This window comes from Ranitomeya variabilis, chromosome 2, assembly GCF_051348905.1.
Source record: "Ranitomeya variabilis isolate aRanVar5 chromosome 2, aRanVar5.hap1, whole genome shotgun sequence".
Classification (NCBI taxonomy): domain Eukaryota; kingdom Metazoa; phylum Chordata; class Amphibia; order Anura; family Dendrobatidae; genus Ranitomeya; species Ranitomeya variabilis.
The window spans coordinates 117,625,851-117,770,029 of NC_135233.1; the positions used below are offsets into that span (position 1 = coordinate 117,625,851).

At 44.0% G+C, this 144,179-nt stretch overlaps 2 protein-coding genes across 11 annotated transcripts; one reads left to right on the forward strand and one right to left on the reverse strand.

Moving 5' to 3' along the window:
* Positions 1-491: 491 nt before the first annotated feature.
* Positions 492-109,837, forward strand: NPHP1 (nephrocystin 1). 10 transcript variants are annotated; one of them, XM_077282878.1, is made up of 23 exons: positions 554-600; positions 2,331-2,443; positions 2,722-2,810; positions 20,347-20,420; positions 22,597-22,657; positions 24,006-24,130; positions 43,753-43,924; positions 45,506-45,607; positions 45,916-46,010; positions 46,638-46,689; positions 52,504-52,588; positions 55,220-55,314; positions 66,099-66,227; positions 66,591-66,665; positions 68,497-68,607; positions 75,537-75,619; positions 78,410-78,486; positions 78,701-78,800; positions 80,285-80,397; positions 84,600-84,673; positions 101,442-101,495; positions 104,750-104,794; positions 107,845-109,837. In XM_077282878.1, the coding sequence occupies exons 2-23, from the start codon at positions 2,356-2,358 to the stop codon at positions 108,121-108,123; spliced, it is 2,178 nt and encodes a 725-aa protein (XP_077138993.1). In that variant the 5' UTR covers positions 554-600; positions 2,331-2,355; the 3' UTR covers positions 108,124-109,837. The 10 variants fall into 10 exon arrangements, with proteins under 10 accessions (XP_077138999.1, XP_077139002.1, XP_077139001.1 ...); XM_077282888.1 differs by having other exon boundaries at positions 101,442-101,524; positions 107,845-107,925; XM_077282880.1 differs by having other exon boundaries at positions 562-600; positions 2,326-2,443.
* Positions 18,078-19,030, reverse strand: LOC143804621 (calcium release-activated calcium channel protein 1-like). Its single transcript, XM_077282889.1, is given in 1 exon segment — positions 18,078-19,030. A coding segment is annotated over 1 exon segment (669 nt). The 5' UTR covers positions 18,894-19,030; the 3' UTR covers positions 18,078-18,224.
* Positions 109,838-144,179: the final 34,342 nt, after the last annotated feature.

The following is a 144,179-nucleotide window of genomic DNA, read 5'->3' on the forward strand; positions in this document are numbered from 1 at the left end:
GGCCAAAGGAAGATGGCCGCCCCCACCGATCACCAATGAAATAGTGCACATCGCGCTGTTTTCACTCCCCTGTGCAGTGGATTCGGGACCTTGGGCATGCGCAAACTACTACGCCACCAACGGAAAACTAAGCAAGATCTGGGGGAAGACACCATGCCCTTTTGACCAGACCAGCCTGATTGACAGGCGAAAACGGCTACTTTGGTAAGGTATTTCGGCAGCATAGGTGGGGAATCGGGGTCCACAAAATACACTGTTGTAATGCACAGCTCAGGCCCTTTTTAACAGTATTTTTATCTCATACTGAAAAAACGGGGTGACAGGTGCCCTTTAAATCTTTGGCCCCAGCAGTGAAGCAGCGGATCAGGAACAGTCTCAAGGCGCCAGACACGATATTACAGGCATTCAGTTTACAGCACGTATCTCTATCGCCACCAAGTGGTAGAGAACGGAACTGCAGTCAGATAGTTCTCTGCAGTAATGGCCGAGATTGTTTCTATGGTAACACAGAAGCTACAGCCGCGGCGCACTGTGATGACGTATGCAGCGCCTCTCCGGGCACCAACGGCTGGCAGAAGCTGGGAACCTGCAGGACACCGGGTATTCCTAACGCGCCTCATAGTTGTAGTGTGCTCAGAGCCATTAGTCTGCTGAGGGGCTGTAGTAACTAAGGAACTACAAGTCTCAGCATGACTACATGTGAGCGGTGAATGGATTGTGTCTAGTCTTGCACTTATTATTGCTGTTTCTCTTCTCATGTGCCTTGTATACCAAATACGCGAGCCATGGTGCACTATTAGGCTGTGGGCACAGGAGCTGGGCGGCAGGGTGACAGGATACATTATAAGCAGAGGTCACACTGCGATGATTGAGGATGGTCGCTCCAGAATCCTCCACAATGACGTCATGCCCACTTAGAATATTCTAAGGCTGTGTTCAGACGGCGTCTCAGTTATTGCGCTTGTCCTTAAAAGAAATGGTGGATAAAACGCTAACAAAATGCTCCAAAGATGACTTGAGCATAAGGATTTCACTGTAATAACTACTTGGTGGACACCAGTGATCAGTGTGAGTGCTCGGGTACGCACCGAGTATTGGGGGTGCTCCAGTTACATGTTCGCGTCCCTGCGCCCATAAAACATGCAGTGATTGCCCGTGTATGTCAGGCGGTCCCCTCAATCCCCTACTATTTGTTTTGACAATATAAAGGTGCTTTCACTACCTGCATGAGGTATTCTTTGCTAAAGGTTCTGCGGCCAGATGCTTGTAAGTAGTGATGAGCGACTATACTCGTTATCCGAGATTTCCCGAGCACGCTCGGGTGAGCTCCGAGTATTTCGGCGTGCTCAGAGATTTAGTTTATGTCGAAGCAGCTGCATGATTTGTGCCTGCTTGACAGCTTGAATACATGTGAGGATTCCCTAACAACCCCCCCCCCACATGTATTCAAGCTGTCTAGCAGCCACAAATCATGCAGCTGCTTCGATATAAACTAAATCTCCGAGCATGCCGAAATACTCGGGAAATCTCAAGTAACGAGTATACTCGCTCATCACTAGTTGTAAGTCATTAAAGGGTATTTCCATCTCCAGGTTCCTATCCCAATACATAGTAGGTGTAATAATAATAATATTAGCAAATACTTACAATTAGAAATGTAGCATGGTTTTTCTGATTAGCTATGTCTCTTTCCTCATGTGCAGGCATTGCAGGACCTTAGGTATCCATGGTTACGGACACTGATATAGTGACAGGTAGCTTACTAGTGGTTGTTACCATCGATACCGAAGATCCTGCAATGCCTGCACATGAGGAAAGAGACATAGCTAATCAGAAAACTATACTACATTTCTAATTGGAGATATTTGCTACAATTATTATTGCACCTACTACATATTGAGATCGGATATTGGAGATGGGAATACCGCTGTTAAGGTAATATAAAACCCTGCCATGACGTTTCCCCCCACACTTTTGGAGCGTTTGTGGGTGCCTGTCATTTCTTCCATGCACTGTATTCTCCCGCTGTGGTGTCTACTTAATGCATGTTCCCAAAGGCTTCTGTGTGAGATAAAAAATGCATGAAGAAATATGTATAAAAAAACTCCAGAAAACACTTGCAAAAATGCATGAATATAATGGTGTTTCTTATGTCAGAAAAAAAATAATAAAAAGCTATGAGATATTACTTTATTACTAGTAGGTTATATGATTGGTGCTAGTTTTCCATTTTTTCTGTAAAATGTTAGGTGTGCATAACCCCTTTGTGTTAACCAAAATGGAGATCTGCAGCGGAGATGATTGACTGCTATTGTGTTGTATCAGTACAGATCCAGGACTCCAGAGACCCTCCTCATGTCAGTAGGACCACCAGTTATCAAGATACCCAACCTGTGGAGAGCTGATGATTCCATTAAGGCCACATTCACACGGTCAGTATTTGGTGAGTTTTTTACCTCAGTATTTGTAAGCCAAAACCAGGAGTGGGTGATAAATGCAGAAGTGGTGACATGTTTCTAATATACTTTTCCTCTGATTGTTCCACTCCTGGTTTTGGCTTACAAATACTGAGGTAAAATACTGACCAAATACTGAATATGTGAACATGGCCTAACGAATGGAAGACCATGGCGCTTCGGCAGCACCCTTTACTATTTTGCCGGTTTCTTTTTTATGTGAGCTCCATCCAGCTGTCTACATATTTTTTTTCTTTTTTTCTAGGTAAATTGCTGAACAAGACAATGTCCGTAAAAAAGACAAGAGGACCTTTGCAAAATGTTATAACAGTGACCAATGATTTGAAGCGTCAGGTATTTATTTATTTTACTCACTTATATAGCGCCATCATATTCCGCAACGCTTTACAGACATCATCATCATCATCACCCTCCCCATTAGGGCTCACAATCTAAATTCCCTCTTAGTATGGCTTTAGAGGTAAACGTTTTTTTTTTTATCTTTGTTAACGTGAAGAGCATAAGTTAAGAACAGTTAAGAAAGTTGGAGATTAAATGATCTCTAAAAGGCCTAAAGTTAAAGATGACACATTTTCTTTGTATTTTATGCAACAAAAAATATTTTCATCTTTTACGTTTTAAAAATTACAAAAAGGAAAATGGGCTGATGCAAAAGTTTGGGCATTCTACATGCATGACACCTCTTTATGAAACTATCACAGCTTGCAAATGCTTTTTGTAGCCAGACAAGAGTCTTTAAAGGGACTCTGTCACCCCCACCAGCCGTTAGAAACTAAAAGAGCCACCTTGTGCAACAGTAATGCTGCATTCTGACAAGGTGGCTCTTTCAGTTATTGGTGCAGTCAAAGCAGAAATAAAGCGTTTTATAATTTCGCAAAAATACCTGTCTTTAGTCGTGGAGGCAGGTCTTAACCCCCCTGCTGCACACGCCACACTGCCGTCACTCAAGGCTTCTTCGGCGCCGGGCACCGCCCCCTCCACGCTGTTTTCAAATCAAATCCGGCGCCTGCGCTGTTTTGTTCTGCCTGGGGCAGGCGCAGTGAGGGCTGCCCGTCTGACCTCAGATGCAGTCTGCATAATGCATAACACACTGCGGGGCTGGGATTCACAAGCTGGGTGGCCGCACAGGCGCAGTCTGCGAGACTGCATCTGAGGTCATACGGGCAGCGCTCACTGCGCCTGCCCCAGGCAGAACAAAACAGCGCAGGTGCCGGATTTGATTTGAAAACAGCGTGGAGGGGGGCGGCGCTTGGCGCCGAAGAAGCCTTGAGTGACGGCAGTGTGGCGTGTGCAGCAGGGGGGTTAAGACCTGCCTCCAGGGCTAAAGACAGGTATTTTTGCGAAATTATAAAACGCTTTATTTCTGCTTTGACTGCACCAATAACTAAAAGAGCCACCTTGTCAGAATGCAGCATTACTGCTGCACAAGGTGGCTCTTTTAGTTTCTAACGGCTGGAGGGGGTGACAGAGTCCCTTTAAATTCTTGTCTGAGGGATTTTCATCCTTTCTTCCTAGGAAAATTCTTACAACTCTGTGAGATTCCAGGGTCGTCTTGTACGTACTGCTATTTTGAGGTGTAGCTACAGATTTTCAATGATGTTCTCATCACAGGACTGTGAGGGCCATTGTAAAACCTTCAGCTTGTGCCTTTTGAGGAAGTGCTTAGGATCATTATCCATTTGTAGAAGCCATCCTGTTTTCATCTTCAGCTTTGTTTTACAGATGGTGTTATGTTGCCTTCAAGAATTTGTTGAAATTTTCATTGAACCTATTCTTCCATTGAATTAACAGTAATTTTGACCAGGGGTGCCCAAACCTTTACATACCACTGTATGCTTTTAATGACTTCTCATTACTGAATACTCCCCACAGCAGATGATGAGATGATCTCGCTATCCATACCAATGCAGGTTATCATTCATTAGTCACTATGGAATACAGCCATGTGAGGAGCCTTCTGCTATGTAATCCTCAGCATTTAGAGGAATCCCTTCCCCATTCTTTTATATTGCAGGTTGGTAATTATACCTTTCTCATGTGCCTTTCACACTGACTGGGCTGCTATTAGCATTAGTTTAATTATGATGATTTTTTACATTGGGTAAATGCTTCTTCTATCTCCAGTCTTCTGCTCTTCTGGATAAACCTTTGAAGCTATTTTAGAATAAAGAATTATCTGCTCTCTTAGACACAAGGTAGCTGGAGAATTCACGTCAATTTTCATGTGAGTCCGAGCTCCTGGCACAACTGTTGGACAACGTCTTGGAATTTAGATTGTTCATGTATCTCCAGCTTTGGTGGTAAAGAAAGCAACTTACACAAAAACAGTATATTGAAAAAATCCATTTCTCCATTACTGAGAAATCAGCTTTTGAAATTATATGCATATGAGGCTGAATAGCTTTTTGAATGTAGAAGGACTTACAAAGCCTCTGTCACTCCCTGTCACACACAGACACAGGTAAATCCGGTGGAAGATGCAGCATATTAATTTGATGGGATGGGAAAGGGAGAGGAAGGCCCTAAAGGTAGGGAGCGAGGGATGGGACACCTGCTGACACCACCCTGTGCCTGTCCCTAAGCTCCCCTAACACCCTATGCATGTCCTTCCCACCGCCTCTATCACGTGCCTAGTCCCTGATTGTCACCTCAATGTACCCTGCCTAGTGCACTGGCCGGCTAGGACGCCAGCCTCACCACTGCAGATGGTAACACACAAGGGAAGAGATAAACACAGGACAGACAAAAAAGGAAGAAATACTCAGCTCCGTCTCAGCAAAACAATGTGCTGGAAAACTTGGTATCTGATTTAAGGGCATACAAATTAACCCCTTCAAGCTTTTTTCGGTTTTGCGTTTTCGTTTTTCACTCCTCTTCTTCCCAGAGCCATAACTTTTTTGTTTTTCTGTCAATATGGCCATATGAGGGCGTATTTTTTGCACGACGAGTTGTACTTTTGATTGACACCATTGGTTTTACCATGTCGTGTACTCGAAAACGGGAAAAAAATTCCAAGTGCGGTGAAATTGCAAAAAAAGTGCAATTCCACATTTGTTTATTGTTTTTTTTTTTTTTGCTAGGTTTGCTATATGCTAAAACTGATTTGCTATTATCATTCTCCAGGTTATTACGAGTTCATAGACACCAAACATGTCTAGGTTATTTTTTTATCTAAGTGGTGAAAACAAATTTCAAACTTTGATAAAAAAAAAAAAATTGTTACATTTTCCGAGACCCGTAGCGTCTCCATTATCCGTGGCCTCGGGTTGGGTGAGGGCTTCGTTTTTTCACTCAGAGCTGACATTTTTAATGATACCACTTTTGTGCAGATAATGTACGTTCTTTTGATCGCCCGTTATTGCATTTTAATGCAATGTCGCGGAGACCAAAAAAACGTAATTCTGGCTTTTCTATTTTTTTTCTCGCTACGCCATTTAGCGATCAGCTTAATCCTTTTTTTATTGATAGATTGGGCGATCCTGAACACGGCGATACCAAATATGTGTATGTTTGATTTTTTTTTTATTTATCTTGAATTGGCGAAAGGGGGGGGTGATTTGAACTTTAATTTTTTTTTTATATATTTTTTAAATTTTTTTTCTTTAACTTTTGGCATGCTTCAATAGTCTCCATGGGAGGCTAGAAGCTGCCATAGCTCGATTGGCTTTGCTACATAGAGGTGATGCTCAGATTGCTCCTATGTAGCAGAATTACTGCATTGCAATGAGCACCGACCACTAGGTGGCGCTCATAGCAGTCCTGCATCAACAACCATAGAGGTCTCAAGGAGACCTCTGTTTGTTATGCCGACGAACTGATGACCCCCGTTCATGTGACTGGGGTCAGCGGTGCGCGTATTTCTGGCCCGATGGCAGGAAGCGCACGTTAAATGTCAGAGTTTGACAGCGGCATTTAACTAGTTAATAGGTGCGGGTGGATCGCGATTCCACCCGCGCCTATTGCGGGCACATGTTAGCTGTTCAGGCTTTAATGAGGGCTCACCGCTGGAGCCCACATCAAAGCGGGGGTACTGCCATTAGACGTACTATCCCGTCCGATGTCAGTAAGGGGTTAAAAGTTTGAAAATTTGCAATATTTTCTAATTTTTCACCAGACTTCTGATTTTTCCACAAATAAACGCAAGTCATATCGAAGAAATGTTACCACTCTCATGAAGCAATATGTCACAAAAAAACATTCTCAGAATCAGTGGGATCTGTTGAAGCGTTCTTTCATAAAGTGACACTGGTCAGAATTGTAAAATTTGGCCTGGTCATGAAGATGGAGGATAAAGCAGGTGAAAGAACTACATGCGAATATATATAGTTTGGCAAATGAAATCCTGCTGACAGATTCCCTTTAATGTACGTCCTAGGGTGAATCTACACTTAAGGGGTCCCGCGAATTCCGAAATGAAAGGGTTATTCCCATCTGGAACATTATATGTCATAAATGTCCAAAACATGTAGGTCCCACCCCTATAGCTTGTATCTGTCATAACTTGCATGCACTGATCTTACTATTCTGTTAAATAGGAGGTCCAAAAATGTTACAGTTAAAGTGCTGGGCGATAGTCAGATATTCAGATCTCCTATTCATATGGAGAAAGAGAGGAGATCATGATGGCGCCTCCTTATTAACAGATGTGTACAATGGGGCGCCATTCTCAGGATAGTTACGGATCCCAGCATTCAGTGGCAGGAAATACGGGGTTATGTAATCTAAAAATATAGTTAGGTTTTTATTTTATTTTATTAAGTTTTCAAGATTATAACAAATAAAACCCTAAAAGAACCCCACCTGCTCCCATCTCTGCATCCCATCCAACCTCTTGAGCAGATGTGTTCACAATGCGTGATCGTATCATATGCCAAAAGTCTCTGCTAAAAGGGGTTTTCCAGTTTCAGAAAATCCCTATTCCCAAGCGGAGAATGTGTTAATAAAAACAAACTTTATTTATTGTAGCATTTTAAGGAAGAGCCCTCAACCGTTACTGTGGGGAAGATTAGCAGACAGTACTCTAGACCAGGCCTGCACAACTCACTGCCCGCTGAAGGATGTTGTGTGGCCTGCGGAGCTACTCTGGAGACTTCTTCATATAGTCAAACGTATTTGCATCAAAAAGACGCTAATGCATTTGAATACTTTGTTGCGCCGGGACTTTGGCAGAGCAGAGTGGCTGTCAGCCCAGGCCCTAACGTGCATTGGTGTGATGGCGTTAGCACCCTACCGACCTCATCACACTGCTGGACATTGGGGCCGCAGAACTGGTAAGCGCTCCAGGAAGAGCCCAAGATGAAATGTGCTTTCATTTTATATGAGGGTGCCGTAGGTGGGAAGGTGAGGGTTGGGGTTACTGCAAGGATACATTACGGGGCAATGGAGCACATTATGGGGTAATTGGAGTATTGTAAAAGGAGGCATAGCAGAGCGAGGGGCAGGAGGGACATTATGCAGAGAAGTATTGTGGGTGAGACATGGAAAGGGGCAGTTTGATGTGATATTATGGAGATTGGCATTGTGGGTGTTATATGGAAAGAGGTACTTTGGGGGATATTATGCAGAGAGGCTGTGTGTGAGGGGCTATTATGGAAAGGGGCAGTGGGGGGAGATATTTTGTGCAAGAAGCACGGTGAGGGGCAATTATTTATTCAGGGGCACAGCATGGGAGATATTTTAGTCTATGGGGCAGTATAATGATACTTTTATTTTTAAGGGCATTATGTCGGAAAGTGCTGCTGAAGACTGAAAAGAGGGAAATCTGCAGAGAAGAGCTTTGGGCATGGAATCTTATCATGCCGTCTGGACAAAATAGAGAAGAAAAAAGGAGAACGACTCCAATCAAAGAAGATGTCGTTCATTTGTGATATGGACTTTGTCTCATCAGTACTGTGGCTTCGATGTGGTCTGCAGTCTGATGATGACTGATAACAACTCCCAGTATCTTCTTACCATTGTTAAGGACACATTGGTATTTATAGGTTCATGCAATACAATTGTATATGGGGCGGTCCTGACATTGCAATTAATCGCTGTACTAAGCTTGGTGCTGTATACATGTACTGATGGTGGTTCTGGCTCTACATTCATGTACTGACAATAGTTTCCAGGACTGCATTCATGACCTGACCGTAGTTTCTGGAACTGCATTCATGTACTGATGATGTTTCTGGCACTGCATTCAAGTACTGATGGTAGCTCTGGCTGCATTCATGTACGGACGATGCTTCTTGCGCTGCATTCATGTACTGATGATGGTCCTAGCGCTGCAATCATGTATGGACGGTGGTTCTGGCACTGCATTCATGTGCTAACGGTCCTTCTGGCACTGTATTTGTTTACTGACGATTGATCTGGTGCTGCATTCATGTACGAAAGGTGGTTCTGCACTGCAAAAATGTACGGACAGTGGTTCTGGCGCTGCATTTGTGTACTGAGAGTGGTTTTCGCTCTACATACTGTGATGCAGTGACCCCTGTAACAGGTAGGGGGCGCTGCATGGTCTCCCCGGTATGTGCACGGAGTTGTATTGAGGCCGTGAGAATAGACCTGCAGTGATGTCAGGATCACGTGACCAGCCATGTGATCCATTACTGTGGGTGTGGTTACAGGTACATAACGTGACCAGGGTGTGGGTCACATGGTCTCTGGGTTCCTGTGTGGTTCCAGTGAGTGGACCTGAGTGGTGAGGTTACAGGGGGTTCCTGAGCGCTGTGTGTGGGCTGTGTATGCCCCTGTGCTGGAAGACCTGGTAGGAGGCTTCCTGAAGAGCACATGCTGGCGTGAGAGGTCCTGGGAGGTGTACCAGGACCCCTGAGCAACACACAGTGGAACTTGGGGAAGCTACAGTCCTTCGGTGGCTCTGGACTGACTGATGTGTGCCGGCCAGGCAAGTTGGTGAACCCCGTAAGGCAGTTTCCCCAGGAGAGAGGACTGACAAGGAGTCAGCAGACGGAGCAGGAGCTCCCATAAGGTACCTCCACAAGCTGTTGGTGCTTGTAACCTGGACTGTGTGGTAACCCACGGCAACTGGTCAGTGAGGACCAGCATGTTTAGTGTCCCTGAGTCAAACCTGTAGTTAAAGTGTTTGAAGATGCAAGTTAATATCACCAGTTGGTGCCTGTGATGTTCTATGAACTGTGCATAACCCGGTTTATGAGGCTTAATAAACCGTATGGACTGCTTTGTTTTTAAAAACCCGTGCCCGTGTGCTTGAAATATCGCAGCCAAGCGAGTGTCCCCCAATACACTCAGTAAGAAAAGTCTTACATTGTCTTACATTTGGTGCTCGAAGCGGGCAACGATCCAGCAGGCACATGTGGAGTTAATTGCTGTGGCTCGGCGGGGCCACGAAGAGTGTGTCTGGCTGTAACTCGGCGGGGTTACGAAGCTGACAAGCGTCTGGCTGTAACTCGGCGGGGTTACAAAGCTGACAAGCGTCTGGCTGTAACTCGGCGGGGTTACGAAGGGGACAAGCGGCGTCCTGTGGATTGGCAGGTCCACGAAGCCGGCGGTAGAGCCTGGTGGAGCGTAGCTGCAGTGGCAGCAAGAGGTTCCCCAGCAGTGGCAGCAGCAGTGGCTTGTGGTTTGCAGCCGGAGGTGCCGGTTGTGTGTGACTGCAGCGGGAGCTGTGGCGGTACCAGCAGGAGCTGGTGAAGTGACATATAGAAGAAGAAAAACAAAAATTTTTTTTTTTCCTCTTTTTGTGCAGACTCTTAAAGGGCCAGTACAAGCCCAGAGACAAAGGGGTGTACTGTGCGAACTGGGGCCTGAGTGCCGTGGGAAGTCCACGGGGTGTATCCCAGGGTGGGGAGTATCCCTAATAGTGAGCGGTGGCCCAAACGGGGATGGTTGCCCAAAAGGGGGCGGAGACCCAGAAAGGGGCGGTAACCCGAACAGGGGTAATGGCCCAAAAAGGGGTGGAATCCCGAAGGGGGGCTGAATCCCGAACCGGGGTGGTATCAAAAAGCAGAGCACTTGCCCAGAAAGGGGGCGGAGCCAAAAAAGGGGCGGCAATCAGTGAGGTGTCACGACTGTGTCCTTTTTGGCTGGATGGAAAGTGTGTGCGGGGATTGATAGACCCGGGGAGAGAAGCGTCTGTGCTGAGAACCCTTCCAGGAAATTCTGTGTCACCTAGCGACACTGAATATCTCCAGGTAGCCACTATCTACATTGTCGCAGCGGAGGTTTCCACATACCATGAGGTGGCTGTAGACCCGATCTTGCCGTATCCTATGGTAATAGGACAAGATTTGGTAGCACTGTGGGAAAAGGCTGAAGTGTTTGTGGACATAATGTGGATGTCAGTTAGTAATATTGAGAAGGCGCCCCCTAGAGTTGACAGTCCTAAGGTAGGCCTGAACAAGGGAAAAGGTGCGACTGTCCAACTAACTGACCTGACGTCACCTGAAGTGTGCCACAATACGACTGGTAGTGGTCTGCTGGATAAAACACGTGGAGCTGACACCCAGACAGAGAGTGACTCATGGCGTCATCAGACTGTGGGGTGTGACACAGATTCTGGGGGTGACTGTGACAAGTCGTGGCCAGTAACAAGCGCAAGTGCGGTGGTGACAGGTGGAGGACGGGGTCCAGGACCTGTGCTGACGGGTGGAGGACGGGGTCCAGGACCTGTGCTGACGGGTGGAGGACGGGGTCCAGGACCTGTGGTAACGGTGGAGGACGGGGTCCAGGACCTGTGGTAACGGGTGGAGGACGGGGTCCAGGACCTGTGGTAACGGGTGGAGGACGGGGTCCAGGACCTGTGGTAACGGGTGGAGGACGGGGTCCAGGACCTGTGGTAACGGGTGGAGGACGGGGTCCAGGACCTGTGGTAACGGGTGGAGGACGGGGTCCAGGACCTGTGGTAACGGGTGGAGGACGGAGTCCAGGACCTGTGGTAACGGGTGGAGGACGGGGTGCAGGACCTGTGGTAACGGGTGGAGGACGGGGTCCAGGACCTGTGCTGACGGGTGGAGGACGGGGTCCAGGACCTGTGGTAACGGGTGGAGGACGGGGTCCAGGACCTGTGGTAACGGTTGGAGGACGGGGTCCAGGACCTGTGGTAATGGGTGGAGGACGGGGTCCAGGACCTGTGGTAACGGGTGGAGGACGGGGTCCAGGGCCTGTGGTAACGGGTGGAGGACGGGGTCCAGGGCCTGTGGTAACGGGGGGAGGACGGGGTCCAGGACCTGTGGTGATGGATGGTGGTGACTCCCATTCAGACGGTGATGCCAGTGGAAAAGAGTGTAATAAGGTTGACTCAGGCAATTCTTCCTCCCGGAGACGTAAAAGAGCCAAAGGGGCTGAACCGGTTGTTCCGTGTGAGGAATTGACGGAAGATGCTGAGGACCTGGGGTGTATGAAGTACTCTGAAGTCCCAGGGAAAAGGGACGAACCTGGTGATGTCACCGCTGAGACCCAAGAGAGGGCCGACCCTGACAGTGCAGAGTCGGAGGGTGCAGAAGTGGAGGAGGCCACCAAGGAGGTGGTGCCTGAAGTAAATACCTCCTCATGTGATGGATGTCTCACCAATCCAGAGGATGAAAGGAGCGAGATAGAGTTGATTAAAGAGACGGTGAACGACCATGTCGAACGAGAAAGGGTCCTGAGACAAGCGACTGAGCGCAGAGTGGATGAGCTGGAGAAGGAAGTCTCTGAGCTCAGAAGTCACCTGTTCAGATGGCAAAGTGTGTATCAGACCCTAAAGGAAGACATGGAAGTGCTCAGAGGAGCACTAAAAGGCCCTCTACAAGAGAAAGAGGTGGTGGTCGCAGACTTCTCGTGTCAGTACCAGAGTGGTAACGAGGTGAAGCTGCTAATGCCCATCTTGACCCGGGGTCTGGAAGAGGGTAAAGCTGAAGAGGAGTTGGCGCTAAAAGCAGGACAAGATGGTCACCCGGTTGCGACAGGTGTCTTGATGGAAAGGTCCATGGCAAGGCAGGAGCCATCTGTTCTTGAAGGAAGTGAGACTCCGCTCTTCAAGTGCGTGATAGATGTACCCGTAGAGGCGCAAGATGCATGTACCCGTGAGGGTGTGCATGAGGCCTTTAAAAAGGCAGTAGAAGCGTGTAGTTTGCACTGGGCACTGGAGACGAAACAGTTGGTGATACTGTCTTCTAAGGAAGTCATAGTGAAGAGGGACATGCACCTACAGTGCCTCCGCACGAAGCAGAGGATCCTGTTGAGGAATGGTGAGGTCACTCGATGTTTGGAGCAAGCCAGGAAAGCTCAAAGTCGTCTGGGCTTGGTAGAGGACACAGTCCAAGTGCCCAGAGCTCTGGTAGCGAAGCTCATTGGCCGATTTGGGAAAGTGATGCAGGAGATGGTGGATGTGTCCGGTGTGAAGAGACTGAGGATTCCGGCTGAAGACGAGGCCCAGGTGGGTGAAGATGGGATGGTGTCATTCCTGGTCGTCGGGTCCAAGGAGAGTCTAGGAAATATCCGGATGCTCCTGAGGTATCGCATGGCATACCTGAGAGAAGTAGAGCAGCTAAGACTGTACAGACGGCAGGTCAACAAACAGCTGCAGAACATGAGGTGGCGGCCGCCTTCTTCCCAAGGAAAAGGGAACAGAAGGGACCCTCCAAATGATGAAATAGCAGGTTGCCGGAGACTTTCAGCAAGGCAAGAACGTCGAGAATCTGCAAGTAGTAGTTCTACTCCCAGTATGAGACTGAGAGACCTGGACAGTAGTTCCTGTCGTATACTAAGTGGGTCCGACTCAGACCAGACAGTCGGTTTGACCGTCAGTAGGACTCATGACCGCGCCAACCGTGGGTGCCGGCCGTGGAGAGGAAAGTCGGGTGACGGGGCGTACAGAAAAAATGTGGTGACCAGGGGTCTGTTGACACGAGTAGATGGTGGCTTGAGAGCTAAAACTCAAAATATACACATTGACCGCTGGGGGCGGGAAGACCTTACCAAAGGTATGATTGTATGTGATGCCCAAAACCGACTGAGACGGTTCCCTCGACTGATACGGCAAGGTAACGTGCGTGACATGTCTCGTGACCCCACGTGTATGACAGGTGTTCAACCCCACAAGTTTGAACAGAGGGGGGGATATGTGATGCAGTGACCCCTGTAACAGGTAGGGGGCGCTGCATGGTCTCCCCGGTATGTGCACGGAGTTGTATTGAGGCCGTGAGAATAGACCTGCAGTGATGTCAGGATCACGTGACCAGCCATGTGATCCATTACTGTGGGTGTGGTTACAGGTACATAACGTGACCAGGGTGTGGGTCACATGGTCTCTGGGTTCCTGTGTGGTTCCAGTGAGTGGTGAGGTTACAGGGGGTTCCTGAGTGCTGTGTGTGGGCTGTGTATGCCCCTGTGCTGGAAGACCTGGTAGGAGGCTTCCTGGAGAGCACATGCTGGCGTGAGAGGTCCTGGGAGGTGTACCAGGACCCCTGAGCAACACACAGTGGAACTTGGGGAAGCTACAGTCCTTCGGTGGCTCTGGACTGACTGATGTGTGCCGGCCAGGCAAGTTGGTGAACCCCGTAAGGCAGTTTCCCCAGGAGAGAGGACTGACAAGGAGTCAGCAGACGGAGCAGGAGCTCCCATAAGGTACCTCCACAAGCTGTTGGTGCTTGTAACCTGGACTGTGTGGTAACCCACGGCAACTGGTCAGTGAGGACCAGCATGTTTAGTGTCCCTGAGTCAAACCTGTAGTTAAAGTGTTTGAAGATGCAAGTTAATATCACAAGTTGGTGCCTGTGATGTTCTATGAACTGTGCATAACCCGGTTTATGAGGCTTAATAAACCGTATGGACTGCTTTGTTTTAAAAACCCGTGCCCGTGTGCTTGAAATATCGCAGCCAAGCGAGTGTCCCCCAATACACTCAGTAAGAAAAGTCTTACATTGTCTTACAATACATGTACTGACTGTGGTTCTGGCACCACACTCATGTGCTGGCAGTGGTTCTGATTTTTTACACATACAGCAATCCATAATGTTCTTAATAGCTATGTAAAAACTTAAAAATCCTCAAAAGTTAGAGATTTGAGATTATGAGGAGAATTTCGTCAGTTTCTGCTCCCAAAACTCAGTTTAAGGCTGGTTTCAGACTACGGGAGTGCTGCGGATGGCAGCGTACTTCCTCCCTTCTTCCTCCTTGAAAACACGCCTACGCCTCCTTGCCTCCTGCGGTGCCTTGCGTACCTATCTTTAACATTGGGTACGCAGGGACTTAGGCTACTTTCACACTAGCGTCGGGCTCGGCCCGTCGCAGTGTGTCAGGCCGAGGTTACCGACGCTAGCGTTCTCTGCGCCGCACAACGGGGGCAGCGGATGCATTTTTCCAGCGCATCCGCTGCCCCATTGTGAGGTGCAAGGAGGTGGGAGCGGAGTTCCGGCCGCGCATGCGCGGTCGGAAAAAGCGGACCGTCGGCAGCAAAAAACGTTACATGTAGCGTTTTTTGCAGCCGACAGTCCGCCACAACACGGCGCAACCGTCGCACGACGGTTGCGACGTGTGTCAATGCGTCGCAAATGTGTCGTTAATGTTAGTCTATGGGAAAAAAACGCATCCTGCATGCACTTTTGCAGGATGCGTTTTTTTGCCAAAACGACGCATTGCGACGTATTGAAAAAAACGCTAGTGTGAAAGTAGCCTTACACTGTATGTGGATGCCTCCGCATGCGCCGTTTTGGTGCTGCACAGAACGCAACATGTTGCATTATGTTGCGATCAGCGAAGTGCCAAAATGGCACATGCGGAGGCATCCGCATACAGTGTATGTCCCTGCGTACCCAATGTTAAAGATAGGTACGCAGGGCATCGCAGGATGCAAGGAGGCGTAGGCGGAGCGTATGCGTGGTTTCAGGGAGGAAGAAGGGAGGAAGTACGCTGCCATCCGCAGCCCTCCCGTACGCAAGTCTGAAACGAGCCTTAGTTAGAGTTTTTTTTTTTTAACAGAAACTTTTCAAATCCTCATAAAATACTGAAAATTTTGTTCTGTTGATGAATTAATGTACTGATGGCGGTTCTGGTGATATATTCATGTAAATACCCCTTAAAATTTTTTGTTGCCCTTGGTATTGGTTCAGTATAGCAATGTGGTTCTTGGACCAAAAAATGTTGTGCACCACTGATCTAGACCAAATCAGACCAGTGATTGGCTGCAGGAACCAGGTGACTGTATTCACTATGTGTGCACTATTTAAGCATCAGGGGCTTTCTGAGACGCTGTCCTGCATACATTGAGCAATCTGAAAGAATTAAACTGCAGGGGAATTATGGTATTACTACGCCAATCAGGCCCACAGCCCAGTCACTGCAGTACGCCAGTAGACACCCCAAACACTATTTAGAAAATAATAATTTCAGATCCATCATTGGCATCTTTTATGGCATGTCAATTAACCATTCCATAAAAGTGCAATCGGTGGGTTACTTTCATCAGTTGTAAGTGAAAAAGAATTGATGGAGGTCCCAGTGGTCATATCCCCGATATCACAATTTTATGGTATGCTGACATGAATTGATATGCCACAAAGTTACAAGTAAGCCTTATTCACACAGTGTTGATTATTTTCTAGTATAGAAAAAAATACATACCCATTTTAATTAGACAGCTGTATTTAATCATTCATTTTTAAACAGCATCTGCCAATTAACTTCCCCCCAAACTCCATATATGGGTTTGCAGGTATTTGAAATGTAAATCCATTAACACCTTTACATCTTCTGTCTGTTGCTGCATTCCTGAGAAATTCGCTTTTTAGTCCATGTTCAAATGATGTGTTAAGTGCTCTGGTCATGATAGAGCACTTAAGGAGCTCTTTCCTCCCAAGGTTGTTTCCGTACCATCCCCAGCATCTTTAGTTTGATTGCTAGCTCACTGATTTACTTGCGTGGTGCATAATGTCACACGTGAGCTACCAGTCAAGCTGGGTAGTAAAACACCCTTGGGTGACAGGGGATGGTTAAGCGACCCGTCACACCCAGAGCACTTTAAGGCCGTGTCTCTTTTCAGTCAGTGTTTGTTCCTGAGCGTAGTTTGGTATAAAAAAAATACAAGAAACGAACCGCTCTGTAGTCACCTTCCTCAGGACCACCAACAAGTCTCTGCCGATGCTCCTGGTTCCTGGTATCACATCAACAGGGCGACAGCCAATAAGTCAGCCTGGCAACTCCGAGTGAGACATTACGTGTAGCCGGGCAGAGCCACTGAGGTCACGGACTGTCAGCCGCGCTGTCAACTGGACTTTACTGCCATTAAGTTGTTTCAGAAAAGTATTAATCTGAAAACTGAAATCAACTCTCATTGTTCTCTCACGTGTATCTGACATATTTCACCTTTTGTATATTTTTACTTTCGTAAATAGGATAAACCACAAATAGCATTTTAGATATTTGCATTGCATAAATTAATGAATTCTGGGCAGTTATGCAATAAAGTGAAACTAATGTCTGCTCTGCCTAATTGTCATTTGCATTGATCAAGTTTTTTTTTGGGGTGTGATGTTTTAAAGGATGTTCGGGACTATTGAGTCATTGTAATTCATATGATACTAGGAGTGTCAGCATAATGAGAACACCGGGCCACACCTTTGTGTTACCTGCACAATAGCTTCTGAAATCCTTTTCGGTATTCCACCTTCTTAGACACGTGAAAAACTGACTATGGAATCAACATGTTATTCATACCCCTGACATGAAGTGACTCCAAAATGCTAGCAATCTGGGATGTTGGAACTAAGAACACGGCTTTCAATTTGAGTGTTGATTTTGTGTTTATAGGGGTTTTTTCTTTAAAAAAAAAAAAAAAAGAAAAACTCACTGGTAAGTAAAAGTTGACAAATTACAGCTGCTCTTTGGGTTTTATCAAAAGGTCCTTCTAAAGGAAATAGCTAATGTCCAAAGCGGATGTACCTGTTATGTAAAGGCCCATATACACATTCAATGTTGGCCGAGCATGCCGATATCAACGGGTTTGGCCAACAGTCTAATGTCCCCATTGTCCGGATGGATGATGTCAGGGGAGAGAAGAGTCTGGCATGTCTGATTTCAGACTGCCAATCCTTCTCTCATAGAAGTAAGCTGATGCCAAATATGTCTTTCGGTGGCTCTCTCATAGAGATCATGGGAGGTCTCAGCCATCTGAGCGCTCGCTCCTGTGTATGGGAGTTCGGGAGAGATGACTATCAACTGTACGATCAGCTGGACAATTGTTCCGGGGACAGCTGTCTAAAATGTATGGGGGTATTTCAGAAAAGAGAGGAGGGGGTGTAATGTATGTCTGAGGCCACATCCCAATACCCTGTGACACCTTTACAGGGATCTGGTTTTACAATAGGACCCAGTAGAATGCTACCCTGGAAAGGTTGCGATCCAGAGGTAGGAATGGTCACTAAACGGGGTCAAAACAGTAATACACTAAGCAAAGCAATTGCAGAAGATGCACACCTAGCCAAGAAACACTAAGCTATATCTGGCAGCCTCCAGCAGCAAGCTGGAAGCCTTAGTAGGGTGTGGTGCTCTCCAGTTGGCTGGAACAGGGAGTTAATAACTTCAGCTTGACCGCACATACACCATAATGCATAGATATTTATCTCTCCCCTCTTTCACACTGGAAGATGGTCAGAAAGAACCGTAGAAGCTCTAGATTTGATTTCTGCCTCAAAGTGCATTCCTAGTATTAAAGAATTAGCCCTTCCTGAGCTCCAACTCAGCCCACTTCTCACTTATGTATTCAACACACAAGATTGAAGCGATTAACCCTTTGTTGCTGAACGGTTATGGGTAATGACCAGGGGATTGGACAGAGTCCCTTCTGTGGTCTAATTGGTCCTGAAGTTGAGCCAGTTCGGCAAGTTCATTCAACTCCTGGAACTGTCGTTCAGTTTTGTGGCCGACAAGTGACCTGTAGAAGTGAACCGCAAACACTATAAATATTAATCCAAATGGCACCATTATGCACGTTGAAGCTATTGCAGCTTATTTTCCAGGACTGAGGGACGAGTCATTGACCGCTAGCTTGGGATTGTTCACTGGGAGAAACTTCACCCAGCACAGGAGGACAACCTCAGCAAGGAAGAGAAGAGTTCCAATGACCGTGGAGAAGGCCCATGCGAGCTCAATGTGACGGTGCATCCTTTCGTGGGGAGATTCCTTCACAGAGTTGAGATTGTGGACGTTGCTCACAGCTTCTATGTTCGGTAGGATGCAGGTGCTGATCATAAGTGCAAATAAGTGTACAGCAACCAACACAGTAGTACAGGCACTGAAAGCAATAAGGAGGCCGGCTGGATAGTCGTGGTTTGCATCTAGCTGGACTTCAACCATGGCAACCATGGCGAATCCGGACAGCAGGGCCGAGGTGCGGCTGGAGGCTTTGAGCTTGGCCCGGCTCAGGTAGAGCTTCCTCCAGGACAGCGCCTGCATCGAGTGCTCGTTCAGACTCATGAGCTCCACGTAGCTCCGGCTAATCCACTCCGGTTAGGACAACTCCTCCTCCTTCACCTCCTGCTGCTGCTGCTGCTGGGGCCGCGGGCGGGATCTCTGTGCTGCTGGACTGCACGCCGGTAACATTTGCCCCCAGCCTAGTAGAGCTCGCCCACCCGCCTCATGGTACACACTGGGGAACGCGCGGGCCTCCTAGGGAAAGATACTGCTAGCACCACAGGCCTGTGCCAGAGAGGGCGTCACCCGCCGTGTGCCTCAAGTCTGACTCACAGCGAATTGTCGCCTTACTTCATAATGCCAGACAGAACGATACAACAGGTCCCAGACGTTCTAACCTTAGTGGCTGTACAGATCTTGCCATCCAGAGCTTCTGGTTCTGACTTTTCTATTACCAGCACCGCCGGCAGAGTGAATACTTTGGCGCCTGGCGACAAAAGCAGAAGTCGCAGGAGCAGGCTCTCCTGGAGATGTGATGGAGGGGGGGGGGGGGTTATCATTCCTTTTCTGTTTTTGTATGTAATTTATTCGGAAATAATGCTTCCCATGGTTGTAATTATTTGAAAAATGTTTAGTAAAAAGATTCTGATTAAAAAAAATGTATGGGGTTATTCGGGTCATTTGCAGTGTGTGTCAGGAGGTTTTCCTGACATGTGCCTACAGCATTCTCAATACACTCCTGTGTTAAATAAAATTATACCATGCTGTATAGGTTTTGTTTGTGGGATGCTAATAGATGGAATAGCGCAGCAGACTGTAATATTTTATACAGGTGAAAAAATTTTGTCTACTGAAATAAGTTCAATGGAGGCCAGGAGGACATGCTTTTGGTCTTCACCAGGAAAATATGTTGGACACATGCATCAGCAACTTTCTCTGTATATAAGGCAAAATGTAGTGTGAATGTAGCCTTAAGTTTAGTCCATTACAGCTCGCGAAGAAGTTGTCATGGCCATCAGCCAGCTAGCTCAGACTGCAGGAGCAGCAGCAACCAACAACTTTGGAAAGTTTTTAGAGGCTTGACCAGTAAAGATGTCTACTTTTTAGCCTTTCTAAGGATATGTTCACATTGCTGTCAGAGGCTGGACCTTAGCAGGAGCTGTGCTATGATCAGACCATGTCCCTGTATGATCAGACACAGCCATTACACAGTACACAGCAGGAACACATTTATAAGATTATCTCGGCACAGGGACATTCTTTTTAAACACATCCAGTTGTGAAAATTATTATTATTGCAAAATATATTAATTAAAATGAACTTTGTTTGTGGGAAAAAACCCTTTAATGCACAGTCAGAATTAGTATGGGATGTATGTTGCAAAGTTGCATCCTGATCGATCCCCACTTTTGGGTTACTGAGTGGTTTTTGTATAGAACCACCTTTTCCTTCGGATATTCTACTTTTATCTGTGTAGTCTAATAATATAATTGGACTTTTTCTTTTGTCTTCTAGTTTGATAATTTACTTCAGGAGACCTTAGAAAAAGATGTTCTGGAGCCCAGAACCAGAAAAGATGTTTATAAAAGGTAATGTAATATCTACAACGTAAAAAAATATAGGGTGACAATTTACAGTTTCCACCCCACACCTTATTAATATCCAGTATGTAGTAGCATTGTAATTAGATCTCTGTATTTTCTAAGTAGTTGCACAGTTAAACTTTTAATATTCTGCTTTTCTTGATCAACTAGCAAAGACTGCCAGTAACTTTATTAATAGAGGTACATTCACACTAGCTTGGATATGTGGTTTTGTTCTCTATTTGTATTAAACCTTTTTGGTAGCACGGTGGCTCAGTGGATAGCAGCCTTGCAGCACTGGAGTCCCACCAAGGACAACATCTGCAAGGAGTTTGTATGTTCTCCCAATGTTTGCATGGGTTTCCTCCAGGTACTCCGGTTTCCTCCCACATTCCAAAGACATACTGATAGGGAATTTAGATTGTGAGCCCCATAGGGAACAGCGATGATAATGTGTGCAAACTGTAAAGTCCTGCGGAATATGTTAGCGCTATATAAAAATAAAGATTATTATTATTATTTGGACATGTGCACTCCCACTCCCAATAGCCACAGGTGATTTTAAGTAGTTAGGCTAGTTTCACATTTGCGTTTAAAAACGCAGCGTTTAAAACGCAAACGCAGGTGGTGAAAAAAACGCATGTAAACGCGTGCAAACGCTGCGTTTTTTAGACGCATGCGTTTTCGCATGCAGTAAAAAAACCACGGCTTTTTGACGCGTTTACATGTGTTTTTTCCTGCCTTTGCGTTTTTGAAACGCATGCTGAGAAGTGTGTGACAGCTGCCAATCATCAAAATCAACAAGAAAACCCACTATAAATAGAAATAGCTAGGGTTTGGGTTAGGGTTAGAGTTAGGATCCCTAGGGTTAGGGGTAGGGTTAGGGGTAGGGTTGGGATCCCTAGGGTTAGGGGTAGGGTTAGGGTTAGGATCCCTAGGGGTAGGGTTAGGGGTAGGGTTAGGGTTAGGATCCCTATGGTTAGGGGTAGGGTTAGGGGTAGGGTTAGGGTTAGGATCCCTATGGCTAGTGGTAGGGGTAGGGGTAGGGTTAGGGGTAAGGTTAGGGTTAGGATCCCTAGGGTTAGGGGTAGGGTTAGGGGTAGGGTTACGGTTAGGGTTAGGATCCCTAGGGTTAGGGTTAGGATCCCTAGGGGTAGGGTTAGGGGTAGGGTTAGGGTTAGGGTTTGGATCCCTTTATCACCTTGATGGTGGGGGGTGGCTTATCAGTGTGTATCTTGTTTTTTTCTATTGAAACGCATGCGTTTAAAAACGCAACCAAACGCATGTGCTTAAAAACGCATGTGTTTACATAGACAGCAATATTTTTTTTTGCCGCAAAAAAATGCATGCGTTTTTTTGCCGCAAAAAAACGCCTCTAGAAATTACTACATGTTGCATTTCCGCAACAAAACACAAGCATAGAAACGACGCATGGGTCGTCAAACGCGGCAAAACGCATACAAAAAAAACACATGCATTTTTAATGTTAAATATAGGAAAAAAAACGCATGCTTTTTTTGCGCTAAAACGCAGCGGCAAAAAAACGCAAATGTGAAACCAGCCTTAGCTGGTCAACTCCTGACCCATAAATTGTAGGCTTTTTTGCCCAGGAGAGGTGACAAAACAGGACAGGGACCCAATTACGAAGGACGTCTTGATGTGGCAATTGGGCTCACATATATTGGCGAATTTATGTGCGAAGTACCTTCCTTTTTTCATAGCAATTTTTGCAGATAAATATTTCATGTGTACATTATATAGCGCTTTTTTCATGTTTTCGATGGCAGTAATGAATTTTCAGTGTTCTAGAGTAGTCATTCTTGGTAAATAATGATGCAATGATGATCTTTTTCAACTTTTATGTTTTTTTTTGGTTGGCGCCTGTTCACACTAGCTTGGATGTGCTGGTCTTGTTCTCTATTTGTACGTCCTAATGATAATCAGAAGAGAGGTGCAAAGTATAGCAAAGAAACAGGAAAGCGAAAATCCTTAGCTGGAATCTCATAGACAGACTTAGAACATCAATAGAATATCAGAACATCCAAATGAATCTATCGCAGTGTTCAATCCGCAGCTAATCCGGATGTAATCCGGCCCGTGGACACACACCCTTAGGAAAAATTTGCCTGTAATGTCTTATTCTGATGAATTGTTAAAGTATATGCTAATTAATCTCTTTTAGATGTCTTCATCTTAAGAATTTAGTCCAAAAAAACAGAGATGCTCTTCAAGGGCTAAAAAAGGTAGGCAAATGTTATTCTGTACTAGAAATATGTGCATATCATGTCATTTTGTATAAAGTTCTTAGTACTAAGGCTATTTGAAGGGAGGTGTTATGAATGAATATTCTGTAAAGTCCCGCTTTAATGTTTTTTTAATTTCACCATTTGTTAGCTATCAGTAATGTGTATTCAATGTGTGTGTTAAAATACTTACCAGTTGCTGTCTTCTGCCATTTCCAGTGCCGCTCGAATCTGCCAATGGATCTTGTGAGAGATAAGCGAATTTGTTCGGGTCCCTCCTTATTCGGCAAGCTATAAGTGCTTACCGAAGAAGCTGCAGAGGGACCGGATACATGGAGTGTTGGGGTTGATCAGCCCAACAAACAGGCTTTCCATGCATGTGTTGTGACAGTGAAACAGCCGCGACACATGCAGCTGCGGCTTGGATCAGCTGATCAGCCGGTGCGATCCAGGTATCCAGGTTCCCTCTGCAGCTTATTCGGTAAGCGCTATAGCTTGCCGAATAAGGAGGGAGCCGAACAAATTTGTTCATCTCTAGTTGTGACCCCCCACTCAGAACACCGTTTCTGTGTGAATGGAAGACACTTCCTCTATTTAAGAATCTCATAGATTTCCATTAAGAAAGTAAGTAACGGTCCGTGGTGTCAGCCGTCAAGAAAAAGCTGTGGTCACATGATGCAGGAGAGCGCTAGAAACAACAGAAGACAGCGACCGGTAATTATTTTAATGCACAACCTGAAAATAGTTTTCTGATAGTTAACGGGTGTGGAAATAAAAAAAAAATAGGCTGGAAAGGTACTTTAAGTGTTTTTTCTCCATAATTAGAACAACATGGACACTTTCTTTCAAAAACAGCACTTCACCTGTCTACACTCACAGCTCATCCCTAGTCACATTAAAGGAGCGGAGGGGAAATACAATTTGTGACATAACAGACGGGTGTAATGCAGTTTTTTAAGAAAGCAGACATAATTTTTTAATTTTGGACAACCCTTTAGGAGTGCTGCCAATAAATGGAAATATTCCTATTTACATCTCTAAAGTGTATCTGGTCAAGACAACCCTAGATCTTGTTTAGAATCAGTTAATGTATTAATAAATTTAGTTAATATCTTTAGATTGGTCAAACTTTCCTTATAACTGAGAATTTCCACACTTCCATAATGTAATTGTAATGTCTGCTGGCCCCTTATAACACCCACACTTTTTCTTCTTGGTGCAGAAGAACGACATTGTATTGCAGTACGCAGTTTATGTCCAATACTTACACCCACATTGTCTTCAATAGTATTGTAATTTTAAGTACTTCTTTCTAAAAGAAAAATGTGTGATCTTCCTTTACTTTTAGGCTGATGAACCAGGGCCTGTTGGGAATTATGACCTGAGGAAAGATGAGGAAGATCGGAGATTGGAGCAGTTGTCTCACCACTTGCAGAATCTGGCAAAGACTTTAGCACATGGAGAAGATGTCAAGTAAATCATAAATACTAGTTATCTGTTTCTTATTTTACTTCCCCTTTCTTTAAAGCAGAGCTTGTACTATCGTTTAAAAGTAAAACTGACTAGTTCATAATAAATGGGCTGAAGACCTGAATAAATAGTTTTTTTGTTTTTTTTTAATTTCAGCTTTCCGTAGTGGAGATATTGTCTTCTAAAGTTTAGGACGCCTATTGAGCTAGTTTCTTCTTCAAGCAAAAGGGCGTTAGCAGAGATTCTTCTCTGGGGGTGTTTACTCTTACTTCTCTATGACTTTGACCAATCATAAGAAGGCAAAGGAGCAAAAAAGGAAACGCCCCTTCACACAGGTAGAAAAAAGAGAAATTCCCCCAGAGAAGCTCAGAAATGTTTTTTTTTTTTACTATGATCACTCCTCATTTCTGAAGTTTATTGACATTACAAGCCCCAGGAAAATAGGTATCGGTGAATAATAATAATATGTGACAAACATTGCTTCCACTCCACAGCTCTCCTTTGCTGGTGCTGTCATGTCATTACATTATGAATACCATGACAGTGCTGGGAGATGAGAGCTGCAGCGACCGAGCATTGTTTGTCACACACAAAGCCTTGGAGCTATCCCATGTGCGGGGAATTATTACTTGATACCTGGGATAGATCCAGAGTATTGTATGTAATGAGATTACATGATTAAACACCCCAGAGAATAATTTTTCCACTCATTGAAGGGAAAATTAGTATGTTAGGCTCCCAAAACTTTAGAAGCCAAAATCTCAGCAACTGAGCAGAAAACTAAAAAAGGAAAATTACACTATATTCAGCTCTTCATTCTCTTTATCATAAAGTAGACAGTTTAATATGCAATAAGTGGTGGTAGGTCCTCTTAAATCGCATATATGGCTTCAGTGTGTTAAAAAATTAGAAATAGTTTAATATATGCTGCCACCACTGCTCCTCAGTCCTGCTAGCTGTTTCCCTGGACAGACTCCTCTCCTTCTCTACTGGTATGATTGGCGTTCGACAGCTGCAGCCAAGTATTATCTGACTGCTCACAGCCAACAGGATGGAGGAATGGTGAGGGAGCAAAAGGTGAGTATATGCTACTTCTTTTTTTTTTTATCACAACAGGACTATTTGAAAAAGTTAACAAAGGAGATAAAATCCCTTGAAATACTTTACATAAGTTTTTTCCTCAAAATCAAAGATACCTTCAATAATCCCTCATCATAAATTAAGCATCACACCTATTTCCTCTAATCAAAAATGACCTTTTTGCAAAAATTCCTCCTTGTTTCATATTGTTTTTCCATTTTTTCTGCACTTTTCTCTGCCCAGATACTTTTTTGCCTTTTTATATCCTGCTCTTTTCCTTGGGTGGGCCCAAAACTTATAACTGCCAGTCATTAGTAATAAATGTCACATCTGGACTGCACAAAATCAGAGGTCTTTCAGCAGCGCAAAGCATGTGGTTTGAGGCTGCACATCTAATTTTATTCACATGCTTAAGAAAAGCTTCATTGTGCACCATAAAAAAGTCAGAAATTTAGTATAGAAGTCATAGTTACATAGGTTGAAAAAAGACCTAGTTCCATCAAGTTCAACCTTAGTCCACCAATTGCTCTAAATGAACTATAACCCATAATGTTAGGCTTCTTTCACACTTGCGTTGGTACGCGGCCGTCGCAAAGCGTCGGCGCGACTTACCGACGGACGTTATGAAAATTCGGCACAACGTGGGCAGCGGATGCAGTTTTTCAACACATCCGCTGCCCATTCCAAAGTCTCGGCGAGGAGGGGGCGGAGTTCCGGCCGCACATGCGCGGTAGGGAATGCAGGATCCGACGTACGAAAGAACGTTCCCTTGAACGTTTTTCCGTGACGACAGTCCGCCAAAACACGACGCATCCAGTGCATGACGGACGCGACGTATGGCCATACGTCACGATCTGTCGGCAATACAAGTCTCTGGGAAAAAAATGCATCCTGCGGGCACATTTGCAGGATCCGTTTTTTTCCCAAAACGACGCATTGCGACGGAGGCCAAATGACGCAAGTGTGAAAGTAGCCTTATGTGTACTGAGGAAATCATCCCTCCCTTTTTTAAAAGCTGTTACAGTGTTGGCCATTACTACCTCTTGTGGTCGGCATTCCACAGTCTGACTGCTCTAACTTAAAAGACCTTTCCTATTTAGCAGTCAGAATCGTCTTTCTTCCACCCGTAGTGAGTGCACCCTGGTCCTTAGTGTGGTCCTTTGAAGGAACAAGTCATGTGCCGTCCTTTGTTCTGACCACACATATATTTATACATGTAAATGAGATCTCCTCTGAGGTGTCTTTTTTCTAAGCTAAACAAGCCCAAATTTTCCAATCTCTCATCATACAAGAAGCCTTCCGTCCCTTATAATAATCTAGTTGCCGCCTTTGAACTGACTCTAACTACTGAATATCCCTTTTAAAATGTGGAGCCCAAAACTGGATCCCATTTCTCCTACGCCTCATTGGGGGACACAGGACCATGGGTGTTATGCTGCTGCCACTAGGAGGACACACAGAAAAACACAGAAATAATAGCTCCTCCCCTGCAGTATACACCCTCCTGCTGGCTCTCAGTGAACTAGTTCTTGCTTAGTGTCTGTAGGAGGCATTTGGGTCTGTTTCAGACCCCACCGTTTTTATTTTAATTTTTGATTCTATTTTTTCCTTTAACGGAGCGAATGGGGGCGACGGATCCTTTCTAGGCTCCGATCTCCCCCGAACCATCAACAGGCAAGTACGTGGAGCGTTCCTCCCGTATCCTTTCCTGCAACGTTGGATGCCAGCCCTGAGCTCACCTTATGGGCGACGGTTCCGGCACGTTCCGATCTCCCCCTCCATAGCAGGCGACCACATAGCCCTTCATCTACCTCTCCTGGAGCCAGGTGCATAGCCGGACATGATATATATGGCGTCCGTTCAGCCCCCCTCTGCATCACCACTGACATAGCGGATGACACATGGCGGCAGAAGCTCTCCACCCCCTCCCTGACTATGGCGACGGTGGATTGAGCACCGGCCCACTGCATCTACCGTGAGTACACTGCGTGGGCCGAGGCGCTGGGGGGTCCTGGTCCCCGGGGTATGGGAGGTCCGCACCTTAAGCCTGTGTCCGTGGGTGGTCCGTAGTGCGGCAACCCCACGAAGGAGTGCAGCTAATGATGGCACTAATAGCGGTCGCGGCGCTGCAGGCCGCAACCGCCAAAAAATAAAAATTCCCTCAATACAGGCCAAAGCTTTTGGCCACGCCCACCGGCAGTTAGCCCCGCCTACTTTTTCGGGCGCTTCTCGTTCCCTGTGATGAGCTCCCACTTCCTGGTCTCGGCGGCCATCTTGGGACACCCACAGCCCTGATGCTGCAGCACTGCTCCAGCGTTTCCTATCACAGCCCTCAGGACTAGCATTTTTCTCTGCCTACACTGCGGACCTGCCCTGGGGACTCCAGACACAGGACCTGGGTAAGCCTAACTTCCCCTGCTAGTAAGCGCTTTCCTCCAGGCTTTACTATGTCTCAACCAAAGCCTCACAAAAAGTCTGGGAAAACCCACACTGTATTTTTCGCTGCATGTACCTCTTGTAAGGTATCATTACCCCGGGGTCACAATACTGCATTGTGCACTGCTTGTGAACCGGTGACGGCTCAGGAACCACCTGTTGCTGATACTGAACCCAGTGAGCCTAGTCCCCCTGAATGGGCTACCTCCCTTACCCGGTCTATGGCATCCCTGGCAAAAGCGTTAGACTCGTTCCGAGACCCTTCCTCTAACCAGGGCACTAATACGGACGACGCTTCCGATGGTCAGAACCCCTCGTACTCCAGGGGTTGTACCTTGCCAAGGAGTTCTCACTCTTCCAGGAAAAGGACTCATGCCATATCCCCAGTCCATCAACGGTTTTCGGGTTCTGAGAGTTCCATTTCTCGCTCCCCTTCCATTGGGGCTAGTAGAGAACCTGTTTCAGAGGACGATTCTGATACGTCCCTACATCAGGAATTTCATCACGATCAGGAGACTCTCGACTCTCTAATTGAGTAAGTGAATAAGGCTTTGAGACTTGAGGAGGAACCCTTATCTAAAACGGATCATGCCGTGTCCTTTAAGAGGACCAAACGAGCTCACAGAGTGTTCGCCACTCATCCCGAGTTTAAGCAAATTGTTGAATCTCACAGGATCCGTCCAGATAAACGATTCACAGGGCAGAAGCCCATGGAGTCCAAATATCCCTTTGCCCAGGATCTAAGAAAAGATTGGTCACAATCTCCCCCAGTAGATCCTCCGGTATCGCGCCTGGCTACGAAATCTGTTTTATCCTCCTCGGAGGGCGCCTCTATCAAAAATCCAACCGATCGTCAGACCGACAATATGGCGCGTTCAGCCTGTGAAGCCTCAGCGGCCGCACTCTTTCCATCTTTTGCCGCTACGTGGGTGGCTAAGGCTATGACCCACTGGGCTGAGGTCTTGTCTTCAGCAGTACTGGATACCAATCTTCCCCCCGAGATAGCAGACCTCGCTACTCAGATAGCCAGAGCTGGAGATTTTGTAGTGACCGCGTCCCTGGATGCCGCTGACTGCGCTCCTCAAGCAGCAGCAAATGCCATCACCATCCGGAGGTCCTTATGGCTCAGGGACTGGCGTGCGGATTCTATTTCCAAAAAATCATTAACTTCTCTCCCATATCAGAGCGGTCGCCTTTTTGGTGAAAAGCTCGACCAATTAATTTCTGACGCCACTGGAGGGAAGAGTAAATTTCTTCCACAACAGAGACCCTCTCGGCCCTTTCGGAACCTGCAACCACAGGCTCGTTCCCAATCTTTTAGTTACAACTCAAACTGGTCCTCTACTTCCACATCTCCCGATTCCGGCCGTGCACAACGTGGAGACAGAGGTTCACAGGCCTCTTTTAAGCCTTCCCCTTCATGGAGAGGCAGGCCAAGGCAGCCGGGATCCAGAGGCGCCAGAACGGGCAGACCTTCCACACAATGACTCCCTGCGGTATTCGGTGGACACCCTCAAAGTAGGCGGCCGCCTGCTTTCCTTCAGTGCCGCGTGGCTCTCGGTCATTCACGACGAGTGGGTCCGCGATCTAGTGTCCTCCGGATACAAAATAGATCTCTTATCTCATCCTCCAAACCGTTTTTTCCTGTCTTCTCCTCCCAGGGCAAAAGCATCAGAGTTCTTCAAAGCTATAAGCTCTCTGAGAAAAGACGGAGTTATTATTCCGGTCCCTCAAAGCGAAAGGTTTCAAGGTTTTTATTCAAACCTCTTCATTGTTCCAAAGAAGGACGGTACAGTACAGCCCATACTGGACCTAAAACTGCTGAACAGGTTCGTCAGGGTACGACGGTTCCAGATGGAATCGCTTTGTTCTGTCATCACCTCCATGGAAAAAGGCGAGTTCCTGGCGTCTATAGACATCCAGGACGCATACCTCCACATTCCTATTTTACCTTCTCACCAAAGGTTTCTTCTCTTCGCAGTTCAGGAAGATCACTTCCAATTCGTTGCTCTGCCCTTCGGCCTCGCCACCGCTCCCAGGGTATTCACCAAGGTCATGGCGGCTGCCGTGGCCATACTCCACACCCAAGGAGTGGTGGCGCTCCCGTATTTAGACGATATCCTCATCAAAGGCCCCTCTTTCCCGCTCCTGCAAGGAAGCTGTGGCCATCACAGTAGATACCCTTTCTCGCCTGGGTTGGAAGATAAACTTCAAAAAATCTTCCCCAGTACCGGGTCAGCGAATTTCCTTTCTAGGAATGATACTCGACTCGTCCCGGAGGTTGGTTCTTCTTCCCCCGGAAAAGATCTCAGTCTTACAGCGAGAAGCTCAGAATCTCTCTCAGCCTCGCTCTCACTCTCAGTGCTTCAGTATGAGAGTCCTCGGCAGGATGGTAGCAGCTATGGAGGCGGTTCCATTTGCCCAACTACACCTCCGTCCTCTACAGCATGCTCTCCTGGCTGTTTGGGACAGGAACCCGTTCTCCCTAGACAGTCGGTTCCTCCGTCCCCAGCGAGTCAGACAGTCTCTCAGGTGGTGGACATTGAAATCCTCCCTGAATCAGGGGAAGTCTTTTCTTCCAGTACACTGGCTGGTTGTGACGACAGACGCCAGTCTTCTAGGCTGGGGAGCGGTGTTCCTTCATCACACTGCTCAGGGCCGCTGGTCCCCCCAGGAATCACGCCTTCCAATCAACATCTTGGAAATCCGGGCGATCAGGCTGGCACTTCTCCAGTTCCATCCCTTCCTAGCAGGTCGCCCAATCAGGATTCAGTCTGACAATGCCACCATACATCAACCGCCAAGGGGGAACCCGCAGCAGGGTGGCCATGACAGAGGTAGGCCACATCCTCCGATGGGCCGAGGAAAACCGCTCAATGATCTCTGCAGTTCACATCCCGGGAGTGGACAATTGGGAGGCAGACTTCCTCAGTCAGCAATGCCTCGACTCCGGGGAGTGGTCTCTCCATCCGGAGATCTTCCACCAGATCTGCTGTCGTTGGGGAACCCCGGACGTGGATCTGATGGCCTCACGGCTGAATTCCAAGGTTCCCGACTTCATGGCTCGGTCCCACGATCCGGCAGCCATCGGGGCAGACGCTCTTGTACTCCCGTGGCATCATTTTCGGCTTCCGTACATATTTCCCCCGCTTCCTCTCCTACCGAGAGTCATCAAGAAAATCAGAGCGGAGAGGGTACCGGCAATTCTGATTGCGCCAGATTGGCCGCGCCGGGCGTGGTGCGCGGAACTAGTTCAACTAGTTGCCGACGTTCCCTGGCGATTACCGAATCGCGCAGATCTGCTATCTCAAGGCCCCTTTTACCACCAGAACTCAGAGGCCCTGTGTTTGACGGCATGGTCGTTGAGTCCTGGGTCCTAACCCAGGCAGGTTTCTCTCCAGAAGTCATAGCTACCATGATCAACGCTAGAAAGCCTACGTCTATGCATATCTATCATCGCACTTGGAAGACTTTCTTTTCATGGTGTAACGAGCGAGGACGTTCTCCTCTACATTTTTCCATCCCTTCCATTCTCGAGTTCTTACAAACGGGTTTGGACTTGGGTCTCACCCTTAGTTCTCTCAAGGGGCAGATCTCAGCCCTGTCTGTTCTCTTCCAACGCAGGATTGCCAACAGATTACAGGTCAAGACGTTTATTCAGGGAGTCTCCCATCGGGCGCCCCCCTATAGGATGCCGTTGGAACCATGGGATCTTAATCTGGTCCTCGGAGTTTTGCAACAGGCTCCTTTCGAACCTCTGCAAGAGGTTCTCTTTTCATGGAAAGTTGCTTTTCTAGTTGTGGTCACCTCTATCAGACGAGTCTCTGAGCTGGCAGCTCTGTCCTCTCAAGTTCCGTTCCTGAATTTTCATCAGGATAAGGTGGTGTTGAGGTCATCCCCGTCTTTTCTACCGAAAGCTGTATCCTCTTTTCATCTCAATGAGGAGATTGTCTTACCGTCACTCTGTCCGGCACCAGTCCATCGCATCGAGAAGGCCCTTCACACACTGGATTTAGTGAGAGCTCTTAGGAGATACATTTCGCGGACAGTGTCTTTCCGCAAGTCAGATGCCCTATTCGTGCTCTCGGAAGGACCGAGGAAAGGGTTTCCCGCTTCCAAGGCGACAATAGCCAAATGGATCCGTTCGGCTGTTCAGGAGTCCTACCGAGTCAGAGGTCTTCCTGTCCCAGCAGGGATTTAGGCTACGTTCACATTTGCGTTGTGCGCCGTAGCGTCGGCGACGCAACGCAAATGTGAACGCATGCACAACGCAGTGTTGTGACACATGCGTCCTTTTTTTGCTTGATTTTGGACGCACAAAAAATGCAACTTGCTGTGTCCTGTGCGCCCTGACGCGTGCGCCGCAGTGACGCATGCGTCACAAAACGCAAGTGCAACGCATGTCCATGCGCCCCCATGTTAAATATAGGGGTGCATGACGCATGCGTCGCCGCAGCGGCGCCCGACGCTGCGTCGCACAACGCTAATGTGAACGTAGCCTAAGGCTCACTCCACTCGGTCAGTGGGCGCGTCTTGGGCCATCCGGCACCAAGCTTCGGCAGCACAAGTTTGTAAGGCTGCGACTTGCTCCAGCCTGCATACCTTTACAAAACATTACCATATTCACTCTCAGGCCTCGGCAGATGCGACCGTCGGCAGACAAATTTTGCAGGCGGCTGTGCCGCATCTGTAACTTGTGGGTGCAAGTAGCAATTGCAGTTAATTGTTTCCCACCCAGGGACTGCTTTAGCACGTCCTATGGTCCTGTGTCCCCCAATGAGGCTAACCCGGGCCCCTGCAATTTCCCTCAGACTAGGGAAATCCTGACTGACCTAGAGTTTACACTGACGGTGTGCATGTCTAGGCCTCGACCCTCGCCCTGTCTCCTGTTTCAACCCTAGGCTGAAACCACCGCCCACCACCCAGTGAAAAGATCATACACCAATACCCACAGTTAGAACAGACAAGGATAACGGGAAATATACACCACGCTGCAGTCACTCAGGAATACACTATAAATGCGCAGGGCAAAATAAATACAAATATAGGAAGGAGTAAATAAGACAAAGGGAAATACACCACCAGCAACGATACTCCAACTTCTAGCTCACCACTCCAGACCGAGATAACAACGCACAAGACAGAAGCTATAATCGGCGACGCCCAATGTTCAGGAGAACTATTTAAAGGCAATGGGCATGGCCCAGCTTCCAATCCGGGCATCAGGTAAATTAACCCCGGACCAGCTAGATAAAATCTAGCCGACGCCAATGAGCACATAGTGGTCAAAAGTGGAATTACCGCTGTCTGTCGAACGACCTGGTCTGAACAGCGCCTGACATGACAGTACCCCGCCTTCTACGAGCGACCCCAGGGCCCTCACAGCTTATAGGACCCGGCTTGTCCGCATGGCGACGGTGAAAAAACCTGACCAGCCGATCCGCATGAATGTCCGAGGCTGGTACCCAGGACCTCTCCTCAGGCCCATAACCACACCAGTGTTCCAAGTACTGTAAAGTGCGGCGCACTACACGAGAGTCAACCACCTTGGAGACTTCAAATTCCAAATTACCATCCACCAAGACTGGAGGTGGCATAGGCGCCGCGTCCTCAGAACCTACCACCTTCTTTAAAAGAGACCTGTGGAACACGTTGTGTATCTTATACACCGTAGGAAGCTCCAATCGGTACGCTACTGGGTTAATGACGACGGTGACCCTAAATGGACCAATAAACCGTGGACCCAATTTAAGGGATGGTATTTTGAGTCTTGTGTTTTTTGTGGATAACCACACCCAGTCATCCACACTCAGGTCCGGACCTGGCACACGTTTACTGTCAGCCACACGTTTGTACCTAGCACCCACACTAAACAGGCGCTGTTTAACTCTCCTCCAGACTGATGACAATTGTGCTCCTAACTGGTCCTCCTCTGGAACGCCGGAAGAGCCCCTCTGACTCAAAGTACAATATTGAGGATGTAGCCCGTAAACACAAAAAAACGGACACTCCCCAGACAACTCCTGGCGTTGATTATTGATGGCAAACTCAGCCAAAGGAAGAAAGGTAGACCACTCCTCCTGGTTATCAGAGACAAAGCAGCGTAAGTGCTGTTCCAAATTTTGGTTCATACGCTCAGTCTGACCATTTGACTGAGGATGAAACGCCGAAGAATGAGACAACTTGATCCCCAGCCGTGAGCAAAATGCTTTCCAAAATTTTGCCACAAACTGAGACCCCCTATCAGACACGATGTCAGACGGAACCCCATGAAGTCTGACCACCTCCTGCATGAATACCTGAGCCAGAGTCTTAGCGTTAGGCAACGAAGGCAAAGACACAAAGTGCGACATTTTTGAAAACCGATCAACAATCAACAAGATGACCGTGTTCCCAGCTGAGGAGGGCAAATCAGTTATGAAATCCATGGAGATTTCCGTCCATGGCTTACTAGGTACCTCAAGAGGAAGTAGTGTGCCAACAGGATGGGAGCGGGGCGTCTTGGCCCTAGCGCACGTGGTACAAGCTGACATGTATGAGACCACGTCCTGTCGGATCTTGGGCCACCAAAACCGACGTGACACCAACTCCAAGGTACCTCTAACCCCTGGGTGGCCAGCCAGGACAGCATCATGATGCTCCGCCAAAATCTTTAGGCGGAGATGAAGCGGTACAAAAGATTTGTTGATGGGAAGCTCAGAAGGTACCTCCTCCCGAGCCTCGGCAATCTCAGCCTCAACCTCGGTAGTGAGAGCCGAAACCACAACACCCTTTTGGAGGATGGGTACTGGATCCTCCCGAGGTTCTCCCCCCGGAAAACACCTGGATAGAGCATCCGCCTTAGTGTTTTTAGACCCCGGTCTGTAAGTGACAACAAAATTGAACCGCGTGAAAAACAATGCCCATCGAGCCTGCCTGGGGGACAGACGCTTGGCTGACTCCAAATACAGCAGATTTTTATGATTGGTAATAACAGTAACCTGATGTACCGACCCCTCCAAGAAGTGTCGCCATTCCTCAAAGGCCAACTTGATTGCCAACAACTCCCTGTTGCCGATATCGTTGTTACGTTCGGCGGACGACAGTTTCTTGGAGAAATAGGCGCATGGACGCAAATCACTCAAAGATGAGCCTTGTGACAGCACCGACCCCACACCAACCTCAGACGCATCTACCTCCACAACAAAAGGCTTCGACACGTCTGGCTGCACAAGAATGGGGGCCGAAACAAAACTGTTCTTAAGAAATTCAAATGCGCGCACAGCAGCCTCAGGCCAAACGGAGAAATTGGTACCCTTTTTAGTCATGTCAGTTAGCGGTTTAGCAATGATGGAAAAATCCTTGATAAATTTCCTATAGTAGTTAGAAAACCCAAGGAACCGCTGAAGTGCTTTCAGGTTATCAGGCCGTTCCCAATGCAGCACAGCTTGCACCTTAGCAGCGTCCATTTTAAAACCAGAAGCAGACACAATATAACCCAAGAAAGGCAACTCTTGAACATAAAATACACATTTCTCAAGTTTAGCATACAGCTTATTCTCTCTCTGAGAAGCTGTAACACCTGCCTGACATGATCTAAATGAGTATCACGGTCGCAAGAATATATGAGAATGTCATCAAGGTACACGATAACGAATTTCCCCAAAACGTGCGAAAACACATAATTAATGAAATGTTGGAACACTGCAGGTGCGTTAGTCAACCCAAATGGCATCACCAAATTTTCAAAATGACCCTCAGGGGTATTAAAAGCCGTCTTCCACTCATCACCTTGACGGACTCTTATGAGGTTGTACGCCCCCCTGAGGTCAAGCTTGGTAAACCACTTAGCACCTGCCACCTGGTTGAACAAATCTGGTATTAGTGGCATAGGGTATGGATCACGAACCGTAATCTGGTTCAATTCCCTGAAATCCAAACACGGGCGTAATCCGCCATCTTTCTTCACGAAGAAGAACCCTGCTGCCACAGGCGAGGATGAAGGCCTGATGTGCCCTTTGCTCAAACTTTCAGCAATGTAATCCTTTAATGCTTGTCTCTCCGGACCGGAGATGTTAAACATCCTTGCTTTAGGCAATTTGGCCCCTGGTTTAAATCTGATAGTACAGTCATAGAGGCGATGTGGTGGCAACTCTGAACAACCCTTCTCAGAGAACACATCCACAAAATCCAGAAGTGACTCCGGAACGCTTGAAGTCACAGCAGACACACATGTGGCCAGGCAATTCTCCTGGCAGAATTCGCTCCACTGAATTATGTCCTGAGTTTTCCAGTCAATTACCGGGTTGTGCATAGACAACCATGGAAAACCCAAAACCACCTGAGCAGGAAGATTCCTGAGCACCTTACATGAAACCTGCTCCGAATATAGAACCCCAATGTGGAGTTTCACCTCAGCCACAAATTCAGTAATCTCCCCCTGTGAGAGAGGAGCAGCATTGATGGTGACCACGCGGATAGGATGAGGCAGTTTTTCAATCCTAAAACCTGCTGTGCGCGCAAACTCCTCATCAATGAGATTTGTGTTATGACCTGGTGGTTACGGAGAAGCACTAATATGACCTAGTGGGTAAAATGAGTCATGGGACAAGCTCTGAGGAGGTGGTAGCTTTACTGACCGCAGTTCCTAATCCTCACACCAACACTAGAAATAGCCGTGGGACGTTCCTGTCACTCCCTAGGCGCCTCGTCACAGCCTAAGAACTAACTACCCCTAAAGATGGAAACAGAAAACTATCTTGCCTCAGAGAAATTCCCAAAAGGAAAGATAGCCCCCCACAAATATTAACTGTGAGTACAGAGGGAAATGACATACACAGAAATGAAAACAGATTTTAGCAAAGGAGGCCAATTCTAATCTAGATAGACAGAAATAGAAAAGGATACTGTGCGGTCAGTATTAAAAACTAAAAATCCACGCAGAGTTTACAAAAAAGATCTCCACACTGACTCACGGTGTGGAGGGGCAAATCTGCTTCCCCAGAGCTTCCAGCTAGCCTGAATATTTCATAATGACAAGCTGGACAAAAAGAAACATAACTTAAACTGAGCAGTAAAGTCCAAAGCAAATGGACAACCAAAGAACTAGCAAGAACTTATCTTATGCTGAAATGGACAGGCCATCAGAGAAATCCAAGGAGAGATCTGAATCCAACCCAGAGAACATTGACAGCTGGCATGGACTACAGATCAGAGCCAAGTTAAATAGCAAGGCCAGTTGAACCGATTAGTGAAAGCAGCTGCTGCAGAACCTCAAGGAGCAGCAGTTCCACTCGAAACCACCAGAGGGAGCCCAAGGGCAGAACTCACAAAAGTACCATTCATAACCACAGGAGGGAGCCCAAGAACGGAATTCACAACAGATTTGTGGCTGAACCACTATCCACAAACACAGTAATTGGCAGCTAACTGCCAGCGATTATAACCTTAGCAGGGAGCATGCATTGAGAAACCACCATGGAGAATATATACATAAGCTCAGATTGGTCTCCTCCACACCCTCTGAGCTTAGAAGTTTTCCACCGTTGCGTCTTTCTTAGACAGTAGAGGACAGATGTTAATAAAATGACCAGTCTTACCACAGTAAAAACAGGCTCCCTGCTTCCTGAGCTCAGGGGCTCGACGCTTCACATGTGACACCCCTGCGATTTGCATAGGCTCCGTGGGCTCACCTGCAGCAACCACACGTGAACCTAAACCCTCTCCCATAGGCGGTGTCTCATTCTCCCCCTGACGCAAACGGCGATCAATGCGGACAACCAGACTCCTAGCGGAATCTAGAGAAGTAGGAGTCTCGTACATCAGAAGGGCTTTTTTAACCCTTCCAGAAACCCCATGAATAAGCTGACTCTGCAGCGCTGGATCATTCCACTGTCTATCGATCGCCCAGCGACGAAATTCAGAACAGTAATCCTCTGCAACTCGCTCCCCCTGGCGAATAGTGCGTATCTTAGATTCTGCTAGAGCCATTCTGTCTGGCTCATCGTAAATATTTCCAAGAAAGGAAAAAAAACTCTCCACAGAGTCAAATGCAGCAGAATCAGATGGCAAAGAACACGCCCATGCTTGGGGATCCCCGCTTAACAATGACAACACAAGGCCCACACGCTGTGCCTCATTACCTGAGGAGATCGGGCGCATACGGAAATATAGTTTGCAAGCTTCATGAAAAGAAACAAATTTACTGCGTTCCCCAGCAAATTTTTCAGGCAAAGGAAACTTAGGCTCAGCAACTCTACCTGTCGCTCCAGCTTGCACATTAGCTACTGCTACTCCCTGTTGCTGCACTCAGTGACCTGTAGGGACAGCGCCTCCAACTGGCTGGTTATGGAAGTCATGGGATCTATGACAAAACAAAAAAAAAGGAAAACCCTTTTTGTTTTGTTTTAAAGGCCGATTATAATGTCACGGGGAGACTAGGTGGGCAAGAGCTAATAACCCGGGCCCCTGCAATTTCCCTCAGACTAGGGAAATCCTGACTGACCCTCTACCTAGAGTTTACACTGATGGTGTGCATGTCTGGGCCTCGACCCTCGCCCTGTCTCCTGTTTCAACCCTAGGCTGAAACCACTGCCCACCACCCAGTGAAAAGATCATACACCAATACCCACAGTTAGAACAGACAAGGATAACGGAAAATATACACCACGCCGCAGTCACTCAGGAATACACTATAAATGCACAGGGCAAAATAAATACAAATATAGGAAGGAGTAAATAAGACAAAGGGAAATACACCACCAGCAACGATACTCCAACTTCTAGCTCACCACTCCAGACCGAGATAACAACGCACAAGACAGAAGCCATAATCGGCGACGCCCAATGTTCAGGAGAACTATTTAAAGGCAATGGGCATGGCCCAGCTTCCAATCCGAGCATCAGGTAAATTAACCCCGGACCAGCTAGATAAAATCTAGCCGACGCCAATGAGCACATAGTGGTCAAAAGTGGAATTACCGCTGTCTGTCGAACGACCTGGTCTGAACAGCGTCCGACATGACATGCGTAGGAGAAAAGGAGATTTTTGTGTACTCACCGTAAAATCCTTTTCTCCAAGCCAATCATTGGGGGACACAGCACCCACCCTGTTAGCCTATTGGCTTTGGTTTTTGTTGAGTTAACTTGTTTTTTTGACATAGTTCATCCTTGTTAAATATTAAGCTCCTACTGCTTTGTTACCGAACTGGTTCACTGAGAGCCAGCAGGAGGGTGTATACTGCAGGGGAGGAGCTATTCTTTCTGTGTTTACTTAGTGTCCTCCTAGTGGCAGCAGCATAACACCCATGGTCCTGTGTCCCCCAATGATTGGCTCGGAGAAAAGGATTTTACGGTGAGTACACAAAAATCTCCTTATTCTAGATGTGGCCTCAAAAGTGATTTATAAAAAGGTAACAATAATTTGGGATCACAAGATTTTATCTCTCATTTTATGCCCCCTAAAATCTTGCTTGCTTTTGCGGCTGCGGCTTGACATTGAGTACTGCTGCTCAGCTTACTTGTAACCAGAATACCCAACCCAAGTCCTTCTCCCGTACTGTAGTCCCGAGTATATTCCCATTTATTGTATATGCAGTAATAGGATTACTCTGTCCTAGGTGCATTACTCTTCATTTATCAGCATTAAATCTCATTTACCAAGTGTTTGCCCATGCAGACATCTTATCTAGATCGTTATGCAATATTATAATGTCAAGGTCAGATTTTTTTTTTTTAAACAAATAAACAAAATACGTTTTGCAAATGTTGGTTTAGATCGTTACACAAAAACAAAACAATCGTTAATCTTTATAACACAAATACTATTAACAAACCCCCTAATGTCCACATCTATCCAGCTTCAATAATTGTAATCCGACAATCAAATCCTGAACATACAGCATCTGATGCATTTATCATGTGACAAATTTTAATTTACCCAAACTACCACTTAGGGTACTGTCACACAGTGCAATTTTGATCGCTACGACGGTACGATTCGTGACGTTCTAGCGATATCGTTACGATATCGCAGTGTCTGACACGCAGCAGCGATCAGGGACCCTGCTGAGAATCGTACGTCGTAGCAGATCGTTTGGAACTTTCTTTCGTTGCTTGATCACCCGCTGACATCGCTGGATCGTTGTGTGTGACAGCGATCCAGCGATGTGTTCGCTTGTAACCAGGATAAACATCGGGTAACTAAGCGCAGGGTCGCGCTTAGTAACCCGATGTTTACCCTGGTTACCAGCGTAAACGTAAAAAAAACAAACAGTACATACTCACATTCCGGTGTCTGTCCTCCGGCGTCTCAGCTTCTCTGCACTGTGAGCGCCCGCCGGCCGGAAAGCGAGCACAGCGGTGACGTCTGACGTCACCGCTCTGCTTTCCGGCTATGGTGCTTACACAGTGGAGAGAAGCAGAACGCCGGGGGACAGACACCGGAATGTAAGTATGTACTGTTTGTTTTTTTTACGTTTACGCTGGTAACCAGGGTAAACATCGGGTTACTAAGCGCGGCCCTGCGCTTAGTAACCCGATGTTTACCCTGGTTACCCGGGGACTTCGGCATCGCTCCAGCGCCGTGATTGCACCGTGTGACCGCAGTCTACGACGCTGGAGCGATAATCATACGACGCTGCGACGTCACGGATCGTGCCGTCATAGCGATCAAAATTGCACTGTGTGACAGTACCCTTAAGTCTTCTAACAGATACCAATCTGAGTTAACAAAAGACCTCATTATCTCCTGAATTTCCCCAGTAGACAATAACGATTCTATGAACACTCTCCATTTTTAAAAAAAAATATTTTCGTCATCTTATCTTTATTCCTCTCTGCTTTTCTTTTTTCTAAATATAGGACAGGCATTAGTCCTGCTTTAATGTATTTTATCCCTGGGAGTGTACTGGCCATCCAATATTGCAAATTTAAACGTTTTGTTACCAATGCAATAGTGTGAAACAAGTCATGTAATTGTCCCCCTCTTGTTTTGCCTGTCGTATAATGAAACAACCAGCACAATGGGTCAATGTCCACCCAGATCCCACACATCTGCGGATACATACAGTACAGACCAAAAGTTTGGACACACCTTCTCATTTAAAGATTTTTCTGTATTTTCATGACTGAAAATTGTACATTCACACTGAAGGCATCAAAACTATGAATTAACACATGTGGAATTATATACTTAACAAAAAAGTGTGAAACAACTGAAAATATGTCTTATATTCTAGGTTCTTCAAAGTAGCCACCTTTTGCTTTGATGACTGCTTTGCACACTCTTGGCATTTTCTTGATGAGCTTCAAGAGGTAGTCACCAGGAATGGTCTTCCAACAATCTTGAAGGAGTTCCCAGAGATGCTTAGCACTTGTTAGCCCTTTTGCCTTCACTCTACGGTCCAGCACACCCCAAACCATCTCGATTGGGTTCAGGTCTGGTGACTGTGGAGGCCAGGTCATCTGGCGTAGCACTCCAACACTCTCCTTGGTCAAATAGCCCTTACACAGCCTGGAGGTGTTTGGGGTCATTGTCCTGTTGAAAAATAAATGATGGTCTAACTAAACGCAAACTGGATGGAATAGCATGCCGCTGCAAGATGCTGTGGTAGCCATGCTGATTCAGTATGCCTTCAATTTTGAATAAATCCCCAACAGTGTCACCAGCAAAGCACCCCCACACATCACACCTCCTCCATGCTTCACGATGGGATCCAGGCATGTAGAGTCCTTCCGTTCACATTTTCTGCGTCACACAAAGACACGGTGGTTGGAACCAAAGATCTCAAATTTGGACTTATCAGACCAAAGCACAGATTTCCACTGGTCTAATGTCCATTCCTTGTGTTCTTTAGCCCAAACAAGTCTCTTCTGCTTGTTGCCTGTCCTTTGCAGTGGTTTCCTAGCAGCTATTTTACCATGAAGGCCTGCTGCACAAAGTCTCCTCTTAACAGTTGTTGTAGAAATGTGTCTGCTGCTAGAACTCTGTGTGGCATTAACCTGGTCTCTAATCTGAGCTGCTGTTAACCTGCGATTTCTGAGGCTGGTGACTCGGATAAACTTATGCTCAGAAGCAGAGGTGACTCTTGGTCTTCCTTTCCTGGGGCAGTCCTCATGTGAGCCAGTTTCTTTGTAGCGCTTGATGGTTTTTGCCACTGCACTTGAGGACACTTTCAAAGTTTTGCCAATTTTTCTGACTGACTGACCTTCATTTCTTAAAGTAATGATGGCCAATCGTTTTTCTTTACTTAGCTGCTTTTTTCTTGCCATAATACAAACTCTAACAGTCTATTCAGTAGGACTATCAGCTGTGTATCCACCAGACTTCTGCACAACACAACTGATGGTCCCAACCCCATTTATAAGGCAAGAAATCCCACTTATTAAACCTGACAGGGCACATCTGTGAAGTGACAACCATTCCCGGTGACTACCTCTTGAAGCTCATCAAGAGAATGCCAAGAGTGTGCAAAGCAGACATCAAAGCAAAAGGTGGCTGCTTTGAAGAACCTAGAATATAAGACATATTTTCAGTTGTTTCACACTTTATTGTTAAGTATATAATTCCATATGTGTTAATTCATAGTTTTGATGCCTTCAGTGTGAATGTACTATTTTCATAGTCCTGAAAATACAGAAAAATCTTTAAATGAGAAGGTGTGTCCAAACTTTTGGTCTGTACTATATCTTGAACCGTGGTCCAAAGCTCTTGTGTCTTGGGACCCGACCATATGCCATGCTCCATATCTGTTTTGGATGTGTTACATTTGGGGCAACTCATTTGCCTATCAGGGTTCTGTGGAGTTGGCGGAATATTAAAGCCACATATTATTTTGTGCATTGTTCTAAATTGGCTACCCCTCAATTGCTCATTTATGATATGCTCCCTTACCAATTTCCATCCATGTAGTATTTTATGTTCAAGTTCTTTATCTTGTATGTATTTTTCCCATTTGCAAAACACTTTGTCTGGTCCTGATGGTCGTAATACATCTCTCAACGTCCCATATATCGAGGAGATCGATATTTCCTTAGTGTCTTTGGTAACTAAATCTCCCCAAACATCTGAGTCAACATCTTTCCTTACATCTTGTAAGAAATCTAGTACATAATGCTTTAATTGACTATTTAGCATCAAATGGAATCCCGGTAGCTCATACTTGTCTAACACCTCAGATCCCGTTAGCCAACGACCTTCCTGTAAATGTAGTAAATCATCTAATGTCTGTACTCCTTTTCTACACCATTCTATGAATAGCTTATTTTCCCTTCCCAATTTAAAGGCTGGAAATGCCCAAGGATTTAGGTGTTTTGACACTCTCCATGACATTTTCAGTTTTTTCTTACTGCTTACGGTCAGATTTTAATATCCTACATAGTTTAGTGTCGTCAGCCAAGACTGATATTTTACTCTTGATTCTATCTACTAGGTCGTTAATAAAGAGGTTAAAAAGAATCGGTCCTAGCACAGATCCCTGCGGTCCCCACTGCTGACTATATCCCAATTAGAGAATGTACCATTTATGACGACTCTGTTTCCTGTCTTTTAGTCAATTCATTACCATCTGCATATAGTTTCCTTTAGACCCTTCTTCTGTAGCTTCAGTATAAGGCTGTTATGTGGTACAGTATCAAATGCCTTTGCAAAGTCCATCTAAATCACATCAGCCGCATTGCCAACATCCAGCTTTGCACTTAACTCCTCATAGAAACGCAACATGTTAGTTAGACACTCTCGCGGTCTACTCTATCCCCTTTTTAGCACAACTACCCTCCTTCCCTACATATCCTAGTTTAAAAGCTCCTCTATCCGTCTGACTATTTTTTCACCAAGACATGCTGTGCTGTATAACAGGCCTCGTTTTATTTTGCTCCTGGGTCTAACAAGTACATGGTGGTTTTCGCTGGTAGTATTGTAGCACCTGCACTTATTGAGGAAATAGAAATAAGAGAGCAAAAACGAAATGCCCCTGAACTCTGTAGTTCAAGATTCCTATTTTTTTTGTTACGTTGTAGTACATGGTACTAATATACTCTACAGTCCTGTATTAATATCTTATGTCATGTAATACTTTGCTGTTATTATTGTAGCATTTGGTTACACCGCCGTATTCTTGACTTACTAATAGGGAAACGAGTGGTGACGAAGAGGGAAGCGAAGACGAGGAGGATGAAGAGGAGGAAGAGGATGAAGAAGAAGAGGACGAGGAGGAAGAAGAAGACAAAATAGATGCAACTGCAAAATATTTTATCACTCTTGGAGATTTTCAGGCACAGCAGAAAGAAGATTTAACATTTCAAGTAATGTCTTGTAATTTGTTGAAATACCATTTTTTGGGGATACATATAATAACATACGGTATATACAATCCTGTATTTATTACTTTGGAATAAGGCTACAGCTACATGGGTTTTTTTTAATGCAAGAAAAAAAGAAAATTTAAATATTTAGCAAAGTCCTGTAAAAGTTCCCCTTCCCCATAATCGAGACTAGTAGAAACTTTATGCAACTTGCAAATTACAGCAAGTGTGAATATTTTTTTGTACTGCTGATTTCTGAATTTCTTCCTTTATTTTCAATAGTAGCTTACTCTGATCTTCAAGTTGATAGCTCTGTGGGCTTTCAGTAGTTTCCTTAGGGATATACTGGCAATGTCTGTAAAGTGCTGTGGAATTAATGGCACTATAACTATATAAGTTAGTAAAATGAATAAACATACTGTACTACATGCTGAGTATGAATAGCACAGAGCTGCATTGACCACGCACGCTTCTGCGTTACTCATTTGAAGGTTAACAATATTTTAATTGATACTATTTGTAAAGTCGCCTCATGTTTTTTCTATCTTCAATAACTGATCACACTCAGTTATGCCAAGTACAGGGGATAGGTAAATGAAAGAAAGAAATGCAGATGTTGGCATTAAAAGTCACATTATAGGTGTTGTCACAAGTTCATAAAAGGGTAAAATTGAAAAGTGCTTGTAGAACAGCGCAACTTTGCAATATACCGCTTGTTAAAAATTCTCTCAAGATTGGAGGGATTTTTAATTTTGTAGTTTACAGCTCTTTTCTTATGTTATCAGCTACCCTGCAGTCCCGGGTGGCCATTTACTTTGGCAAGGAGGGTGTGACCCGATCAGACTCTATTCTTTACTGCCTCCTCACCCTGCTCTGAAGTTGTAAAACACCGATTCCACCAGCATTAGTTTTCCTGTGCTTCATTCATGCTGCAAAGGCAAAGCTACCTCTCCTGACAGCCAGGTGGAGCGCTCATTAAGGAACAGAGGCACGAACATGCAACTGGTCTGAACTGTCAATCTTAAAGGGAGTCTGTCACCCCCAAAATCATATATGAGCTGCGGCCACCGGCATCAGGGGCTTATCTGCAGCATTCTGTAATGCTGTAGATAAGCCCCCGATGTAACCTAAAAGATGAGAAATAAAGGTTAGATTATACTCACCCAAGGGTGGTCCCGCTGCGCTGCGGGTCCGATGGGCTTCGCGGTCCGGTCCAGCGCCTCCCATCTTCATCAGATGGCATCCTCTTCTTGTCTTCTTGCCGCGGTCTCCGGCGCAGGTGTACTTTGTCTTTTTTGGCGGCGACAGACTCCCTTTAATGAATACACCGCCCCCCCCCCACCCTCCCGAAAAGCCGCCAGGATTGCTCTTTATACTACATCTTCAGATAACCTTTTAACCTACTTCATGTATTTCTATATGTCTCAGTTAACATCTGCCTTTTGAAGTACAAATGCCATATTCTTGGCCATAGAAAATAAATGGAGACTAAGAAAAGATGTGTAATGTTATTGTCCTTTTTCAGTTTCTCACTGTGGAGTAAGATAAATTCACTAGACAAGTATTTTTATGTCTTTTTAGAAAGGAGAAGTGCTGCAGATTCTTGACAAAAAACCTGATGGTTGGTGGATGGCCCAAAACTCAAAGGGAGTTCAAGGTCTGGTACCCAAGACTTACTTGCAGGCAAGTCCCAAATTTAATCATTACATACTTGCCAATTTGCTGACCATTCCGCAGTGTGTTGAAGGAATAGATTTTACCCTGGATTCTGTGAATGTAACTAGCTCTTACTTTGCATATGGTAAAGAGCTGCATATGGCGAATATAATTACTTATTTCATAATTTGCTTTTGAGTCACTTCCCAAGAATTTCTGTAGATGGAAGAATCAGATTTGTGCCTTAATCTAAATAAGATTAATGCCTTTGCCTTTTGTTCTTAAGAAATATAGGCAGATAATTTTGATTACAAAATATTTCATCTAATTCACAGTTATACAAGGGGGCAGAAAAAAGTCAGAGTGCCAGTGATGAAGAAACTGAAAATGAGGAAGAGTCCACAGAAGAAAATGTTGGCAGTACAAAGAGGTACTACTGTAGATCTTCCACAATTACCAATCCCTTAACTGACACTTTGAAGAGTGATCACCTAACTTCTTGCAGATTAGTAAGGAACACCGTGCCTCCCATTGTCCCTTGTCTAGCAGTCATAATTTATACCCAGATCAGCATTCACAATGGTGCTGGTTATCATTGCCAAAAACTACTTAGCTTAACAGTCACACAGTTTAGTTGAGTTTGTATAATTCAGTTTGTTTTTCCTAAAGCTATTAGTATGCAAATCACCAGAACAAGTCTTGTTCACATACTGAGCCATAAAAAATGCTTGAGGATTTCAGCTCTGAATTATTAATGCTCTTCTAAATTAGAACTTAGGAATAGAGCAAAATAAGTAATGCAGGGCTACCCAACTGTTTATGAGGATTATTTAGTTACTATAGATATATTAATACAAAACTTTAAAATTCTTAGCATTCCAAATCTTAAATTGTCAAGAACTTTAATACAAATACTTCAAGGAGAAAAATGTGACAATAAATACAATTGTTCTACTTTGTAGTTCATTTGGATGGTGATGTATTTATCTGCACTTTTGAATTCTGTAATTGTAATTTTGGGCAAATGTATTCTGATTTTTGTATTCAATTGTAATAGGCCTGCAGAAGACACCATATCTCAAATAAGCTCTTCCAGGAAAACCCAAGAGGTAGGTAATATGTGATTGTTTAAGTGTCTGGTTTAAAATCAGAATTCAATTTCTTTTTATATTTTACATAGTACATATACAGTGGATATACAAAGCCATCAAACCCTTATTAAATTGCCAGGTGTTTGTCATGTAAAACAAAATCATACTAAGACTAATAATTTCCAAATTTTTTCTACCTTTAATGTCACCCATAATCTGTACAAATGCATTGAAAAATAAAATTTAAATATTTTGGGTTGGAAATAGAAAAATAATGTGCTTGCGTTAATATGTACACCTTTAAACTAATATTCTGTCTAAGTACCCCTTGAATTTATGACAGTACTTGGTCTTTTTGGGTAGGTCTGTCAGCATGGCACATCTAGAAAACCCAGCCTCAAAACATAATGTTGCATCCACTATGCTTCACTGTGGTTATGATGATCCCTTTGTTGTGTTGTAAGCAGTTTATGGACCTTTGCTTTTGCTGTAAATTACAACTAAGAAAATGTCAGGAGGGGTCGTGGCCTAGTGCAGTATTTGATAAGATGCCACTGAAGTAGTTCCTGCATAGCATCTAGTTCATTATATGCCCCAAAATCTGCTTTCAGCTTCCTACTGCAATACTCACCCCATTGCCTGCTGAAATACTGTTATTTACTTGTAAATTGCCACGCAAAGGCCAAAAAAGACTGCAGGAGAGATGGGGCTGCAGATCCCAGATGGTGACGTGGCCAACGTGATTGATACCGTGGCAATCATTGAAACTAAGGGTACTGTCACACAGTGGCACTTTGATCGCTACGACGGTACGATCCGTGACGTTCCAGCGATATCCATACGATATCGCAGTGTCTGACACGCTACTGCGATCAGGGACCCCGCTGAGAATCGTACGTCGTAGCAGATCGTTTGGAACTTTATTTCATCGCTGGATCTCCCGCTGTCATCGCTGGATCGTTGTGTGTGACACCGATCCAGCGATGCGTTCGCTTGTAACCAGGGTAAACATCGGGTTACTAAGCGCAGGGCCGCGCTAGTAACCCGATGTTTACCGTGGTTACCAGCGTAAAAGTTAAAAAAAACAAACCGTACATACTCACATTCCGGTGTCCTTCAGGTCCCTTGCCGTCTGCTTCCCGCTCTGACTGACTCCCGGCCGGAAAGTAAGAGCAGATCACAGCAGTGACGTCACCGCTGTGATCTGCTTTCACTTTACGGCGGCACTCAGTCAGTGCGGGAAGCAGACGGCAAGGGACCTGAAGGACACCGGAATGTGAGTATGTACTGTTTGTTTGTTTTTTACTTTTACGCTGGTAACCACGGTAAACATCGGGTTACTAAGCGCGGCCCTGCGCTTAGTAACCCGATGTTTACCCTGGTTACCCGGGGCCCTCGGCATCGTTGGTCGCTGGAGAGCGGTCTGTGTGACAGCTCCCCAGCGACCACACAACGACTTTCCAACGATCACGGCCAGGTCGTATCGCTGGTCGTGATCGTTGGAAAGTTGCAGAGTGTGACAGTACCCTAAGAGAAAAGAGGTGGCACGTGGCTTGAGATATTTGTCTGTACCGCGACACAGGTTCCTACTGATAAGGAAAGCAATGCTGATGCAGACTCCCTGATGTCTGAAGGATGGTACTACGACCTCGGTAGAGATCAGAGGAGGCAGATACTGGAGAGGTGCCACAGAAACACTGAATATTGTATATTTTATATTAAGTTATATCAAATAAATTTTACCACTAACATAAAGTAAATATATCATGAAAAAACATTCTCAGAATCAGTGGGTACATTGAATCGTTCTAGAGCTGTAACTTCATAAATTGACAGTGGTCAGAATTGTAAAAATTGTCTTGGTCATTAAGTACAAAATTGGCTCTGTCACTAAGGGGTTAAAACATTGTTATCCTTTTGCTCGTTATTGTAGATGAATTCTGAAGTAACGACTATGGCAAGGTGACAATTTTCTAGACTCTTGTCTACTAGCAGAAAACTGAAAGTCCACCTACACACAGGGTATTAATTACAAGTGTTAATAATATTATTCGTATGGAGAGTGGAGTATATACCTACAAGGGTAGGTGTCATCAATGTTAAAAATATAGGACATATGGTTAAGTACCCCAGGATTAGCGACATTTGAACTATTAAGAGAACTCTATTGAATCTAAGATCTTATTTGTTTTACCGCTGGGTCATTTAATGCAAAGAAATTATACGTTACTAGATGGTAGCCCGATTCTAACGCTTCAGGTATTCTAGAATATGTATGTAGTTTATTTATGAAGATTTAAGAATAATGCAATGAATACACAGGATGTTCCCGGTAAAATATATACATTATCAGTGAAGCGGTGTTTAAATCCCACGCCAATATCACTGATTGGTCGCGTCCGTCCGGGCGCGACTAATCAGCACAGCAGGGTTTAAATCCCAAGCCAATATTGCTGATTGGTCGCGGCCGGCCGGGTGCGACCAATCAGCGAAGCGTGGTTGAAATCCCGGGCCAATTCGCATCCGGACTGCGCCAATATCGCTGATTGGTCGCGGCCGGCCGGGCGCGACCAATCAGCGAACCGTGGTTCAAATAGACTGTCCACCATGTTATTCTCTCCCTCACAGATTGTCCTCCATGTTATTCTCTCCCTCACAGACTGTCCTCCATGTTATTCTCTCCCTCACAGACTGTCCTCCATGTTATTCTCTCCCTCACAGACTGTCCTTCATGTTATTCTCTCCCTCACATGCCGTCCTCCATGTTATTTTCTCTTCACACACTGACCTCCATGTTATTCTCTCCCTCACACACTGTCCTCCATGTTATTCTCTCCTTCACAGACTGTCCTCCATGTTATTCTCTCCCTCACACACTGTCTTCCATGTTATTCTCTCCCTCACAGACTGTCCTCCATGTTATTCTCTCAAACACACACTGTCCTCCATGTTATTTTCTCCCTCACAGACTGTCCTTCATGTTATTCTCTCAAACACACACTGTCCTCCATGTTATTTTCTCCCTCACAGACTGTCCTCCATGTTATTCTCTCCCTCACAGACTGTCCTCCATGTTATTCTCTCCCTCACAGACTGTCCTCCATGTTATTCTCTCCCTCCCAGACTGTTCTCCATGTTATTCTCTCCCTCACAGACTGTCCTCCATGTTATTCTCTCCCTCACAGACTGTCCTCCATGTTATTCTCTCCCTCACAGACTGTCCTTCATGTTATTATCTCCCTCACAGACTGTCCTTCATGTTATTCTCTCCCTCACAGACTGTCCTTCATGTTATTCTCTCCCTCACAGACTGTCCTTCATGTTATTCTCTCCCTCACAGACTGTCCTTCATGTTATTCTCGTTCTAGTATATGTATGTAGTTTATTTATGAACGCTGATTGGTCGAGGCCGGCCGGGCGCGACCAATCAGTGACGCGGGATTTCGGTTGCATACAAACAGATACTTAGACAATTATATATATAGACTAGATGGTAGCCCGATTCTAACGCATTGGGTATTCTAGAATATGTATGTAGTTTATTTATGAAGATTTTAGAATAATACATTGAATACACAGGATTCGGCCGGCCGTGACCAATTAGCGAAGCATGGTTCAAATCCTGCGCCAATTCGCAGCCGGACTGCGCCTGTCGCTGATTGTTCACAGCCGGCCATGTAGTATATAACAGCTCATGTAGTATATAGCACAGCCACATAGTATATTGCACAGCCACTTAGTATATTTCACAGCCACGTAGTATACAGCACAGCCACATAGTATATAGCACAGCCATGTAGTATATAGCACAGCCCACGGAGTATATAGCACAGCCACGTAGTATATAGCACAGCCCACGGAGTGTATAACAGCCCACATAGCATATAACACAGCCACGTAGTTTATAACAGCCCACGTAGCATATAACACAGCTCACGTAGTATATAACAGCCCACGCACGCAGTATGTAACACAGCACACGTAGTGTATAACACAGCCCATGTAGTGTATAACAGCCCACGTAGTGTATAACACAGCCCATGTAGTGTATAACACAGGCCACGTAGTGTATCACACAGCCAACGTAGTATATATCACAGCCCACGCAGTATATTGCACAGCCCACGTAGTACATTGCACAGCCCACGTAGTATATTGCACAGCCCACGTAGTATATTGCACAGCCCACGTAGTACATTGCACAGCCCACGCAGTATATTGCACAGCCCACGTAGTATATTGCACAGCCCACATAGTACATTGCGCAGCCCACATAGTATATTGCACAGCCCACGTAGTATATTGCACAGCCCACGCAGTATGTAGCACAGCCCATGTAGTGTATTGCACAGCCACGTAATATATTGCACACCCCACGTAGTATATTGCACAGCCCACGTAGTATATTGCACAGCCCACGTAGTATATTGCACAGCCCACGCAGTATATAGCAATGTGGGCATCATATCCCTGTTAAAAAAAAAGAATTAAATAAAAAATAGTTATATACTCACCTTACGTTGGCCCCCGGATGCAGGCGAAGCATTTACCGACGCTCCTCGCACGCTCCGGTCCCAAGAGTGCATTGCGGTCTCGCGAGATGATGACATAGCGGTCTCGCGAGACCGCTACGTCATCATCTCGCGAGACCGCAATGCATGGAGCGGTCACCAGAGCGTCGTGAGGTGCGGGAAAGGCCGGTTCTGGATCCGAGGGGCCGACGGACGGTGAGTATATAACGAGTTTTTATTTTTTTAAATTATTTTTAACATTAGATCTTTTTACTATTGATGGCGCATAGGCAGCATCAATAGTAAAAAGTTGGTCACACAGGGTTAATAGCAGCGGTAACGGAGTGCGTTACCCGCGGCATAACGCGGTCCGTTACAGCTGCCATTAACCCTGTGTGAGCGCTGAGTGGAGGGGAGTATGGAGCGGGCACTGACTGCGGGGAGTAAGGAGCGTCCATTTTGCCGCCGGACTATGCCCGTCGCTGATTGGTCGTGGCCGTTTTGCCACGACCTATCAGCGACTTGGATTTCCATGACAGACAGAGGCCGCGACCAATGAATATCCGTGACAGACAGAAGGACAGACAGAAGGAAGTGACCCTTAGACAATTATATAGTAGATATGTATATTCACGGTTGTTATAAACCATACTTGTTTGCTAATGGTAAACTACACGCCTTCATGTCCTTTGGTATTTTTTATTATCTTTGAACAACATTTGAGCATAGTCTCTAGCTACTACAATATGATTTGCTAGTACAATATGTCCTGCAGTCATATAATACCTGTTTGTGATATGTTGTCTCGTAGTGGAAAATTGTTGAGTAAGTTTGTTGGGTTTGGGATTGGGGAGGGGGATACATTTTTATTTTGTCATATTTATTTTTCTTTTTACTGTGTAAAAATATAAAGCGTTAATAAAGATTATGTGGTGGAAAATGTCAGGAAAATCCTAGTAGAACAGCTAAACAACATATGGTGCTAATTAGGATCGCTGTAAGTAATGGCAGACGTGTGCTGACTACTATCTAACATGAGCCTAAATGTGACTGGGGATCTGATTGTATTCAGAATTAGCCAGTTATAGGACTGTGTTCACACTTACGAAACCACATTATTATAGTTTTGATATTTTTTTTACTTCCCCTTCAAAATGATTTCAGTTTGTTTCTTAATTGATTTCTACATTAAAGGTGGAAAAATTTATTTTTTTACATGACAAAATCTGCAATTTTATTACAGGTGTGTAGACTTTTAATTTCAACTGTACGCCTTCTGTTCCTGGGAATGAGTAACAAGATCATTTTCTTTTCATTGAAGCTTAGTGCTGCAGAGGCTTTGGCCACAATGGGCACAGTCCCCTCTGGGTTCCGAACGTCAACGCTATCACATTTTCTAGAACAAGGTAGAACTTCTATATTTCTTCTGTAACTTTTTCTTACTATATGTATAATTCTACCTTATGTATGGCCTCGGCTAAGAGATGTCTGGTTTATTGGAGGATGGCAGTAGACATGAATTGTTCTTGATTGCAGTCAGAGAATTTAATTTTTGCTGTAGTGAGACTGAAACTCAGACAGCACCCTTTAAAATGAATGCTCTGACTAACAGAGCAGGGTACTCAGGACCCTCCTCTATCACAGTCATATGCCTACCAGAAAATGAGCTAAGCCAGGCAGCACCTTTTGAAGCCTAACCAATGAATACACTTAAAAAATTAAAGTTATTCTTTTTTCCAGCCTTTTAACCCCTTAACAACCAAGGGTATTTCAGTTTTTGAATTTCTGTTTTTTGCTCCCCTTCTTCCCAGAGCCATAACTTTTTTATTTTTCTGTCAAAATGGCCATGTGAGGGCTTGCTTTTTGCGGGACAAGTTGTACTTTAGAACAATACCATTGGTTTTATCATACCGTGTACTGAAAAAATTTAAAAAAAGCACCATTTTCCCAGACCTGTTGCATCTCCAGTTATCAGGATCTTGGGCTGATTGAGGGCTTATTTTTTGCATGCTGAGCTGACATTTTTATTGATACCATTTTGGTATAAATACGATCTTTTGATCACCTGTTACTAAATTTTATTGTAGCAGCGACCAAAAAAACATAATTCTGGCATTTTTGAATTTTTTTCTCTTTACGCCGTTTAGCGATCAGGTTAATTATTTTTTTATATTGATAGATCAGACGATTCTGAACGCGGCGATTCCAAATATGTGTATATTTCATTTTTTTAATTGTTTTATTTTGAATGGGGCGAAACAAGGGTGATTTGAACTTTTATATTTTTAAAACATTTTTTAAACATTTTCTTTTACTTTTTACATGCTTCAATAGTCTCCATGGGAGAGTAGAAGCTGCAGTACTTTGATCACTTCTGCTATACAGGCAATGATGAGATCGCCTGTGTATAGCAGAAATGCTCACGTTCTGTGGCTGCCGACCACGGGCTGGTGTGCATAGCAATCTGGCTTTGACAACCATAGAAGTCTGCTGCAGACCTCTGGATGTCATACCGACCCATCAGTGACCTGTGATATTGTGACAGGGTCACCGATGGGCGGGATTAGTGACGCCCTTCCGGTAAGCGCGAGTTAAATGCTGCTTTCAGAGATTGACAGCGGCATTTGACTAGTTAACAGCCGAGGTTGGAATCATGATTCCACCCTCGGCTGTTGCGGGCACATGTCAGTTGCATAGATCAGCTGTCATGTGCCTGGAAAAGTGCGTGCTCAGCACTGGAGCCCGCACCAAATGGGGGAGTCCGGCATGGGCGTACCATTACGGGGCTAAAATCTGTTTGCCATAATTTAACTTTTTGTAGCTAATTAATTACTGTAAGTTTTCTGTGTGACAGCAATACACTGTCTGTCTATGGTTAACACATTTGATTTAGATGATGTTTACCGAGCAGTGACCTTACAGGGATTGTCCACTTTATCTACACAAATCAAAAATGCTTTAAACATAAGGTTGTTCTGGGAATATCTTCGATACCTGCATATCACGTCCCCAATGTGCCAATAAAGAAAGAAACAATGCATATAGTGCAAACATGTGCATGTTGGCTCAGTGGTTAGCACTTGCTTTGCAGTGCTGGGGTGCTGGATTGAAATCCAACCATTGACAGCATCTGTAAGGAGTTTGTATGTTCTCCCTGTGTTTGTACGGATTTCCTTTGAGTACTCTGGATGCCAACTACACTCCAAAGACATAGTGATAGAGAACTTAGATTGTGAGCCCCTGTGGTGACAGTGATGGTGACAATAGAAAAAGCTTCTGCAGAATACCGTATGTTGGTGCTATATCACCAAGCATAATAATTAACTTAATCTCTGCATTGAACATGTCCAGTGTTTGCACAAATGCTGACAGTAAAATCTCCTGTATCTACTCACATGCAAACAGCGACTGCCATCACCCTCATAGTATGGAGGCAGAGATTGCCCACGTTAGTTTACTTGGTACAAAGATTGGAAGCTATAGCCTTTTGTAGCACAGTAGGGGCATGATATGCGTGAACAGTCCATTTATGTGTTTCTCTAAAATGCTCCAGTGTATCAGAGAGAACAAAATTTAAAGATCCTTTCAGAGATCATAAGGAGAGATAAGAATATTTTGGTGACACCCCCAGCCAGCTTCTCCCTGCACCACTGCGGGTGATTGAGGGGTCTCTCCCTATGTACACCTGGGAAAGACTTGTTCGTTACTAGAGAAGTGCAAGGTGAAGTAGCTGCTGGACTAGTCATATCTCTCCCTATGGTCTCTGGCTAAATCTTTAAGATGTTATCTGTGAAGCGGCAAAGTGTTTTTGAGAAAATATACCTGGCTACAATCGTCCAGCGAGTCTCTGATTAATGCTGCCCGTAGTCTGAGCAACATGAATCTGGTGAAAATTTCCCTTAAATGCATTTTCTGAATTTTCTTAGCAAAAAAAATGCAATTTGCAAATGATAACTAGAGATGGTTCCAATTTATATAATCTGGTCAATGTGTAAAAAGCATTGAAAATGTATAAAGGACTATACTATTTTATGCAGGAGATCAATACAAAGCCAGTAGATACCTCCAACCTGACCTCACTTCTTCACAGTTGGGCTTTAAGGATCTCTTGTGGGACCCTGAGAAAGGAGGGGTAAGTTCTAGTGTATTTGACTAATATATTACAATTGCTTATGAGATATAGAACTAAAATAACAGGAAAGAATGGTGTAGTATACTTCAGTTTTCTATTCAGTAAAAACAAATTTGAGAGACCTAATACAAGTCAACAATGGAAAAGTAAAAATGGTTGAGGGGGTATTCTCAATATATCTCTTGTGCAGTTCAGAGCTCAGTACTTAGTAAACACCATTTCTCCTACGCCTCATTGGGGGACACAGGACCATGGGTGTTATGCTACTTGCCACTAGGAGGACACTAAGTAAACACAAAGAGTTAACTCCTCCTCTGCAGTATACACCCCTTGACTGGCCAGTAACGACTCAGTTCTTGCTTAGTGTCTGTAGGAAGCACTTGGGTCTGTTTTTAGACCCCACCGTTTTTTTGTTTTATTTTTATGTAAATTTTTATTTTTTAATTAACGGAGTGAAGGGGACGACGGATTCCTCTCTAGGGTCCGCTCTCCCCCGAACCATCAACAGGCAAGCACGGCAAGTATACCACCCTGTACCTCTCCTGCGACGACTGGGGCACGCCTAAGCTACACCAGGGCGACGGTTCCTATATGGTCCCGATCTCCCCCCTGTAAGAGGGCGAGTACATAGAGTACACCTCTTATGTGCATCTCCCGGGTGCATCCGAAATTAAGCCTTCACTTTGGCGTCACGTAGCCGTAAGTTCCCTGCGGCAGGCATTCCCGTAAGTCCTCTGCGGCAGGCACAGCCATAAGTCCCCTGCGACAGGCACATCTAAAGATGCAAATGCTCTCCATCGATTGAGCTGCAGGCACCCCTCCTTGGTGAGCACTAACCTTGCTCACGCTGCCTGCGTGGGAAGGTGCGGTCCGGGTCCCTGGGGATAGATACCGCTGGCTAGATGCCAGCGGCGGGCATCATGCGCAGCGTCGCGGCCGCCGGTGGGCTCCGCCGGCTGGCTCCATAAATTTAGTCCCCGGCTTCTACTGCCAGACTAGGCCGCAACTTAAAATTCCCACTCACCGTTGAAGCCCCGCCCATTAATCATGCTCTTCTCGCTCTGAACGAGAAGTGCCCTGCAAATCTCGGGTGCCATCTTGGGACTCCACTTCTGCAGGAAAAATTCAGCCGAAAACGCTATCTTCCCTCTCTGCCTCCCCGGGGACACCAACACAGGACCGTGGGTAAGCTGCTCCACTCCATATGGAAAAGCTTAACCCCTTCTCTGCTACCATAGCCCTGCTATCGCAGTTTAATTGGAGTATAGACATACACTATGTCTCAATCTAAGGAGGCTAATAGGGGCAATAAAAAGCACACTGTGTTTTTTACTTCATGTGCCACTTGCAATTCTGCGTTGCTACGTGCCCACAATACCCCTTTGTGCCAGAACTGTGACCTGGCCTGTGCGCAGCCGCCTCCTGCCGCCACCTCCAATGTCTCCACCGACCCCGCCGAGCCTAACCCTCCAGAGTGAGCCGCGTTCTTGTCATGTTCAATGGATTCCTTGGTCAGGGCATTGGACTCTTTCCGGGGGTCCTCCTTAAGCCAGAACTCACCTCTGTCGGCTGCGATGGAATCTGGCGACAGTGCTGGGCCATCCGACCACAGGGGGCGTACCGTACTACGGGACTCTTGGGGTGCCAGAAAAAGAACCCTTCCCTCATCTCCCATCCATGCTCGAGCTTCAGCATCTCTGAGCTCATCTTCTCGCTCCCCCTCCCCCGAGGGTCGCAGCGTACATGACTCAATATACCAGTCAGAGGAATCTTTAACCCAAGACTTCTCTATTGGTCAGGAGACACTTGACTCCCTTATTGAGGCAGTCAACAAAACACTAATGGTGGGCGAGGAATCGGTATCCACTTAGGAACACGTCGTCTCTTTTAAAAAAGACTAAACGCGTTCAAAAGATATTTGCTAATCACCCTGAGTTTCAGGACATTGTCCAAAAACACAGGGAACACCTGGAGAAGTGTTTCACGGCTCAAAAAGCCACGGAAGCTAAATATCCTTTCTCCAAGGATCTAGTGAAGGAGTTGCTTCTCTCTCCTTCTGTGAATCCTGCCATATTGCGACTCGCAGTCTTTGAGGCCTCAGAAGCAGCTCTCCTTCCATCTTTTGCCGCTAATTGGGTGGCTAAGGCAATGGTGGCCTGGGCAGAGGTGTTAACCTCTACCGTCCACGACAGTAATCTTACCCCAGAGGCGGCCAGTCTAGCTAACCAGTTAGCTCAGGCCAGAGATTTCGTAGTTAATGTTTCCATAGATGCAGCTAATTGCGCAGCGCAAGCGGCTGCAAATGCAATTTCCATCAGGAGGGCCTTGCGGCTCCGCTATTGGCGAGCAGATCCTGCTTCTAAAAAGTCGCTGACTTCTTTACCTTACCAAGCTGGCCATTTATTTGGGGAGAAACTAGGCCAAATCATTTCTGACGCTACCGGTGGGAAGAGTAAATTTCTTCCCCAGTAAAAACCTGCCCGGCCTTTTCGGTATCAACAGCAGTTTCGATTCCCGTCCTTTCGTAACAACTCCAGTTGGTCCTCCTCTTCCCCTGGTTCGGGATGGCGGGAAAACAGAAATCCCCAGGTCTCATACAGACCAAACCGTTCCTGTAAACCCAGACCGAGTCCTTCTGGCCCTAAGCCATCCGCATCCCTTAAACCTTCTACACAATGACTCGTCGACGTGTCCGGCGGACACCGACAAAGTAGGCGGACGCCTTCTTTTGTTCCGTCAAAATTGGCTCTCGGTCGTTCACGACGAGTGGGTCAGAGAGCTCATGTCTTCCGGATACAAAATCAAGATTTCTTCCATCCCCCCTCCAGTCTTCTCCCCCCAAATCAAGGGCGTCACATCTTCTTCAGGCCATACAGGTGCTTCAAAGGGACGGTGTCATCGCTCCGGTCCCTCGAGACCAAAGGTTCAAGGGGTTTTACTCCAATCTTTTCGTGGTCCCAAAGAAGGACGGGACTCTACGACCCATACTGGACCTCAAACTGCTGAACAAGTTCGTACAGGTCTGACACTTCAGGATGGACTCGCTCCGTTCCGTTGTCGCATACCTGGAAAAAGGAGAGTTCCTTGCATCCATAGACATCAAGGATGCTTATCTACATATTCCAATTTTTCCCTCTCATCCGCAGTTCCTGCGCTTCGCAGTCCAAGAAGAATACTTCCAGTTTGTGGCCTTGCCCTTCGGACTCGCCACCGCCCCCAGAGTCTTCACAAAGGTCATGGCGGCCGTCATGGCCATTCTTCACGCTCGGGGAGTGGTAGTTCTGCCTTATCTGGACGACCTATTAATCAAGGGTCCGTCCCATTCTGCCTGTGAGGAGTCTGTAAGTATCACCATGGATTCTCTTTCTCGCCTGGGTTGGAAAATCAACTTTGAGAAATCATCTCCAGTGTTGGCTCAGCAAATCTGCTTCCTGGGCATGATTTTGGACTCTTCCCAGGGGTTAGTCATTCTCCCTCCAGAGAAGGTCTTGTCCTTGCACAGGGAGCGCGCAAGCTCTCCCTCCCAGTCCCTCATTCCATTCGCTTCGCAATGCGCATCCCCGGGAAAATGGTTGTGGCGATGGAAGCCGTTCCATTTGCGCAGTTCCATCTCCTTCCCCTGCAACAGGCGCTGCTGTTATACTGGGACAGGAGCCCGTTTTCCCTCGACCGTCGTTTTCGCCTGTCTCCACAGGTCAGGCAGACCCTCAGGTGGTGGACGCTACAGTCCTTCCTGAACCAATGGAAGTCCTTTCTCCCAGTGCGCTGGTTAGTGGTGACCACGGATGCCAGCCTTTTGGGCTGGGGTGCAGTTTTCAATCACCATACGGCACGGGTCGTTGGTCCACAAGAGAGTCGCGTCTTCCAATGAATATCTTGGAGATTCGAGCGATCACTCTTGCCTTACGCAACTTTCATCACCTTCTCGCAGGTCATCCCATCAGAATCCAATCCGACAACGCCACAGCCGTGGCGTATATCAACCGGCAAGGGGGAACCAGCAGCAGGGCAGCCATGCTCGAAGTCTCCCACTTCCTGCGCTGGGCCGAGACCAATCACTCGCTCATCTCGGCTATCCACATACCGGGTGTGGAGAGTTGGGATGCGGACTTCCTCAGTTGCCAAGGTCTTACCTCGTGCGAGTGGTCCCTCCATCCGGAAGTCTTCCAGCAGATTTGTCTTCGCTGGCGGACGCCGGATGTGGATCTCATGGCCTCGAGGCTCAACAACCAGGTTCCCCAGTTCATTGCGCGATCCCGCGATCCTTGCGCCATCGGGGCAGATGCTCTGGTCTTGTCGTGGTATCGGTTCCAGCTGCCATACATATTTCCGCCTCTTCCTCTGCTCCCGAGAGTCATCAACAAGATCAGGGCAGAGGGGAGACCGGTGATCCTCGTCGCGCCGGACTGGCCGCGCCGAGCATGGTACGAGGAACTCGTCCAAATGGTTGCCGACGTCCCCTGGCGGCTTCCAGATCACATGGATCTTCTCTCACAGGGCACAATTTGCCACCGGAACTCCGGGGCCCTGTCTTTGATGGTGTGGCTGTTGAATCCTGGATTTTAGCCCAAGCCGGATTCTCTCCAGGGGTTTCTTCTACCATGATTCGCGCTAGGAAACCCGTATCCATGCGCATCTATCATCGCACCTGGCGCATCTTCTTTTCATGGTGTAATGCCCATGGACGTTCTCCTCTGTTTTTTTCCATTCCGTCCATTCTGGAGTTTCTCCAATCAGGCTTAGAGTCAGGCCTTGCCCTAAGCTCGCTCAAGGGACAAGTGTCCGCATTGTCTGTTCTTTTCCAGAGAAAGATCGCTTCCAGACTGCCGGTTAAGACGTTCATCCAAGGAGTCTCCCGGATGCTCCCTCCCTATAGAATGCCTTTCGCTTCATGGGGTCTTAACTTGGTTCTCGGAGTTCTTCAGGAGGCCCCTTTTGAACCATTGCAGGACATCTCTCTCATCCTCCTTTCTTGGAAGGTGGTCTTTCTCATGGCAATTACGTCAATCAGGAGAGTTTCTGAGTTGGCGGCTCTCTCTTGCCGACCCCCTTTCCTGATTTTTCACCCAGACAAGGTAGTTTTGAGAACCTCTCCCTCTTTCCTACCTAAAGTCGTCTCCTCTTTTCATCTAAATGAGGACATTTTCTTGCCATCATTCTGTCCGGCACCAATCCATCATATCGAGAAAGCTATCCATGCTTTGGATGTAGTTAGAGCTTTTCGGCGGTACATACCTCACACTGCTCCCTTCTATAAGTCGGATGTCCTGTTCGTGCTTCCGGAGGGACATAGGAAAGGGCTACCCGCCTCAAAGGCCACTCTAGCCAAGTCGATTCGCTCCACTATCCAGGAATCCTACCGCGTCAGGAACACCCCTGTCCCAGCAGGGTTTAAGGCGCATTCGACTCGGTCGGTCGGTGCATCTTGGGCCATTCAGCACCAGGCATCAGCACAACAGCTTTGCAAAGCTGCGACTTGGTCCAGTCTGCATACCTTCACGAAGCACTATCTGGTTCATACTCAGGCTTCGGCAGACGCTGCCCTCTGCAGGCGCATTCTGCAGACAGCGGTACCTCAGTAAGCCAGTGGTACATGGGGTTTTAGCAGTGCAATTGCTCCCCACCCAGGGATTGCTTTAGGATGTCCCATGGTCCTGTGTCCCCCAATGAAGCGTAGGAGAAAGGGAGATTTTTGTGTACTCACCGTAAAATCTTTTTCTCCGAGCCAATCATTGGGGACACAGCACCCACCCTGTTAGCCTATTGGCTGTTTGTTGTTGTATTTTGTTCCTTAGTTTTTGTCTTGGTTTTTGTTATACTCCTACTGCTTTCCTACCGAACTGAGTCGTTACTGGCCAGTCAAGGGGTGTATACTGCAGAGGAGGAGTTAACTCTTTGTGTTTACTTAGTGCCCTAGTGGCAAGCAGCATAACACCCATGGTCCTGTGTCCCCCAATGATTGGCTCGGAGAATAAGATTTTACTGTGAGTACACAAAAATCTCCTTTTTTGATTAAAAAAAAGAGTAAAAGCCATCTCACCATCATCAAGGTGTACCCAAATTCAGGATGGTCCTAATCTCTAGTATCAATACCTTACCATGCATCATAGTGACGTGTGTGAATATAGGCTGAGCAGGACTGAGTCCGGAACATGGATACATAGCAAATGGGAAGCTATTTAAATGTAAAGCCCAGCTCAAAACTGGCCATTACAAAGTTGGACTCTAGTGCGGTAGCATGTTAACATGAAATATATGAAATTTGAATTGCATTACTGCTGTAGATAAAAACAAAAATGAAGATACTTAGCACATAATTTGCCCAATTCATGCAGGCCCAGCAGCCAATGACAAGTCAATTTCAATCTCCAGTTACTAGGAACCTATATAATGTGAATCCTCTCCTAGGCTGAAGCCTGCATTTATGGGTAGGTAGGTTCCTTCCTAAAACCGCCAAAGGCTGGAGGTTGGGGTGCCCGGTCAGAGAGCCAATATACAAATACCAAAAGACTGACTGTCACTTCAAAACAGAAAGCTGGTGTGTACAGGTGCAAACTAAGAATATTCATCTCTATACATAACAAACAAATAAAGTTGCATTATGTTTGTTTGTTATGTGTAAAGATGGCTACTCTTAGTTTGCACCTGTACACACCAGCTTTCTGCTTGGAAGTGACAGTCAGTCTTTTGTTATTTGCACACTGTCCATTAAACAGACAAAACCCAAGACACAAACAAAATAAACATATTCCCTACTATAAGTAAGTAAGTAAAATCAATAGTGCATATAAATAACAATAATAATCAATAATTGGGTACGCTGCAGATTTGACGCTGCATAAATATTCAGCATCAAACCCACAGCAGTTCCTGACCTTGGGCACATACTCTTCCAGTAGGAGGAGGGCCCTGCTTTCAAGCTTACAGTCTATAAGGAAATAGGGGGACATAATAGGTAAAAAGTGCTTATAATAAATAGCGTTTTTCAAATAAAGCTGCATTAGCCGGTCACCAATACTATCTAAGTACAGTTGCCAAATGTTGTTGGGTGCATGGAAGACATGATAAGTGCAGGGTCTTTACCATCCGGTCAGGTCAGGATCACAGTGCTTCCCAGGCCACATCTTTCTTATTATTGGGGAAGGTGGTAAGTGGAGGGTTGGCACGCCTGCTAGATTGACTGGTTGACTGTGCTCACCGAATTCTTGATTTATCTGGCAGCTTTACCCTCTTCAGATTCAGAAGTTCGGTGGCCATGAAAATGGTCCAGATCATTAGCTAACAGTGCACTACAGCGATCTTTGCAGAGCAGTGCTTACAAGCTCCATTGGAAAGATCTTGTAAGCACGGGAATCTTGCAGCAATTGCCAGTAACCAAGGCAAATAGTTGTAAATAATAAAATAAACAAAATTGTTATATTGAGGACGGAGAGCAATTTTAATAACAGGTAAAGTCACTTGCTTTTGTAAGCACTTTACAGTTTTATTCTAGAAGATGGGATTAACCCTTTAAGTCCTTAACGACCGCCGATAGACCTCTTAACGGCGGCAGTTAAAGGTACTTAAACCACAGCGCCGCTTTTTAACTGTGCTGTTTAAATGTATAGCGCCCCCCAGATTTGGGGTCTCGGCTACTGGGGGGTATCTGAGACCCCAGAAAACATGATTCGGGTCGGTTTTTACCGACACCATTGTTGTGATCGCCGTTATTATTGGTATAACGGCAACCGCAAAAAAAAAAAAAATGATTTTCCATTTAATTTCTCTCTCTGATGTGATTGCACATCAGAGGAGAGAGAAATAGGGTCCCCTGTCCCCGCGATACATCAGGTGTCCCTGCATGCCTCCGTGAAATTCCCCATGCCGCTGGCATCTTCTTCTGGGAGAAAATGGCGGGTGCATGTGCTGTGTGCCCGCTGAGATCTGCCGGCTGCCGCCCAGCTACAATAGGAAATTTTTCCTACTGGTTCATTTTGATCACTGTGATAGACCCTATGACAGTGATCAAAATAACAAATAGTAAATAACCCCCCATCACTCCCTTAGTTAGGGAAAAATAATAAAATAAATATATTTATTTCCATTTTCCCATTAGGGTTAGATAAAGGCTTAAGTGAGTTGGGCTAAAGTTAGGGTTAGGGTTGGGCTAAAGTTAGGGTTAGGCTAAAGCTAAGGTTAGGGTTAGGCTAGGGTTAGGGTTGGGCTAAAGTGAGTTGGGTTAGGGCTAGGGTTAAGATTACGGTTAGGGTTGGGATTCGGGTTAGGGGTGTGTTAGGGTTAGGTTTGTGGTTAGGGTTGGGATTAGGGTTAGGGGTGTGTTGGGGTTAGGGTTGTGGTTAGGGTTATGGTTACGGTTGGGATTAGTGTTAGGGGTGTGTTGTGGTTAGGGTTGGAGTTAGAATTGGGGGTTTCCACTGTTTAGGTACATCAGGGGGTCTCCAAACGCGGCATGGCGCCATCATTGATTCCAGCCAAATTTGTGTTAAAAAAAAGTCAAACGGTGCTCCCTCCCTTCCGAGCTCTGCCATACACCTGAACAGTGGTTTACCCCCACATATGGGGTATCAGTATACTCAGGACAAATTGCACTACAACTTCTCCTGTTACTCTTGGGAAAATAAGAAATTGGGGTCGAAAAGATCATTTTTGTGGAAAAAATATGATTTTTTATTTTCATGGCTCTACGTTATAAACTTCTGTGAAGCACTTAGGGGTTCAAAGTGCTAACCACACATCTAGAGGAGTTACTTGTGGGGGTCTAGTTTCCAAAATGGGGTCACTTTTGTTTTTTTTTCACTTTTTAGGCGCATCAGGGGCTCTCCAAACATGACATTGCATCCGATCTCAATTCCAGCTAAGTCTGCCTTGAAAAAGTCAAACGGCGCTCCTTCCCTTCTGAGATCTGCCATGAGCCCAAACAGTGGTTTACCCCCACATATGGGGTATTGGTGTATTCAGGAGAAATTGAACCACAAATTTAGTGGTTTATTTTCTCTTTTTACACTTGTGAAAATAAAAAAAACCTGGTTCTGAAGTAAAATGTTTGTGAAAAAGAGTTAAATGTTTATTTTTTTCCGTCCACATTGCTTCAGTTCCTGTGAAGCACGTCAAGGGTTAATAAACTTCTTCAATGTGGTTTTGAGCACCTTGAGGGGTGCACTTTTTAGAATGGTGTCTCTTTTGGTATTTTCTGTCATGTACACCCCTCAAAGTGTCTTCAAATGTGAGGTGGTCCCTAAAAAAAATGGTTTTGTAAATTTTGTTGTAAAAATGAGAAATCGCTGGTCAACTTTTAACCCTTATAACTTCCTAACAAACAAAAAAAATTGTTTCCAAATTTGTGCTGATGTAAAGTAGACATGTGGGAAATGTTGTTAAGTATTTTGTGTGACACCACTCTCTGATTTAACCCCTTAATGACAGCCAACACGTCTTTTAACTGACCTGAGATATAAGAGAATAGCCTCCCCATACAGGTGACAATCCAGCAGCTGTCGGCTGTACACTATAGCTGACAACTTGCTGCATCAGCCACGATCAGTGTTGGCACCGTTCAAATCTGTTTAACCCCTTAGATGCTGCTGTCAATAGTGACTACATCATTATATATGGTTAACAGAGTGTGGGGGCTTCTTATTTATCCCAATTGGTGCCCTCAGATCATGATTTTGTGGTCCTGATGTTTGCCATGGCAATTCATGACCAAATAGCGGCCTTAGAGTCTGACGGCTGTAGTAATCTGTTTAGAAGGTAGAGGCATTTAGGTGGTAAAAATACACATTTTCATATCTGTCATACCACTTTGCATTAATTCCTGTAAAGCACCTGAAGGGTTAATAAACTACCTGACTGCAGTTTTCGATATGTCAGGGGGTGCTGTTTTTAAAATGGTATCATGTTTGGGGGTTTCCCAATATATGAGACCCCTAAAGGCACTTCAAACATGGATAAGTCGCTAAAAAAATAAATTTAGCAAATTTCCTTGAAAAAATGAAAAATTGCTACTACATTTTTAAACCTCCTAAAATGCTAACAAAATAAAATAACATTTTACAAATTATGCTGATATAAAGCAGAAATTGGAGAAATGTTATTTATTAATGGTTTGCTGTGGTATAACCATCTGGATTAAAGGGATAATCATTAAAATTTAGAAAATTGCTAAATAAACACAAAACATATTGACCTAAATTTACCATTATCATAAAGTATAATGTGTCACGAAAAAACAATCTCAAAATCACTGGGATTTGTTGAAGCGTTGCAGAGTTATTACCACAGGAATTTTTTTCCCCATGGTGGAGTTACTCTTTGCCACATGGGTTTTTTTTGCCTTCCCCTGGATCAACATGTTAGGGCATGTTAGGTTAGGCTATGGGTTGAACTAGATGGACTTACAGTCTTCCTTCAACCTTAATAACTATGTAACTATGTAACATAAAGTGACACTGGTCAGATTTCAAAAATTTGGCTCCGTCACTAAGGGGTTAAGGGCATAAAAATTCAAAGAAATTTTACCACTAACGTGAAGTACAATATTTCTCGATAAAACAGTCTCAGAATCAGCAGGATCCGTTGAAGCGTTCCAGAGTTATAACCGCATAAAGTGAAAGTGGTCAGAATTGTAAAAATTGGCTCGGTCATTAAGTTGCAAATTGACTCTGCCACTAAGGGGTTAAGTTCAGTAATGTTGTATTAAGTCTTGATGTAGCTTTATTCTTTGCGTATTGGTAAATAGTCTGTAGTAGTTCTATCATTCACAGTGTGTTACTTTATAATTGTAGATCCTCCCCCTGACCTCTCGCGTCTCTATATTTTTGACGTTATGGAGCTGTAAGATGATACCCCTCCCTGCGGCTAGCATTCAGATTCTCAGCAGACATGTACGACTCTGTTTGTTTGATGGCAGTAAGGTAAGCATTTTTTTTATTTTTTAGTTCCAATCATTGCTAATAAGCATACTTTTAATGTTATATTTTAGGGTTGCATTCGTGTGAAATAACTTCCAAACACCAAAAAATATTATCTCTAACTATTAGACATGTTTTATAACATTGGTAAACTTTTATTGAGCTCTTTCTTTGTTGTATTTATTTTAGTGAAGCCATGTGAAGCAGTTTATTAAAATGACCACAAGCCAGGAAACATGTTCCCGGTCGGTAGTCGTATCCGCTGCTCATTACAGTATAATGGACCCTAAGAGCCATCAATAACATATATATCTATATATACTTTAGGCTACATGATTTTGCTCTTGTGTATTTTCATTTTTTCAGGTCCTAAGCAACATTCATACTGTGAGAGCTTCATGGCTGCCCAAAAACTCACGAACATGGACTTTTTCTCCAAGGGTAAATGTGTCCTCCATTTTCCTTGCAGTTTGTATTAGTTTTTTATTGTGCTGTGTAATTTATTTTATGACAATATAGGCAAAAGTAATGTACGAACTTCATGAATATTAGACAATTTTACTAGCCAGATATATAGCAATACAGGGGAAGCTGTGCTCTGTGTACAGATTATTGTAATGTTGTTTGTTCATTATCTTTTTGTGATCCTTCTTAATTGACTCCTGTACAAGACAGTAGCCTGGCAGCTAATGTGGGACCTTTTCAAGTTAAGCACTGACCTCTGCCCGGCTCAGTTTAAATTCAAAATACCTAAATACAATGAATTAGAAACATGTTTATGTTACAAAGTCCTGCATTTTATTCATTCTTATGAAACTGGAAATACCCTTTAGATGTAAGGCTAGGTTCACATTGCGTTAGCGCGATCCATTTAACGGATCCGTTACTTACCGGCACTAACGCAATGTAACAGATCCCTTAACCCACCCATAGACTTACATTATCGTAACGCATCCTAACGCATGTCAAAATCGGCATGCGTTAGCGATGATGCGTTACTTTGTGGCGCACCCTTGAACGCGGTTTACAGCGTTTTCAGGTACGTTAGGTCTAACGCACAGCGAACGGACACGTTCGCTGTGCATAGACCTCCATTGCTAACGCATGCCAGCGCAATGGTACCATGCGTTAGCGTGATTGTAGCAAAAAAGCGATTTTGGGCATCAGCGTTAGCGCATCCGTTTAACGGATCCGTTAAACGGATTGCGCTAACGCAATGTGAACCTAGCCTAAAAACGTGTAAAGTTTACTAATCTAAGTAAGCCAAAATTCTGTTGTATATGCATTCATGCTGTACACGCCATACTTCCCATTTATTTATTTCAACCTATATTTTGCTTTGCTGGACAAGGGGCATCAGTAAATCAGCGGGAGGCGTTTGGTATGAAATGCAACACGGTGTGCGAAACCATAATGTGTCAACCGATTGGTGTTGTAAAATTGGACAAAAGTGTCTAAAGATGCACCAGATTTATCATCCGGTATGAGCTAATGTGAAAAATTTGGCAAAAAAGGAAGCTGGCACATTTACGCAGGCTAAAACCGTTTTTATTAATACCAACGCATTTCTGCGCCAGACTGGAGCCATTGTCAAGGTATAAAATTTTGTTAGAACCATGAAACATTTGGCACATTTTCAGACTCTGTAGTGTAAGTTTTAAATTTACACTGTCTCTATATTAGACAGGATTGGTAACTCTGCCTTGTAGTTATTTTTCTTTGATATGAAAGAAAGGATTTTACATTTATTCTAGATCAAAACAAGATGTAATGCTTAAATGGATTGTCTAAGATTATCCACAAGCTGCAGACAGACTGCAATACATGTAGAATAACATAACATAATCTCCCTTTACTTCCTTCCCCATGATGCGCCTTGTCCTTCATGCTCAAGTTGATGAGTCTTTTTAAAATAATTGAAGACTCTACCAATTAAAAAGTGCAAAAACAGGTTGAAAAATAAACCCTAGTGATGAGTGAACGTGCTCGGATAGGATGTTATCCATGCTCTTGTGCTAACCGAGTGTCTTCGGCGTGCTCGAAAAATATGTTCAAGTACCCTTGGCTGCATGTCTCGCGGCCGTTTGATTGCAGGCGCGATCCCTGCATGTGTTGTGGCTGTCAAACAGGCGCGAGACATGCAGGCGCGGGGGTTCGAACAGTCCCCACGCCTGCATGAAAGCATGCTCTAAATGCATTCATTAATAAAGCATAGATATAAGGCATTAGAATGTACAGTATATTTAAGATTGTTCTGAATATATGTTTTTAGGTCACTGGTATTCTTCCAAGTCTGCTGGATGGTGATTGTTTTGTGAGGTCTGGAAGTCAGGCCCTTGAATTAGGAATCCTCTTTGAAGTTGGAGTTACCTATATTCGCAATGTAAGTGATTCATGGAATCATGGGGAAGAGCGGTCCTATGCAGCTCTGGCTTTTCACAGTCATATTGCATTTTTCTGTAAACGTCTTGTCACCTTGTTAGGCTTAGATTGCCCTAAATATTGTCTATCACCAGTCCGAGGCTTTTTTATTTTAGAAAAGAGTGGACAACCCCAGACTCGTCATTTTTCTAATTATCATCTATTAGCCATAATGGTCATCAGTGTCCCTAATAGCAACCTAAAGGACCCACCAATAATTTAGTGATAACTGAACAGTAGAGCAATTCGTCTTCGGGTAACCACTTTGTAAAGTATGTGTCTAGGGTTATGCAGGGTCAGTGCAAAGAGCGAGACCTCATTCTTTCCCAGTGAGGAGGACCACAGAGAGTTGTTGGATCACGCTCTGTGTGCCGGGATTCCGCAATCTGGAAGTTCAGTCACGACTTTTGCTAGAAAGTAGGATAATTTAAGGGACAAAAAGGATCTTTATGATGATTTTTTAAAAATCACCAGTCTGAGGCTGCAAACTTTTTTTTTTTTAAATAAAGAGGATAGCCCAGACTGGTAATAGTTTGAGAGTATGTGCACACATATATACCTTTTAATGGTTGTTGACCACTTTCAGAAATTTTGTTGCTTGTGTGGCTCTCATAGATTACCTGCAACAAGCTCACGAGGCACCAATGAATTACTATTGCAGCCAGCTGAAGCTCCTACGTCAATTTTGTGAAGCTTGGCCATCGCAATATTCCCTATGTACTGCAGTATTAAAGTATTTCAGTATATATTATAAGCGATTACAGTTTCAAGTCCACTAAATGGAATAAAAAATGCAAACAAAAAATAACCGCCCCCATTGCCCTCATTAAAAATAAAAATATGGTACAAGGAAAATTAAAAAAAGTGAAAATATATTGCTCCGTACGTAAAAGTCTGGTCTATCAAAATACAAAGTTAGTTAACTCATAGAACGATAAACTCCATAAAGAGAAACAAAATCAAATCGCCAGAATTGCAGTTTTTCGGTCACCACATGTCCCGTAAAAAATGCAGTAAGAAGCAATCAAGATGTTGTATATACCGTAAATTGGTATCATTAAAACCATCAGCTTGCCATGCAAAAGCATCAGGTTGCCGAGCTTTCACAGAACATTATTAATAGAAAAATAAAAACATATTTTTTCACCACTTAAATAAAAAAAAAAATCCATGCATGTTTGGTTTCATCTCATTTTTACCATACAATGAACGTTGTAAACACAAATCTGAAAAACCATTACATTGTAAATTGGATGATATCAATCAAAACTATCACTCGTCCCTCAAAAAAAAACCAAGACCTCCTACATTTATGTCTTCTGAAGTTCTGGCTCTTGCAAGAAGGAGAAGAAAAAAAATGAAAGCGCAAAAATGAAAATTGGCTTTGGAGGCAAAGGGTTGAGTAAGAACTTTGTACCCAATAACCCAGCTATCATCTGTCTAGTCAAAAAATTGTAGTTTTTGGAAACTGGAATATTCCTTTAATTTGACAAGATTATCCTGTGTGAAGTCAATGGCTTTTGTACAGCGTCATCATCCACCTCTCGAGAAGCTTTACTTTTCTGTGTCTCAGGAATCTGTTTTTACTTGTCAAAAGCAATGAGTAACGCTAGCACTGCTTTCCTGCTCAGCTTGTGGTGTGTGAGCTGTTAATGGGTGATATACACCCTATATCTCAGCATGTCCTGCATTATACAGAATTCTTAGGCACTTAGGGGAGAGTGATGCACATGGCTCACCATCTCGATGATCGGGTGCAGGAACGCAACAGCAACAAACATTCTGTCTCAAGGGAATCAAAGTGCGGCCCGGGAGGAAACTGATCAAGTAGATTGTTACGTCTGTGTAGAAAGCAAATGAGTTTTTTGTCCTTGAATTCCAAACTGAACTAGTGCACTGTGAGTCATTTTTTTGCCAAAGGCTGATCCTTCAGGTAGCTGGGATGTTATTATTATTATTATTAATAATAAACATTTATATAGCGCCATTTATTCCATGGAGCTTTACATGTGAATAGGGGGCAAATATAGACAAGTATATTAAACATGTGCAAAAAAAACAAGGCACACAGGTACATAAGGGGGGAGGACCCTGCCCGCGAGGGCTCACAGTCTGCAGGGGATGGGTGAGGATATGTAGCGCCCCCACCGCCGCAAGGCCGAGGGGTACCTGGTACCGGGCCTCCGAGTCTCTGCTCTGGGGTTATCACGGTGGCTAGACCCGGTCCGTGACCCTGCTGAGGGGCGCCCAATAAAAGATGTGGGTGGTGGTGATGTTGCAGTGGTGCGGTGCAGGTCGCAGTAAATAACGAGGACACCAGGTTGCAGTCTCTTTACCTCTTTACTGAAGATTTCAGGATCCGCAGTCCGGAATACGGTTAACCGGGCTGCGCAAGTCCGGCCGGTCCGATTGCACCTCCAGAGTTCCCTTTGCAGGTGGAAATTTGTGCCTACCTTCTAGCGCTTGTGTGTTGTGGTCCTCCCCTGCTGTGCTTACGGGATAGTCCCCACAACTGTTGTGTCTGTTTCTGAAGTTCCCTCACAACTCGATTATGATGTTCTTCTTCGTCCCCCAGATGCTATGGCTAGGACGCACCCGTATGACGGGTAGGCTCGGAGCTCTTCCTGGACCCTAGTGTCGCCCTTCTCCTGTTGTTGCCCCCTATGTCTTCTTAGGTGAATTGGGTGAGACAGCCCGCCTATAACTGACTGTCCTGCCGTAGGTTTGAAGTTAGGCCTGGAGCTCTATACTTCCTCGGCGTTCCGGCCACTGGCTGCGCGCCTCAGTAGGATGTTGCCTCGTCTTACAGCACGACTCCTACTGGTGTTTCTCCTTGTTGCGTTGATTTCGTTTCTCACTCAGCACAATAAACCTCGCTTCTTGTCCTTTCTTGGGGCACCGCCGCTATCTCGTGCAGGCGCGGTCCCGTAACGTTCTCTTCGTTTGCTAGGCCTCTGTCAGGATCCCACCCCTGACAGGGACCCCCCTGAATTTTCCCCTGCAACACCCTCTGCCACAAGATGTTGCCTGGTTCCAACCCAGTCAGCTTTCTCTCTAACTTCCTATCCAACCCCCAGTTTTACCAGATTGTGAGGAGTGGCCTAATACATAGCACCCTTAGCTCCCCCTAGGGGCCAGACTGTGAAGTGTATTGGTGTCTGTGATACCTGGTCAGGTGAACTCCTTCAGTGCCATCAGATGTACCATAGCCCCCCTTAGCGGCGGAGCAACAGTACTGCAACGACCAGGACTCTGGGGCGCTGCAGATACACTAGGAGAGGGTAGAGCTGGTTGTGTGGCGGTTCAGTAGGTTGAGGATCATTGCAGGTTGTAGGCTTGTCGGAAGAGGTGAGTCTTCAGGTTCTTTTTGAAGGTTTCTGTGGTAGGCGAGAGTCTGATGTGTTGGCGTAGAGAGTTCAAGAGTATGGGGGAAGCACGGGCGAAGTGTTGGATGCGGTTGTGGGAAGAAGAGATGAGAGGGGAGTAGAGAAGGAGATCTTGAGAGGATCGGAGGTTGCGTGAAGGTAGTTACCGGGAGACCATGTCGGAGATGTATGGAGGAGATAGATTGTGGATGGCTTTGTATGTCATTGTGAGGGTTTTGAACTGGAGTCTCTGGGCGATAGGAAGCCAGTGAAGGGCTTGGCATAGGGGAGAGGCTGGGGAGTAGCGGGAAGATGGGTAAATTAGTCGGGCACCAGTTAGTTTTTTATCACTTTCGCACACTTTATTCTCCATTGTACTGGCATTCAGAGCAGTTTGCCCAGGATTGGTGTTGTGGGAGCATGTCGAGCGTCATAGTTTATTTATCTAGATGTAGCATTTAGGACTGAAGAAGGTCAGGGAGGCCAATGTATATAGAATTACAGTAGTCCAGCTGTAGGATTGGCAGATCTAATGGAATGGGATTTAGAATTCTTGAAATGTTTCTCAGGTGGATGTATGAGGATGGTGGCAGATTTCTGGTTCCTCAGAGCCGGTACCCCATCAATAACTACACCAAAGTTGTATACTTGGTCTGAGCTTAGAAGGGCCTTGATTTCCAGGAAGAGAGAGCTTGGACTTGCAGGTTGTAATTTTGCTGTTAGGCAATATCTGGTCAAAGTTTACTTTATTTTTGGTCATTCGTCTATCTGTTCCGGTAGTTCAGCTAGGCATGAATTTATAGATGGAGATGGGTCATTGATTCGGGGCTTAAAGAGCAGGAATGGGTATTGTCTGCGTACCTTTGGTATAGTAGATAAACTGCCAACATTAGGGCATTGGAGATAGAACTGAGCTCTGCAGTACCTGATATTTTGAGGAAGCTGGTGAAGATTTATAACTTCCAAATTATGGTAAATCGGTACATAATAATCGTGTCCATGTCGGCTGTCAACCTTCTACCATTAATAGTTTTGTACTGTTAGCCCTTTTTGGACCCATCAAACAATTATCACCAGCCTTTTTAAAGGGAAGGTGCCACCAGTTTTCTTGTAGTTTGTTTTTTTGTGAAATTAAGCTTAAAATAGTAAATAAAATGTATTAATGCAATGTTTGCACTGTTTGCAAACATTTCTATATGAAAAATATTATATATTTTCTTACAAATATATATATTGACCACTAGGGGGAGCATTTTCCGTTTTAGACCTCAAGCAGCTATAGTGAGACTTACCAGCTTTACTGTTAGCTGGAAAATCTGGGCAGTAACTGCTGACATCAGCATTTCCCTCCCCTTTTGGGTGGTCTAATATCCCTGGGGCAGAATGAAGAGCAGCATCACAGGGCAGAGCCATTTTGTGTGTGACTGCCCTGTAATCTGCTATCACCAGCAGTTACTACATCAGAAGCACTCATCCCTCAGTAAGATAAGAAGGAGCTCCAGGTCTGCAGTGAATGGCCGGCATTGTGGAGGGAGGGGAGAGATACAATGTATGGCTGAGAGGTGTCAGGTGTCACCTCTCTCTGCAGGCTGGGAATGCAGCTTAATGGAGTGAATGGAGCTCCTGTGATAGAGAGTAAGTGGAGCTGGGCAGAGAGCACTGGGCTATAATAAAATGGCTGCTAATCACACCTACAGCAGTGAGTTGTGCAGCCCTCAGAGGCGTGCCCAGCTCACTGCTAACACCTCTCCAATGTTATAGATAGGGTCCTCGCCGTCTATTATCTCCTATGTCCATGGGGTGCTGTAAAATGACACTGTTAGTGCCCTGCTACTGCTGCAAAACCAAGATGTCAGCCCCCAGTTCCTTCTTTAAACACATATAACACACGAAATCTGTTTCACATGCATTTAAAACTTGGTTATAGCAGCATGTTATGCTACATTACAGTGATTTATTAATAATCTACAAACGCGGTACCTTACCTTTAAAGACGACCTGTCATATAGTCAAATGTAGCCAGTTTTTCCTCTTGATGTATTCCTATTTCTCACCTGAGTAATCACTTATTTTTCTTTAAATCCACCATATAGAATCATAGATTTTTTTTTTAGTACCATAATTGCTAATTTTTTAGTTTTTTAACAAGGGGTTGTGGCTCACAGGATTCTGTGGGGGCATGACTTTGCGCTGCTCTGCCTTATTGCCCTGTGATCCACGCGCCCGTGGTAAAAACCATAAATAAATAAAAAGGTTCATATCTCTAAAACATGTATAGGAGATTAAAAAAACAATATGGAGAGAAGCAACAACAAAAAAGAGCAAAAAGGACCATTTTTGATCTGGTGACAGGTCCTCCTTAATACTATAATTTGATCAGTTATCTTACAGACTGCCCTTTTGAAGGTGAAAATCACATCTGCAAGCTTCTGGAACAAACTAGAAGAAATCCAACGTGCACATAGGGCAGTATTGTATTGAACAAAAAATAGAAGTGTGAGTTGGTGTGTGCTTACTCTTCCCTGTTTGTGACAAGGCACAACTCTTAGAAAAGCGTGCAGAATACCAGCTGTTGCAGCCAGCCTGCAGAAGAGGGGGTGAATACTTTTCTGCACGGGGATATTCTTCTTTATGGAGAATTGTCAGTGCTGACTGCATGAGTCATGTAGATGTCTTCAAGGAGAGGTCGGTACCACCTTGAAACGCGTTACATAGTTATTAAGGTTGAAGGAAGACTGTAAGTCCATCTAGTTCAACCCATAGCCTAACCTAACATGCCCTAACATGTTGATCCAGAGGAAGGCAAAAAAAACCCATGTGGCAAAGAGTAACCCCACATTGGGGAAAAAAATTCCTTCCCGACTCCACATACGGCAATCAGACTAGTTCCCTGGAAAACTACTGAAAACTACTTTAGCCTTTATGAACATTCCTGCCCAGCAGCACAGCAATCTGCACCGACAACTCTCCATAAAGAACCCACTCCTAACTTCAGACTTCCTCATCCAGCATAATGAGTAGTGTCAACTGATCATATAAATTGGATACTTGAGGTTAAAATTCACTGACTCTGGCATAACATTCCAGAAAAATAGCTGACGATTTTTAGATAGCTCTGTGGTTTGCTACTTGGAGACCTAAACAAATGCAGAACAAGTTAAAAGGGTTGTTTGACTTTAGTCTCCTATGTGACTGCAGACTTGTGAATCCCCACATTGCATGGTGTCGACGCCGGTAGCATACGGTCATGTTGTGTTCGGTGTCGTTCAATAAATTTGGGGTCAAGGGCCCACCAGCACCAGAGGATCCCCACAGCGTGCCGTGCGTGTAATGTGAGGATTTCTCAAGTCTGCAGTCACATAGCGTGGCTGCAGACTTGTAGCCAAAGGCCATACAGCCCTTTTAAGACATGAAACTCCATGCAGATCATTTCCTAATAGATGCACTTTAAAAAAGCTGTTTTTATATACTGCCAGAAGTGACGGTATAGCACAATTCATGATTTGGTTCAATTTCTCCTTTGCAGTCAACAGGAGAGAGGGGAGACTTGAGCTGTGGTTGGACTTTTTTAAAACTCTTTGATGTGAATGGAATCCCATTATCTACCAGGTAGGATGAAAATCTTTCCGTTTTTACTATTAAATTTACAAAAAATATTTATACTAAAGGTGGCAATCAATGTCAAAATTACAAACTTTACATTTTTCTTTGTCTCAACGTGATAATTGCTATGAATGTAGTATTTACTAGTATCCCAAAATGAATAACAAATTGCTCATCTGGGCCATTCAATGTCTTGGGAATTGATGGAGGTAGCCGAAGACTGTACTTGGTTATGTCTTACTGTAGATGGTATATGGTTGGGCACTTAGGTGTGATGGACTTAGCCGAGCACTGTACTTGGCTATCTGTAATTGGAGTGGGCAGTGTGTATGCTTCACCTCTGACCCATCCAAATAAAGGACCCAGACCCTTCCTACTCGAGATCAATTTTCACTTTTACGTCCTTGACTCTGAATTAGAAATCTGGTCATCTATTGCTGCATCAGATATCTGGTACGTAAGGATGATAGACTTTTGTGAGAAGATATGGCTGCTAATTTCCTACATTCTTTTTTTTACCCTCCAGTATTGTTAGATCTGCATGATCCGTTACTATAGAACCTGATGGCTGTCTCAAAGCTGAAAATTACTTTTCGTATTAAAGAGGAACAACTTGACTACAATTATAGAAAGTGGCTTAGAACATACAGCAATATGGTAATTGGAAAAGGGCAAGTCAATGCAGTCACCTGAAGGTGGTGTGCAGGAAATTTATGACTAAGCCCATAACTTTATGACATGGTCTGTAATCCTGAAGGCAGACTATTTTATTTGGTTATAAAGTAGAGCCTACAAGCCAGAAAAATTCTACACAGCTAATTGCCTACAAGCTAAGTGCAAACTCTCTCTATTGGCTACTTATTCATTACTGGTGATGTCTTTACAATCTGCTGTAACCATTATATTTTATGAGCCTTTTACAACTCATTAACTGGCATTGGATATACAGGAGATAATTGAAAGGCTTTTACACAACTACACAATTTCCATATCAACTGTGTAACATTCCTAAACTTTAGAATTCTCCATAGTGATCGCACTAGACCCTTACTTTAGTAGAACCTCTTGGTGCGGCAGTCTTCTTTGGGTTTCTAAGACCCCAAGCCAATGCATGGCATGACGTATCATGTGCTGGCTTTGTATACAGATGAAGTCTATCAGCATAGGGTGTTTTACTTTATACCGGTGACTGTCTAAACAGGCCTGCAATCGCACCATGAGCGAGCACAATGTTTGTTCGTCAGGTGAAATGATTTGTAAGGAGACTTTCTAATCATCCTTCACGACCGCTCATCGTTATGTTTAAACAGGTTGTGCTGCAGAGAACATGATGTTCAGTGTGCGTAGAATGAACGTCTTAATAGTTCTGTATGCACGGGAGTATTTCAGCCTATCTAACAGGCCATTTAACAACATCCAATTGGCTTTCATGTATCCAATTGGTGGGCGTATAACAAGCCCACTCGACTATTGTAAGTGTGCCCAAAGTCCTAAAGACCCTAATGCTGGGGTCACCTCTTAATGAAGATGGGTTCTTGATTACATGCATTTATACCGTGCTACGCGTTATCGTCTACTTGGACCCCTTAACAGCCTATAGATGAGTATGTGCACCTCCAAGCAAATTTGACCAGAGAAAGATCTCAGTTTAGGGATTACATTTCAAATACAATTATTTAGTTCTTTACAAATAGTAACCAGTTTCAAGAAGATGCAAATTTGCATTTTGATTGAGTTTTAAGACTAAAGGCCCCGTCTCACATAGCGAGATCGCTAGCGAGATCGCTGCTGAGTCACAAGTTTTGTGACGCAACAGCGACCTCAGTAGCGATCTCGCTATGTGTGACACGTACCAGCGATCAGGCCCCTGCTGCGAGATCGCTGGTCGTGTCGGAATGGCCTGGACCTTTTTTTGGTCGTTGAGGTCCCGCTGACATCGCTGAATCGGTGTGTGTGACACCGATCCAGCGATGTCTTCACTGGCAACCAGGGTAAACATCGGGTTACTAAGCGCAGGGCCGCGCTTAGTAACCCGATGTTTACCCTGGTTACCAAAAAAAACAAACAGTACATACTCACCATCTGTTGCCCGTCAGGTCCCTTGGCGTCTGCTTCCTGCTCTTCCTGCCGAAGTCGTTCCCCTGATCGTTGGTCGCTGGAGAGAGCTGTCTGTGTGACAGCTCCCCAGCGACCACACAGCGACAAAACAGCGACGCTGCAGCGATCAGCATCGTTGTCTGTGTCGCTGCAGCGTCGCTGTGTGAGACGGGGCCTTAAGGTTTGATCAGACCACAGTGCCCATGATCTGTGCATTGACCTTCGTATTTTGAGGTCTTAGTTATTGTCACCTTTCCAGAGTCAACATTGTAGTGGGAGGAGGAATAGGCGAACTAGACAATTGCCTGGGGCCTGTATCTCCTAAAAAGCTCCTAGCGGTACCCTAAAAAGGTGTGGAAAAAATGCTGCAAAGTGAGAATGCTTCAAATATAAGTGTGAGGTTCAAAAAGTGGTTCAATATGTTAGCATTTGGGGCCACACTTGTTCAGGGCCCCACTTTGTCTAAAACTGGCCCTTCATCTACATTGTATATAATAAGTGAAGTTCTGAATAACATTGTATTGATATCTTGGGGTCACATTGTGTTTGGAAAATTATGGAGAAAGTTGCAGCATTGAAGACACCCATAGGATGTGCTCCGTAAAGTGGGTTACTACTACAGTGCCAGGTTAAGCTATTTATCTGGCAGCGACATTTAAATTTTTCACAAAATTATTCTGCTTTCTTATTTGCGTTTAGGACATACGAACTGACATTAAATGGTGGAACTCCACATGAAAGAGGCGTAGAAGTTGATCCATCTATTTCAAGACGAGGTATACGATGAAAATATCACATACGTAAAAATGGTTGAACATTTTTTTTATTAGATCTCAAATGTGCTGTGCCTATAAGAAGACCAAAGATTACTATTTTTTTCATTACATTTCTGTTAATTCAGATAATAAATAGTAATAGTAAATATGTTGAAATCTGTCTCATAATTGGTTCTCTGTAGAATAGGAAACTATACTGTCATTTATTTTCTAGCAACCAGTGGCGTCTTCCATCAAATAATGACGCAGAGAAGACAACCCCGACTTCTGGTGAAAATTAGATCACTGAATACAAGAAGAAAAGAGATGTTAAAGTGAGTGAATAATTTGTTGGATGGAAATTGGGGAGTGATAAAGTTTATTATAATCCTCTTAGTCAGGTTTGAGATGTATCACTTAACTCTGTGAGGGAAAAGACTTCAAAATTGAGGAGAGAAGGTTCTGGGGTCTGTGGTTACATAGAACACATTGTAGTCGGTCCCTCACATGGTATGCATACACATAATGCTGTTTTGACTATTACAACTAGATTATTAATTTGTAGTAGGTTTGACAATGAAGAATAAAAAATTATATTTTGGTAACATTAGGCATCGCCCATCCACCCCATGCACAAATGTTCTGTTGTAACATCTCTTAAATGTTGTGCTCTTCTTTCAGTAGTTCATTTGTAAACTCGCCTGAAAAAGAAGCTATGAAAAGCTTACAAATATAATTTTTCTGGTTAGCCAATAAGGAGATCACTCTTGTAATACTTTTGTCTTTTTTTATCATAAAAGTATTTACATTAATAGGACTAACAAAATAAAGCTTAGATTAGGTATGCTGTGTAAGTAGTATAGCTGCGAGTGATGGTTTTAGTTGTTATTTTCCCTTGTATCCATAGACTTTCAGGTCTATATTATTTGCTAGGTTAACCTTGAATTTTGATTGTTAAAGGGGTTAATTGAGAATGTAATTAAATGGCCCCTTCACATAATTCAAACGTCAGGCCGTCCTAGTCATGTGACTGGACAGGTTGCAGCCTGAAGAAACACTTTCCTGCACCAGTGTCTCAACTGACAGTAGCAAGATTATAAGCACACATACCTCCGTGAGCCAAAAAGAAGTGTGTCACAGGAGAAGAAATAAATCTGCTTCTCAACTGGCTAAGAACAGAAAACTGAAGCTAGAGAAAAAAACATTTGTGCTCAGTCAGCTGAGGAGAAGATTTATTTCAAACACTTCTCCTCTCACAGCCCTGCTCCTTTCAGTTGTGACACAGTTACTGGGAGCAGTATGTCTTCAGACCAGTCTGTCCTGACGAGTGACCAGGCCGGGTTGCCATTTGAAATATGTGATGGGGCAAGTTTATTACATTCTTGGAGGACTCCTTTAATGCCCCCTTACACAGGTTAATTACAAGATCTGTGCAAATATTGCTGCAGTCACCCACAAAATGAGTTGGATAATAGATCCCCTATGCCGGCATAAAAAGCATTGTTATCGGCAGCATAGTCCTATATAAACAGTCAATGTGCTGCCAATAGCGATGATATTCTGTGAATACAGAACGATTGTGTTTCCAACGTTTTGTTCCCATAAATTTTATTAGGCCTGTCTACTGGCTGGAAAACGAGCATCGATTCACTTATATATTGTTGATTAATGGTCATTTTATAACCTAATTTGGCCATTGTAAACTTAACATTAACCTGAAAACATAAGGATGGTGCAAGGATGACAAATTAATCTGTAGAAGAGATTCTGTAGACTCTTAGCACATAAACACATAATCAGTAACTTGCGTTTCTTGCAGTCTGCTTCCTGAGACATTGGTTGGCAGCATGTGCCATATTCCACTGTTGGTGTTCTACCGGCAAATCCTCGGCGATGTGCTTCTGAAACAGAGAAGTAACCTGCAGAGCACAGGTACAAATGCATCACTGTGCTTTTAGTTTTCTTTAATATTTTCGTATTCCCATTGTATTTTGCCACTTTCTCTTGTATTTGCAGTGTATAAGGTGAGTTCACCTTTAATGACCCTGCATCAGCCAATTAGTGTGATGGCATGTCACCTCCGCAGCAGCACCTGGCACATTAATAAAAGGGAGAGGTAGCAGGTGGTTTGGGAGTGGCGCAGAATTTTAATTTGACAAACTTGCTAGATGTTTTTACGAGCCTGAATTAATATTGTAGTGAAAGCAACACATTAATGTCCATATCCTAAAAAGCACCAGACTCGTATATTAGCAGTTTTAATAATGTGCACACATTGTGTTTTTAGATCACTGACCTGAGTGGATGAATGGATAAAAAGTATCTTTTATTCAAAAATATATTTGGCAACTTTACAGTTTAATGTAGAAATTCTCTTTAGGATTTTGTTTATAGGAAGTATATATCATAATCCCTGCTTTAAACTTATCAAACACCACTATTATACTATGGAATTGCACTTGCCAGATATTAAAGGGGTTGTCCTGTCCAAATCGGTAGGTCTGCAGTCACTCTGTGTGACTGCAGACTTCTGAATCCCCCCCAGCGTATGCACTGTACGCTGCAGGGATTGGCTGATTTCAGACCCGGACTGGAGGGTATGTTTACGTTATACTCCCGACTAGTGAGTACTGCCTCACTCTCCATACACCTGTATGGAGCAAGACTGCGCCCTTTAGTGCAACACTCACTGGCCGGCCGCATCACTAGACTGGGCGCGGGCTCACTCAATACAAGTGTATGGAGAGCGAGGCTGCCCACTGGCTGTGAGTATATATACCGCATACATATTCTCCGGTCCAGGGTCTGAAAGCGATGAACCTCTGCAGAGCACATGGATGCACTGGAGGGATTCATAGGTCTACAGTCACTCGGAGTGACTTCAGACTTATCAATTTGGACCGGACAACCCCTTTAATAATAAAATGGCAACGTCTGATATGTAAACTATCACCTCATATCATCGTAAGGGATCACATTACTGGTACATGACACTTCCTAACATGCTGATACATTTCCCTGTTTCAATGCGTTTCGCCCATCCTGTACTGGGTGGCACCTCAGGGGACTCGGGGTGTTATTATTGTTATCATTGATTTGGCACCAGATCCTCTGATATTGACTTTGGTGGCTATGATATGATCCCTTATTATGACATGTAAATGTATGATCCCCTAGTGCGATGGAAATGTAAATAGATAGATTTTTTTAAATATTTTTAAATAACAGATACTTTTTATCAATTTATTCAATTAGGTCGGTGATACAGTTATTTAAAGAAAATCAAAATCGACAACTTGATGAGAAGCCCTATGGGTTTCCACTTTGAGTTTATGCATTCAGCAGACAATTTGCTGACTTGCTGACAACAGTCAATTATAAGTGTCTGATTTGTGATTGTACATGTAACAGCCATTTCACTGTGCTTCTGTCGGCCTTGCAGAAATTAACTTCTACAGTGGCGCTAGTTCAGCCATAAACTATTTCACTGGGAATGGCATAAGTTCCAGCGGAAGGCCGATAATAACATAATAATCGGACACCTCTTACTCTACACATACAATCCCGTCTAACAGGATATTTGTAATGACTACCAGTTAAAATTAAAATAAAATGCACGTAATATTTAAATGCACGATACCTGAAGGTTATAATTATGCCGATAATTATCTGTAGGTTGAACAGGTTCTTCAAAGGCGTTCATTCATTTCTTTCTCAGTGCAATATGTAATTGTTACATAGAAAGTTTGATGTTTTCAAAATTCAGAATATATGAACCATTGTTGCCAACTGAAGCCCTTGTCTCATCTTGTAAAGGGCTCTAATAAGGTATATGAATGGCATGTAGGGGTCCCCTACCTAGGAGCCAGCGTAGATTAAGCAGCTGCTCTCATTTCGACAGACCCGCTCTTTTGTGTGGCTGCATGTAATGCTACATTGCAGGTATTGTGTCTCTCTCCAAAATCAGCTGTGGTTTCAGGAACATATATATATATATATATATATATATATATATATATATATATATATTATAATCACAGATGTGTCTACGTTCGCAAACTAAATTAAAAAGTAGCCAGACATCAGTGCTAAGTGGATCTGGAAGATTTGCTATATAGTCGTGCTCGGTTTCAGATGCATTAACATTATAGAATAAACACTGATTTGATCAAAAATATCAGACTGTATTATTAATCGTTAAATGTACTTTCAAGAAACTTTTTCTGGACTCAATAGTACAGTCAAATCTAAGACCATTTGTAATATATTTTATCAGATAAATATGCTTATGTCTTAAGGTACAAAAAACTTCTCCTATAAGACTTTTAAAGGGAACCTGTCAGCAGGATTGTGCTCGGTAACCTACAGACACTGTCAGGTCAGCACCGTTATACTGATTACAATGATACCTTAGGTGATGAAATCCGTCTTGTGGTTGTTGTTTAATCTGTATTTTCAGTTTTGAGTTAATGAAATGCTCGTGCTCCGGGGCGGCCTGTGGGGGGTCTTCATGTGGTGCTCTGATTAAGTATTCATGTGTATGACTTCTGACAGGTCACTGACTCAAAACTGGAAATAAAGATTAAACAACAACCACAAGACGGATTTCATCAACCAAGATATCATTTTAATCAGTATAACGGCGCCGACCTGACACTGTCTGTAGGTTACTGTGCACAATCCTGCTGACAGGTTCCCTTTAATTTACCATTCACTCTCAAAAACTACTAAAATCTGTCTTGATCAAAGCAAGGCAAGGCTGCCAGTTCACTGGAAGATTAGATTACTGCTGCCTATTGAAATTTATGGAGTGTGTAGAGGGAAGAAAAGGGAGTAGTAAAGTAAGAGAGGCAGAGAAACACTACTGCTGCTTTCTAGTATTTACCGTATTTTGCGGTTTATAAGACGCACCGGATTATAAGATGCATGCCAAATTTTGAAGAGAAAAATAGGAAAAAAACCTTTTTTTAAAATAAAACGGTGGTGCTTCTTACAATCCATGCGTCCTATTGATTACTGGGGGTGGTGGCTGCAATGAAGCAAGGTCCCAGGGTCGCTGCTGGAAGAGGTAAGAGTGGAGGGTTGCTGCAGGCCATAGGCTGGGATAAGGGGGTGTTCGGATATGCGCCGCTGCGGGGGCTCCGCCAACATTTTTTGAAAGCCCAGAGCCCCCGCACTTACATGGTTTACTATGCGATGGACTGCGGGAAAATGGGGCTGCTGGGGCGGCGCATGCGCAGTTGGAGATCTTGGCGCTGAGATCTCATCTCCCGAGGTCTTGGTGCCGAGATCTCCATCTGCCCGTGCGCCGCCCTGGCAGCCATTTTCCCGGAGTTTACCGCATAGTAAACCATGTAAGTGCAGGGGGCTCTCGGCTTTCACAAAATGTCGGCGGAGCCCCCGCACCACCGAATACCTGCAGCAGCGCACATCCAAACACCCCCTCATCCCAGCCTGCGGCCTGAAGCAACGCTCCACTCTGGCCTCATCCAGCAGCAACCATGGGACCCTGCTGCACCACGGTCAGTAAGGTATATCCGCATTATAAGATGCACCCCAATTTTCCCCCCAAATTTTGGGGAAAAAAGTGCATCTTATAATGCGAAAAAATACAGTAATCCATTTCAGTGCTGGGCTCACAGCTTCACTGCTCAGTACTCCTGTATAATGTACTCTGTGCTACTGCTGCTTCTGAAATTGTGCAAAATAGAGACAGGAAAGCAGGAATCCCTCATATCTGTGTGTATGGGAGATATAATAACAGCAAGTCTCCACCCACCAGCTCTGAGACAACTAAGAATGAATCATAGATTCTGCCGAGGAGTAAACTTGTGATAATGAACGATACAAGTCATAATGACCAGAACTAGGCTTTGTCTATATCTAAGCTTTAGGTTTAGTAAAGACTTAAAAAAAATAGTGCAGATGTGGACTTAGCTGTAAGTAGATAATCTCCTTCCCTACAATTGAAATCATGTTTTTAAAATAGCTGGTGTGAACATATGTAATCATTATCACTTCGCTTAGGTCACAGATGATTTACTATTCAAATGTGACAAAAAAAAGTTGGTTTGATTTCTAAAACTATTCTTGGGTGAATATGTTCATAGTTTGAATTTTTATTTTTGTTTCAGATTTGATTTGCAATCCTGTGCTGGCAACTTTTCCCAGACTTATGGAACAGACAGATGTCATGGATGCTTTAAGGGTCAGTCAATAATTTGCACAAGACATTGAACACAAGTGAACCTGTACCCCTTCCCTTCATTCACATCTTCTGCCATCTTTGTGTCTACCAGACTATGTAACAGCATTCATTCTATCAACCTCATAGAGCAGAATCAGCCTGCTAGAAGTCATTACTTTCTAAGTAACCATTTTTACTAACTAAAATCTATCACGTGTCCATCACTTGATCAGTACAGATTTGTATCCTCAAGACTTAAGCTGGGAATCTTGAAAGTATGTAGAAAGTAGAAAATTGTAAACCAGAATAATTTAGTTATGTCTAATAAAACACATAAAAGTATTATGACTGGGTATCCGACACCAGGCAATCCCATCATCACCCAGAATAAGAAGCTTTTTTAGTTTTTCAATGGTTGCACTTGTCAAAAAATGAATGAGACCACATTGAAATACTGATTGTTTCCAATTGCCCTATTGATTTCTGTGTTTGGTGGCCGCACAGACCAACTTTCGCAGTGAGAATGGCCACTTTGGGAAATTCATTTTCAGCTGCATTAAGGTAATTATTGGACATTCCTTTAAAAGTCAAATTGCAGTAAGCAATTTTTTGCATGACTAAATAACAAGTGAAGGAAAAGAATTGTGAATTCATGTTATTTGCAATTTCTACCATCTGATTTATTGATGAATAGATTCTTATAAGTAAGGCCCGAATTAAATAGCTTATTATCTACTTAAATATGTCAAAAGCTAATTTCTTACCTAGCAAATCGATTCGCAGCTGCATTGACCAGCAATCTGCAAAAGGATAACCTTTATGTGTATAAACAAGATTGATTTTGTACATTGAAAATGGCAAAATGATATTTCTGAAATCTCATGCACACACGGCTTATTAATTCCATGCAGTTTCACATCTGCAGCATGTGAATTATTTCAGCATTTTTTGCAATGTTTTTCACCCATTCAAATGATTGATAAGAAAATTATCAAAAACATGTCACAAACGTACATATTTTTAGCAGCGTTTTTACTGCCAACACTCCAGTATTACTGAACTTGGCACATACCCTAAGAAAGCATGTGGACACATGGTAACCTTTAGTAAGGGGGCTTGACAACATGATCATGTCAGGACTTGGTATTGACCCACAGCTGTGCATATAATGACATACGGTAGATGTTCGGGCAGACGGTTATGGTCCATCGAGTGTTATAACCTGTGCCTAATTGCCAGGACTTAGTGTGATTTTTTTTTATTAAAATAAAGTATTTTGATAAGTAGTAAAGATTATATTATAGTTACATTCTTTATATCCCCTCTTTCTTCCCTTTTATCTATACTTCTCTTAAGTGGTGCACACTAATGTGAATTATGTCATAGGAAAGAAGGGATTTCAATACTTTGATCGAATATTTTTTCTGCACAGCACTAGTGTTAAGATACAGCACATACCCATTATAATCTATGGTGCGGTTCACATGTCTGATTTTTTTTCCAGTATTATGGATGAAAAGGGCTAAGACAAATCTATGGTTCTATGAAAAACACGTAAAGCACACAGATGGCATCAGTGTGTCATTTGTGTGCTGTCCACATAGAAGAAGCATTGTAATTTTTTACAGTGGGAAACAACATTTTCATTGAGTTAGATCTGCCACTTGTTTTTGACTAACTTTTGGCTTCTGAATCCAAAGTTGACCACAGGTTTTTCTATCACAAGAACTTTTTGGGCTATAGGATACCCTCCAATACCATTCAAAATGTACATACAATGGAAAATAATGCAAAAAATAACCTGAATGCAATGTTTACGTAATGCTATTTTGTTCATACAAAAGGATATATTGTTACTGTAAGTAAAATTGTGTGCAAGTAGTAGGTAAAATTTTAGGTTTTTAGCTTCTCCTAGAGGGTTCAATCTCTGGACAAAAGGTTTTCAGGGAAGGTAGCAACACGGCTTTGCACAAAATGCACCTCTATGCTCATGTTGCAACCAAGCATTTTGTAGCTCTCTTTGAGTTTCTGGACAATTTCGATGTAATTGATTGCTCGTGAAATTTCCAAGAAAGTCCTTGACTTGGTCTTTAAATGATAACCAAGCTTTCTTTTGGTATTCTGACATTGTCCCTATGAAATGTTCATTGTTGATGAGCTGCCGAATCTGTGGACCATCAAACACACCGACCTTTATTTTTTCAAATGACAGACTAGGAAATGTCAACTTGAGGTACATGAAAGTATCCATCAGCTGGCAAAGCTTTAATGAATTGCTTCATGAGACCAAGTTTCATGTGCAGAGGTGGGAATATAATGTTCTTTCTGACAAGTGGCTCATGTAGAATGTTTGGATCACCAGGTTTGAGGTCAGATCTTGGAAGCCAATTCCTCTCGACCCAATGCGTCTCATGAGCTCTGCTGTCCCATATGCACAGAAAACAAAGACACTTGGTGTATCCACATTGCTGACCAAGAAGTAACCATAACATTTTAAGGGCAGCACGGATGATCCAATTGTGTTTGTGATATTGTAACAGCTCAATGACTTTCTTTGTGTCTCCGTATTCGTCACAAAGAGAAAATGAATAGCCAATTGGGACTGCACCAAATAAATTGTCATTGTGGAAGAGGACATACTTTAAGCTCCGCTTTCAGCTATCAATAAACAGTGGCCATTAATTTGAGTTATCGATTGTAATTCCTCAATGACAATGCACAAAACCACTGTCACTTCTCATGTATTGCAGAAATTCACTTTTTCTGGATTGAAAGTAGGATACCTTTGCTCCCTTTTTAAGCAAGTTTTTCTCATGCATTCTTGATGAAGCCTTTTTTGATAGTCTCAAATCTCATACGAAATCGTTCAACTCATGCTGATCAAATTCCTAATGAACGGAGGAGACATCTTCAATTTCAAAATCTTCATAATTGTTGTCACTTTATTCTTTACCATAATGCTGCTCTTGAAAAAGAAGGTAGTTCTAGGGAAAACTGGACATACAGCTAATGGTAAACAAGGATATTATATTTAAAATTTATTTTTCTTTTTGAATACCTGAAGTTTTCACTTTACAAAAGTAACAGTCACTAGAATGATCTCTTGGCTTTAGCCAAACCATACAGTGGGTACGGAAAGTATTCAGACCCCTTTACATTTTCACTCTTTGGTTCATTGCAGCCATTTGGTGAATTCAAAAAAGTTAATTTTTTTCTCATTAATGTACACTCTGCACCCCATCTTGACTGAAAAAAAACCAGAAATGTAGACATTCTTGCAAATGTATTTAGAAAGAAAAACTGAAATATCACACGGTCATAAGTATTCAGACCCTTTGCTCAGACACTCATATTTAAGTCACATGCTGTCCATTTCCTTGTGATCCTCCTTGAGATGGTTCTTCTCCTTCATTGGAGTCCAGCTGTGTTTAATTAAACTGATAGGACTTGATTTGGAAAGGCACACACCTGTCTATATAATACCTTACAGCTCACAGTGTATATCAGACCAACTGAGAATTATGATGTCAGGACTCTGAACATTTTTTATTACCTTTTTGTGCATTACTGCCCTTTTCCAAGATGGCGTCTTTGGTCTCATGTGCACTATGTCTTCCTGCTATAAAACTCCACCCCAGCCTTCAGTCTGTGCTAGAGTATTCTGCCTTGCATCCAGCTCCTGACCTCTGGTGACTCCCTGGCTATATACCTGCTCCTGTGAACCTGTGGGGTTATCCTGCTACTCTGCTCTGAGTTCCTGCTGCATACACCAGTTCCAGTAATCCGCCTTCATCTGCTGCTCGTGTTTGCTTCCATCTGCATTTGCTGGACATGTAAGCTGTTTCTGCTCTGCAAGAACCTGAGACTATTACCCAGACCTCCCTGGTTGAGCTAAGATATTATTTGAACTGCCTTATAAGCATATCTATCTGTGTTGTGGACTAAGCAAGGACTTATTCGTGTCAAGTATCCTCAAGAATAATTGTGCTTAGGGGCGTGGCCTGAATGTCCATGTGAGCGGTCGTGTGGCTGAGCGCTCCGGCTGCTGAGTTTATATAAAATCCTGCTTAAGGCCGGTGTTTGTCTTCGAACGGTGCTTACCGGCTGTTGGAGGATCCAGGAAGTACAGCGGTGAGCGGCGGCAGCCCCGGGGTCAGTAATTATGACCAGAAGAAGGCAGAAGGACGCCGGAGCTGGAGAGGCAGGCGCTGGCCAAGATGGCTCCGATGCAAGGGAGAAGGCAGAGAAGGAGAACGCTGCATGCCAGAGACGAATGACGGCAGCGGCGAAGCTCCAGCAATTTGCGAGAGTTGAAGCTGCGGAGGAGGCAGAGGAGGAAGGGGGAGCTGATACGGAGGAGGAGGGCCCAGCAGAGGAACAAGAGGTACAACAGGGGAGCGGAGATGGTGTCATGGCGGTGGTAGAAGAGGGATCTGGAGATGGTGTGCCAGGTGCAGAGCCCACTCTAAGAGACGTTTTTGTGTTGGTGTCTTCATGCAAGCAGTCCCTGACCCAGCAGTTACAGGATGTTAAGGGGGACACTGTTCAAATAAACGCTGCCCTGCAGAAGATAGACAAGCGTGTGGGGGAGGTTGAGGAGAGAGTGAGCACTGCGGAAGATCATATAGTGCAGCTGCAAAAAGCTGAGAAAAAGTTTGCTCAAGCAATATCAGAGCTGGCTGCAAAGAACGAGGACCTGGAGAATAGGTCCAGAAGAAATAACATACGTATAGTGGGTATCCCTGAAAAAGCTGGGGGAAGAAATCCCACTGAATATATTGAAAGCTGGCTGCTGGAGACCTTTGGAGAGGCAGTGCTGACAAAAGTTTTTGCAGTGGAGAGAGCTCATAGGATCCCTCCGAAACCACCTGTCCCTGGAGCGAATCCTCGCACCATGATTGCAAAAATTCTTAATTATAGCGACAGAGACATTATCCTGAGGAAGGCTAGAGATATGACGGATTTGACAGTCGAAGGTCAACGGATTGCTATCTACCCTGACTATTCCGCTATGGTCCAGAAACAACGAATGATGTTCACGGGTATCAAGAGACGGTTGAGGGAACTGGGGGTGCAATACTCCATGATGTTTCCAGCGCGTCTGAGAGTGGTCGCGTTTGATAAGGTTCATTTTTTTCAGACGCCGGGGGACGCTACTCAGTGGATCGATATCAATGCTAAGAGACTTAAAGGAAAGGGAGATTGAACTAGGGGAGGGATCCGGTTGGGAGATATTTTACTGTCAAAAGGAAAGTGAATTGTGATTGATGGTGTATTTGCTAAAGAGATGTTAAAGTTTGTGGGTGGAGATGGGCATCTATAATTAAATGGCCTGGGTTTGTTACCGGGGCTGTTGGGTTAGGGGGAGGGAAGGTTTGCGCGTACTAAAATTTGTTTAGTTCCTTCGCTGTTGTACTTTAATATAAGTTGGAATCCTTTGTTCTGTTGAAAATGGCGCCGAATCTGATTATAAACAGTAGCTGGAGGCGGGTTGAGATGATATCGTTAGCAAGAGTGTTCGCAATGGGTGATGGCGCCCCACTCTTGAAAAGAGTTAGAATGTTTTGTTTCGGGGGGGATAGGGGGGGAGGAGGGGCTTGGCAGGGGAGGGGAGGGAAGTTAGACAGCTCACGATCAAGTGTAATGATAAAAAGTTAGATGATGAGTCACATGATGGGAGGCCACTTTAAGATACTTAGCTGGAATGTGAGAGGTCTGGCGGATAAGTCTAGGCGAGCTGCGAGTTTACAGTATGCAAGAGACCAACGGGCTTCTATGATATGCTTGCTGGAGACGCATTTGGTACGGGAGAGGGTGGATGTACTAAATAGGCGTTGGATTCAGAAGGGATATCATTCTACCTTTTCGACGTACTCGCGAGGGGTGTCAATCTTAGTACCGGTGGGAGTGCAGTACGAAGAGGTTAAGGTATGTGTGGATGTGGATGGTCAATATGTGGTAATACACTGCTTGTTGTGTGGAGTGAGGGTGTGTGTGGCGGCAATGTATATTCCACCTCCCTATTCAAGCAGGAAGATTAGAGAGGTACTGGAAAGAGTGGAACGCTGGGGACCGATGCCATTGTTAATTATTGGAGATTTGAATAATATTTGCGATGACTTTTGGGATAAAAATAAGAACACCCAGAATAGGTCAGGGGGACACACGACACCATTTGGAACCTATGTCGGTGAAATTGGTATGATTGACCTGTGGAGAGTTAGACATGTTGGAGAGAGAGGGTATTCATGTTATTCTCCAGCTCATGCTACGTTATCCAGAATTGATATGGCATTGGGTAATCGTCTGCTGGACACAATGGTGGGGGAGGTGCGGTATCTGCCGAGAGCACTGTCGGACCACAGTCCAATTGAGGTGGAGCTTGGATAGTCGAGGGCGCAGGCCGTAAGTAGGAGAGAATGGAAGATCCATCCTAATTGGTTACATAGTATAGATTTGGAATGTATAGGACAGGAGGTAACGGAATTCTTTGTTTTAAACGAAGGGAGTACAGAGGCTATTATTGTTTGGGATGCAATGAAGGCGTATCTGAGAGGGTTACTCTTTAGGGACATTAGTAGGTGTAAGCGGAGGACGAGGGAGGCAGAGAGGGTGGCGGTTGATGGGTTGAGGGCTGCAGAAGATGAAATGGTAGTGTTAGGAACTCCTGAGGCTGGGAAGAGATTGAAAATAGCGCAAAATCAAATGGAAAAAATTATTTTGAGTAAAGCTGAAAGGAAGCGGGATTTTCAAAAGGTGACTTATTATCAGGAGGGAGAGACTGTGGGCCATATGTTATCGTTGGTGGCCTCTGCTCAGAGGGGCTCCTCATTTGTCCATTCAATAGCAGCTGCTGATGGAAACGGGGTTACTGAGACATCTGAGATTTTAAAGATTTTTGCGGACTTCTATGCGGACTTATATTCCTCCCGGGTAGAGGGGTCGGTTGGAGAAGTAGTAAATTTTTTGGAGAGTCTGGAATTACCGACATTGAGTGAAGTGGATAGAGTGAGCTTGGAAGCCCCTATCACTGAGGAGGAACTGAGTCGGGCACTGAAATCCATGGCCAATGGGAAGGCGCCGGGGGTTGATGGGCTGCCCGCTGAAATTTATAAAAGTTTGGAAGACGTGTTGATTCCTAGATTAAAGTCGGTTCTGGAGGAAGCTAGGTGTCAAGGGTGTCTGCCGGCCTCTATGAGGGAGGCCATTATAGTGGTTATTCCGAAGGAAGATAAAGATCTGGGAAAACCTGAGTCATATCGTCCAATATCTTTGTTAACCATAGATGTTAAAATTTTAACTAAGGTGTTGGCTTCTCGTTTGTCTGGTGTCATCACTAACCTTGTGCATCCGGATCAGTCTGGCTTTATGCCTGATAGATCTACGGCGGTTAATCTGCGGAGGCTGTACATGAATCTTCAGATGAGTTCTGACAACTGTGGTCGAAGGGTTATTGCGTCTTTGGATGCCCATAAGGCGTTTGACAGTGTGGAGTGGGAATATCTATGGCAGGTGCTGACGTGTATGGGTATTGGGCCGCAATTTGTGTCTTGGATCCAGCTCCTATATTCATCACCGACAGCTAGAATTAGAGTAAACGGGGAACTGTCTCAACCTATAAAGCTGGCTAGGGGTACAAGACAGGGGTGCCCGCTTTCGCCTCTTTTGTTTGCTCTGGCTGTGGAGCCATTGGCGGCCAAGATTCGGCAATCTGAGGGGGTTCCTGGGTTTAAATATGGGGAGGTTGAGGAAAAGATAGCGTTGTACGCGGATGATGTTTTGTTGTTTTTGGCTGACCCAGATGAATCTTTGAAAGGAGCCATTGAGATTATTGAGAGATTTGGCTCGTGGTCGGGACTGACGATAAACTGGGACAAATCGGTCTTATTCAAGGTAGATGGTGTGGGAGAGAATGAGAATGAGTTATTGGGAGAGGGGAGGCTTAAAGTTGCATCTCATTTTAAATATCTTGGAATATGGATCTCGGTGCCAGTTACGGAATATTTACAAAGGAATTTGACTCCTGTTATGGGAGTGCTAAAGGCGAAAGTGGATGCGTGGAATAAGTTGCACTTGTCGGTGGTAGGAAGGGTCAACCTTATTAAAATGGTTTTGATGCCTAAATTACTATATGTTTTTCATAATGCGCCAGTTTGGATCCCACGTGGGAAATTTCGTCAGATAAATGCCCTTTTTAGAAGTTTGATATGGGGGAGAAAGTACTCACGTATTAGCCTGGAGACGCTTCAGCGACCCAAGGAAGATGGTGGTTTGGCTCTGCCCAATCCGGAACTATATTTTCTTGCAGCTCAGAGTCAGCATTTGAAGGGTTGTGAGCGGATGGCGTCTTCAGGTGCGGTACAAAAATTGATGGAGGGGGTGACAAGCAGACGCCCGGTGGTGCAGTGTTTGGAGGATGGCTCCTTGGGAGCTTTGGGAAAATTATATCCAACCATGTTCCTGATAAATAAGTTGTGGAACAAACTGAAGCATATTCGGGGAGTTACGGAATTGACTAGATTCACACCGCTATGGCTTAATAAAAATTTAGTGGAATTTGCGGCTCTGGGGGTGCTGGCGGAGTGGCAGGCTAAAGGAATCTGTTATGTTAGTCAGATAGTTCAACAACGAGTATTAAAATAATTTTCCCAGTTGCAGGCAGAATTCGGGCTAAAACCCTCCGGGGAATATCAATATGCTCAGATGAGACACGCTTTTGGAGCTCAAAATAGGGACGCTGGACTCAGAATTCAAGAAGACATTGTATTGGAATATGTATGTGGTGACGGGACTACAAGGGGAGTTATCTCCACCCTGTATAAAGACCTATTGCATACACATTTGTTGGACTTTCCTATAAAAGCGAGAGCTAAATGGGAAAGAGATCTAGGCCCAATGGAGAATGAGACCTGGGAGTCGGTGCTGGAGTAGGTTCCACGCGTTTCACTAAGTGAGCCGTATAGGTTGTCGCAGCTTTATATTTTGCATAGAGTCTATAAATCTCCGGAAATTCTTTATAAAGCGGGGCTGCGTGCTGACTCTGAGTGCCCGAGATGTAGGTCTGAGAATGCAGGAATATACCATATGATGTGGACGTGTCCAAGACTGGCTGGTTTCTGGTTGGTGGTTCTGAGTAGAGTGGAAGGTGCATATAGATGTAGGGTCCCGAGAGACCCGATTGTATGTTTACTGGGATATGTGGATGAAATTGGAGTGGAAAATGCTGGGAAGATAGCAATTGCTAGGATACTATATATGGCTCGGAAGGTGATAGCACGGAACTGGATTAAGGAGGATCCGCCCTCTAGGAGAGAATTCCTCCAATATGTTAAACATGGTCTTGAACTAGAAAAGGGGGTTTACAAGAGACGCGGGAAAATAGAAACGTTTGATAAAATGTGGTTTCCGTGGTTTGAGTTGGGATAGTGGGAAAAATGAATGGGGAGCTGAGGGCCTTTGAATGGTTGAAATTACTAGATGAATAAGCGGTCACAACTGAGATAAGTGGAATGGTATAACATTAATAGCAGATATCGAAGTTTCAATAATGATGAGCTGTCTTTTGGGGAGGGGGGAGGTTGGGAATGTTGGGGTTGATGGAAAATGAAAAAAATTTGTATGTAACAAATTGAAAAGTTATTGAAATGTAATGCTCTTTGTTTATTCTTAATAAAAACCTATTTAAATTAAAAAAAAGAATAATTGTGCTTCATAGACTTTCTGCGTGATTGCATTTTCCTCTGAAGTTTCCTATAGACTTGGTGATATTTGCACCAAGTGTTGTGGACTTGAGTTTCTCTCTGCAACTGTTTGAATCACCGTGTGATAATATAGACTTTACCACTTATAAAACTGTGTCCTGTAGTTGTCTTGTTCCACGCAAAGAGTCTCCTGAGTTATTCCCTATAATTATTACAGGATACTCTAGCCTAAAAAAAAAAGGAGACTGCTGGAACAATGACTGCAGAAAGCAGACTAGAGCAGGTGTTTTCCATAATTAGATCACTGCAGAAAGATGTGGAAGGTCTGCAAAAGCAGTTTGGAAGCTTTGAACTCAATCAACAAGTGTTTGGACAGACTTTGCAGGACTTAAGCACCCGCATGGCAGCCCAGGAAAACAAACTTGCTGGCATAGAGTCCCAGTATGTACGGGCTTTTCAGGACATAAGCACACAAATAGCTGCACAAGCGACTTTTCCCTCTGGGCAACCGCCACCAGCTAGCCCACCTAAGTTGCCCCCATTCAGATTTAATGGTGATCGCGACAAATTTCGTGGCTTTGTGAATCAATGTATGCTATATTTTGATGTGCATGCTGACCGTTTTCCTAATGATAGATCCAAAGTATTGTGTGTAATAATGCTGCTGACCGCACGAGCGCTCGCCTGGGCGAATCCGATGATTGAGTCTCGTGACCCACGGTTAAATAACTTGGATGATTTCTTGGCCACTATGGCATTAATTTTTGATGATCCTAATCGCAGTGCAACCGCTGAATCTGCTTTATTGTCTTTACGCCAGGCAAAACGTTCTGTTATTGAGTATGCTACTGAATTCAGGAGATTAGCGGTAGATACCAATTGGGACAGTTATGCACAATTGCCTATTTTTAAAAGGGGTTTGTCTAGTATTGTAAAAGATGAAATAGCTCGCTCTGAGTCACCACAAGAGCTAGAGACATTTATACAGCATTGTGTGCGCATTGACATTCGCCTTACTGAGCGTAGGCAGGAGAAGTTTGCTGCATATAACCGTATTTCTAACTTTTCCCTTCCTTCCAAAGAGCCTGCAGATAAAACATCTCGGGAGGTGGAGGAGGTGCCCATGCAAATTGATTCCGTTCAGAGGCGCGAGATCAATGAGCGCCGGGAGCATCGCCTTCGTGAAAGTCTATGTTTCTAAAGCGGCCAGTCTGACCACTTCTTGATCAATTGTCCTAAGTGTCCTAGACGGCAGTAGGGGAGTATGACAACTGTGATGACGAATCTGACATCTCTGAATGTAGCCTGCCTTTAAGTGCTGTATTCCATTCACTTTCTATGACTTCACCCCCCAAGGAGCTTAAGGAAAAGAACTCTCACTGTTCTCTCCCTATTAAGATCCTGTGTTCAGGACAGTGGATTTCCAGTGCAGCTATGATTGACTCTGGTGTAGGTGGCAATTTCATGGATTTTGCATTTGCCAAGGAACATGGTATTGAAATTCAGCAAAGAGCCTCCCCAATTACCATGGAAACAGTGGATGGGTCACCTTTAATCTCTGGGCCTGTGGATCAGGAGACCGTACCCCTTGAAATTTTGTTGGAGCCTAATCATCAGGAGCAACTTTCTTTATTGCTAATTTCTTCTCATTTTCCTGTGATTTTAGGCATTCCTTGGTTACGTTCTCAGAACCCAATTATCAACTGGGTGACCAAGGAGATTATCTTTCCAACAAGGAGCAACTCAGCGTTAACAGAAGCTGTCCCTGAGTCCACTGCTACGGAACCACATGTACAGGTATTTTCTTTACCTCCAGCATATAAAGAGTTCTCTGACATCTGTGACAAGAAGAATGCTGATCAGCTTCCTCCACACAGGCATTATGACTGTCCCATTGAGTTGCTTCCTGGGGCAGCTATTCCTTTTGGTAACGTATACCCTTTGGTGGCACCTGAGCTTCAAGCCTTAAAGGAGTATATTGATGAAAATCTGGCCAAAGGCTTCATACGTCCTTCCTCACCAGCAGGGGCATCTATCTTTTTTGTAAAGAAGAAGGATGGGACCCTGAGACCCTGTGTTGACTATCGGGAACTTAATAAGGTAACCGTACGAAACCGTTACCCTTTGCCTCTGATTCCCGAATTACTGGAAAGAGTCCGCCATGCTAAGGTGTTCTCTAAACTGGATCTTCGTGGGGCTTATAATTTGGTGCGTATTCGTCCAGGGGATGAGTGGAAGACAGCATTCAGATGCCGGTATGGACACTTTGAATCTCTTGTGATGCCCTTCGGTCTTTGTAACGCCCCTGCAACATTTCAACACCTTGCTAATGACATTTTCAGAGATTTGTTGGACCAGTTTGTGGTAATCTATTTGGACGATATACTAATCTTTTCTGACTCTCTACAGGAACATGAAGAACATGTCAAAACTGTTTTAAGACGTCTGAAAGAGAACCATCTGTATATTAAGCCGGAGAAATGCGAGTTCCATCGTTCTGAGATACAGTTCTTAGGTTATATCATTTCTACCCAGGGGCTGAACATGGAATCTGGTAAGATTCAGGCTATCCTTGACTGGCCGGTACCCAAGAACGTTAAGGAGGTCCAACATTTTATTGGTTTTGCAAATTTCTACAGACGCTTCATTCGAAATTTTTCTGATATTGTCCTTCCCATTACTTTCTTGACAAAGAAGGAAAAGCCCTTTAAGTGGTCATCACAGGCTCAAGAAGCTTTTGATCGGCTTAAGATCTGTTTCACATCAGCACCGCTGTTGATACACCCAGATCCAACACTTTCTTTAATTGTGGAGGTGGACGCTTCTGATAATGCTTTGGGGGCTATTCTCTCCCAAAGAACTAGAGAGAAGGGTCTGCTACATCCTTGTGCTTTCTTTTCCCGTAGACTAACCTCAGCAGAGAAGAATTACGACGTGGGAGACAAGGAATTGCTGGCTATTATTGCGGCTTTCAAAGAATGGAGGCATCATCTGCAAGGAGCTGCACAACAGATCATAGTGCTAACTGACCATCGCAATTTAGAGTTCCTTAAATCCGCTAGATGTCTTTCTCCTTGTCAGGCTCGTTGGAACTTATTTTTAAATCAATTTAACTTTGTTATCTCGTTCCGTCCAGGTTCTCGTAATGGGAAGGCTGATGCTTTATCCCGAATCCATGCTGCGGATTCCGTACCTGGAGCCCCGTCCAAGACCATTCTATCTGATGCCAATTTCATCGGAGTTATCCACGATCAGGACTTGTGGAAGGAGTGCAGGTGGTAGTTGATTGCCTGACTAAAGCTGCTCATTTTGTTCCGTGCACCGGCCTCCCCTCAGCTAAAGATAAAGTGAACTTCGTTATACAGAATGTGTTTCGGTTGCATGGGGTTCCGGATGAGATCATCTCTGACCGTGGAGTGCAGTTCACTTCAAGATTCTGGAAGGGGTTTTGCTCTGCACTCAATATTAATGTCTGTCTCTCTTCCGCTTATCATCCCCAGACAAATGGTCAGACTGAGCGTACCAACCAGACGCTGGAACAATATCTAAGATGCTATGTCAGCCATCTCCAGGATGATTTGTTGGAGTTGCTGCCATTAGCCGAATTTTCATATAACAATTCTCAGAGCGCCTCCACTAAATTTACACCTTTCTTTGCCAATCTGGGTTATCATCTGTGTATCTTACCTAGGTCTCCAATTATTTCTCCGGTTCCAGCAGTGGAGGAAAGGCTGACTGCGTTGAGGCAAAATCTGGAGGTTCTGAAGGAATCCCTGACCACAGCTCAAGAACGTTATAAGAGATCAGCTGATCGATTCCGGAAACCTGCACCCATGTTCAAGGTAGGAGATTCAGTGTGGTTAGCAACTAAGAATCTGAAGTTAAACGTTCCTTCACAAAAACTTGGACAGAAATTCATTGGCCCTTTCAAGATCAACGGTATTGTGAGCTCTGTGGCCTGCCGGCTGAAGCTGCCTAGGACTATGAAGGTACACCCAGTTTTTCATGTATCTTTACTAAAGCCTGTATCTCCTCATACTTTCCAGGAACGTATTGTGCCACCTCCGCAGCCTGTGGTGATTGATGGGCAAGAACAATTTGTGGTGGAGGAAATTGTTGATTCCAGGATTCGCAGGAATCGGCTCCAATATCTGATAAGATGGCAGGGATATCCCCCTGAGGAAGACTCTTGGGAACCTGTGGAAAACATCAATGCCCAACAGAAGATTTCTCATTTTCATCAGAGATTCCCTGAGAAACCAGGTCCAGGATCATCCTGAGGCCGCTTCTAAGGAGGGAGTAATGTCAGGACTCTGAACATTTTTTATTACCTTTTTGTGCATTACTGCCCTTTTCCAAGATGGCGTCTTTGGTCTCATGTGCACTGTGTCTTCCTGCTATAAAACTCCACCCCAGCCTTCAGTCTGTGCTAGAGTATTCTGCCTTGCATCCAGCTCCTGACCTCTGGTGACTCCCTGGCTATATACCTGCTCCTGTGAACCTGTGGGGTTATCCTGCTACTCTGCTCTGAGTTCCTGCTGCATACACCAGTTCCAGTAATCCGCCTTCATCTGCTGCTCGTGTTTGCTTCCATCTGCATTTGCTGGACATGTAAGCTGTTTCTGCTCTGCAAGAACCTGAGACTATTACCCAGACCTCCCTGGTTGAGCTAAGATATTATTTGAACTGCCTTATAAGCATATCTATCTGTGTTGTGGACTAAGCAAGGACTTATTCGTGTCAAGTATCCTCAAGAATAATTGTGCTTCATAGACTTTCTGCGTGATTGCATTTTCTTCTGAAGTTTCCTATAGACTTGGTGATATTTGCACCAAGTGTTGTGGACTTGAGTTTCTCTCTGCACCTGTTTGAATCACCATGTGATAATATAGACTTTACCACTTATAAAACTGTGTCCTGTAGTTGTCTTGTTCCACGCAAAGAGTCTCCTGAGTTATCCCCTATAATTATTACATATGAGGTCAAAGAAGCTGGCCAAGGAGCTCAGAGACAGAATTGTAGCAAGGCACAGATCTGACCAAGGTTACAAAAGAATGTCTGCATTACTCAAGGTTCCTAAGAGCACAGTGGCCTCCTTAATCCTTAAATGGAAGAAGTTTGGGGCCACCAAAAGTCTTCCTAGACCTGGCCGTCCAGCCACACTGAGCAATCGTGGGAGATGAGCCTTGGTGAGAGAGGTAAAGAAGAACCCCAAGATCACTGTTGCTGAGTTCCAGAAATGCAGCAGGGAGATGGGAGAAAGTTTCACAAATTCAACTATTCCCTTCAGCCCTCCACCAGTCAGGCCTTTATGTCAGAGTGGCCTGACGGAAGCCTCTCCTCAGTGCAAGACATATTAAAGCCCACACTGAGTTTGTTAAAAACACATGGAGGACTCGCAGACTATGAGAAATAACATTCTCTGCTCTGATGAGATGAAGATAGACCTTTTTGGTGATAATTCTAAGCGGTATGTGTGGAGAAAACCAGGCACTGCTCATCACCTGCCCAATACAATCCCAGCAGTGAAACATGGTGGTGGCAGCATCATGCTATGGGGGTGTTTTTCAGCTGCAGGGACAGGACGACTGGTTGCCATTGAAGGAAACATAAATGCAGCCAAGTACATGGATATCCTGGATGAAAATCTCTTCCTGAGTGCTCTGGACCTCAGACTTGGCCGAAGGTTCACCTTCCAACAAGACAATGACAATAAGAACAGCTAAAATAACAAAGGAGTGGCTTGAGATCAACTCTGTGACCATTCTTGACTGGTCCAGCCAGAGCCCTGACCTAAACCCAATTGAGCATCTCTGGAGAGACCTGAAAATGGCTGTCCACCAATGTTCACCATCCATCCTGATGGAACTGGAGAGGATCTGCAAGGAAGAATGGCAGAGGATCCCCAAATCCAGGTGTGAAAAACTTGTTGCATCATTCCCAAGAAGACTCATAGCTGTACTAGCTCAAAAGGGTGCTTCTACTCAATACTGAGCAAAGGGTCTGAATACTTAAGACCATGTGATATTTCAGTTTTTCTTTTTTAATAAATTTGCAAAAATTTCTACATTTCTTTTTTTCAATCAATATGGGGTGCAGAATGTACATTAATAAGAAAAAATGAACTTTTTTGAATTTACGAAATGGCTATGTGTGAGAGTGAAAAATTTAAAGGGGTCTGAATACTTTTTGTAACCAGTGTAGGTAAACTAAATGGCATCTTATCACGTATTCTCTTCATTCACATTCGTAAACTCTTGTGATGGGCCCAAGTCTTGTGATGGGCCCAAGACTTATTTTGATCACCAAGTTTTATTTTGAAATATGCATTTGCTTGCTTGGCAATTGTTGTTGATGTTTGTCGTTTGACTGGGATTGGTGAAACTAAATTAATCAGGGCTGTTTAGGCACTTGCGATGAGAAATAACAGAGACGGACAGACCTGAAAGAAAGGAAATAAGTGCGTAAATAAAAAAATAAATTCTGCTAACTCCTTTTATACAGAATTCTGGAATATGTTTTACTATACAGAGTGGCACACAACCTCTTGCCACACTGTATCACATGTAACTGAAATAACATCCTGTTGTCGGTCACCCTGGTCGTCCTCCACCTCTCTCCACTCTAGGGCGGTTCGCTTTCAAGCGAACAGGAGAGCGCTAGTGCTACCCTCGATCCAGCCTAGAGAGATCATATTAAGATAAACTGCAGAGAAAAAAATGACGTGATAGAAGAAAACTACCGTAACTGCTGTTTTGAAATCAGCATGCCAATTTTAGTCTAAATTGGCAGAAAAATATAACTCAATAAAAATAATGTTCAAAATTGCTCCTTGGTGTTATCCATCCACTGATGACACATTGATGGTAAAACCAGGATGTACGGACCATACACTGATGACACACTGAACCATAGCACTGATGGCATTGGTAAAAATTTTTATCACGAACACGTTAAAAAACACAAACGTGTGACTGAGACCTAACCAGGAGAAGTGAGGAGAAATACTATCAACTACTTGCAACTGTACTTCTAGCAATTGGGTGGGACTGCATCTCCTAGTAATATATCGTCATTTGCTTATATAGGAAAACCCATTTACTCATCGCTTCCATCTGCCGTATTCCAGGAATAAGAAGGAAGTAAGACTTGCTGAAACAATTGCTTAAAGGTGGTTAGTAATCACTGGGTATTGTTGGTCATTAGGGTTTGCCATTGCAACAGCATATAATATTCATCAACAGAAACTATCCGGCCAAATACTTTTTAGATGTGACATAATAGCTTTATACAGGACATTTTCCACATTAGCAATTGATGGTAAAATTACTTTCTGATTGGTGGAAGTCTGACGGAACTGACCCTGACCAGTCACAGAAAAGCAGCAATCAGTGTCCTTGTGTTATGTATAGCACCTCTCATCCAGGAGCTGTGCAGAGAAATACTAGTTTCTTGCAATTGAACTTCTACCAATTGACAGTGGTCCGAGGGATCTGACCCCTACTGATCAACAAGTGATGGTACATCTTGGCACTGTGCCATCGTTTGCTTATCTGAAAACGTCTATATATGAGTTTAGGAAGGAGTAGATGGCATGATTCTGAAACTGGTAATGTATGGTGTCCACCCTGGGAGACTGTTGTGCAGGTACAGTACTAATAGTTCTTGAGGGATTTGTTTGTAGAGTCTTGATGTATTCATGAAGAGACATTTAAATATAATTAACTTGTGTTTTGTCAGTCAGTTTTGACAGGCCGTGGTGTGGCTGTAGGGTTTGCACAGGTTGCAGTCACACCTAAAGGCCCCTTTCATGTGTGAGATGATAAGAGTACTACAAGTGGTAAGTGATGGTTGGAAGGATTTGTCACTAATTTTCTATCTGTGCCTAGGCAATCTCTATTTTCGGTTATGCCTCAGAATTCATTTTAGGTGGCTCACTCAGATGTTCTTGTAAACGACCTGAAGACACAGTGCCTCATTGTTAGGAAAGTTACAACACAGTTTATTAAATGCCATTTGATATGAACCTTAATAAGTCTTGTCCCTTATCTCTTTAGCTAGTAGAAAAAAGCAGGAGTAAAAATATTTTCAAAACCAATTCTATGGTTTCATATGGAGTCATTTTGGTCAGTGCCATCTGTTTTGCCGCTGAATACATGGTATTCCTGAACTGAACTGTGCATGGTTCTTCCATTAATTGTAGATACTTCAGGCCAGAACCAAAAACGTGTCTAAATATAACTGTTGGGTTTAACTGCAGCCTTAGGCTTTGTTCACATGTAGTTTTTTACATGGATTTTGAAGCAGCTTCAAATACTCTTTGAATACATTTTTTTGTTCATATACCTAGTTAGTTTTTTTCTTCTCAAGGAGGTGTTGAAAGCCTCATAGCGGGAAAAAAAAGCAGTGACGTCACTTCTTTTATGAGAATTTCCCATGGACAATTGACTTTCTCAAGTCAAAAGGCTGCAAAAAACTTTGCATGACAAAAGGCTTAAAAAAAATGTATTGGATTTGAAAACCTTGTCAGAAACCCTCATTGCATTCCTGGGGAAGGGGATTTCTCCTGAAAACATTTCACATTTTTATACCTCATAAAAACTCATTATGATTATACTTTAAAACGGAATCATGGTTCCCAATTGCAAAGTTTGCAATGAAGTCTAGCACATAGTAAGGCTTTAGTTATTTTACACATGATGCGTTTGTGTCTTATATAACTGGCAGAAGTCGATTCTTAGCGGGACCTTAGAATTCTTAGCAGGACCTTGCTAGTTAATAAAATCCTGTGATTACAGCAGCCTCTGCACCTATTCAGATGGAGAACTATCAGGGTAGAGGGGAAGTATTATGTGAGCTACCAAGTCTGAATTCCAAATGTTACTGTCTATGGTAGACGATGATAATGAATTCCTACTAGGTAAAAAGGAGAAAGGACAGCGCTGCAGAACAGATGATTAAAGTGTTGAATCAAAAGGCTTCGTATAGTACTGCCCTTGAGGTTTTAAGAACACAGTTGACTAGGGGGGCACTTTAAGAATTGATAATGGCTATTTGCTTAGAAATATATTATTTATTATACATTCCCATACTTGCTACTTGACGTCCCCTTTTTTTTGTAAAAAAAAAATTAGGCCCAGATCTGGGGCAACTCATTATTTGTAATGTGTTAGTTGTTCTATATGTTGCCCTGTCGTTGAGTGTCTTACCAATATACATTATTTGGTCAGATGCTTGTGAGATCCTCCTTGTTCACATGCTAATCCCAAGTGATGTTGATGACCTACTTCCTCCCATTGAAAGCGAGTGATTGTTTGTCTCAGCCCATCCGTTGTCTACCATCAAATTATTAATGCCTAGAAATTCAACTCTAGGTACCTACCCACAGTCAGATGACAGGAGATGGGGGGATTTCTCAGGATATTTCTCAGCTATTGAAAGTGTAGGACTATCTTTAACTTACTGGCAATGAGAAGCTTACAACCACTCACTATTATTATTCCTCCTAGTACTCTAAATACACTGTATTGCTATTATTATTACTGGGTATCCTGTTATGTGCTACATGTGAACCTGTGGGAATGCAGGCCTACCGTATGGGAACAAAACCGATTATTTTTCCCTCGTTACATGAGACCGGTGGCTTTGGTTAATATTCGGAGCACATCACTGTTTTGTATTAATTCCATTGACCTGTACCTGTGTGCATTGCAGTACGCAGACCTCTCTGAGCACATCTTTCTCATTGGTGTGCAGAACTCACACCTGTAATTGTGCACACACGTCTATGTATAGTGAAACCTCCTCTAAAGGCCGGGTTAGGAAAATCACTTTTTTTTTAGCTGTCATTCAGACAACCGTTTTTCATGTAATGGCTCATAATATTCTATGGAGCTGTTCACATATCCGTGATTTTTTTACAGACCGTGTTTCCACAAAAACAAATTACGGATACCAGTCCATTTTTGATCAGATCAAAATTACTTAAACAAGTTTTATAGATCCATAAAAATCATGGACAGCACACGGACGACATTAGTGTTACAGCCTTTTGCTGTCCGTGATTTACATTGTAATGTATCGGAAAAGCTTTGCAATTTATTTATTTTTTCATACATGAAAATCACTAATGAAACACTGAAAACTCATGGACCGTTTTTTTTACGTATGTGAGAAACCATGGACATCTATATGAGGCCTTAGAATGACCAGAATTCCTGTGACAGATTTCTAATTCCATCATATACAAATGTATACTGGCCATCCTCTCCCTGAGTCTGTCATTTTGATGACATTTTGGGTCATCATCTTATAGATTTCTCAGTATATTATTATTCATATGTACAACGAAATATATTTACCGTATATCTTTATTGTTTTCCTTGTTACCCTTTAGAGTGGATGGGCAGAAAAAGAAAACTCTTTGAGGAGATCAGAGAAGGTAATATCTCATTATGGTGCTCTTTATTACCGCATGTAATGTGTCCTGTAATAATGATTGTTTCCATTTCTATTTGTAAACCTGGAATCAACTTTTAGAAAGCCCAATTTTATCTAAACTAAAATATAATTCAGTCTGAAACTGTATGATATTTATAAGGATATAAACTTCTTCCGGGGGGCAATTAAAAAATAATGAAATGCATATGTTTTCAGTTAAAAATCATTTTTTGCAATTGGGTTTCATTAGAAAAATGTCAACCTATTCTGCATAGAGGATACAGAAACCAAATGGCTATTTATTTTACTCTCTTATATAACGCCATTAACTTCCAACACTTTATAGATATTATCATCACAGTCCCCATTGGGGCTCATAATCTAGATTCCCTACCAGTAGGTCTTTGGATTGTGGAAGGAAACCGGAGAACCTGGAGGAAACCCACACAAACACGGAGAGAACATGCAAACTCCTTGCAGATCTTGTCTTTATTGGGATTTTACAAACGTGTCACAGAAAAATGCGGCAGCACTCACCGATCCTGGAGTGATAATAGTCCTTTATTCAAGCATGACAGACCACAACATCTTCACGGCTCGGGGGTGTGCAAGGTTACAAGGGTGTGCAGGGATCGACGATGGCCGTTTCGCACTAAGTGTAGCGCTTCTACGGGTCAGTGTCTGCCGGTAAGTGACGCTGGAAGAAATAGGTAAACACATACAAACTCCTCCTACCCCGCGTCCCAATCAGACACCGTTAAAGTACATTGTGTTCTGCCCGGTCAGAGTTGCCAGTTTTGTTTTTAAATGTTTTTAACACATTTGCACAATGTACTTTAACGGTGTCTGATTGGGACGTTGGGTAGGAGGAGTTTGTATGCGTTTACCTATTTCTTCCAGCGTCACTTCCCAGCAGACATTGACCCGTAGAAGCGCTACACTTAGCGCGAAACGGCCTTCGTCGATCCCTGCACACCCTTGTTACCTTGCACACCCCCGAGCCGTGAAGATGTTGTGGTCTGTTATGCTTGAATAAAGGACTATTAACACTCCAGGATCGGTGAGTGCTGCCGCATTTTTCTGTGACACGTTTGCCATTTAGTTCTATTTTTCATGCGAGCACCCGTGATCCGCAGTCAGGCATTCTTTTGTCCAAAGTACGTATCACAGTTGACTCCGTGTTCCTGAGCTCTGCTGCTCAATGTTTTTCTTTTTGGTTCACTGCATTTATTGGGATTTGAACCCAGGTCGCCAACGTTGCAACAGTGCTAACCACTGAGCCACCGTGCTGTCAGTGAGCTCGTTCTGGGGTAGAGTTTGTGACTCTTCTCAGAGGTGATTTACGACCATATCAAGGTTCAGGACAACTTCAGAAGAAAGATAACACTTACAAACTCTGCAGTCAGAACCAGGTCTTTGTAGTATGGACTGTCATACATGAGCCCTGATTCATCAAGTTTGGCGTTTTGCACAATGAAGGGTGGCGCTGAAGTAAGATGCACTAAATTCAGTAAGAGGCGTGCATTTCTTAATGATTCTGGCGCATCTCTCAGCTACTGTATGCAGATGTAGAAAAAGTACTACATCAATAATTATTATAATGCCGATGTGCCACGTACACATTCAATGTGAACATAGCTGAAAAAATGTCCAGAATTCCAGCCAGGACTAATATACAATACACTATCAATATATTAACTGTGGCCTGTAGAAATGAGCAGATCGCTTTGCCCAACCCCAGTCTGCCAGGTCAGGGCTCTGTGTACGTGGACAGGAGATGCTTGAATTTACTTTGCTTCCAGGTTCTCTGGCATGTTTTTCATTTGCTAACCTGGCTTGAAGTCATTTATGCAGTGTGTGGCGCACAGGTGATATCTCGCCAGGTTGGTTAATCATAAAGCGAGCCTGGTATCCCGGAGAGTAAGGAAATTCATGCAGCTCCTGTCTATGGCTGGAGAGCCCTGACCTGATTCATAGACTAGGGTTGTCTAAAGCGATCGGTTCATCTTCAGTGGCCTGATCTGGCATGTCTGGACTTCAGGTATCATTTAAATCCAACAGTAAAACAAAACATCACAAACAATAAAAAAACAGGATCTTCATTTAGATATATAATAAAGCATAAAATGGCAAAGCTGGTTCTTCCATAAGAAGAGAACCTTAACCCCACGTGTATCGCTGCTAAAATGTATGGCTTCCTCAGGGGTAAAAATAACGCTTTGTCAGTTCGTCAAATATTTGTCAACTCATAGATAACTGCAGGCATAAATTATATGTAATGTAATGATCCCGAGTCAACATGGCACAGGACCAGATGTAACGCATCCCAAAGATGCCCTTAGAAAGGATGGGTCCACTGACAACTAATAACCTAGCATGTGTACACAATGGCGATTAGAGCAATCCTCAGTCCATGTCGTATGGATGCTCCAGAAGATGACTGGTGTCCATTCGCTAAGTACATCGCTTTGAGATCTCAGGAGTTGAGATATCAGGAGATGAGATCTCAGTGCCAAGATCTCAGGAGATGAGATCTCGGTGCCAAGATCTAAATTTGCGCATGCGTCACCTACGGTGGCCATTTTCCCAAAGTCCACTGCATGGAAGAGTACGAAACGTGAGTTCTGGGCTGTCACAAAATGTTGGCAGAGCCCCCGCACCGCCAAACACCTTATCGTACCTGCCTGGGGCCCACAGCCATCGTCTGACTCCAGCAACAGCAACCCTGGGACCCTGCTCCACCACAGCTGGTAAGCTCCCTCGCAGCTACAATTTGGATTACAAAACACACTCCCATTTTCTCCCTCCAAATTTAGGGGAAAAAAGTGCATTTTATAACCTAAAAAATACAGTATTTACTGATTCAGATTACCGTGTTGTGGAGCGTGGATTTGTCATCTCCATGTCATCGAATATCATTTCTCCCTTTCAAACTAACCCCCACTACAATTAGGGCAAAATATTATATTTGTCTGCAAACGCTTTTCGCAAAAATGTTTTCTGTATTATGGAGTTTAAGCTGCTCTCACTCTACGTCTACCTTTTTCATAGAGAGATGTTGAATTTATGAAGACGGCATTCATCCAAGTGTACCATGACACCGCATACCCTCTCCTACAGTCCACGTTCCTTCAGGCACCGAGATGGGCAGAGGATGAGACTGAAGCTGCACGCTGGAAAGCAATTGCTGATTTTCTAAAGCAAAATCGTGAGAAAGAAGGGGCCATTCATTTCCTGCTGTCTCCTGACAGTCTTCACAAGCCTTTTGATGTTTCAGAGATAACATATGATTTTCTTGAAACAGCAAGGACATCTCTTGTCACATTGTAACTTTGCTTGTTAAGGATCCTCAACCCCTGCTTGACCAAATCCCATCCATGGCCACCATTTCAATTAATATGGCTCCTACAAAAACAGGGGTCTAAATCTAAAATGAGTCAAGAAGTTACCAGGTTATGGCCACGTTCAGTATTTGGTCAGTATTTGGTCAGTATTTTACCTCAGTATTTGTAAGCCAAAACCAGGAGTGGGTGATAAACACAGAAGTAGTGACTTGTTTCTATTACACTTTTCTTCTGGTTGTTCCACGTCTAATTTTTGTTTACAAATGCTGATGTAAAATACTGACCAAACACTGAATGTGTGAACATGGCCTAACACTAATTCATAAAAGAAAAAAACATCATAGAGGGTTTCATAAGTTTACCAACTAGAGTGCAAGCACACCTGGCCACTTACATATGAATATATCATACCCAAAATTCATATAAATAAATAGACTGTAAAGTGCTGGTGCATACATTGAAGTTAGTCAGTAAGATAAATCCATGCACTGTAATAAAAGCATAAATAAGTAGTGCATACAGGCAATGGGAGCTTGCACGTGTCATCCCAGCGTGTGTTTCGCCATCGCTTCTTCTGGGACTCCACCATTACCTCAATTGATATAATGACGTTGACCTCCATTATGTTTTATGTATTGTTTTCTGATTTACTGATAAACAGAGTTGGACCCCTGTTTTTGTTGAGTCTTGTAGAGGATCCTGTAACCTGAAAACTCATGATTGTCTGGCGGTTTCTTTAATTAACCCTACATAGGGTCATGCAAAAATTTTTAGTTCAAATTGTGTTGGCTTCCTTCATAATACATGTGTGCAGAATGCTGTATGTGAAAATGGCACCACTCTGGGGGGTAATTATATAAGGTTTCAAAAGCCTCCCCTTATTTTAAAGGGGTTGTCCTATCCAAATCAATAAGTCTACAATCACTCTGTGTGACTGCAGATCTATGAAACACCCCAGCGCACTGTATGTTGCAGGGATCTTCTGGTTACTTTGCCGGCAAATACGTATGCATTATACATACTCCTGGCCAGACCTTGACTTGTGAGTGCGGCCTCGCATCATACACTTGTATGGAGCGAGGATGTGCCCACTAGACTGGCTAATGTCTAATGCATAGCTTTCTGCCGTTCCCGGCTCAGAAAATAGCGAATTCATAAGTCTGCAGTTACACAGAGTGATGGCAGACTTATCATTTTGGAGCGGAAAACCCCTTTAATTGAATAATTTATGGTATCTTACTATGTAGTGACTCGGGAATAATGCCAGTAACTGGAGGGTGGCTGCTCAGTGCTGAGATGTCGCACAAGAGTCATATGACACTATTAAGTGTCAATCATTCCATAGAGGAGTAGGTCTGTATTTTATGGATATGCTGGACGTTATAATACTCTGTCAATTTAGACAAATATGGTTGGACAATTATTTAATAAAGATGGTGCCCCTCAACAGCCATGATTTTAGGTCACAGATGGTCACAAGTTAAATTGTTTTTTCCCTCAATTTTATTTATGTTGTTTCATCATTTATTTATGTCTTGCACAACAGTGTATGATTTTTTTTTTTTAATCCAGCACATTATTTACAAGACCGATATCGCTTGATTGTTTTGTTGGATTGTTTGTGATTAGTTTGTTTATCCTCAATTATTATTATTTTTATTGAATAGGTTTTTTTGTACTTAATAAAGTATTAAACAATGATCTGTCTCTTTCATTGTGTCCTGGTATATGTTTAGCAGAAGACTTTTATAAAGTCCCATGATTGTTGAAAAGTGAAAAAAAATAAAGTATCTGATTTCACATTCTTCATCCAAGGCAGCTTTTAAGGGAATGTGTCATCAGAAAATTACATATTGTGTAAATCAGCTTTTTGTGTTCCAGGTTACTTTTTAAAAATATTTTTTATTTAAAGAAAAAATAGTAAACTTGCAATTTTCACACTTGCCATTGGGACTTTTTTAAACTCATCATTGTTGTCATTTCAGGAAGAGTTTTCAGCGAGCTCCTTATCAGCAGAGGCAGGTTTACAATGACAGGTGACTCTTCTATATACAGCTGCTCAGGCGATGCTTCAGTACAAAAGATATTGTCAGGGTCTGATCATTGCTGCTAACGTACATGTGGATTTCCTGAATCATCAGGAAATTATAGTAGATAAAGCATCAGTGGCTCGTGAAAATTGCAACAGTTTGTGATATGGGACGAAAAAACATTGCCAACATTTTTTTTCACAACGTCACTGGAATGGCGCTGCCACAAGAGAAGAGTAGTGACTGTTCTTATTTTAATTGGGTCCGTGAAATGAATAAGCTCTGGGTGTCCACTAGTGTTCAATACCTTTTAGAAAGCCATTACTCTAGGTAGGACACTGTTGATTGCAATTCGTAGTTGATACTTGGGAGGGGGAGAAAGATTGATCAAAGCATTCAGCCCTATGAAGGCAAAGTGGACTTAGCTGGTCAAGTGGGTGGGAGCTGCACATGTATGAAAACAACCATTACCTGCTGAGTAATAGCTGACAACAGACCTTTACATTGGCTTAAGCAATTTTTCTACCGTATCTTGCACATTTTAGAAGATTCCAGAAAGATGCGCTTGAATAATATTGTAGCCAGGAGCCCTAATTAGGACATATAGGTGGTTAATGTAACCTCAATATTGAATTACACTTGTGTCTGAATCAATGGGTAGATTGATTTTTTTCTATTTGGCCATGCAGTTGAAACTCCTCCTTCACCCAATCCAGAAGCCAGCAAAAATAAGATTTTAATCAATATATCACTGAACACAAGAACAATTTCTAAAATTTGGACAAGACTGGGTTTCATAGGACATTAACATTTCTGAAGAAGAACAGTGTGAAAGTGATTCAGTGGCCAAGTATGTCTCCTGATCTGGACCTGAATCAAACATCTATGGGGAATTCTGAAGAGACAAGTTGAGCATCACTCTCCATCCAGGATCTAAAAGGGGTTGTTCATGAAGAATAGAAAAAGACACATGTTGCAACATGTCACCAACTTGTTCATTCCATGCCTAGAAAACTTGGTGCTGTCTTTAAAAATAAAGAAGGTCATACAAAATACTAGATGTAGTAGTTTTTGATGTGGGGTATACTCAATTTGCATCAACTAATTCGGGCAAAAGTGAAGCTTTTGTAATGAAAGTTATATTAATATCTTGACTTTTGTGTTCTGAGTTGAAAAAATGGTTTAGTCTTTAGTCTTGTCACAATTTTGGACATTTTGCAGATGTCTATCGTGAATCCCAGCTCTGTCCAGATGAGTGCCATCATATACCCTCAAATATGGACTCTGCACTATTTCAGTAATGCATTGTCTCAGGTTATTCAGATCCTGTGGCTGGTCGTGGGGTGGGAGGGGCTGATACACCGAAGTTGCAGGGTGTTAGACCTGAAAATCTTGGAGTTTGATTCTGGTATCGATAAACATCTATAAGGAAATGTTAAGGTGCACTATCTTGCTGATAGACTACATTTTTGTAGATTTTACTCTATGGTTTAAAGAGGACCTATAACCAAGAAAGGTGGCCATTTTTTGCTTTTATTTTATTCCAGCTACTCTGCACTTTATTTTTTAAATCCGCCAAGGGGGGCGTTGCTCATAGGATAATGCCAAACAGCCTAAAAACACACTCCTACCGAATCCCATGGCCATGTCCCCTTGGTAAAGACATTCCTTTGACACGTCCAGGTAGGAGTGGCCAAAGATAGTATCATCAGCAATGAAAAAGGGACTGTAGACTTTAAAGGGTATATCTGGGACTTTAAAAAAAATGTATCTAAGCACTAACAGGCCGGTAACTGAAACTTACCTGCCTGTTGTGCACAGCGCAGTTCTTCAGAAGCCTCCGCTGATGTCACGTCCACAGAGTGGAGGCTTCTTTTCCGCTCTGTTGACGGTTCGGGACTTCCGAGTTCATTCTGATTGACAGCCAGATACCCGCTGCCTAACTGGGGGAGCCAGGTGTCAATCAGAAAGACCTAGGAAGTCCCGCCCCGTCGCATCAGCACAGGCAGCTGGTTTCAATTACCTGCCTGTTAGTGCTTAGATACATGTTTTGATTTTTGCAAGTCCCTGATACCCCTTTTAACTACAGGCCTTAACTTTTGCACCATCCTTTATGAACCACCCTGTAGGGATATCAAAAGGCATGCACACGGCCATGCTAGTCATATTCTACTTGTAATGATATTATGTAAACCTACATAAGATGGCAAATATAGCTAAAAGGCAGGGGCTATTGAGAGAGTGAGGGAATGTGATGGGGTTGTTTTCTGAGGAAAGTATGGATATTGCAGGCTCCGTGTCATGATATTTTATTGTAGCCGAATCACTTCTAAGCTAATATTGTACAAAGTGATAAGATATTTTTAACTTTGGCAGTTCTGACTTCTCCAAATCCAATATTACTTGAGTACACAAACCAATGGCACTGTTTGAAAAGCTACTCAAACATGAAATATGTAATTAAAAGTTGTTAAACTTCCACGTATCTACTTATGGATATGCGTACAGATGTCCATAGTGTTGGAACTTCTTGGCCTCATGTCCATCCCCATAGCTACTTATAGTGGTGCTCCTATTTAAGGCAGAAATCCGGTAAAATCTTGTAATGTCAGACATAGATATGAGAAGTTGGGTTGGTGAAGTCTATGAATTAGGACCACCATTAATTTCTAGTAGAAATGGCTCTATTGAGTACTTAGACCCTTGTATACAGATTTCTCTTACAATAAATTGTATTCTGTTACTGAAAGTAAACTATAATCTAGCGTCTGACCGTCCCTTTGTTAAGTCACATTTTCAGTATCAGAGCTTCAAAAGATCTTAAGGGCTCTATAAAACCCTAGTATATGCCCCAATGGATCACATGTAAAGCGCCATGGAATAAATGGTGCTATAATAATAAATAATAATAATAATAACAATAGGAAAACTTTTGTTGGATAAAAATCAACAATTCTGTAAAACTAAGATATTATGTCACTTTGTACAGTGAGCAAATACATTTAAAGGTGTCTCTCAAACAAAGTACATTTTAATCAATAGATCATGGAGTAATAATGAGTACCACAATTTGATGTGTTAAAAAAATATCCCTGTGCTGAGAGAATCTTATAAATGTGCCCTCTGTTTACTGTGTAATGGTTGTGTCCGACCATACAGAGCTGCTCCAGTTCATTGTCAGCACATACCACAGCTCCTAGCCAGGGCGGGGTGGGGAACATAATTTACTTATGATAAGTGAGTAAAGAGATGAAATGGCAGGGACTCACAGCTGCTGCTTCCTGAGGATACACATCTGATTTATCACAGGATTGAGTGTTTCGGCCTCATCTCCAGTCCCCTGAACTCATCATAAATCATGCTAGTGATGTATAAGCTCAGCAGCTGCTGGTTCTCCTACTTCACTGACTTGCTTTATGATGAGCTGAGAGGTTTGGCAAAAACATTTTTGTGTTACCTCACGCAGGGAAATGTTACCTCAGAACAGACAACCCCCTGCTGTTTTGTCTGTATACTCACTTATCATAAATGGATTATGCTCCTCCCCCTGACCAGGAGCTGTGGTAGATACTGATCATGAACTACAGCATCTCTACAAGGTCACACACAGCCATTACACAGTACACAGCAGGGGCACATTTATAAGATTATCTCAGCACAGGATTTTTTTAAACACATCCAATTGTGGAAATTATTATTAATCCAAGATCTATTGATTAAAATGTACTTTGTGTGACAATACCTTTAAGCCTCTGCCAACACTGTAGCAAACAGTCTTAATACCTAATCTGATAAAAATGATTTCCTTCGATTACAAAGTTACTAGAAACCACAATGTTAAGGCTATACCAACATACCCATTTAAAAAAAAACATGTAAAAAATGTAAGTGTATTTCATATTTTTTTTGTTAATAAGCCCTTCTATTTTATGACATTTATAATTTTTTTACATTTCTGGCAGAAGCCTATGGGTAAAATATCTGATCCATTTCTAATGTATGCTAAAATTGATGGCATTCAAAACTACAATTCATCCTCAAAACAAGCTCTATACTATGTAGATGGAAAAAAAAAAGTTATGGCTCTTGGAACAAGGGGAAGAAAAGTGCAAAGAAAGTACAAAAAGAAAAAATCTCAGAATCCTGGAAGGGTTAAACTGTGGATATGTTGAATATTGCAGTGGCACTGCAGGACGCCACGAACATCGTCTTGCCTCGCATCCTTATATTGCTGGAGGCACAATGATGTCATTGCAATGCTAGTGACAGTCTGTGGAAGAAGAGAGGGCAGGAAAATTCAATGTGAGGAGAGTGGGTTTACTAATTTTATTACATGCCAAGGGGGGCACAGTATCTATCCTAAAAACTATAGCAACCACAATTGATCAATTTAGTACGGTAATCAGGCTTGTATGGCCCACAGGTGAACAAGTGAATCCCGCCAGTGGACCCCTGTACAGGATTGGGGCCCCCACTCTTCAACATGGGCAGTTGCTGGCACAGTACACCTGATTTCCTTTGTATAAACAAAGGCAGGATCTCATCATTCATTTACCAAAATAAAAATAACAAAAAATACCCAACTTATTATTGAATAGAAGCATACGTAAAATTGTAAAAGTGGGTAATGTAATATTTGCTTGTAGCTGATCAGTAGGCCCCTAGAGTCAGTGTTACTGGTGGGCTCTTGGCACCCCAGGCCGATGCTGACTGCAAGTTAAATCAGACTTTGTCTTATCCAGTCTAAGGTGTCAAACAATGTCTATAGGGATGATAAATGCAAATGCAATTGTTTCATTCACTTAAAAAAGACGCTAGTCCAGTGTTGAAGCGCATTGTGGAAATAAAAAACATTGAACACATCTTGGTCCTGAGGACTCGTAATTACAGCAGCACAGCCTAGTATCGTGGTGTTGTTCAAATTGGCCACCTATCCTGTTGGAGACCATCCCCCGGCTGCAAGGCAGCAGCAACTGATATTTTCAGATGTTGATAGAAGTTGCACCTGCACACAACCTTTTCAGGTGAGCACCTTCCTTTTACTTGTGGTCTTGTGTGGCTTTGTTCCCTTACAGTTTTTGTACCAAACAGGTCTATACAAACTATCAGTAGGCATTTCCACGACATTGGGCTACAAGGCAGATGTCCAGCTACAGGTGCTCCATTGACTTCAAACCAGGGCCGCCATCAGGGCATTACTGCACTTACTGCTGTATGGGGCCCAGTGAGCAGCAGTACAGAGGGGGGCCCAGGCCCCACCTCTTATGCATCTGCTCTCTGGCTCTATCGTGCAATGAAGTTCTGTGGCGGCACACACCTCAGTGCTGGGAGTTTTTCTCGGAGTTCCACAGCCATCTAACCTGAATGGCTGCACAACTCCTACTCCCTCCGTCCTCTGGACCTCCAGTCAGTGGACTGCAAATGATGAAGTGATGGGAATGAAAGTGCAATGATGGGAGGGGGACTGCAAATGATGAAGTGGGGGAGACTGCAAATGAAGTGGGTGGGAGGGGGACTGCAAATGAATTGCAGCCTCCCTCCACCTTCTCCCCTCATCCATTTAATTAATTTTATAAAGCTTGCAAATGATGAAGTGAGGGAAGGGACAGGTGACTGCAAATGATGAAGTGGGCGACTGCAAATTAAGTGGTGGGATGGGGACTGAAAATGATGGTGGGGAGGGGACTGCAAATGATGAAGTTGTGGGGGAGGGGGGCTGCAAATTATGAAGTGGGTGAGGGTACTGCAAATGATGAAGTGGAGGGAAGAGAGACTGCGAATGATGAAATGGGAGAAGAGACTGCAAATAATGAAGTGGGAGAGGACTGCAAATGATGAAGTGGGGGAGTTGATTGCAAATGAAGTTGGAGGAGGGGGACTGCAAATGATGAAGTGAGGGAGACTGCAAATGATGGAGATAGGGGGGAGGGAGGGCACTGTAAATGATGAACTGAGGGTGGGGGACGGGGACAGCAAATGATCAATCAAAGTTGGGGAGAGCAAGTGATCAATTGAATTGAAGGTGGGGGAGTGGGAAGAGCAAATGATGACTTGGGGAGAGCAAATACTGATGAATTTTGAGGGTGGGGGAGTAAATGATGATGTATTGAGACTGATGCATGAGGACAGTAAATGATTACTTGAGGGTGGGGGACAACAAATGATGAATTGGGAGTGGGTTAGCAATGGCAAAGGGAGCTGACCTAACACAACCATTAAAAACCTCATGGATAGCGTGTAAGTATGTCTTTTTCTGCGCTTGGTGCTCATACTGAATAAATCAAGATGTTTCGAAAATGTTGTTTATATTTTTTCACCATCTGTAAATCATCAACTTGTCTATTGATCCTGTGATTTCGATAATTCTACAACTTTTTCTTTTTAGTGATTTCATTGTTGCAATTTCAATGTTGGGGATTGTATATAATATATATACAACTGTTTGTAGGTTGCTAAATTTCAGGTGGCTTCAGGAGAAACAGTGTGTTCATTTTATATTCAGGGGGTGCACACTACATGAATTAGTCAGATTATTCAGGAGACACAGCATATTACGGTAATTGTATACTATAAGGGGCAAAGTATATTAACTATGTTGGCGCACAGTGTCTTTGTGTTATACTTAGGGGCTTTCTACTGAGGAAGAACTGACTATGTATCATTCAAAAAATCAGGCTGCAGATTCAAGTCTTGTGCAAAAAAAAGTAAGCCCAGAATGTATTGCACTGAAAAGCTACTCCTCTTGGTGTTTCATGCACAATTTTGATGACAATAGTAATTTATAGTTATTGTGTGTTGTATTTTAACCCCTTTCTGCCATCGGACAGAATAGTACGTCCGATGGCAGATCCCTTGCGCCGGAGCATGCATGAAAGCCGGGACATGTCAGCTGTTTTGTACAGCTGACATGTGCCCGCAATAGCGGCGGGTGGAATCGCGATCCACCCACCACTATTAACTAGTTAAATGCCGCTGTCAAATGCTGACAGCGGCATTTAACAAGCGCTTCCGGCCATCGGACCGTAAATGTGCGCACCGGTGACCCCCGTCATGTGATCGGGGGTCATCGGTGCATTGGCATAACAACAAGAGGTCTTCTGAAGACCTCTATAGTTATTGATGCCAGATTGCTGTGAGCGCCACCCTGTGGTCGGCGCTCATAGCAATAATGTAAATCTGCTACATAGGAGCGATCTGATCCAGAATTATGTTTTTTTGGTCGCCGCAACATTGCATTAAGATGCAATAACGGGCGATCAAAAGAACGTCTCTACACTGAAATGGTATCATTAAAAACGTCAGCTCGGCGGGCAAAAAAATAAGCCCTCACCCAACCCAATATCCCAAAAAATGGAGACACTACGGGTCTCGGAAAATTGAGCTTTTTTTTTTTTTACCAAAGTTTGAAATTTGTTTTCACCACTTAGATAAAAAAGAACCTAGACATGTTTGGCGTCTATGAACTCATAATGACCTAGAGAATCATAATTGCAGGTCAGTTTCAGCATTTAGTGAACCTAGCAAAAAATCCAAACAAAAAAAACAAGTGTGGGATTGCACTTTTTTGCAATTTGACCGCACTTGGAATTTTTTTCCCGTTTTCTAGTACACGACATGGTAAAACCAATTATGTCGTTCAAAAGTCCAACTCGTCCTGTGAAAAATAATCCCTCACATGGCCATATTGATGGAAAAATAACAAAGTTATGGCTCTGGGAAGGAGGGGAGCGAAAAACGAAAACGCAAAACCGAAAAAAGCTCCAGGTAAGTGATTTTAGTAATTTGTAAAATATTTTTTGATTGTTGTGACCTGAGTGTTATTATTTCCTGTTTTACCCAAAGGCAGAAAAGATTGGCAAACTGTACTCTAATGGATGAGGAATGGTCCTCAACATTATCATATTTGGTCATGTTCTCTTCCTCTTTGCTGTGCGTATTAGAGATGCACATGTCATCATAACTGATCCATTCCATCTCTCAGCTATTTTTCTCTTTACTTTTCACTGGATGCTTGATTATTTGTGATCTGCAGTAATACATTGACTTGTCTCACGACTGTTTCCCGTGTAATCTCGTGTTACAGGAGGTCAAAAATAGACTGGGTGTTCCATGTGCTAACGCCGCCGTCAGGTGAAAGGAATGTTTGAAGTGCAGGAGGACTTGATTATAAGTGGAGGTGTGTCCTGCCTGATCGTCATTTTTCATATTCTGACAGCAAACAAGTTTCTGGGTGTTTCCTCTCCGATCTCTTGGAGGCTTGAAATGTGTAGCACAATGCATTAGTGACTGATAGACAAGTGAAGAATGGATGACTGGTTATACTAACAACATTGTCCTGGCAGTGCAGCGTGTGGGGCTGTGTCCAGATGATACTGTAATAAGACGTAGCTTTATAAGAGTCATCCCTGGAAGTGCATTATATATTACATAAAGGGAACCTGCCAGGTTTCCTGACTGTTCAGAACTGCTACTAATGCCAAATCCTACATTTTAATAAAGTCTTTTAAGTGGTACAGTAAAGCTGCTAAGTTTAAAAAATTAAGTTTTAGGTCCTGATTCATGAAATATTTTAGTCCAGAAAGCTGGCGTAAAAAGCTGTGAAAACTCACAATTTGTTTTCCGCTTCTCAGTGCATTTTGTTTCCAGTTTCACCAAGCTCTGCCAATATGAATGGAGCATGGGATTGACAGGGCTCGACGTGGTGGTGATGCCACAGCTCATCTAATTCATGACCAGCGGTGTCGTTCCACAGTAAGATATCAGGAGTGTCTCACAGTGGTGTCATCTCTTAATGAAGCAGGGAGTGTCAGACTCCACCATGGCACTTAGTGAAGGCTGGCATGAAAATTACCGGTCTTGATGAATTAGGGCCTTAATATTTTGCTTGTGATGTGCAGATGAGGTCCAGCTCCAGTTCCCCATATCACACCTCCCTGGGCGTGATTCACATCCTCCATACAAGCCTTGTCTTTGAAGGGTACCCTCACGTTGCGTGCATATGGGAGACTTTTGACAGTTCTACCAGGACGAGGATTGTGTGAAGATTGTCAATATTGCCCAGAGGGCCTTGACTAGTTTGAGGCTGGACTAGTCCTGCCTTATTTGCATATCACAAGTTGCAGATTAAAGCTTAATTTTTTTAAAATAGCAGCGATACCGTGCCAATGAAAAGACCATATTAGAACACAGAATTTGGCATATGTAATGGTATAGTACTGGTTTTGGACAGTTAGGATCCTACAGGTTCCCTTTAGCTATGATCTGCATTTATTTGCATTTACGAGTATATCCCTAGTAATTTCAGCTGTTTCCTTTGCACCCTACATGCATTGTACAATTTGTAATGCTAAGATATAATATCTTATATGAGTGAGTACGTTCAAAAAATATTTATTTTACATTAATGAAAGTACAGTTAGAAATTTGCTTTAAAATTTGCTTTAAAAAGATCTATAGTTCTAGAAGGCAGAATTAGTTTATACTGTATCTGGACTAGGTACTGAATGCAAAAAACAGTTCTGCACATCAATAAGTATTAAGTATTTAGGTCTGATAGAAGTAAATGAAAAACATTTAAATATCTGTGTTCGATAGCCCCATAAGGGGTTTCCGTTAGTTTTTAATCAAAGTGGATGATACAGCACTATCATTGCCCAAAAAGTCATGGAAACATTGACAGAACCTGAAAAAACCAATAACTTAGTGTGGCCCATTGGGCACCATTTAGATAAGGGGTGCGGTGCACAACCCGAGATCTTAGTGCTGACCAGACCTCTGCAATCACCTGTTTGTGTCGATGCTTGAAGAACGCTGGGGGACGGGAGTTACCGCTCTAACCAATCAGTGCTTTCCTTCACTGCAAAGGAGCACACTCATTGGTTAATAGAGGCTCCTATCAGTGGCAGAAACTGTGTGGCAGGAGTCTGCATTAACCAATTAGCACTTTCCCTGGTAGAAATACAGAGCGCTGATTGGTTACTGAGAGGCTCCTATCACAAAGTCACATCCCTGGAGCTTCTGCTGGGAAGGAACGCTTTGCTGCTCTTGTAGATGAGGAGGAATGTTCCTCTTCTACTTGTATAACGTCCTGTTTATCATGTTAGACACTGTTAAAGTTGTTTTCCCCTCCCGGCGGCACGGGTCTAAGTGGCTTGGCACGATGTTGTTTGTCACATGACCCCTACAGCCAATCACTGCTTCACTCTCATTTCCTTCAGACAAAACTGACATCTGGAGGAAGTGAGGACAGCTTCTGCTCTGACTTTCACTTCCTTCTAATCTAACTGACATCCGCAGAGAATGAAGCATCAATGATTGGCTGCAGGACTCAAGTGACAAAACACCGTCATGTGAGCACCAGCGCCGACATCACTGGAACGGCTCCGACACCGGAGGTGATTATAGGCTAGCTGTTTTAATTTTACACAGGAATATAGTAATAGATAAGGGGATTTCTGAGTAGTGGACAACTCTTTTAAGTGATGTTGTGATTCTTGATGTGCATTCTTTTACCAACATCTGTCCAATGAACTAATGATGAAAATACATGATGTGTGTGCTGCATGTGTCTGATATGTGAGCGGTGTGTGTGCTGCATGTGTCTGATATGTGAGTGCTATGTGTGCTGCATTTGTCTGATATGGGAGCGGTATGTGTGCTGCATTTGTCTGATATGTGAGCGGTGTGTGTGCTGCATGTGTCTGATATGTGAGTGCTATGTGTGCTGCAGGTGCCTGATATGTGAGCGGTGTGTGCTGCATGTGTCTGATATGTGAGCGGTGTGTGCTGAATGTGTCTGATATGTGAGTGGTGTATGCTGCATGTGTCTGATATGTGAGTGGTGTGTGCTGCATGTGTCTGATATGTGAGCGGTGTGTGTGCTGCATGTGTCTGATATGTGAGCGGTGTGTGCTGCATGTGTTTGATATGTGAGCAGTGTGTGCTGCATGTGTCTGATATGTGAGCGGTGTGTGCTGCATGTGTCTGATATGTGAGGGGTGTGTGTACTTGCATGTGTCAGATATGTGAGCGGTGTGTGCTGCATGTGTCTGATATGTGAGTGGTGTGTGTGCTGCATGTGTCTGATGTGTGAGCAGTGTGTGCTTCATATGAGTTCTACTCGTATGCTCCACTTGAGTACCAATTTCATATTAGTACGTCACAAAGAGGCATAAGTTTTATTGTGACCCCCTAAAGTAGAAAAACATAACAATGTGTCCTTCAGACTAAAAAAAGGTAGTAGTGCACCCCTGATTTAGATCCACCATGTTGCGGCATAGCCACTCAGTGGTTAGCACTGTTGCTTTACAGCGTTGGAGTCCTGGGTTCAAATCCCACCAACGACAACATCTGCAAGGAGTTCATGTCCCCATGTTTGTGTGGGTTTCCTCCCACACTCCAAAGACATACTTATAGGGAATATAGATTGAGAGACCCAATGGGGACAGTGATGATGTCTGTAAAATGCTTTAAATAAATAAAGATATCCACCTCTCGGTACTTATGCTGGCTAACAGATGTAAATCATTCAGCTGCGGCAAGAAAAACTAAATCTCCGAGCACTAAAAAATACTCGGAGGACCCCCGAGCATGCTCGAGAAAACTCGAGTAGCGAGTATATTCTCTCATCACTAGTCACTTCCCAAATTCTGAGCCCACTCCCTTTCCAATACATTTTACTTTAAAATCTGATTGAATTCAGACCGATGTTTGTTATTCATTGAGTATGTGCTTATCTGCGGATTTTTTTTCAGCTCGGACCAAGATCAGACTGAAAAAAAAATCGTAGCATGCTGTGAATGATGCAATTTCGGATCGCAATTGCCAATGCATATCAATGGGTGTGACAAAAAAATTGCATGGCACATGGACCATGCGTGTGCCATCTGATTTTTACTCACCCATCTCCTAGAAAACACAACATTTCATCAACCGAGTATAGTAAATCCACTGTGTGACCTGTCAGAATAGAATATATACTGCACATAGAATAGATAAAATTATGTCAGTGACATATATAATTAGGGCAGTGCATGTGTAGTTTAATGTTCATGTATCGCGCTATTAGATAAATAACTTAAAGAAAAAAATGGCGCGAGGTCCCTCAAAATGTTGAGGGAAAGCTGACAGTTGGGGGCTGATGTTTAAAGCCTGGGAAGGGGGTAATAAACATGGAGCTTCAGAGATGCTCAATTGGGTTTAGGTCAGGACTCTGGCTGGGCCAGTCAAGAATGGTCACAGAGTTGTTCTGAAGCCACTCCTTTGTTATTTTAGCCGTGTGCTTAGGGTCATTGTCATATTGGAAGGTGAACCTTTGGCAAAGTCTGAGGTCAAGAGCACTCTGGAAAAGGTTTTCATCCAGGATATCTCTATACTTGGCCGCATTCATGTTTCCTTCAATGGCCACCAGTCGTCCTGTCCCTGCAGCTGCAAAACACCCCCTTAGCATGATGCTGCCACCACCATATTTCACTGTTGGGATTGGATTGGGCAGGTGATGAGCAGTTCCTGGTTTTCTCCACACATACCACTTAGAATTACCACCAGGTCTATCTTCATCTCAGCAGACCAGAGAATCTTATTTCTCATAGTTTGGGAGTCCTTCATGCGTTTTTTAGCAAACTCTATGTGGGCTTTCATATGTCTTGCACTGAGGAGAGGCTTCCATTGGGCCACTCTGCCATAAAGGCCTGACTGGTGGAGGGCTGCAGTGATAGTTGACTTTGTGGAACTTTCGCCCATCTCCCTACTGCATCTCCGGAGCTCAGCCACACTGATCTTTTGGTTCTTCTTTACCTCTCTCACCAAGGCTCTTCTCCCACGATAGCTCTGTTTGGCTGGACGGCCAGGTCTAGGAAGACTTCTGGTGGTCCCAAACTTCTTCCATTTAACGATTATGGAGGCCACTGTGCTCTTAGGAACATTGAGTACTGCAGAAATTCTGTTGGAACCTTGGCCAGATCTGTGCCTTGCCTCAATCCTGTCTCTGAGATCCTTGGCCAGTTCCTTTGACCTTATGATTCTCATCTGGCCTGACATGCACTGTGAGCTGTGAGGTCTTTATAGACAGGTGTGTGCCTTTCCAAATCAAGTCCTATCAGTTTAATTAAACACAGCTGGCTTCCAATAAAGGAGTAGAACCATCTCAAGGAGGATCACAATGAAATGGACAGCTTGTGACTTAAATATGAGTGTCTGAGCAAAGGGTCTGAATACGTATGACCATGTGATATTTCAGTTTTTCTTTTTTATTAAATTTGCAAAAATTTCAACATTTCTGTTTTTTTCAGTCAAGATGGGGTGCAGAGTGTACCCTAATGTGAAAAAATGAACTTTGTTTCATTGCAACCATTTGGTAAATTCAAAAAAGAGTGAAACAATTAAAGGGGTCTGAATACATTCCTGTTGTGAATTTACCTTTTGGCTCCCTCTAGTGGCTACTAGTGATTTGACTCTGGGTATGTCATTCATCCCTTGTATGCTCACCTGGGTCATTAGGTCAGGGGTGTTGCTATATAAGCTCCCTGGACCTTCAGTTCAATGCCTGGCAACGTTGATATCAGAGCTAATCTGTAGTGCTCTTGTCTACTGATCCTGGTTCCTGCGTGATTAAGCTAAGTCCGCTTTCTTGCTTTTTGCTATTTGTTTTTGTTTGCATTTTTGTCCAGCTTGTTCATTATCTGTATCCTTTCCTTGCTGGAAGCTCTAGGGAGGCTGGAGTTCTCCCCCCGGGCCGTTAGACGGTTCGGGGGTTCTTGAATCTCCAGTGTGGAATTTTGTTAGGGTTTTTGTTGACCATATAAGTTATCTTACTACATTCTGCTATTAGTAAGCGGGCCTCTCTTTGCTAAACCTAGTTCATCTCTGTGTTTGTCATTTCCTCTTACCTCACCGTTATTATTTGTGGGGGGCTTGTATCCTACTTTTGGGGTCTATTCTCTGGAGGCAAGAGAGGTCTTTGTTTTCCTCTTCTAGGGGTAGTTAGTCCTCCGGCTGGCGCGAGACATCTAGCGACCAACGTAGGCATGTTCCCCGGCTACTTCTAGTGTTGGCGTTAGGAGTAGATATATGGTCAACCCAGTTACCACTGCCCTATGAGCTGGATTTTTGCACTTCGCAGACTTGCTGATATCTCTGAGACCCTCGCCATTGGGGTCATAACAGTTTGCCAGGCCCATGTTAAATGTTAAATGCATTGCAGAAGCGGGATTATAAGAAAGAAAGTTCTGAGTTTTTTTTTTCTCTCTCTCATTTTTTTTTCTTTTCCCCTTTAACTCTGAGTGGCTTGTGTTTGCTGCAGACATGAATGTCCAGACCTTGATTACAAGTGTGGACCAGCTTGCTGCTCGTGTGCAGGGCATACAAGATTATGTTATCAGAAATCCTATGTCAGAACCTAAGATACCGATTCCTGAACCATTTTCCGGAGACCGATTTAAATTTAGAAATTTCAGGAATAATTGTAAATTGTTTTTGTCCCTGAGACCCTGTTCATCTGGAGACTCCGCTCAGCAAGTAAAAATTGTTATTTCTTTTTTACGGGGCGACCCTCAGGATTGGGCCTTCTCGCTGGCGCCAGGAGATCCGGCATTGGCTGACATTGATGCGTTTTTTCTGGCGCTCGGTTTGCTTTATGAGGAACCCAATCTTGAGATTCAGGCAGAAAAAGCCTTGCTGGCGATGTCTCAGGGCCAGGACGAGGCCGAAGTGTATTGCCAAAAATTTCGGAAATGGTCCGTGCTGACCCAGTGGAACGAGTGTGCATTGGCTGCAAATTTTAGAAATGGCCTTTCTGAAGCCATTAAGAATGTGATGGTGGGTTTTCCCATTCCCACAGGTCTGAATGATTCTATGGCCCTGGCTATTCAAATCGACCGGCGGTTGCGGGAGCGCAAAACCGCAAATCCTCTCATGGTGTTGTCTGAACAGGCACCTGATTTAATGCAATGTGATAGAATCCTGACTAGAAATGAGCGGAAAATTCATAGACGCCAGAATGGCTTGTGTTACTACTGTGGTGATTCTACACATGTTATCTCAGCATGCTCTAAACGTCTTACTAAGGTTGTTAGTCCGGTCGCCATTGGTAATTTGCAACCTAAATTTATTCTATCTGTAACTTTGATTTGCTCACTGTCATCGTATCCTGTCATGGCGTTTGTGGACTCAGGTGCTGCCCTGAGCCTTATGGATCTGTCATTTGCCAAGCGCTGCGGATTTGTGCTTGAGCCATTGGAAAATCCTATCCCTCTTAGGGGCATTGACTCTACGCCATTGGCAAAAAATAAACCGCAGTTTTGGACACAGGTTACCATGTGCATGACTCCCGAACATCGGGAGGTAATACGTTTTCTTGTTCTACATAAAATGCATGATTTGGTTGTTTTGGGTTTGCCATGGTTACAGACCCATAATCCAGTCTTGGACTGGAAGGCTATGTCAGTGTCAAGCTGGGGCTGCCATGGAATTCACGGAGATTCCCTGCCCTTGTCTATTGCATCTTCTACGCCTTCGGAAGTTCCGGCGTATTTGTCTGATTATCAGGATGTCTTCAGCGAGTCTAAGTCCAGTGCACTGCCTCCTCATAGGGAATGTGACTGTGCAATAGATTTGATTCCTGGCAGTAAGTTTCCTAAGGGGAGACTGTTTAATCTGTCGGTACCTGAACATACCGCGATGCGTTCATATATCAAGGAGTCTCTTGAGAAGGGGCATATCCGTCCTTCTTCTTCCCCTCTTGGTGCGGGATTCTTTTTTGTGGCCAAAAAGGACGGATCTTTGAGGCCTTGTATTGACTATCGGCTTTTAAATAAGATCACTGTCAAATTTCAGTATCCTTTGCCGCTGTTGTCAGATTTGTTTGCCCGGATTAAAGGTGCCAAGTGGTTCACCAAGATAGACCTTCGTGGTGCGTACAACCTTGTGCGCATTAGGCAGGGCGATGAATGGAAAACCGCATTCAATACGCCCGAAGGTCATTTTGAGTACTTGGTGATGCCATTTGGGCTCTCTAATGCACCTTCAGTTTTTCAGTCCTTCATGCATGACATTTTCCGGAAGTATCTGGATAAATTTTTGATTGTTTATCTGGATGATATTCTGTTTTTTTCTGATGATTGGGACTCGCATGTGGAGCAGGTCAGGATGGTTTTTGAGATTCTGCGTGAAAATTCTTTGTTTGTAAAAGGCTCAAAGTGTCTCTTTGGTGTACAGAAGGTTCCCTTTTTGGGGTTCATTTTTTCCCCTTCTGCTGTGGAGATGGATCCAGTCAAGGTCCGAGCTATTCATGATTGGACTCAACCCTCGTCAGTTAAGAGTCTTCAGAAGTTCTTGGGTTTTGCTAACTTCTACCGTCGTTTTATCGCAAATTTCTCTAGCGTTGTTAAACCGCTGACGGATATGACCAAGAAAGGCTCTGATGTAGCTAACTGGGCTCCTGCTGCCGTGGAGGCTTTCCAGGAGTTGAAACGCCGGTTTACTTCGGCGCCTGTTTTGTGCCAGCCTGACGTCTCGCTTCCCTTTCAGGTTGAGGTGGATGCTTCGGACATTGGGGCAGGGGCCGTTTTGTCGCAGAGAGGCCCTGGTTGCTCTACTATGAGACCTTGTGCCTTTTTCTCTAGGATGTTTTCGCCGGCAGAGCGAAATTATCATGTGGGCAATCGGGAGTTGTTGGCCATGAAGTGGGCATTTGAGGAGTGGCGTCATTGGCTCGAGGGTGCTAAGCATCGTGTGGTGGTCTTGACTGATCACAAGAATTTGATGTATCTCGAGTCTGCTAAACGCCTGAATCCTAGACAGGCCCGCTGGTCATTGTTTTTCTCCCGTTTTGACTTTGTGGTCTCGTATTTACCAGGTTCTAAGAATGTGAAGGCCGATGCTCTGTCTAGGAGCTTTGTGCCTGATGCTCCTGGAGTCGCTGAACCTGAGGGTATTCTTAAGGAAGGAGTTATCTTGTCAGCTATTTCTCCAGATCTGCGACGTGTGTTGCAGAGATTTCAGGCTGGTAGGCCTGACTCTTGTCCACCTGACAGATTGTTTGTGCCTGCTAAATGGACCAGCAGAGTCATTTCCGAGGTTCATTCCTCAGTGTTGGCAGGGCACCCGGGAATTTTTGGCACCAGAGATCTGGTGGCCAGGTCCTTTTGGTGGCCTTCCTTGTCAAGGGATGTGCGGTCATTTGTTCAGTCCTGTGGTACTTGTGCTCGAGCTAAGCCTTGCTGTTCTCGTGCCAGCGGGTTGCTCTTGCCCTTGCCTGTCCCGAAGAGACCTTGGACACACATCTCTATGGATTTCATTTCGGATCTTCCGGTGTCTAAGGGCATGTCTGTCATCTGGGTGATATGTGATCGTTTCTCCAAGATGGTCCATCTGGTTCCTTTGCCTAAGCTGCCTTCCTCTTCTGATCTGGTTCCTGTGTTCTTCCAGAACGTGGTTCGTTTGCACGGCATTCCTGAGAATATTGTGTCGGACAGAGGATCCCAGTTTGTTTCCAGGTTCTGGCGATCCTTTTGTGGTAGGATGGGCATTGATTTGTCGTTTTCCTCCGCTTTTCATCCACAGACTAACGGACAAACGGAACGAACTAATCAGACTCTGGAGGCGTATTTGAGGTGTTTTGTCTCTTCTGATCAGGATGATTGGGTGACCTTCTTGCCGTTGGCTGAATTTGCCCTTAATAATCGGGCTAGTTCTGCCACCTTGGTTTCGCCATTTTTCTGCAACTCCGGTTTCCATCCTCGTTTTTCCTCGGGACATGTGGAGCCTTCTGACTGTCCTGGAGTGGATTCTGTGGTGGATAGGTTGCAGCGGATCTGGAATCATGTGGTGGACAACTTGAAGTTGTCACAGGAGAAGGCTCAGCGTTTTGCCAACCGCCGCCGCGGTGTGGGTCCCCGACTTCGTGTTGGGGATTTGGTATGGCTGTCTTCTCGATTTGTTCCTATGAAGGTCTCCTCTCCCAAATTTAAGCCTCGATTCATTGGTCCTTACAGGATATTGGAGATCCTTAATCCTGTGTCCTTTCGCCTGGATCTTCCGGTGTCGTTTGCCATTCACAATGTATTTCATAGGTCCTTGTTGCGGCGGTACGTTGTGCCTGTGGTTCCTTCTGCTGAGCCTCCTGCTCCGGTGTTGGTTGAGGGCGAGTTGGAGTACGTGGTGGAGAAGATCTTAGATTCTCGTCTCTCCAGGCGGAGGCTTCAGTACCTGGTCAAGTGGAAGGGCTATGGTCAGGAGGATAATTCCTGGGTGGTCGCCTCTGATGTGCATGCGGCCGATTTAGTTCGTGCCTTTCACGCCGCTCATCCTGATCGCCCTGGTGGTCTTGGTGAGGGTTCGGTGACCCCTCACTAAGGGGGGGGTACTGTTGTGAATTTACCTTTTGGCTCCCTCTAGTGGCTACTAGTGATTTTACTCTGGGTATGTCTATCATCCCTTGTATGCTCACCTGGGTCGTTAGGTCAGGGGTGTTGCTATATAAGCTCCCTGGACCTTCAGTTCAATGCCTGGCAACGTTGATAGAGCTAATCTGTAGTGCTCTTGTCTACTGATCCTGGTTCCTGCGTGATTAAGCTAAGTCCGCTTTCTTGCTTTTTGCTATTTGTTTTTGTTTGCATTTTTGTCCAGCTTGTTCATTATCTGTATCCTTTCCTTGCTGGAAGCTCTAGGGAGGCTGGAGTTCTCCCCCCGGGCCGTTAGACGGTTCGGGGGTTCTTGAATCTCCAGTGTGGAATTTTGTTAGGGTTTTTGTTGACCATATAAGTTATCTTACTACATTCTGCTATTAGTAAGCGGGCCTCTCTTTGCTAAACCTAGTTCATCTCTGTGTTTGTCATTTCCTCTTACCTCACCGTTATTATTTGTGGGGGGCTTGTATCCTACTTTTGGGGTCTATTCTCTGGAGGCAAGAGAGGTCTTTGTTTTCCTCTTCTAGGGGTAGTTAGTCCTCCGGCTGGCGCGAGACATCTAGCGACCAACGTAGGCATGTTCCCCGGCTACTTCTAGTGTTGGCGTTAGGAGTAGATATATGGTCAACCCAGTTACCACTGCCCTATGAGCTGGATTTTTGCACTTCGCAGACTTGCTGATATCTCTGAGACCCTCGCCATTGGGGTCATAACAATTCCGTACCCACTGTATTACTTAAATACATGTAAAGTAAGCTACACACACAAAGCAATGATTATATATCTCACATATTTCTAGCTATCTGCCTATCTATCTATATATGTATTGAAGAATATTTTGTTAGGAAACTGTTTAACCCCTTTACGACCTATGATGTATATTTACGTCATAGGTCATCACCCCCTGTTTGATGCAGGCTTCAGTGCTGAGCCCGCAGGTTTTCCGGCACATGACAGCTGATTTCATCAGCTGCCATGTGCCCCTAATACCCACGGGTGGAATTGCGATCCACCCGTGGCTGTTAACATGTTGAATGCTGCTGTCAATCTCCAACAGTGGCATTTAACATGGCCATGCCAGAAGCATATCATAAGACACGTCCATCGGCGCCCCTGTCAACAGATGAGCATTTTTGCTACACATAGCAGGGTTGAAGCCCTTCTATGTGTAGCACAAGTGATCAGAAGATTGCAGCTTCAAGTCTCCTGTGGAGTAAAAAGTGAAATAAAAGTTTTGAAAAAATATTAAAACATTTTAAAAATGTAAAAATTCAAATCACCCCCTTTTACCCCATTCAAAATTAAACAATAATAAAAAATAGACATATTTGGTATAGCTGCTTTCAGAAACGCCCTATCTATTAAAATCTAAACAGATTTAATCCGATCTGTAAAGGGTGTGATGAGAAAAAAAGTCAAAACACCAAATTTTAGGAAATTGAACCAACATAGGCAAGCGCATCACAAAAATCAGAACCATTGCCAGCATGTATAAAAAAACAATGAAAAAGTCTGACTCAATATCTGATTTTGTCATTAGTGCACTATTAACAATGCACAAACCAGTGACACAGGCCTGTCAATGGACATATAGGAAATGAATGACAGTTCTTTGTCAATCCTATTAATACTGAACTTCCCTTAGGGCGAGGAATGTGATAAATCAACCAAAAATTTTCAGTCTCTTATTGAGTAAATAAACCTAGAGGAAACCTAGAGAAAACAAAACGTCAAAACAATTGGCCATGTATCCCAGCACCATCTCCTTGAGCACCTTCTTCCTATTAACTGCAAAAAAGTTAGAAACTCATCTTAGATTCAATCAAATTAAGCAGAAAATGGGAATAAGCAAATTGAATAAAGAAACCAAGAGAAAAACCTGTCCTGATCAGGGTGGCTTCCCCTTTCCTGGGCTATAGTTCAAGCCACTATAAGACGTGTACTAGTTTTCTCTGAGCAAATAGTAGACTTGGAATGGACCACAGTATTAATGCATTGATTGCCCTAGAGCAGTGGTCCCCAACCTTTCTGACCTTGAGAGCCACATTCAGCTTAGAGAGAGGGTCGCGAGCCACATTCAGCACTGAGAAAGGGTCGCGAGCCACATCCAGCTCCCACCCCCTTCAAAGTAGTGTCAACCGGAGCCCCCATTACAGGTATAATGATAACCAAAGCTTTTCCACAGAAATCACTCCAAAGCAGAACACTGAGATCCAGGGGTTCCCACAACACCCCCATTCAGTATTCTCCCAACACATTGTCACATCCAGCTTTGAGCACCTCTTCTAGCAGGTAGTACAAACCTCCAGCGTACCATACCTAAAACATCTCTAAACCCCTAAGACCAGTAAATGTGCATCCAGATCTGCAATTCTGTGCAGGGCTACTCACAAAATTCACCATTTTGAGATGTGGTCTTCATACCAGTTTGATAGACTTGGAGCTAATTCATCAAGCTGGCAGACAGTCGCGAGCCACAATTCATGGGGCCGCGAGCCACATGTGGCTCCCGAGCTACAGGTTGGGGAGCCCTGCCCTAGAGGTAAGCACAACCATCGCAGAACCAGCATGATCCATAGAATCATCAGCAGGACTGGGACTGGCCCATTGGCATTAGAGAGCACACAGGCCCACTTGCTATGAAGTGAATGTGATATATGTTCGATGATTTTTGTGGATCGCTTGAGATATATATGACATTTACAGAATAAAAACTGCTGTGAAGCCAGAATAACACTGTGAAATTTAGAAGGAACTGGTCAGGTAAGATAACTTTATTTACCTGCAGATATAGGGTTAATCTAGAGGTTAATAGTTTTATGGAGGTGCCCAGCCGCTGTACTGAAAGTGCTGCACCCGAGATAAAATACATGTTATTTCTCCCAGTAGCCACTGGCTGTCAGTCAAGGAAACAATGCAGCAAGCAGACACAAGGCCCATCGACAAAAGTGATTTCGCTATTCTGTGCAGGGCTGTCCTCTACTCTCCCCGTTTGCTGCTTACTATGCACACTAACCATGAGCTCTCTTTCTGGCTCGCCACTTCTCATTAGAGCTGGCGAGGTTGTGCGCTGTCACTGTGCACTGAGAAGAATATTGCACAGTGACAATATAACACTGAGCATACGTTGGAATTGACAACTGAAACATGCTCAGTAGAGCAAGGACTAGACCAGCCCCTGAAATGGATGTCAGTGATGATGACATTGGGGGACACAAACAGCAGAAAAAGGGCCCCTGTGCAAGAACACTTTGTAATCAAATAGCTCAATGCACAATTCCACCTGTTTTTGGAGGTGAAAATGGGCCCCTGTTCTGCACCACAGGTTACATCAATGATATGTCGGTCCCTGGATTACAGTTCGTTTCAGGGTGGGTACAGAGGCTGCGGCACTGATTGCAGCCTCTGACTCCTGATGATGACTCGTTTGAGTATGCCAGCATGCAATGGGGATTTTCAAATGGATTGTCATCAAAAAGGAAATGGCAAAAAATAAATAAACTAAATAAACTAAAGCAGTTAGATTAGAGAGAGAATGACTAGGACTTTTTAATTAAAGCATATTAGAAAAGCTACTAAATTATTACAATAAATAGTCATATAGGATGAAAATCATTATGAGCTTCAGACCACCCCTTCAAGGTGCATTGACTGTACCTAAATGTACCTTTAAAGGGAACATGTCAGCTGCGCTAACTCCCTAAACCACCACCATAACTGTATTGCATCATTTTTCTACATTTTCCTTAGCTCCTTTTTTTGCTTAGTGATTGATGATAAATGTAAACTTAAATGAGTTGTCCACTACTTGGACAACCTCTTCAATTTCTATGAAGAGGCAAATCACTTGGTTGATCGGTGAAATGATCTTTTGTGCTGCAAACATTTTTGTGCTGCACTGATATTCCTCGCCATTCTGGCAAAGATAATCATAACTACTAAGCTGATTTGTAAACTACTATTTACATAAGTGGTATTGGATTAATCCAGATGAGTATAAATGCTGAAAAGTGCAGAAACCAAAAATGCTAACTACCTGGGGTAATGACTTTGGGAAAGTCACAAAGTGTTATTAACCTCTAGTTTTATAAAGATGCAGGTTATTGACAATTTATTCAATGTATGTATGAATGTAATGTATGTTAGATGAATATTAGAATTATTATTGTTCAAAACTCAACAAAGTTATGTATAATGTAGTTGCTGCCACAGGCCCACCCAAATCACAAGCATGCTAATAATATAGCATATCCATACAGGTGAAGATTGCATATGACAGGGCACGATGACGTTTTCACAGTGCTTTCCACCTTAAGATAAAAGTCACAAAAGTTTAAAAGTTTAAAAAAACAGTTATGTATTCGGATAGATTCAGGTAGATCAACAGTAAACTACATTTAATTCTATTTAAATGCAAAAAGGGTAGTCATAGCTCTCAATCCTTTGACATGAATAATAATCTTTTTATAGCGCTAACATATTCCACAGCGCTTTACAGTTTGCACACATTATCATCGCTGTCCCCGATGGGGCTCACAATCTAAATTCCCTATCAGTATGTCTTTGGAGTGTGGGAGGAAACCCACGCAAACACGGAAAGAACATACAAACTCTTTGCAGATGTTGCCCTGAGTGGGATTAGAACCCAGGACTCCAGTGCTGCAATGCTAACCACTGCGCCACCGTGCTGCCATGAAGAATAGATGTACAGCATACAAACATTCATCATCAAGTCTAATCAATTTTAACAGGACAGCTCCCATATCAAAACCAAGGAATAGCAATTAATACATTCTGATTTTCAATTTTACATCAAAATACTGGCCAATTTTACCTGCAAAACAATCTAAACCAGAAATAATCAGGCCTCCACGTAGTGACTGTCTATTCTTGTGAACCTTCAGTATGATACACCTAGTTCTTTAATCTGGGATGTTCAAGTTGGGCAATATCTAAGACGATCTAGAAATTGTTCTAAAATGTTCAAGAGATGCTAAGGAATTGAAGGACTTAACACTTGCCAATATTACACACAGAGCAATACATTAGATTTTCTTCCTGGACTGATTTTTCACTATCAATTCATGGGTGAATTTTTAAAATGAATGATCAGATTTATTTAACAAGATTGATTACAAAGTTTCTTATTTTCATGTGTACAACTGATTTACGGAAAAAAAAATGACAGTTACTTGTAAAAAAAGATTACTCTAGTAAATTACATCTAACTGAGATACATACTGAGTGAGAAATATATTTAGTGAGCACACAATTTACTCATATACTTATGAATTATCAGGCCTGATTATATACTATGCAGGGTAAATTTGAACTGTATGAAATTTTGATGATCTGAATTCTTTCTAGCTTAGCTATTTAAAAACTTAGTTTGATTTGCTGTTTATAATTGTTGTAGTACTAACTGCTTTTTATCAATCTTATGTATGGATTGATTTATAATGTGATGTTATTGAGGGTTTTGATTATATATGTATTGAATATACTCTTAAAAACTCAGCCAACCATCAAAACGGATCCAGCGTGGAGAATGCAGTCCCAGATAAGTAAAACTTAACATTTAAAGAGGTTTTCCCAGGAACAAAAGTGCATTTTAATCAACAGATATTGGAATGACAATAAGTTCAACAATTAGATGTGTTAAAAAAATGTTACTGTGCTGAGATAATCTTATACATGTGCCCCTGTGTACCATGTAATGGCCGTGTCTTATCAAGCAGGAACATGGTCTGGTCATACCACAGCCCCTGGGCAGGGGGAAAAGCAAAAGAGAGTATGCAGACAGGACAGACGGGGATTACAGCTGATTCTTTTTGTGAGGTAAAACATTTCCCTGCCTGTTTTTAAACAGTGTTTTACTTCAAAGAAAGAATCAGCTGTGATCCCCGGCTGTTCTGTCTGTATACTCTCTTCCTTCTTCCCCTGCCCGGGAACTGTGGTATGATCAGACTACTTTCCTTCTTTGTCATACACAGCCATGTCATCCAAGTGCAGTTCGGATCCAGTCAATGGAGGAGACTGAGAAATTACTTTCTCCGTCTCCTCCGCACCTGTGCTGTGATTGCCTTAAGCGAGATGATCGGAGCACAGAGCACTGACACTCGGATCACGCTCGCAGCAGAGTTTGAGCCGAGTGTCATTAGCATATCGCATCCGATGCTCTCGTATCAAATGCTATTTGCTAATGTGTCCTTTGCCTGTCAGGAATTCTTAAAAGCTCCAGATAGTGATATTGGTAATAATGGAAGTGAAGGTACAGGTATCAGACCTACATGTTTTCGGAGAAAGCATTACTCATGGTCTGACCATGAATACATTTTCCACGCTGGATCCTTTTTGCTTGTTGGCTGATAGTGTCTCCGTTGCTCTGACTTGATTCATGAAAAGCTTCCTGAAGCTCTGGACTCTAAGTGCCTTGTTTGGTGAGCTGACACATGCAACCTTACTATTAAAAACTATCTATGTGCAGGTTCTCTGGATTAATTTTTTTGTGCCTTTTTTAGATTCTTTATCAATCACAATATTCATTTTTATCTCCACCTGCTCACCTATTGATATTATTTTTCTTGGAATTTTCTTTTTTTTCTCCAGCTTTGCAATGTGGTCTGATCATACTCACTTTAGTGCCGGTGTCCCTGCACACTGCTCCCCTTCCCTAGCAGGGACGCCAACTTACTCTCCACCTTGGCCCCTGTCCCACATTGCCTCCTTCCTCTCCTGTTGCTGCCTGGGTCTGCACACTGCGAGTAGCTCTCCGGGCTCTGTGCTTATGGCACATGCGCGCTCCCTCCTCCTTAAAGGGACCACATGTGCTGTCCTAAAGTGTCCCCAGCCAATGGCTAGGGGACATTTATTACTTAAGGCAACTCCACCTGCATGGAGGTGCTTGTGCAACGTTGTTAGACTGTTCCCCACACACTTGCTAGTTCTTAGATTGCTGTCCACTAGTACCCGCTAGTTCTGCTAGTCTTTATCCATCTGTCCCTAACCTACTTGCCAGTACCTCCATTGTCAGTCTGTATTTCAGTCGGAACCTGCCTACACCTACCATGCCAGTCTATATATCAGCTGGACCTTCCTGCACCTGCTTTGCTAGTCTGTATAACAGCCGGACCTGTCTGCACCTGCCGTGTCAGTCTGTATATCAGCTGTAGTCTCATACTGGGCACTTCCAGCTACCTTTCCCTTGGGGGTCAGCTGCTGTTCGTCCATGATCTGTTCTGGAGTAGCACGTGGTGTCCATTGGGAGCCAAGCCTAACCCCACCCTGAGGGGCTCTAGTGAAGAGTCAGGTGCTCACCTAGTCACTCCCCTTCAGGCTCTCTTTGGACCACAGCATAGTGGTTCCACCACTCCTCTTACACTCACTACCTGGCTCCAAAACACACTATTTTTCACACCTCTTTGCCCTCTCCTATCAGTGTTAAGACATACAGTGGGGAAAAAAAAGCATTTAGTCAGCCACCAATTGTGCAAGTTCTCCCACTTAAAAAGATGAGAGAGGCCTGTAATTTACATCATAGGTAGACCACAAATATGAGAGTCAAAATGAGAAAACTAATCCAGAAAATTACCTTGTCTGATTTGGCAAGATTTATTTTGCAAATTATGGTGGAAAATAAGTATTTGGTCACCTAAAAACATGCAAGATTTCTGGCTCTCACAGACCTATAACTTCTTCTTTAAGAGACTCCTCTGTCCTCCACTCATTACCTGTAGTAATGGCACCGTTTTGAACTTGTTGTCAGTATAAAAGACACCTGTCCAAAACCTCAAACAGTCACACTCCAAACTATATATATATAGTGAAGACTAAAGAGCTGTCGAAGGACACCAGAAACAAAAATTGTAGCCCTGCACCAGGCAGGGAAGACTGAATCAACTGTGGGAGCAATAATAAGAAAATGGAAGACATACAAGACCTCAGATAATCTTCCTCGATCTGGGGCTCTACGCAAAACCTCACCCCGTGGGGTTAAAATGATCACAAGAATGGTGAGCAAAAATCCCAGAATCACACTGGGGGACTTAGTGAATTATCTGCATAGAGCTGGGACCATCGTAACAAAGGCTACCATCAGTAAAACACTACGCCGCCAGGGACTCAAATCCTGCAGTGCCAGACGTGTCTCCCTGCTTAAGCCAGTACATGTCCGGGGCCATCTGAACTTTGCTAGAGAACATTTGGATTATCCAGAAGAGTATTGGGAGAATGTCATATGGTCTGATGAAAGCAAAGTAGAGCTGTTTAGTAGAAGCAAAACTCATTGTGTTTGGAGGAGACAGAATGCTGAGTTGCATCCAAAGAACACCATACCTATTGTGAAGCATGGGGGTGGCAACATCATGTTTTGGGGCTGTTTCTCTGCAAAGGGACCTGGCCGACTGATACATGAACATGAAAGAATGAATGGGGCCATGTATCGTGAGATTTTGAGTGCAAACCTCCTTCCATCAGCAAGAGCATTGAAGATGAAACGTGGATGGGTCTTTAAGCATGATAATGATCCCAAGCACACCGTCAGGGCAATAAAGGAGTGGCTTCATAAAAAGCATATGAAGGTCCTGGGATGGCCTAGCCAGTCTCCAGATCTCAGCCCCATAGAAAACCTTTGGAGGGAGTTAAAAGTCCATGTTGCCCAGTGACAGGCCCAGAACATCACTGCTCTAGAGGAGATCAGCATGGATGAATGGGCCAACATACCACCAACAGTGTGTGCCAACCTTGTGAAGACTTACAGAAAACGTTTGACCTCTGTCTGGGGAATAGTGATCACAAAATAATAAGTTTTCATGTATCCTTTAATAAGATATGTAGTAGAGGGGTTACAAGGACACTAAACTTCAGGAGGGCAAATTTCCAACGGATGAGAGATGATCTTGGTGCAATTAGCTGGGACGATATCCTGAGACATAAAAATACACAAAGAAAATGGGAGACGTTTATTAGCATCCTGGATAGGACCTGTGCACAGTATATACCGTATGGGAATAAACATACTAGAAATAGGAGGAAACCAATATGGCTAAATAGAGCTGTAAGGGGCGCAATAAGTGACAAAAAGAAAGCATTTAGAGAATTAAAGGAAGTAGGTAGTGATGAGGCATTAAATAAATACAGAAAATGAAATAAATTCTGTAAAAAGCAAATCAAGGCAGCAAAGATTGAGACAGAGAGACTCATTGCCAGAGAGAGTAAAAATAATCCCAAAATATTCTTTAACTACGTAAATAGTAAGAAACTAAAAAATGATAGTGTTGGCCCCCTTAAAAATAGTCTGGGTGAAATGGTGGATGAGGATGAGGAAAAAGCCAATATGCTAAATGACTTTTTTTCATCAGTATTTACACAAGAAAATTCCATGGCAGACAAAATGACTAGTGATAACAAAAATTCCCCATTAAATGTCACCTGCTTAACCCAGCAGGAAGAACGGCGGCATCTAAAAATCACTAAAATTGACAAATCTCCGGGCCCGGATGGGATACACCCCCGAACACTGCAGGAATTAAGTACAGTCATTGATAGACCATTATTTTTAATGTTTAAAGACTCCATAATAACAGGGTCTGTACCACAGGACTGGCGTATAGCAAATGTGGTGCCAATATTCAAAAAGGGGACAAAAACTGAACTCGGAAATTATAGGCCAGTAAGTTTATCCTCTACTGTGGGTAAAATCCCGGAGGGCATTCTAAGGGATGCTATGCTGGAGTATCTGAAGAGGAATAACCTCATGACTAGTGTTGAGCATTCCGATACCGCAAGTATCGGGTATCGGCCGATATTTGCGGTATCGGAATTCCGATACCGAGTTTCGATATTTTTGTAATATCGGAAATCGGAATCGGAAGTTCCCAGTGTATGGTTCCCAGGGTCTGGAGGAGAGGAGACTCTCCTTCAGGCCCTGGGATCCATATTCATGTAAAAAATAAAGAATTAAAATAAGCGGTCACGCGACCAATCACAAGCTGCGACGTCATCGAAGGCCCTAAACTCCTCATTCTTAGGAACGGAGGCTGCCGGTTACATTCGGTAAGGTCCAGGGGCCGCCGGAGGGGTGAGTATATCCATATTTTTTATTTTATTTCTTTACTTTTCACATGAATATGGATCCCAGGGCCTGAAGGAGAGTTTCCTCTCCTTCAGACCCTGGGAACCATCCAGGATACCTTCCGATACTTGTGTCCCCTTGACTTGCATTGGTATCGGGTATTGGTATCGGCGATATCCGATATTTTTCGGATATCGGCCGATACCATCCGATAACGATACCTTTGAGTATCGGAAGGTATCGCTCAACACTACTCATGACCCAATACCAACATGGGTTTACTAGGAACCGTTCCTGTTAGACAAATCTGATCAATTTCTATGAAGAAGTAAGTTCCGGACTGGACCAAGGGAACCCAGTGGACATACTGTATATGGACTTTTCAAAAGCTTTTGATATGGTGCCACACAAAAGGTTGATACATAAAATGAGAATAATGGAGATAGAGGAAAATATTTGTAAGTGGGTTAAGAGCTGGCTCAGTGATAGGAAACAAAGGGTGGTTATTAATGGAGCACACTTGGACTGGGTCGCGGTTAGCAGTGGGGTACCACAGGGGTCAGTATTGGGCCCTCTTGTTTTTAACATATTTACTAATGACCTTGTAGGGGGCATACAGAGCAGAATTTCAATATTTACAGATGACACTAAACTCTGCAGGGTAATCAATACAGAGGAGGACAATTTTATATTACAGGATGATTTATGTAAACTATAAGCTTGGGCTGATAAATGGCAAATGAGCTTTAATGGGGATAAATGTAAGGTCATGCACTTGGGTAGAAGTAATAAGATGCATAACTATGTGCTTAATTCTAAAACTCTGGGCAAAACCGTCAATGAAAAAGACTTGGGGGTATGGATGGATGACAAACTCATATTCAGTGGCCAGTGTCAGGCAGCTGCTACAAAGGCAAATAAAATAATGGGATGCATTAAAAGAGGCATAGATGCTCATGAGGAGAACATAATTTTACCTCTATACAAGTCACTAGTTCGACCACACTTAGAATACTGTGTACAGCTCTAATCTCCGGTGTATAAGAAAGGCATAGCTAAACTAGAGCGGGTGCAGAGAAGAGCGACCAAGGTTATTAGAGGACTGGGGGGTCTGCAATACCAAGACAGATTATTACACTTGGGGCTATTTAGTTTGGAAAAACGAAGGCTAAGGGGTGATCCTATTTTAATGTATAAATATGAAGGGACAGTACAAAGACCTTTCTGATGATCTTTTCAATCATAGACCTGAGACAGGGACAAGGGGGCATCCTCTACGTCTGGGGGAAAGAAGGTTTAAGCATAATAACAGATGCAGATTCTTTACTGTAAGAGCAGTGAGACTATGGAACTCTCTGCCGTATAATGTTGTAATGAGTGATTCATTACTAAAATTTAAGAGGGACAGGATGCCTTTCTAGAAAAGTATAACGTTACAGGTTATATATACTAGATTCCTTGATAGGGCGTTGATCCAGGGAACTAGTCTGATTGCCGTATGTGGAGTCGGGAAGGATTTTTTTCCCCCAATGTGGAGCTTACTGTTTGCCACATGGGTTTTTTTTTGCCTTCCTCTGGATCAACATGTTAGGGCATGTTAGGTTGGGCTATGGGTTGAACTAGATGGACTTAAAGTCTTCCTTCAACCTTAATAACTATGTTACTATGTTACTGTCAACAAAGGATCTATAGCAAATTATTGAGATGAACTTTTGTTAATGACCAAATACTTATTTTCCACAATAATTTGCAAAATATTGCAAAAGCCCTTTCCACTTCCTGCCGACTTCAACTCAAAAATAGTGTTGAGCATTCCGATACCGCAAGTATCGGGTATCGGCCGATACTTGCGGTATCGGAATTCCGATACCGGTATTCCGATACTTGCCGCGTATCGGATACCGGAATCGGAAGTTCCCAGATTCAAAATGCACAAATTCATCCAATGAGAATGATTCCAAGTGTGGGCACATCCCGTTCAGCATGGAGGGCATGAAACTACTGGCATGGCTGTGATTGGCTGCTGAAATGATGTCATGATGCAGTTTAAACGTCGCTGGCGCCATTTTGCGATCACTCTGCTGTGAATTCAGTTAGTGACAGGACGCTGTTTGCTGACTGAGGGCCAGTTTAGAGATAGCGATTTGCTTCTTTGTGCTTTCCAAAGGCTAATTTAGCAACCGCTGTGTTCACCTACTATTCACCTTGCTTTTGCCTTGTAGCGCTGTTTTCACAGCGATCTGCAAGGTCTGTGTGTGTGTGAGTGCAGCCCACTCTCTAGTCTGAGTGCAGCCACATAGGCCATCCATAGCTGGTTGTATTCAGTTCAGGGAGGGTGGTTCATTGCCTCATACTGTCCTTTTTTTTTTTTTTTTCCAAGTAGTGTAGTCTGCTGCTAATTTATTCAAAAAAATCCTATTAGTGTCTTTCCACCCGTCTCCAGCTAATTTGTGGAAAAACACTAGATAGGATAACGTAGAGGAGGGTTTTTGGGCCTTGCAGCGCCGTTTACGGCTGTCTGCACGGTCTCCGTGTGACTGCAGCTCGCCCTGTAGTCTGTGAGCAGCCATAGCCTGGTTGTCTCCAGCTCAGGGTTGTTCACTGCGTCATACCGCCAAATCAATTTTCATTTTGTTTTAAGTAGTGCAGGCTGCTGCACATTTTTTCAAAAAATTCCTATTAGTGTCTTTCCACCCGTCTCCAGCTAATTTGTGGAAAAACACTAGATAGTATTACGTAGAGGAGGGTTTTTGGGCCTTGCAGCGCCGTTTACGGCTGTCTTCACGGTCTCCGTGTGACTGCAGCTCGCCCTGTAGTCTGTGAGCAGCCATAGCCTGGTTGTCTCCAGCTCAGGGTTGTTCACTGCGTCATACCGCCAAATCAATTTTCATTTTGTTTTAAGTAGTGCAGGCTGCTGCACATTTTTTCAAAAAATTCCTATTAGTGTCTTTCCACCCGTCTCCAGCTAATTTGTGGAAAAACACTAGATAGGATAACGTAGAGGAGGGTTTTTGGGCCTTGCAGCGCCGTTTACGGCTGTCTGCACGGTCTCCGTGTGACTGCAGCTCTATCCGTTGTCAGTTCAGCCCCCAAAAAATAAATAAATAATAAAGTTCACCAAACACACCAGTTACACCACTTTACATTTGTGTAGGCCACATTAGCTCATATTAAAGTCTAGTCCACACTTTAGAAAATTAGTGTTTCTTATACCTGTTAGGAGGAGTTGTTCAGGAAAAAGCACACAAAGCCGTTAGTACTTTTCTGCTTATCTTTATCAGTCAACCAAGATGAAGAAGGCAGTGAGTAAGGCACGTGGGCGTGGGCGCGGAGCAGGGAGGGGACGTGGGGATTCTGTGCCTGCTGCGGGCACCGGTGACTCATCAGCACCCACTTTCACCAGGCAACAGTCGTTCATGCGCAGCTTTGTGTCAGAGCGCCGTACACCGCTGCTGCGTGAAGAACAAATTGAAGCCGTTGTCGGATGGATGGCAGCTAATGCATCAACTTCAATTAGTGCCACATCCTCTCAGACACAGAGCACTGGAGAGCAGCCATCTGTCTCTTCACCACCTGCCAAATTGCCCAGGCAGACAGAGAGCCCAGGGCAGGAGCCGTCTCTACTTCTGTTCTCTGAATCTCTTGGCTTGGAAACAGGGGGCCAGCCAAGCAGCATTGGAAAAATGGAAGAAGAGGCAGGGTGCAGTGATGCCCAACAGCTTTTTCTCTCTTCCTCTGAAGAGGCGGGTGGGCCAGTGGCTCCGGTCACCACATCGCAGGCCGCATCAGCTGATGATGACACTCAGGTGCCACTTACTGGTGCGTGCTCTGCTGCTGAGACTACCCAGGAGGAGCAGTTGGGGGCAGAGGGTAGTGTAGATGATGAGGTCCTTGACCCATCTTGGCGTGAGGGACAGGAAGGTGGTGGGAGCAGCTCTGAGGAAGAGATTCCCCGTACGGGCCAAAGAGGGAGAGGGAGGGGGAAGACTGCGGATCCTGCAGCCTCCGCTTTGGCACCCGTTAGGAGCATGTCTCTTCCAAAAGCCAAAAAGGGCGCTCCCAAGACTTGCAGTGCCTGGTCCTTTTTTGACACAGTTGCAGATGACATTTGCTATGTCAGATGCAAGGTGTGTCATCAAAAAGTCAAAAGAGGTCGAAATGTCAGCAACCTCAATACCTCCAACATGTGGAAACATGTGCGCACCAGGCACCCGGCGGAGTTAGAAAAACACACTGAAGAGCTAGGCCAACCAACAGCGGCAGCTACCACCTCTTCAGCTCGTGTTGCCTCTTCCTCCAGCTCACACGCAGCTGGTTCGGCTTCCTCCCAGGATCGCCGTGGAAGAACCTCTGGCCCTGTTGTCCAGAGACCCGCTGTAATTCCACCCGCAGCACCACTTTCCCAGTCATCCACACACTCCCAGCCCAGTCTACAGCCATCGGTAGTACAGGCATGGGAGAAAAGGCGGCCTTTCTCGTCAAACAACCCACGAGCACAGGCTCTGACTGCAGGCATTGCCAAACTTCTGTCACTGGAAATGCTGTCATTCAGGCTGGTGGAGACTGACAGCTTCCGTGACTTGATGTCATTGGCAGTCCCACAGTACAATGTGCCCAGCCGCTTTTACTTCAGCAGGCAAGCCGTCCCTGCCCTGCACAAGCATGTGGAGGGACACATAAAACACGCGCTACTGAACGCCGTCAGTAGCAAGGTCCACCTCACCACCGATGCGTGGACCAGTCAACATGGACAGGGGCGATACCTTTCCCTCACTGCCCATTGGGTTAATGTCGTTGAGCCGGGTACAGACCGTGCGAGTGGCGCAGGACGTGTCCTGCCCACTCCAAGGATTGCAGGAATCCATTCTGTACGCATTGACTCCTCCTCTTACACCAGTTCCTCAGAATCATCGCTGCAGGAGCCGTCACAGTCCACCTCCACATGGACCCGTGATGAACGTGTACCTGTTACGACCGACATGAGCACAGCCGTGGCCAAACGTCAACAGGCCGTCTTGAAATTTATTTTTTTGGGGAATCGTAGCCACACAGCGCAGGAGCTCTGGAATGCCATCAAGCAGGAGAGCGATGTGTGGTTTGTGCCAGCGAATCTCCAGCCAGGCATGGTTGTGTGTGATAATGGCCGAAATCTGGTGGCAGCTCTGGGCCTCGGCAACCTCACTCACATCCCATGTCTGGCACATGTGCTCAATTTGGTCGTGCAGAGCTTTTTGAGGGACTATCCGGATCTTGATGCACTGCTGCACAAGGTCCGCCTAGAGTGTGCTCACTTGCGGCGTTCCAGCACAGCAAAAGCGCGCATTGCGGCTCTGCAGCGCCGACACCGCCTGCCGGAACATCGCATCATATGTGACCTACCTACCAGGTGGAATTCCACGTTACATATGTTGGAGCGGTTGTGTGAGCAGCAGCAAGCTGTAATGGAGTACCAGCTGCTTCAGGCGCAAAGAAGTCGCAGTCAGCGCCGTACAGACTTCACAACCACAGAGTGGGCCACTATGAATGACGTCTGCCA

Bases quoted from the DNA above. Each gene is read 5' to 3' on its own strand.
- NPHP1 (XM_077282878.1), top strand. From the start codon at position 2,356: ATGTCAGTAGGACCACCAGTTATCAAGATACCCAACCTGTGGAGAGCT. The intron at 20,421-22,596 runs GTAATGTAATAT...AATCTCTTTTAG, and splicing joins AGAAAAGATGTTTATAAAAG to ATGTCTTCATCTTAAGAATT. The intron at 43,925-45,505 runs GTAATGTCTTGT...ATGTCTTTTTAG, and splicing joins AAGAAGATTTAACATTTCAA to AAAGGAGAAGTGCTGCAGAT.